Source organism: Calypte anna, chromosome 10 (assembly GCF_003957555.1).
Source record: "Calypte anna isolate BGI_N300 chromosome 10, bCalAnn1_v1.p, whole genome shotgun sequence".
Taxonomy (NCBI): domain Eukaryota; kingdom Metazoa; phylum Chordata; class Aves; order Apodiformes; family Trochilidae; genus Calypte; species Calypte anna.
The window spans coordinates 22,499,590-22,614,387 of NC_044256.1; the positions used below are offsets into that span (position 1 = coordinate 22,499,590).

A 114,798-nucleotide genomic window follows, 5' to 3' on the forward strand; every position below is an offset into this window, starting at 1 on the left:
AATAAAAAAATTAATATGACAACATCTCCTGTTGCTTCAGTGCCCCCCAGGACGTGAGCTCAGCTCCTGGCCCAAGGGCCCCAGGGAGGGACAGGGTCTGGTGAGGAGATGGTGGCCCAGCAGCCCACACCTTGGTCCCCAGGGCAAACCAGGACCTTGTCCTGTGCTGTGACCCAGAGCCAGACCCAGTCCAACCCGCAGGTTCTGCCCAGGGCCCATAGAATCCCAGAATGATTTGGGTCAGAAGGGACCCCCAAAGGTCCCCCAGTCCAAGCCCTGCAGTATCAGGGAGACCCTGACCAGCTCAGGGTGCTCAGAGCCTCCTCAGCCCTCACCCTGTGCCATGGTCCCACTGCCCCCACGGCACGGAACTGTTCCTCACACCCACTCTGAAGCCATTGTCCCCTGTCCTGTCACCCAGCAGCAGCACGATGGGCACAGGATGGGCTCTGAGGGCAGCTCCGTGGGCACCAGAACCTCCCTTGCTCTGCGTGGTGTTAAGGGACCCCTGGGAAGCCCCCCAAGGTGATGGGTTCCAACCCCCTCCCCATCACTGGTGGGTCTGGGGAGCTCTGGGTGCAGCTGGTACCAAACCTGGGTCCCCGTGACCCAACCCCAAAGCTTTGTGAAGCACAGGAGCAGTGACTGAGCTGCAGCCACCAGAGGTGGGGACCCCCTTGAGAAGCCCCCTGAGAAACTCCAGGGCAGGAGGGGAGGCTCCAGGTCCTGACCCGGGGGCACCGCAGCCCAAGCTGAGCAGAAGCCACCAGGGTGGTGTCCCCAGCCCTGTCCCGGCCTCGGCTGCCCCCAGCAGCTCCCTCAGGACTTTGGGCACCAGGAGCCACGGGACTGGAATTTTCTCACCGTGGAGCTGACAGCATCCAGCAAGAGGGGCAAGAGGGGCAAGAGGGGTGAGAGGGGTGAGAGGGGTGAGAGGGGTGAGAGGGTAAGAGGGGTGAGAGGGGCAAGGGGAGTGAGAGGGGTGAGAGGGACAAGGGGGGTGAGAGGGGTAAGAGGGACAATAGGGGCAACAGGGGCAATAGGGACAAGGGGGGCAAGAGGGACAAGAGGGGTGAGAGGGGTGAGAGGGGCAAGAGGGGTGAGAGGGGTGAGAGGGGTGAAAGGGGAAAGAGGGGCAAGGGGGGTAAGAGGGGCAGGAGGGGTAAGAGGGGTAAGAGGGGTAAGAGGGACAAGGGGGGTAAGAGGGGTGAGAGGGGTGAGAGGGGTAAGAGGGGCAAGGGGGGCAATAGGGACAAGGCCAGGCAGAGGGAACATCTGTGACAACTGCTCCTGGGCACCGTGTGTCCTGCAGGATGGAGGAAGCCACCACTGGCACGTGAATTTTGAGCTTTTATTGGTTGTTGGAATTTACAGCCTAAAACTGACAACATAGAGAGATGCAGACCTTTTTTTTTTTTTTTTTTTTTACTATTTTTTCTTTTTTCTTTAAAAAAAAACAAAACAAAAAACCAAAAAAACCCCAAACCAAAATAACTAAAAAAAAAAAAAAGCCACCAGCATCATCAGATTTACAATATAAAAGTTTTGACAGTAGAGAGAGACTGAAGTACATCTGGAATCACTCAGAAAAATAAACAGGGAAAAGAAGGCAGTACTTTAAAATCTGTCCCTCATATATACAGCTCGATACAGACCCATTGCGTACAAAGACCCGGATTCAACATTTAAGGGCAGTAGGCATCATGAGGAAGAAAAAAAAGAGAAAAAAGAACCCAAAAGGTTCCCCTCATGTCATTGCACTCCACGGCTCCCGGACCCCAGCTGGGGACCCCCTGCCCGGGCAGAGCGGGGTCAGGAGAGGCCACACGGGGTCCCACAGCCCGGGGGTCCCGGGGACCCTCCCCAGCCCCGGACCCCCCCGCACAGACAGAAATTTCTTATTGCTTTGCAGTGAGGTTTCCTCCTCCTGGCGGGGTGGGGATTGGGGGTTGGGGGATTGGGGTTCCAAAGGCCTCGACCCAGCCCCAAACACTTGGCTTTTCCACCCAAACTGCTGCCCCCTCCCCCCCCTGGGCAGCCCCAGGGCTCTCAGGAATGGGTTTGGTTCCGAAAGGATCCGGTGCCGGGCTCAGAGCTGTGGCCACCTCCTGGCACCTTCCCCATCCTGGGGGTCCAGGAGTCACCACATCCCCCCAGCCCGTGGGGTCAGCTCTGCCGTGGCTGTGACCCCAACACGGGTGGGGGACACATCACCGCCCCCAGCAGCCCCTGAAGGACCCGGCCCTGGGATGGTCCCAAACCCTCCTGGAGCTCCGGGGGACACCAGGGGGACCCTGCCAGCTCCAGGCTCTGACTCTGTGGTCGCCACAGCCCCTGCTTCTCCTGCAGAGAAATCATCATTAAAAAGGAAAAGACCCAAACCCAAACCCAGCGAACGGTTCCGCTTTATTTTTATCCAGATGTTTGGGGTCCTGCAGCCTCAGGTGGCACCTGGGGGCTCTCCTGGTGGCCTTGGGCCTTTGTGCCAACAGTCCCAGAGCCAAAGGTCCCCAAGCACCAACCCCGAGCAGGAACCAAAGGAGGGGACGGGAAAAGCTCCAGGGAAAACTCCGGGAAACTCCAACTGAGGAGGGGACGGGAGCGGGGAAAGGGGCAGAGAACATCGACTGCTGAGTGGTGTGTGTGTGACACGTGTGTGTGTGTGTGTGTGTGTGTGTGTGTGACACGTGTGTGCGGTGTGTGTGTATGTGACATGTGTGTGAGACACATGTGTGTGCCTGGACACACGTGTGCCTGGACACATGTATGTATGTATGCATGCACACGTGTATGTGTTCCTGAAGATGTGTGTATGCATGTCACAGATTTAGACACACACACACACACGTCTGTATGCATGTACACACACGTGTGCACACACACACACAGACACACACACGGCTCAAGGTGAAAGCACAAAGGAGCAGCTCCAGACAAAAAGGTTTCCATCAAACTTCACATTTCCCCCCTCAGACCCGGGGGGTGCCAAAGGCAGAGACAGAAACTGCCCCAGGACAGAGGTTCCAACCCCGGCACCACCTGAGAGCAACACCCAGAGCACCACCAGCACCCAGAGCACCACCACCCCCCACAGCACCACCAACACCCAGAGCACCACCACCACCCACAGCACCACCAACACCCACAGCACCACCAACACCCACAGCACCACCAACACCCGCAGCACCACCACCCACAGCACCATCAACACCCACAGCACCACCAGCAACCACAGCACCACCAACACCCGCACCACCAACACCCGCAGCACCAACAACACCCACAGCACCACCAACACCCACAGCACCACCAACACCCACAGCACCACCAACACCCGCAGCACCACCACCACCCGCAGCACCACCAACACCCACAGCACAACCAACACCCACAGCCCCTCCACCAGGTTATTTTATTTTTTTTCAGTCTGACCCCACAGCTTCACCACCCAGAGACGACAGCAATGAGCAGAAAATAGGATTTTATCTTACCCTGAAAATTCATTTTGTTCTCAGCCCCACAGAACCCCCCAGGACCTCACCCCCCCCTCCTGCCTCTGCCCAGGATCAGGGAGCTTTTCATTGCCATTTGTACCAAGGCTGAAGCTGTGTTAGGAGGTGCACACTTGCTAAGCCAGAAGTCACGTGCAAACCCAAATGCCCTCAGAAAATCAGTTTCAGGTGAATTTAGAAATCCCTCTCTGTGTTCATGTAAACAGTCCCCATAGCCATCAGCAACCGAAGATGGAGAACGGAGGAAGGGAAGAGAGAGCCCAGGGCACAAAAACCCAGCAGCTCCTTCACCGAGCCCGAGCCTGCCCGGGATCTGTTCCTGCCTGGGATCTGCCCCAGCCCAGGATCTGTTCCTGCCCGGGATCTGCTCCTGCTTGGGATCTGCTCCTGCCTGGGATCTGTTCCTGCCCGGGATTTGCTCCTGCTTGGGATCTGCCCCAGCCTGGGATCTGTTCCTGCCCAGGATCTGTTCCTGCCCAGGATCTGCCCCAGCCTGGGATCTGGTCCTGCCTGGGATCTGGTCCTGCCCGGGATCTGTTCCTGCCCAGGATCTGGTCCTGCCCAGGATCTGTTCCTGCCCAGGATCTGTTCCTGCCCGGGATCTGCTCCTGCCTGGGATCTGCCCCTGCCTGGGATCTGTTCCTGCCTGGGATCTGTTCCTGCTCAGGATCTGCTGCTGCCCGGGATCTGTTCCTGCCCAGGATCTGCCCCAGCCTGGGATCTGCCCCAGCCTGGGATCTGCCCCAGCCTGGGATCTGCCCCTGGCACACAGAGTCCTCTCTCCGGGTGTCTCAGCTGCCACCAGCAGGGCAGAGCTGACCCCTGGGTAGAACTTACAAAAAAAACCCACAATAAAATATGTCATGCCCAGAAGCCAAAGGAATTCTCTTTTTGCTCCTAACTCAACATCAGGTGAGTGACTGAGTCAAACACCAGTCCAGGTTGGCAGCAGAATTAATTTTCTTTTGACACCCCAAATCTCTTTGACTTTCCTGGTCTCTCCTCAAGGTCCCAGCCCCCAAGCCTTGGGCTGTCTGTGCCCAGCCAAGCAGGCAGCACCCACACTCCCAGGGGTGACTGGGTGCCCCCCATCCCTGCAGCATCCCCAGGGGCCTCCTGGGACACAACGCCCCAGCCCCCCCCTCTGCCTTGTCTCCAGGTGTTACCAGTGAACCCCAGAACAAATTCCATTTGAAACCCTTTAAATTCTGCCCTGAACCCCCCCTGACCTGCTCTGCCCCACATGGTGGCATCTGGGGACACCCTCAGCAGCTGATGTTCCCCCCTCCCAGTCACCACCTGAATAAAACCTCCAGAATCTTCACCCCCACGATCTTTAAGGTCCCTTCCAACCCCAAACATTCCGTCAGGGGTTCATGCCACGGATCCATCCCCAAACCAGAGCCCAGGGCCCTCCCTCCCACCTCACTTTCACTCAGAATTTTTCCACGTTTCCATTATTTTCAGCCACAGAATCTCTGTCCTGACACCAGGGCTGGGGGTGCTAAAAGAGGGGAGAGCTCCTCAGAAGCTTTTCAGTCATTTCTCAGTGACTGTGAGACAGAAAAATTCCTTTTTCTTTAAGAACAAAAACCAAAACAACAGCAAACCAAAAACCCAACAAACTAAAATCCAGATGGGGAACCCTGACATCTCCTAAGGGGACAATCTTTACATACCCAGCCTGGCAAACGAGCTTTTAATTTAAATTACATATTAAATAATAAAGTACTTATTTTTAAAAATATTCCATTTCAACACAAAATGCCATCACCAGCCGGGTCCTCGGTGCTTTGAAGCAGTTTCTTGGAGGACAAAGGCAACGCTCATTTTGTTTGGTTGGACCCCAATAAAACATCCTGGGATGTCCCCTGAATTCACCCCATGAGTCCCCCCCCCCAAGTGCTCTGCTGCCCTTCTCCTTCCACAGAAACCCCCCCAGGGCTGCAGAGCTCCAGAGGCACCAGGGAACCATTCCCAAACACCTTTCCTTCTCCTTTGGGAGAGAGCAGGACACCAGCAGGAGAGGAGACCCCAGAAGGCTCCAGCTCCCCACATCCTTTTGGTCCTCAAACCCCATGGGAAGCTGGGATGTGGATGGGGGGGATGCACCAAAGGGATCTGTGGGGTCTGGAAGAAAGAGGAGGAACAGAAAAACCTTTTGTTGGGATGAGGATGGACGTAAGGCACTGAGAGGGACTGAGGAATGATTCCTGGGGTCACAGCCTGGGATCTGCCTGCACATCACCTGCCTGGAGATCAAACTGGAGTGGAGAGAGGACTGAACCCAACCAAAGGCACTGGGGCTTCTGGGGCTGGAACTGGGAGGGGATTGTCCCCTCTGCTCTGCTCTGGGGAGCCCCCCCTGGGGTAAAGCAGTGTCCAGCTCTGGGGTCCCCATCAGCAGAAGGACACGGAGCTGTTGGAGCCAGTGCAGAGGAGGCCCTGGAGCTGCTGGGAGGGCTGGAGCAGCTCTGCTCTGGAGCCAGGCTGAGAGAGTTGGGGGTGTTGAGGCTGGAGAAGAGAAGGCTGCGATGGGGAGACCTTAGAGCACCTTCCAGTGCCTGAAGGGGCTCCAGGAAAGCTGGGGAGGGACTTGGGACAAGGGCCTGGAGGGATGGGACCCTGCGAGGGGGAAGGGTTTGGAGCTGGGAGAGGGGAGATGGAGAGGAGATCTTGGGCAGGCAGGGAGGGAGGGAGGGAGAAATCCTTTGGGGTGAGGGTGCTGAGCCCCTGGGTGCCCAGGTTGCCCCCAGAAGCTGTGGCTGCCCCATCCCTGGAGGGGTTGAAGGTTGGATGGGGCTTGGAGCCCCCTGGGCTGGGGGAGGGGTCCCTGACCATGCAGGGGTGGCACTGGGGGGGATTTAAGGTCCCTTCCAACCCATTCTGTGATTTAAGGCAGGAGGCAAGGAATGTTTTCTTGGCACTTTCTGACAGAGTCAGAAATCAGAACTGCACCTCCCATCCAGGGTCTGTCCCTGCTCCCTACGATGCCACAGAGGACAAACCCCCCCAGGGGCTTGAGCAGAGACCACGGGGATGGGGAGGTGCAGGGGGAGCCTGGGCAGAGGGGATGAAGCAGAGGAGATGGACAATGTCTGACCTGGGGGAGCAGAGGGGGGATGGATGCTGCACAGAGCAGGGTCTCAGTCATGAGGTGGTGTCTGAGCCTTGCTCTGAGGATCAGATGAGCAGCAAAAGAGTTAAAAGTTTTCCTGCAATGTCACAGCCACTGAAGGTGAGGCCCACGGGACACAAAGGCCATCAGACATGAGGACCCCCAAATGCAAAGACCACTGAGGAGGGGAGGATGGAAAAGCCACGGCAGGAGCAGCAGCTCAGGGCTGGGGCCAGCAGAGAATCCCAACCTTACCCTGCCCAGCATCTGGCACCAGGGGTGGTTCCTGAGCCCCCATTCTGTGGATCAGAGCCCCAGAGCCCTGGCCCCAAGCTGTGCCTGCAGGACAGAGCAGCCCAGGGCTGGCTCTGACCCAACCAGCAGCAATTTGGACCTCCAAGGAGTCAGACACCCATCTGCTGACACCAGGAGTTCTGTTCTGTTAACTAATGCAGTTCAGGTCTGGTTCCAGGAGGGATCCAGCTGAGCTGACACCTCCTGGGGTGCCTGCAAGGGCTTCCTACAGAGCCTGAGCTGCCTCTGAGCCCCCCAGCTCCACAAGAATCTCTACAGCATTTCCAGAAAGTTCTGAAAAAAACCCAAGAAAAAGCCCCCCGAGCTCTGAGCATCAGGATTCCCCAGGATTTGTTTCAGGAGTTTACATCTCCCCAAACAACTCGAAGAAATGAAAACCAGAGGGGGAAGGATCTGCCCTTCAGGAACAGAAGCAAACAACCCAACATCCCAGCTTCAGGGGACCTCAGGCTGCTCCTCTCCTCAGCAGCAGCAAACACAAAACCCATTATTGTCCATCCAGGTGAATTCCACTGCCACGGTTCTGGTTCTGCTGAGACAGCTGATGGGGACTGGGTCCTTTCTGCACAGACCTGGGCAGGAGGTGGGGTTGGTCACCCCTGTGCCCTCCCAGTTCTGGGGGAGGGAAGGTGATGGACAGGAGCCAGAACTGTCCCCTGGCTGCATTCGGAAGGTTCAGCTGCCGATGTCCTGAGAGACCCTGCCCAGGGGCACCACAAACCCTTCCCCAAACTTCCCCTTCTCACCCCAAAGGCAGCAGCACACCAGTGTGAGCTGGGACCTTCAGCCAGGAGGCAATCCACTGGGAAGAACGAGCTACAGATGGATTTGGGCTATTTTAACCTTCAGGCAATTTTTGTTTTGCTCAAAAAGATATTTCCTGCTTTGATGAAGAAAATGTATTCAGGTATCTCCGACCTATAGAACAAGAACTGCCTCATTCATCAAGGGGAGGAACCCCAGTCACTCTGAGCCCTTCTTCTGAAGCTTGGACCACTGGTTCTGGAGCCCCAGCCCCCAGCAAGGTCTCCCCGTGCTCCCCTCGAGGGCCCCAGGGCCAGAGGAGCTTCTGGCAAGTGCCAAGCACCAGAAACTCAGATTTAACCTCAGCAAAGGGAAAAAAACCCCATAAATCGTGCTGCAACCCGAGGAGTTGGCTGCTGACCTGAGAGAGAGAGCAGAGAAACCAAGCCCTGAGCCCCAGAGACATCTGAGCTCCATCCAGAGCCTCCCCACCAAGGGATGGGGTTAATTCCCTCTCCTCCCTTCAGCTCCTCTCTGCCACTGGATCTTCAGACAGACCCAGACCCAAACCCAGACCCAAACCCAGACCCAGATCCAGACCCAGACCCAAACCCAGACCCAGACCCAGACCCAGACCCAAACCCAAACCCAAACCCAAACCCAGACCCAAACCCAAACCCTTCCAAGGCAGTGATGAAAACCTCACCCACAACCATGTCTGGAGTCATGGGGGGGTTGTGGACCAAGGAGGAACCAAAGCCCTTCCCACCAAATCCAGGGATCCTTGGGAACTGGGATGAGCCCAGGAATGGCCCAGGCAGCAGCAGGAGGGATGTGAGATGGAGCAGGCAGAGCTTTTCCAAACCCCCCCTTGGAGCATCTCTCACCCCAGGGGCTCCTCCTGTGAATTTTCTGAGAAAATCCATGAATCCTGCAAGTTTTCTGGGGCTGCAGTGACCTGACCCTCTTAAGCCAAGAGTCATTTTTTCTTTTTTTTGTTTAAATTAAAGCCCCCACCCCATGCAGCCAGGAAGCACCTCAGCACCAGGGGGTGGCTGTCCCCTGGGTTTTAACCAAACCAGAACAAAACTCTCCTGCCCTGCAGTGCAGCCAGGATCCTGAGAGCTGAACCCACCTCCTTCCAGCCTTCTCCTCTCCAAGTGCTCTCCCCAGACATCAAGGAACTGGGATGGGATTAACAAATTGCATTTCACTTCAGGGAGAAGCATCTAAAATGTTTTATTTTAAAGCTGAGGCTGGCAAGGGGCACGTCTGCTGCCTCGGGAGGGCTCCTGAGCTCCAGGGAGAACCCATGTCAGGTGAAAAAAAGAAATCCCACAACCCAACAAACATACCACAGAAAACGAGCACGTCCCTGTAACCAGCAGGTTTCCTTTTGTCTCCTCTAATGACAGCAAAACCACTTGGAACAACAGAATCAATTGTTTCTGAGCACGGATCCAGGGGAAGAGCAAGAGACAAGAATCTGTTCTGATGGCTGCACAAGGCCAGGTGAGCTGCATGGCAACAACAAACGAAGCATTCACTAGCAAAAATATCACTTATCTTCATTACCAGGGATAACGAATCTGCCAGCCAGCTCTCCTCTGGCCCAAGGACTCAGAGGTCATTAGCAGAGCACTTTGCTGCACCCCCTCTGGTTTAGGTGCCACCACTGATAAATCACAGAACCACACAAAGCGAGGGGTTGGAAGGGACCTTGAAAGCTCCTGGAGCTCCTGGCACAGCAGGGTCACCTCCAGCAGTCCCAGGGAACACATCCAGGGGGGTTTCAGTGTCTGCAGGGAAGGAGACTCCACAACCCCCCTGGGCAGCTGGGCCAGGGCTCCCTCTCCATGGAAACATTCTTCTATTTGTATGGAACCCCCTCTGCTCCAGTTCATAACCACTGCAATTGTTCTGTGTTGGTCACCCCTGAGGAAAGCTTTGACTCCATCCTCCTGGCACCCAGCCCTTAAATATTGATGAACACTGATGGGGTTACCCCTCATTCTCCTCTTCTCCAAGCTCCAGAGGGTCCCTCAGCCTCTCCTCACCAGGAGATGTTCCACTCCTCCATCACCTTGCTCACTCTGCCCTGGACTCTCTCCAGCAGTTCCCTGTCCTGCTGGAACTGAGGGGCCCAGAACTGGACACAATATTCCAGATGTGGCCTCACCAGGGCAGAGCAGAGAGGGAGCAGAACCTCTCCTGACCTCCTGACCACCCCCTCCCAATGCCCCCCAGGTGCCAGTGGCCTTTTTGGCCACCAGGACACATTGGTGGCTCATGGTCAGCACCCCCAGGGCCCTTTCCCCTTTGCTGCTCCCCCCCAGCTCAGTCCCCAGCCTGTCCTGGTACCTGGGGTTGTTCTTTCCCAGATGTCAGACTCTCCACTTGCCCTTGTTGTCATTCATTCCATTTCTCTCCAGCCTGCTCAGGTCCCTCTGGATGGCAGCTCAGCCTCCTGGGGTCTCACCACCCCTCCCAGCTTCGTGCCAGCAGCAAACTTGCTGGCAGTGCACTCTGTTTCCTCACCCAGGTCATCACTAAACACACTGAACAATACTGGTCCCAGTACTGGTCCCAGTACTGACCCCTGAGGGGTGCACTAGACACAGACTTCCAACTGGACTCCATCCCAGTGACTGCCCCTCTCTGGCTCCTCTCCTCCCACCTCACTCCATCATCCAGGCCACTCTTCTCCAGTTTAGCTCCAAGGATGCTCTGGGACAGGGTGCCAAATGCCTTCCTGAAACCAAGATAAACTCCATCCCCACCCACCCAGGGGCTCAGCCTGGGCAGACACCACTTCCCCTTGGCAGAGCCACAGGGACTGCTCCTGAGGAGCCCCTTGGGGTGCCTGGAGACAGCACCAAGACCGAGTTGTCCCAGCCCCTTCCCAGGGATGCAGGGGAGGCTCTGTGGTTATCCCACATCCTCCTTCTTCCCTCTCCTGAAGCCTGGGGTGACATTTGCTTTCCTCCAGTCACCTCTCCTGTTCCCAACAGCTTCCCAAGGATGATGGAGAGCAGCCCAGCAATGACATCCCCACTTCCCTCAGCACCCATGGGTGCATCTCGCCAGCACCCGTGGATTTATGGATGCCCAGACTCAAATCCTGGTTCCAGTTACAGCTCACTGGCTCATCTGTAGAAAAATGATCCTAGAGATGGCAGTAAACAGCCCTAAAGCCACGGAAATGTTTTCCTTTGTTTGGGAACATCCCACAGCTTCCCTCCACCTCACACACCCCGTGCCATACCCCAAACCTTTCCACTGGAAAGTTGGGGTGCCTGGGCCTTTCTGAACAGAGGCTGAAGGAGAACATTTTGTTGGGGTTTTTCCTTAAAACCTTTGTGCACCCAGTTTCCCACACTGCTTGCCAGCTGCAGCTCTCCAAAAAGCATCAAGGGATGAACACAGAGTTTGTATCAGGACATCATTTTCCAGTGGAATAACTGGGATTTTGTCAGCCAGAACTGTTCTGGCTCATGAGAAAAAGCAATGAATTTTATTTGTGTGGGGAAAATGTTGTTAGGAGATTGGTGAAACTGCCCAAAACCTTACAACCACGTTCCTGCATCCCCTGCCTTCAGAGCACCCCTTTTCCCTTTCCCTTTCCCTTCCCTGAGCTGCCACTTGGAGCTGGGGGGTTGGAGTTCAGAGAGGATTTCACACCCAGGAACCCAGCTCCAGGTCTGCCCTGGCTGGAAGAGGGCACAAAACCCCTCCCAGCATGAGAACTGATCCGGATTAACTAATCCAGATGTGACCTGCAGCAAGGGGGGTTCTGACTGCAAGCCCCACAGCTGGGCTCAGCTCTGCCCCTCCAGGGGCTCAGGACCCCTCCTGTCTGCAGGTCCAGGTGGCACCATGCAAATCCTCTAAACCTTATTGATGGGGACAGAGCCAAACCACTGCCTGGTTTCCAGTGCTGAACCCAACTCCTGCTCAGCCTTCATTGCTTTCTGACCACAGATCTCAGGAAGAAGAGGGTTTGGGGTTTTGGTTGGGGTTTTTTTGTTGTTGCTTTTTTGGTTGTATTGGGGGTTTTTGGGTTTTTTCCCAGGGCACAGCTGCATTAAGTAGCTGAATTTTCAGCAGAGAAGCCATCCTGGGTGACAGCCTTTCCCTGCAGCTTTCCTGCCTAAAATCCCTAAAAATCCATTTGATCCCAGTGCCAGCCCCTGGCTCTGTTCTGAGCTGCCAACTCCAGCACACCAAAGCCTGAGGGACCTTCCTGGAGCAGCTCTTCCCTTGGCTGCTGTGAAGGACCAGCCTGTGGTGGAATTCAGAGCTAAAATCCCAACGTGGAGGAATCATTCACTGCCACAGAGCTTGTGTGCTTCTGGAGATTGAGTTAACCCCAGTGAAATGTCTTAGAGAAGAGAAACCAGCTTGAGGAATCATCACAGAAGGAGCTGGATGCAAGTGGTCAAGTTATTAAACTAAGATAACAAGTGCCCTGTAACTGAACCATGACTTCAGACCTGCTTTCTGGGTATGGTTCAATATACCCTTCAGGCTTTAATTTCACTTTATAGACTCAAAGCCAAAAGCCACCAAACAACAGATTCAGAACCTGCAGTGAAAGGCACAGCCAGACACAACCTCGTGCATCCCTCCCCAGACTTCGGGTGTCAGTGGTGGCAGCTGCTCCCTGCCCTTGCTGGGCAGCTCATCAGGATTCCCTCCCCAGCACAGCTCCAGGTGATGTGATGCCTGCTGTCACCTATCACAGAGGTCATTTCTGTTTCACAGGCTGGCTGAAAACCTAGCAAAGCCCAAAGGATGAGAGGATTGTGCCTGCTACAGCCATTTCCCCCTGACCTCCTGATCCCAAATGGACCTGGTCACACTTGCAGCATGGTGGGACCTGCAAACCCCGTGGCCAAGAATCAGTTTTGAAGCCTTGGGCAACCTGGGCTGGTGGGAGATGTCCCTGACCATGCAGGGGGTGGATCTTGATGGGTTCCAACCCAAACCATTCTATGATTCCATGACTGCCAAGGAGAACTGGAAGAGAACTATTGCCATCTCCAGGTACTTAATGGGCCTGGAGCCCACTCATGGTCTTCAACCAGATGGTGAAACAAGTTGTGTTGAGGTTGTATTAATGAATGATTTTGTAGTTTTCATAGCATCAGGTTTGGGTGTTTAAAAGAATGCCCAAAGAGAACCTGACTTTCAGAAAAACTCTAGCACCAAACCTCTAAAATTAAGACTTTTATGTGTCTCCTATCGGGAACTCAACCCTACTCACCATTCCTGATCCTCCTGGCTAAGAGCAGGACTGATTTCCAACCAGCAAGCAGGGGAACCAAAGCAGACACTGAATTATTTTCTCCCAGCACAATTTAAATTATTTAGTTTGAATTCCAAGGAGTGAGAACTTGCAGAACAAGAGCACTGTGCCAAGAGAACCCCTGCTCACCGACCCAAACCCCAGCACACCCTGGCCAAGATGCACCCAGCAATCCCCCCCTGCTTTGTGCACTGCAACCTCCTCCTCTGCTATTCCAGCAAAGCAGAACCTCAGTTTCCCCTAAGAGATAAAAAACCCCCAAACAAACCCAACTTTATCTCTGGGCACCCAAAGACAACCTTGTGCTGCGGGTTCGTCACCACCAGGTGCTGATCCAGCAGAACAGACTGACCCAAACCTTTTGTTCATCCCCTTCCCAGCCATCCCCCCCCCTCCACCTCTCAATGCAATGCAAGTTAAGAAAATTTCATATGCACTACATACACATCACAGTCAAAAATAAAGTATTTCTGTTCTTAAAAAGCCTGAAGTGGGGCTGAGATGCCTTTGCTCCTAACACCAGCTCTGTGGGAGGAACGTTTCATACTCACAGGGTGAAAGGCCCTCGATATGCACAGGTGAGAATATATCTGAAAAAGAAGCTATTTGGCTACCTATGTGTCAAGCTTCATGCTTTTATTCCAAAGTGAATTATTTTTTTTTTCCAGCTTAGAAGTTTAGGACTAATAAAAGAAGCGGCACAGAAACCCAGCTGGGGGACTCAGCACACACAGAAGCAGCCCCAGCTCTGGCTCTGGGGCAAGCACAGGAGGGCTGGTGGTGGCCACCTGCTCTTCCCAGCCCCAACCTTGCTTCTGCAAGTGGCCCAACACCCACCCCCCATCACCCACCCCCCATCACCCCTGTGCACAGGGCTGGGAACAAGCTCAGCCCAGAGACCGCCCGGCTCGGGGCAGCCCTGGGACTGCCAGCAGCAGCTCTGTGCTCCAGAGCCAAGGGGACACCTTCCTTCCCCTGACCTTGCTCCCAGGCAAGGTCTGAAGCACAGCCCGTGTCTCCAGACTCTTTTTACTCTCCTGTCCCAAGGCAGTGGGATGTGTGTCCCCCTCCCAAAAAAGGCAACTCCTTGGTGCCCCCCTGCCCGGGCAGCACCAGGAGTCCTGTGCTGGGGCTGTGCCACTCTCCAATGTTGTCACTAGGTACAAAGTGCAAAAGTGTTGCTGTTCCTGCATCCATTAAAAACTTGAGAAACAAGAACAAACAGAGAAAGGATTTCCATAATAATCTGAAAATACATTAGTCTCCAAAAACCAAAACAAAGAAAAGAAGGCAGGGAACCTGTAACCTGTTTGTGCTGTCCTCTGCTCCCCTCTGCGTGGCAGCAGTCACTCCAGGGATGCTTCTCCTCTGAGCTGCCACACCACACGCTGCCACCTCCTCTGCATCCTCTGCAGCCCAGCCAGGAGGAGGAGGAGGAGGAGGAGGAAGAGGAGATCATCCGGGGAAGTTGAGTTTTGATGGCTCGGACAGAAGAGACCAATTGCTACCAGCCCCAGGCTCCTGCAGGGCACCATCATCAGTCTCCAGAGCAGAGAGAGCACGGAGCAGTCCCCTGGAAGGCAGAGACTTCCCATCCCTCCAGACAGTTCAGCAAGTCAGCTCCTTGGCCTCTGGCTTGGGACAACGTCAATCACTTTCCCTCCCACCCCCCCACGAAAAAAAACCAAACCAAACCAAACCAAACCAAACAAACCATGTAAAATAAAAACCCCTCCCTGCTTCATCCCATTTAAAGTGTTTGCATCTTTTCCTCCTATGAAATGTTTCTGATAAGGCTTTATTGCTATACAAAAGCGGTGCAAATGCTGCCCCAGGACAGCTCCATCAGGAACTTTGGTCACACACTGTGGGACTCCTGTGCACTGTCCAAGTCCCAGCGTTAGACCTGCTACCTTTCTGAAGAGAAGCTGAATACTGTGTGCAATAACACTAAGAAAACAGGACTGAACCCCAAATACAAAACAAAACAAACAAAAAAAAAAAAAAGAGGGAGAGAGGGGAGGGGACAAGGAACTGAAATTAGGCAGAAGGCTTGCTTGGGAAGAACCCCTCATTCCTGTGATGACTAACTGATCAATGCTACATTTAGACAATGCAAGTGTCTTTTCAGAACAGATTGTTGGTGTCAAAACTGCGTGTCTGGTCCTGAATGCCAGCTCTCTCATCAATGCAGCATTTATTAAAAAATAAAATTAAAATGGAAAAAAAAAAAAAATTGACAAATTGCATCACCAGGTAGCAGCCTGGCCTGGATCACACACGTCCCATTGCATCTGTTTCATCAAGCAGGGCCATTTAGTGTGGCTTCAGCACAGGGCAAGACTTCTTCTTTCCTAAAGAGAAACCCAAAGTGTAACATCAGGGAAATGGCACTGCTGGAATGTACTCACTCCTGAAGTTCATTTTCATCCTGGTTGGAAACTCTGCTCAGCAGCAGGACCTGAGCCATCCTGCCTTGATTCCTGCTGCCTCTACCTGCTGCATCCTGATGAGAACCTCCCAGCACCTCACCAAATCCTCCATCTGAGCAACTGCACAACATCCATCAAGTGACTGAACCAGAAGTTTGGAACATGGCCATCAGAGTCCACCTGAGGGCTCCAACCTCAAGTTGCACCAGGGGAAGTTTAGATTGGATTAGAAACTAATGGGCTAATTAACCACAGGGCCAGGTGCTTGAATCCCCTTCCCTGGAGCAGCTTCAAAGCTGTGGAGCTGTGGGGACACTGGGTCTTGGTAGAGTTGGGTTAATGGTGATGATCTTAAAGGTCTTTTCCAGACTGAACAATTCTGGGTAATTCTGTGTGACCACCCCCAGGCACCCTTCACCATCACCCTGGGATCTGGATGTGGGACTTTGCTGGAGCCACAACATCCAGAGGGCTCAGCACCTTCCTGCTCCAGACCTGCTGACTTGGCTTCACAGCTCAGGCCATGACAAGGACATGAATCACAAAACCACAGAATCATTTTTGTTGGAAAAGACCTTAGAGATCATCAAGTCCAACCACATCCCTACCAGGCCTGCCACTAAAACATCCCTCAGTACCACAGCTCCAGGAGGGGAACTCCATCACTTACTGGAACTTGCTTCTTGCAACATAAAGATCACAGAATGGTTTCAGTTGGAAGAGACCTTAAAAAGATCATTGAGTTCCAACACCCCTGCCATGGGCAGGGACCCCTCCCCCAGCCCAGGGGGCTCCAAACCCACCCAAGGGGTCCATGAAAGCTTCCAGGGATGAGGGAACCCTAATTAATGCTCCTTGACTTAATGAGCATGGAATCCTGGCAGGGTTTGGGTTGGAGGGGACCTTAAAGCTCCTCCAGTCCCAAGGGGACAATCCAGGGACCCCTCCCCCAGCCCAGGGGGCTCCAAGCCCCATCCAACCTTCAACACCTCCAGGGATGGGGCAGCCACAGCTTCTGGGGACAACCTGGGCACCCAGGGGCTCAGCACCCTCACCCCAAACCATTTCTCCCTCCCTCCCTCCCTGCCCAAGATCTCCTCTCCATCTCCCCTCTCCCAGCTCCAAACCCTTCCCCCTCGCAGGGTCCCATCCCTCCAGGCCCTTGTCCCAAGTCCCTCCCCAGCTTTCCTGGAGCCCCTTCAGGCACTGGAAGGTGCTCTAAGGTCTCCCCATTGCAGCCTTCTCTTCTCCAGCCTCAACACCCCAACTCTCTCAGCCTGGCTCCAGAGCAGAGCTGCTCCAGCCCTCCCAGCAGCTCCAGGGCCTCCTCTGCACTGGCTCCAGCAGCTCCGTGTCCTTCTGCTGATGGGGACCACAGACCTGGACACATTTCTATTTATTACTCTTAAGCACTTCATTATTTTAATGAAAGAGATGATCTGACAACACCTCAGGGAAACTGAAAGCCATGTAATGTATTGCAGACACAGCTCTACAGAGCCTCCAAGACAAGATGTTCTACTGGAGTAACTCTGACCACACACTACTGGCAGGAAAACCTCATCCAGTGACATGGTAAGAAGGGACACTGCCTCAGGATGCTGTGGCTGCCCCATCCCTGGAGGTGTTGAAGGTTGGATGGGCCTTGGAGCCCCCTGGGCTGGGGGAGAGGTCCCTGAGCATGCAGCAGGGTTGGATCTTGATGACCTTTAAGGTCCCTTCCAATCCCAACCATTCTATGATTCTACACAAGCAAAGCTCTGCCCCAGGCTCTGCCATCTCACCTCTCTTTTGTGGCCGTTTCTGTGACAGTGGTGACCATGGCAGCTGTGTTCTGGTGCTCCTCTGGGTGCTGGGCCACGTTGTTGAGGGGTTTGGATGCTTTTGTTGTCCCAATGTCAGTGATGGACAGCTTGTCAATCACCATGCAGTCTGCATCACTGTGGGGGAGAAGTCAAGATGTCAACGGGGCTTGAATTCCAAGAGAGAAAAATCTATTCCTCCTCCTCTCCTAGCACAGGCCACAACAATCCCACAAGGAAAAGGGAACTGAAAATAAACTGGAATGGAAAAGCAGGAAATAGGCTGGAATTAAAATGAAAATCATCCTGGAGGCTGTTTCCTAAAAATCCACAGGACACCAAGCAGCCATGAGGACAAGAAAGCCATTCCCATTTCCTGCAGCAAAGCCCACCCCAAGGGCTCCCCACACATCCCTACCTGCACACCAGAACCTTCACCACCCTCTGCAACCACCACTGCTGCTCACTCCCCTGCAGATGAGCACAGAAAACAAATGGCTGAAGGATGCAAACGTGAAGTTGGCCAAGACTTTGCAAGGCTGGAGGGTCCAGAAGGGAAGGTTCATGGCTGGGAGCAATCAGACAGAAGCCTTGGAGGTACCTGGAGACTCAGCACCACCACGGAGCAGCCTGGGCTGGAGGGGACCTCAGGAAGTTTTGCATGGACAGCCCAGGTGATTCAGCTCTCCTGGAACTGCTCTCTGCTTCCCACCACCACACCAGGAACATTCCCAAGCCCACTGCTCCAGAAACAGCTGATTCTCTGACCTCACACGAGCACCTGTGCTGCTCAGCTCTGGATTTTTCCCAAATGGCACCTGTAGGCAGCTAGGAAAGACTCAAGTACAGCCCTAAAACTCTGAGAAGAAAAAAAGCTGACTGGATGCTCATGAGTTGTGCCTCCAGAAGTCAAACAGAGGGGAATTAATTTGCCTTTGGTGACACAGATTTGTCTGGTTGGAACAAATCAAAGCTGGGTCTCCAACAGTTCCCCCTCCTGGGAGAGGCTGGGGATTGGGATGTGCAGGATCCTGGGGGGGACAGAGCCAGGACAGAGATGTTCACCCCATGTCTCAGCAGTACAAGCTCTGAGGAGGGAGGTGCAGGAGCACAGGTACTGAGGCTGGGAAGTGGATGGACACCATTTGATGGTGGGAAGCAGAGAAGAAATCTTTTGTTCACCTTTGCTAGTGGGGATTATGGCTGGATTTGATGATCTTAAAGGTCTTTTCCAACCTAAATTATTCTGTGATTAGACTCAGAGCATGGTCTTTGCTTTTGCCTTATTAAACTGCCTTTATCTTGAAAAAAACCCAAACTGCAACTGCAGCCAGGGAGAGGCGTAAGAAGAGGAGAGAAAGAACCCTGCAGACACCAGGGACAGTGAAGGAGGAGTGGGAGAAGATGCTGCAGGCAGCACAGCAGAGATTCCCCCACAGCCTGTGGTGAAGACCCTGGTGAGGAAGGCTGAGCCCCTGCAGGGAGGTCTGGGGAAACAGAAACTCACACTTCTGACCAGGGAGTTTCTTCCCTGAACAACTTCATCTTTTGCCTTCTAAGGCAGAGGAGAAGCCTGCATGTGAATGATCTTCCTCACAGCTCTCCCCAGTCCCAGTTCCAGGAACTATTTCTTCTCCATTTTTCAGGGAACAAGCCAAAAAGAAACTGGAAGGCAGCTGAGCAGGAGGCAGCTGGCACCCTGCCATGCAGATGAGGTTGATGCCCAATCATCCCAGGCTGGTAATTAAACCATCTGACAGATTTGGAGATCAAGCTTCTATTTCTGTAGCTGCTTTTCTGTCAGCTCTTGAAAGAAAAAAAACCCCAACAGATTAAAAATGAGGAATAATGAGATCAAAACATTTCTCTTCCTAAAGGCTACGATGCTCTTGAGAAGGAATACCACAAGTACAGGAATGTGAAAAAAGAGTGCAAGGAACAGATGAGACAGCAGGGAACTCAACTGGGCTGCCAGAAATGTCTTTGGAAAATGACCTCTCACATGAGAACCCAGAGCTGGGGACACTTCAATGGCTCAGAGATAAATTCCTCCAGTTCCATCACTAACAGTTCCAGCAGGATGCTGGTCCTGGGAAGTCCTGAGCTCACACGTGGAGACTTCTTTCCTCGTGGAACAGCAACACTGCACACCTGAACCTCTGCAGAAGGAGGAACCCAGGTCCCATCTGGAATATTGTGTCCAGCTCTGAGCCCCTCAGAAGGACAGGGAATTGCTGGAGAGAGCCCAGAGCTGAGCCACCAAGATGATGGAGGGAGTGGAAAATCTGGTGAGGAGAGGCTGAGGGAGCCTCTGCCAGCTTGGAGAGGAGACAGGGGGTGAGTTTGGTGAGTTCAGCTCAGGAAGGTTGGACCAAGCCAGGTAAAGGGGAACCCTGGCACCAAGAGGAATGTGGCCAGGAGGTCAAGAGAGGGGATTCTGAGCCCTGCTCTGCTCTGTCAGACCCCACCTCCAATCCTGCCTCCAGCTCTGGGGAACCCAGCAGAAGGAGGACATGGATCTGTTGGGATGAGTCCAGAGGAGGCCACAAAGATGATCCAGGGCTGGAGCTGCTCTGCCATGAGGAGAGGCTGAGGAGCTGGGAGTGTTCAGACTCCAGGGGGACCTTGGAGCTGCCCCCCAGTCCCTGAAGGGAACCTCCAGGAAGGCTGCAGAGGGACTTTTCAGAAGAGTGTCCAGGGATAGGAGAAGGGGAAATGGTTTGAAAGTGCAGGAGAAGAGGTTCAGCCTGGAGCTGAGGAAGAAGTTCTTCAGCAGGAGGGTGCTGAGACTCTGGAACAGATTGCCCAGAGAAGCTGTGGCTGCCCCCTCCCTGGAGGGGTTCAGGGCCAGGCTGGATGAGGCTTGGAGCACCCTGGGCTGGATGAGAGGTGTCCCTGGGCATGGCAGGAGCTTGGAGGGGATGAGCTCTGAGGTCCCTTCCCACCTCAGCCATCCTGTGATTCTGTGAACTCCATTAACTGCTTAGAGACAAATGTGCCAAAAGGCTGCCAGGGACCTCTCAGCTTTCACTACACACCACAGAACTGGTGTGACAGGAAATACTCCACAGCCTCATTCCAGACCTCAGGTGGCTCACTCTTTTCTGTTCCAACACCCAAATTCTGCAAACACAAAGCTGCCTCGAGCTAACAACACATTTGGTTTCCTTGAAGTCCCTTCTTAGAAAACCAGGACTGAACAAAGTTCACCGTTTTCCTAATCACCAAACTTGTCACTGAACCATTCCACACCAGCACTGGTACCTGGTTCCAGCAGTGATTCACTGCTCCATTTGTAATGATGGAAATGGCAGGAGCTCACTTAACTGCTGGCAACAATTCAGTTCTCCTGCAGATTCCCACCAGCTTTAGGGAGAAAATGCTTTAGCAACACGTTTCTTTAAGGCCTCTCTGGCCCAGGTTCATGATGCCCATCACGACAGGAGAACACATCATGCTCTGCTCTGAAAGCCTCTCACAAGACAAGTGAAGCTGCAGCAGCTTTGTTGGTGGCTCAGCTGCATCAAAGTGACCCAAAATTGTACCAGGATTGAAACCCAGATGCTGGAGCACCCAGAGCAGCCTGCCAGACCCTCAGTGCAACACTGATCTACATCTCCTTGCCAAAGAACCATTAAAATTCAGGCTGTGGAAGCAAATGATTGAAGAGAAGGAGGATTTGATACTGAATGGAAGAGCCCTGGAGCTGAGTTCCACCCACCTCAGAAGCTCCTGTGATATGCTTTACACATCCTCTACTCTCTTTGGTAAAGAAATAGTAGGACAGACAACAAAACATGGTGAAGACCACGCCAGAAAAACACAGTGGTGCTCTAAAGAAGGAGGCTAGAGGTGTATAAAAGTGTTCCTAAACACAAGTCTCATGCTGAGCCCACATCCAGCCCTTAAAAACCAACTGAGAAACAAGGCACGAGATGCAGGGGCAGCCACACTCCTGCTTCCCACAGGCAAGGGTTTGTTGGCTGCTCCTCAGACAGAGTCACACAGGATGGAGAGCTGGCACCCCATGCACATGCAAGCTTCATGGAAAGGGACAGGGGTTATGTCAGCTCAGGAGGTCCCATCCATGCCAACTGTTTGCACTAAGTGTCCACCTTTGGGTGGGAAAGCTGAGATGGGACCTGCTCAGATCAGTCACTGTTTGCTTTCTGGATGAAGGGAGCCAAATGGCAGAGGGTGCTGGGCTCATGCCCCATGCCCTGATCCCACAGCATGCTCCTTCCCCCCTCTGCCCAAAGCCTCCCAGCCCCTCCATGCAGCTCAGCAGCAAGGGAGACACGAGGCAGAGCAGAGCTGCTCCTGGTGCTGCTCCCTGCAAACCCCAACCCCATTGGCAGGGCAGCAGGCACAGGAGAGGCAGAAGGTCCCCGAATGGGAGAGCTCAAAACATCCACTGTGACAATGTCACTCCCCTCAGCTGGGGACACTGCAGCATTATGATCACTGCTGGGGCTCAGAGGATGCTGCACCCAAAACTCCTCACTCACACACTGACAGCCAAGGCTCCCCCTGTGCCAGCTCCTGCCCAGGCCCTGGGGTCCCAGCACCCTGCAGACCCCTGGTCCCATGCCCAGAGCCCCAGGGGAACCCTGTCAGCTGCTGCTTCTGAGCTGCTCTGGCAACCCAGGGAACTCTGCTGTTAGAGCGGAATGTGAAGAACCTTCACCCCACAACTGTCTAAGATCAGAAACAAGAGGTTTTACAGGAACCTTTATGCAGAAATTGCAGAATTGTGTTCAAGTTTGGGCCCCTCAGGAGCAGAAGGAGATTGAGGGGCTGGAGAGTGTCCAGAGAAGGGAATGGAGCTGGGGAAGGGGCTGGAGAGCAAGGAGAAGGTCTGGAGAAGTTGTGAGGAGCAGCTGAGGGCCCTGGGGGTGTTGATCCTGGAGCAGAGGAGGCTGAGGGGAGACCTTGTTGGCTCTCTGCAACCCCCTGAGAGGAGGTTGGAGCCAGGGGGGGTCGGGCTCTGCTCCCCAGGAACAAGGATGGGACAAGAGGAACTTTGGGCACAACTCAAGTTGTGCCAGGGGAGGTTTAGGTTGGAGCTGGGGAAGAATTTCTGCCTGGAAAGGGTTGTCAGGGCCTGGCCCAGGCTGCCCAGGGCAGGGCTGGAGTCCCCATCATCCCTGGGTGGGTTTCAGAGCCTGGGGCTGTGGGGATGAGGGACGTGGGGCAGGGTGGTGGCCCTGGGGCAACAGTTGGACCTTACAAACCATGACCTTACAAACCTTTTCTATTAAAATGAGTCAGTGATTCCATGAAATCTCTACAAAATGCACTAATCCTAATGCTGATTTTCCCCTCAGTTCTCAGGAAACTGCTGTGGGATCTGCAGTGTCTGTGCCCAGAGCTGTTGGGAGCACTGGAGAGAGTTGGAATCATTTTCACCAAACAGCAAAATACCATCCTGCAGATGAACTCCAGCCCCTCCTCTCAACTTTCTTTTCCAGCTGCTAACCCAAGCTGCTTGGGTGGGGAAGCTCTAGAGAAGGGGACTGTAAAGACATTCAGCTATTAAAAACCAAACCAAACAAAAACAAACAAAAAAAGGGAAGGTTTAGAAGGGAAAAAAGCATTTCAGGTGAAGTTAATAAACTGAAAGAGAAATTAAAAGTTAACAATCCCAGCCCATTAGCACCACACACAGCAAAAGTTGGATTATTTTTTTCTTTTTTTTATGTGCAGCTCTTCTCTTAGGGAGCTGCTCAGAAACCTCAGCAGGCCAAGCTCCTCAGGCAGCTTCTGAAAACCATGAAGAAGAAATTCATGAGCTCGGGTTAGTATCAGAACAACATGGGAGCAGAGGATGGGGAGGCAGAGTCACTGCTCCCTGGGACACACTTGGTGCACGAGCCAGAGAGCACTCCCCTCTCCCCTCTCCCTCTGCCACCACTCCTGCAGCTTCAGCAAAGCTTTGCTCAGATTTTTGGACCTCTGCAGCTCACACGTGCTCTGAACAGCTTTAAGCAGGCTCAGCAAACACAGGCAGCAGCTCCAGCTCTCTGGTGCCCAGGAACAGCTGGAATATTGCTGTTTTTGCTTGGCAAAAACCCACAGTCTGGGCACACGTCCTCACCCGCTCAAGAGAGGCAGAAAACTTTCCAAACTGGTTCAAATGGCATTGTTGATTAAAACAGTTTAAATCAGATTGGAACAGAGTGTGTGTTGTAATGACAACTATTTTAAAATAGCTTATAGTGCTGAAAGCCTTTGGTGTCTGGAGGCTGCAGGCTGGGCTGCATCTCCTGAGGCCAGGAGAGCATCTCCTGTTCATCTCTGTTTGACACACTCCTCTTCAAATGAAACACTCTGACATGCCCATTACAGTGAATTTTTCTTTTTTTGCCTCTGCTCTCATTCAGGAATTAGAGCAAAGTCTTGCCAGCTTGCACAGTGACTGGGAAAAGTCGTTTCAATGGATGGATTCTAGAAAATAAAGCCCCATGGTTTAAAACAGAAAGCAAATGCTGGGAGAAAGGAAGTTTTGTTAAAAGAAAGAACAAAAAGCAGCCTCTGGAAAACACACCAGCCATTGCTTTATGGCATATTAAAGCAAACAACTGAAGTGTTTGTTAGTGCTGTGTCAAGAACATCTCAGGAGACTTGACCACCACCCCAGCACACCCGGGCAGCAGCCCAGGAGCCTCTGCCTTGGCCAAGGGGGGTCAGTGAGGCTTTCCTAAAGGGGTCCTGACCAGGGATCAACTTCCCTTTTTAAAGCTATACAAAAAAATGAAAAAATCCTCTTTTGCAGGAAGAGCTCACCAAGAGGTGGAAGGGCAGAAGCTCAAGGACACGAAGCCTGAAGCTCCTGAATCCCCTGTTTGGTTTTGATGGCTCAGCTGTGTGTGTACTTACACTGCACAAAGCCTCAAAAAACAGGTTTTCCAATCAGAATTTCTAGGATTTGCTGTAGGTGGTTGTGTAAAGATGAGATCACCCAGTCCAATGGTCCTACAGCTTGGTTTGTTTTGGTTTTTCAGCCCAGTAACTAATGGGAGCAACTACTTGTCAGGTGGATGTTTGGAACCCTGAGAAGGTCACAGCCATACGTACCCTCTGACTGCAGGTCTAAATACTCTGAGCAATACCCACAGCAAGAGAGAAAGGCAGCAAGAGAGGCAGGAAGGAAGAAGAAAAAATAAAAAAGAAAAGAAAAGAGTAAAGATTGCTGAAAAAACAGACAAAAGTTAACTTTGCAAACGTATCCTCAAGCTGTGTTCCTGCTGTGCTCCTGCCAGGAGAATATGCAGGAATGTCTTACAGGCAGAATCCAAGAGCAGAGTCACTGAACATGGCATTTCCCACATGGAATTCAGATCAATACAGAAAAAAATGCAGCACATTTGATACACTGCAAAAAAAGCATCTTTCTCCAGGCTAACAGACACGTTCTGAGGTTCTCAAAAAGCAAGTTTGGCAAGACTGGAAGCTCTTCACTGCAAAACTACCCTTTTTTTTTTTCTTTTTTCCCACAAAAATCTCCCACATAGAATTAGGATGGAAAGGAAGTTTGCTAAATCCACTCAGAGTAGAGAAGGCAGCTAGATAGAAGTGCAACACCTTCTCTGTGCATGATGTTTCAGTCACTGCTCCCTGCAGCAGCACGAGGGACACCCTGCCAAGGGAATCACAAACACATCAAAACGTGGCAGAGTTTTAGGGCAGGCAGAGGCATCAGCAGGGAAGTGATGAAGGGGAGGGCATCAGAGGCACGTGCTGTAACATCTGGAGGTGTGTGCTGGAACATCTGAGCTGTCATGCCCCTGTGATGGCAGGACCTGCAGCTCTCAGGTATCTCAAAGAGCATCTGAGGTCTCCAGTGCAGGTTCCTGTTCCTGCAGGGAGGGGAAAAAAGGAAGTTTCTACCAAAATCAGAATGTGGTTTGGTGACAGTTTAGCACTTCTGGGCAAGTGATTGTAGAAAGTCCTCAGGAACCAGAGATTCAATCTGATTTAGTACAGTTCATTTCCTTGGAACCACCATGGAATGTGGTAAGGAATTCATATATTCACTACTGCCTGTTTGAGCTTAACTGCATCAGTTCCACCAGATTGGTTCAGGAGAGCAAATACCAGGATAGCAGCAGGTTCCCATGCTCATGCCTGTTCCCACTGGCATGGAATTCATCCCCTGGGAGAGACCTGGCACTGAGCAGCCCTGGAACACCTGAAATCACCACCTATGCAACAGATTTCTGTCTTCCCACAGCTGCTCTTTTGATTTCTGGCCACAGTTAGGAGCTGTGGAAAGCTACAGACACCTCTAAAGTGGAGACTGTGGTTATCCAAGTATTTATTTCCTTTGCCAAAATGGAATTATTTCTGTAGGCCTGGAGTTGTGCAAAACCCACAGGTTCTGGCAGCCCTGGCCTCACTGCACGTGCTCTTGTTTTAGAGAGAAAACCCCACTGCAAATCACACTGCCTGAGACAGCAGCAAAGCCCACAACACCCCACCAGCCAAACCAGGAAACAAATCCCCTGGCTGCTCTGGAAGGAAGAGATCAGAGCACAGCAAGTGAGATTTCCACTGCTGCTGGGGGCTGGGACACAGGGCCATGGGCAGAGCCACTCTTCTGCCAGCACTATGGGTTCAGAACAACATCTGGGGCAGAGCTGGGTTTAGCTCCAGTGGATTTAATCAGACACCCTCCACGTGCAATGACAGCTGGGGAAGGAGATGTTTTTAGCTGGTTTTAGCACAGCAGGTGGGATAATTCAGTCTTGCACAGTTGGTGAAGCCAATCCCCTTGGCCATGCCACCCTCTGCCAACAAACTCCATTTATCAAAACAGCTTCCCAGCTGCCAGCAGGACAAGCAGAGGCAGCTCAGGCAGCTCACTCATTCCAAGTGTGAAGAGTAAAGGCCACGTGAGGTGGACATCAAAAATAAAACAGAGTCAGGTTATTAAAAACCCAAATCAGAGCTGTGCTCAACCAAACTCTGGTTAACTGCCCCCCATAATTCCAGCTGCTTCTGTGATCCTACTTGTTTCCTAAACCACTGCTTTTAGCCAGGAGGTAGCTGCTGGAGGACACACAGATGCCAAGCAGCTCATGCTCACCATCAGATAACCACAGTACTATAAAATATCAATACCTGTTCCTGAGCCAGCTGCACAAAATCCAGGGACTTCAACTGGTTAAATCATACCCTACCTACTTGGAAGGAGTATGAGGAAAAAAACCCAAGTATCCTAAAACTGGGCAATAATTCTGGATGGACCAAAATGAGAGATTGCAAAAAACAGCTTCCCCTCTCCAGTGACCAGAGCAGAACAGATCTGAGCACAAGCCATTCCAACCAAACCACTGCCCAGAAGCAACACATCTCAGGCTCTCTGTATCTATTCCTGACATTCTGCAGTTTTCAATCATTGTCTAGAATGTAATACTTTCCACTTTTTGTGGGAAACAACTGCCTGAGTCATTTCCATCTTCCCCTGCAAGACTACACACTGGTTCCAGGTCAGACCTTGCACTGTCCATCACGTGAGGCTTTGCTCCACTCCTTTGCTCTTGACTTTTTTTTTAAGGGCACATAGTGATAGGATAAGGGGGAATGAAGCCATTCATTCCATGAAGGAACCAGAAGAGGGGAGACTGAGATTGGATCTTAGGAGGAAATTCTTCACTATGAGGGTGCTGAGCCCCTGGGTGCCCAGGTTGCCCCCAGAAGCTGTGGCTGCCCCATCCCTGGAGGTGTTGAAGGCTGGATGGGGCTTGGAGCCCCCTGGGCTGGGGGAGGGGTCCCTGACCATGGCAGGGGTGGCACTGGGGGGATTTAAAGTCTGAGACCAGTCTGGGACTCTGCACAATCTGACCTGACATCCCTGCCCAGGCCCAGCTCTCTGCAGCCAGGCTGGCAATGCTTCTGGACATGGCTCAGTGGCTAAAATGAGCCACAAATCACTCTTCAAATAAACCTGTTATCAATACTTGCTTTACACAAAAGCCCTGTGAGAAGAAAGCTGTAAGACACACTCACAGAGGAACCCCAGTGACAGACAGGGCTAAATGCAGAGCAGGAGCCCAACCCAGGGAGATCCCTTCCTCACCTGGTGAAAACAGCTTTCTCCTTCTTAGCATCCATGGTCAGCTTGATGGTTTCCTGGCCCGAGCCTGTGCTGATGGTTTCTGTGACAGTATCAGCCTTCTCCTCCTCCTCCTCGCTGTCGGAGCCCCCCGAGGAGCTGCTGTCTGAGGCCACCAGTGGGGCCTTCCTGGTGACACAGACATTCCAGACGCAGGGAGAGGCAGTGCTGGCTGGGAGAGCAAAGCATCCACAGGGAAAAATTAACAAAAGCCCAGGAACAGCTCCCCAGGCAGGCCCTGAGTAAGCAGGCTGCTGTACAACAGAGCAGCTGCAGCTTCTGCCAGTTCTGGGGTGACAGTTTCTGTGCAGGGTTACTGGTTTGCAAGAAGGGGAACAAAGAAATCCAACCCCAGTAATCACATTCTCCACTTGCCACCTCATGGCTGTGGCTCATGCACACAGCAGAGGAGATTTATGAGATTTATTCACTTGCTGAGTGTTGCCAGCTCTGAACAGAGGGTTCAGGCAGTCCCTGGGTCTCTGGTGACTGTCACCCAGCTCTGAGAACTTGCTGTGGGGTAATTAAAGCAGTGACACTTTGCTCTACCCAAAGGAGGAGGGAATGGATCAGAGTGAGCCAACCAACTGGGCAGGCACAATTACCAACAGGGCACTGACCCAGCCTTCCCAGTGACTTTGTAATCAAGCAGACAGTTAAACAGGACTTCAATTGTCCCTGTGGCATCAGCTGTCACTAACTTAAATGTCATCCTCTTCTTTCTGAATGATATTATCCCAACAAACACCCAGGATTTCTGAGTTATAATTTCCAGAGGTTAATCACTGTATGAAAAGTAAGGTCAGGCAAATGACACTGGAGGGAAGCTCTCCCTGGCAGGCTTGGTTTGCATGCAGAGCTTCAAACAGCTTAAAGAAACCATCTGGTTTGTCTCACAACATTCTCACTTACAGTTTTTGTCTTGACTCTGCTTTGAGCTTCCATCTGAAACGTTGCTTTCTGTGTCAGCTGGAGAACTGCACCGTGGGCCTGACTCTGAGCTGAAGTAAAAGGGAAAAAACCTTAAGAGTGAAGTTCAGACACTCTGGTTGTGCTTCTACATCCCTCAGGAGAAGAAACTATTAGGGCTTACTCTTTCTCTACTAAATATTTTAACTTCTAAAAACTTACTAATTATTTATAGTCCCAGTGTAGCAGCAGTGATGGTGCACAAAGCATTTCTGTGTGGTAAGACAAGCCAGAAACACTGGAAGGCAAAGGGAAGGACAAAGCCCTGACCCAGAAGACCCCAGACAAGATTAAAAAAACGAAGAAGAAGGAGAAGAAGGAGAAGGAGAAGGAGAAGGAAGAAGGAAGGAGAAGGAGAAGGAGAAGGAGAAGGAGAAGGAGAAGGAGAAGGAGAAGGAGAAGGAGAAGGAGAAGGGAAGGAAAAGGAAGGAAGGAAAAGGAAAGGAGAAGGAAAAGGAGAGGAAAAGGAGAAGAGAGAAGGAGGAAGGAGAAGAAGGAGAAGGGAGGAGAAGGAGAAGGAGAAGGAGAAGGAAGAAGGAGAAGGAGAAGGAGAAGGAGAAGGAGAAGGAGAAGGAGAAGGAGAAGGAAGGAGAAGGAAAGGAAAAGGAAAAGGAGAAGGAAAAGGAGAAGGAAAAGGAGAAGGAAAAGGAGGAGAAGGAGAAGGAAGAAGACTGCAGTCAATGCATGCCAGCAAACCAGATCTCCAATCTCATCCATCCAGAAGTTACAAGGAAACTGAAGGAAGTTGCTCCTTACCAGCAGAAGGGCTGGAAGTCTGTAAACTTTGCCCATCCTTTCTCCTCTGGCGTGGGGTTCTCTGGGGCTGCTGAATCCCAGACACTTGATCCAACATCCATGGCAACACAGGGCGTGGGGGGCTTGGAGCTGACGGCTCAAACACAGCTGTCCACCCAGCCCCTGGGGACACACAACCAAGGGATTGGAACCCCTCTGAGTTTTCAGACTCTTTGGCCACCCCAATAACACTCCAAAGCGATCCCAGAGACAACACAAGACCCTCCAGAGGGACTCCACAAGTCTCCAGGAAGCTGCTTGTCCCACCACTTACAGACCAGCAGCCTGGGAATCCCTCTGTGCTAAACACAAGTGGCAGCCAGAGGTGAGAAGCATCAGTTCAGAAAAATGACATTTCAGATTTCTTCCTTCTCTGAGCCAGTAATTTCAGCTGAACTCCAAGAACCTGAGTTTCCTGAAAAGCCAAGTGCCAGGGCTGTCAAGCATTTCAGCTCACTGACTGCTTAATCTTGGCAATTACAGGCAAGGAATTCACATACAGATTAAAAATGTTTGAGATAACAGGAGTGATCCTGAGCAAAACTAAGACTGTGATGTTTTTATACTCCCAGCCTACTCCTTGTTCAATAAAACATACTGCTTACAATCACATGGTTTTTTTAAAAGCATTTTCCATTACCTTTCCTCAAGAAAAAGCATTGCAGAGGTGCTTTATGCAAAACTGATCTGCATGGAACAAAACTGCCAGCAGACACCCACTGAGGCTACAAGTGAAATACAATTGGAACCAAAGTCCTCTAGAAGGGCAACTGAACTGCTGTAGGCTATCCACAGGTTGTCATCTGGGGTGTTCACACTGTGTTTTCTCAGTAAGGAACTGAAACTATAGAATGGTTTGGTTTGGAAAGGACCTTAAAGACCCCCCAGTGTCCCCCTGCCATGGTCAGGGACCCCTCCCCCAGCCCAGGGGGCTCCAAGCCCCATCCAACCTTCAACACCTCCAGGGATGGGGCAGCCACAGCTTCTGGGGGCAACCTGGGCACCCAGGGGCTCAGCACCCTCACCCCAAACACTTTCTCCCTCCCTGCCCCAAGAAATAGAATCCTGGAATGGGTTGGGTTGGAAGAGAACTGAAAGCTCAGCTCATTCCAACCCCCCTGCCATGGGCAGGGACACCTCCCTCCCAGATTGCTCCAAGCCCCATCCAAACCTGGCTTTGAACACTGCCAGGGATGGGCAGAGACTCTTTTCCTGGGCAAACCTGGTTCTAAAGCTCAGCACCCTCACCCCAAACACGTTCTCCCTCCCTCCCTCCCTCCCTCCCTGCCCAAGATCTCCTCTCCATCTCCCCTCTCCCAGCTGCAAACCCTTCCCCCTCGCAGGCTTCCCATCCCTCCAGGCCCTGTCCCAAGTCCCTCCCCAGCTTCCCTGGAGCCCCTTCAGGCACTGGAAGGTGCTCTATAGGTTCTCCCCATTGCAGCCTTCTCTTCTCCAGCCTCAACACCCCCAACTCTCTCAGCCTGGCTCCAGAGCAGAGCTGCCCAGCCCTCCCAGCAGCTCCAGGGCCTCCTCTGCACTGGCTCCAACAGCTCCGTGTCCTTCTGCTGATGGGGACCCCAGAGCTGGACACAGCTTTACCCCAGGGGGGAGCAGAGGGGACAATCCCCTCCCTGCCCTGCTGCTCACACTGCTTTTAAAACCTGGCACTACCACTGGGTGTGGAGAGCTGATCACTGGAATTAATGTGCACTGGGCTCACCCTTAGGAGTCCACAGACATCACCTCAAAAATGCAGTGTTTTAAAACTGAAAATGTTTGCACCAAACAGGGAACAACCATTCCCCTTTCTGTCCCTTTATTTGGGCTGACTGGGATTGCTCTGCTGGCAGCACTGGGGAGTCTCAGATCTTCCACAGCACCATTTGCACTGTGAGCTGGGAAATGGGTCCCTCTGCAGCAGTGTCTGCCCCTGGCACTGGTACAAATGGGTCTGTAATTGCCAAGTGAAGCCAAGCAGGCAATTAGGCAGAACAGGAAAATACACAGAGCAGGGAGATACTTGGCAAGGGGCTGAGTAAAACCTTTATGATCTAATGTAAGGAGTTCATGTCATAATCCTCCACTAATGCCTTCTCCTATTACTACCACAAGACTTACACAACACAACACTGCAATAGTATTTCTCTTGTACTTGCACCTGGGTGGCTGTCTAAGCACAGCTGAAGCAGCTCCTTGCTGCTCTACAGAACCTGGGCAGGACTCAATCTCACATTTCAGAGATAAAAATATGAAGACTGAGATTTCACATTTCTCATCCACAAAGGTGGAAATAAATTGGTTTAGATTGGGTATCAGGAAAAATTTCTTTACTGAAAGGCTGGTCAGACCCTGGCCCGGGCTGCCCAGGGCAGTGGTGGAGTCACCATCCTTGGAAGGGTTCAAAACTGTGTGTATGTGGCACTTGAGGACACGGTTTAGTGGGCATGGTGGTGCTGGGCTGGTGGGTGGAGCTGAGGATCTTGGAGGTTTTTTCCAACCAAAAGGATTCCATGATTTTTTGATTCTGTAATTACAGACCAGCCACAGAAACCCAGCAATGTGCAGAGAAGTCCCAGTCCCCATTTCAAAGGAGGGGTGGTGCTGGTTTTACCTTCAGAGGAGTCAGAGTCTTTCTGCTCAGGGGTATTACTCTTGCTTGCTGAGGAAGGAGGCGGCTGCTGCTCCGTTTCCTCCTCTTCTTCAGAGTCCACGCTGCCATCATGATCCCCATTCTCAAGATCACTTTTGGAAGAACTCTCTGAGGTCTGAGACGCTCCAAATCTAAATGGAAAAACTCAGAATGAAAAATAAAAACCTTTCACAGCAGCCAGTTCATCCCTCACCTACCTCCTCCCTGCCCCGGGGAGGAAACCCAAACGGTGCCGTGACCAGGAGATGCAGAACACCTTCTGCAGGGATTATTTCCCCAAGAGACAGAGAGCTCAGACAGGGAACAGCAGGCACTGCTCTGGATACTTCCACCAACGTCCCCAAGAGCTTTCCTTGTCAAAATGCATCTGCAGGGTTTTAATGGGAAATGGGTTGCAGTGACACACTCGGGCTGGAGACTGATCTGAGCGGGCAAAAGAGCAGCAGAGGAGGGGAACACCCGGGTGGGATCAGTCCTGGGCATCAAGATGACAACCCAGTTATTGATGGACAGGAACACAAAGGTCTTGGCCATTTCCCCTGTCTCATCTGATCATATTTTCAGACACAGAGCCACAGGAGGAACTTAATCTGGTAACTGGCTGTGTCAAAAGGATGAGGAACAGGAGATGGTTTGCAGTGGCAGAGATGCAGCAGGGGAGGTCACTGCTTCACACCCAAAACATCCCTTTCCTTCTGCTGACACCAAGAAGAACATTCTGTGGACTGTCCTCAGACTTAAAATGCTTTCAAGCTCCTCCTCTTCAAATATGAGGAAAAAAGGAAGTTTGAAAGATTCCAAACTAAGGGTGGAGCTTTAAAACTATCTTCAATGAGAGGGTGGGCAATGAGGGTTCCCATCACCAGTGCATTCCCTCACACTGGAGCCTGGTTTCACATCCAGGACACCTCTTTTTGCAGAAGTGTGACTCTGGCTTATGTCAGAAAAAGGCCTCACAGCACATGAACCACAGAATCACAGAATGGCTGAGGTGGGAACGGACCTCAGAGCTCATCCCCTCCAGCCCCCCTGCCATGCCCAGGGACACCTCTCATCCAGCCCAGGGTGCTCAGAGCCTCATCCAGCCTGGCCCTGAACCCCTCCAGGGAGGGGGCAGCCACAGCTTCTCTGGGCAATCTGTTCCAGAGTCTCAGCACCCCCTGCTGAAGAACTTCTTCCTCAGCTCCAGGCTGAACCTCTTCTCCTGCACTTTCAAACCATTTCCCCTTCTCCTATCCCTGGACACTCTTCTGAAAAGACCCTCTGCAGCCTCCCTGGAGGTTCCCTTAATAAGTAACAAACTATTAAACATGCACTTAACTGAAATGTGCAGTTCCACAGCATTTGTGGGGGGTAAATGTATCATCAAGCTTCTGCTTTCATCTTACCGTGTTCTTGATTTCACTTGGGTTGCATAGGTGATCTCCTTCTCTTCCCAGATATCTTCTTCCTCCTCATTGTCATCGAACTGCTGGATCCTCTCGTTGCAGCAGGCTTCAAAGAGGGAAGCATTGGGCTACAATAGTAAAAGGAAACCAAATTCCATTCATTCCTCAGAGACAGAAACAAGAACATCAGTGATATTTCACAGAACAGCACCTGTACACAACTGAAACCATGAAGGTGTCTGCATTTCCTTCACCTTCCATCCCAAGGTGTGTGACAAACCATGTTCAGCTGTGGAAAAGTAATAACAGCACAAAGTGTTCAGGAGCAGCAAGCTCAGGACAGGTCAGTGTGTGCCCAGGTAGCCAAGGTGGCCACCAGCATCCTGGCTGGGACCAGCAGTGGGGTGGGCAGCAGGAGCAGGGCAGGGATCATCCCCTGTGCTGGGCACTGCTGAGGCTGCACCCCCAATCCTGGGGTCAGTTCTGGGCCCCTCAGGAGCAGAAGGAGATTGAGGGGCTGGAGAGTGTCCAGAGAAGGGAATGGAGCTGGGGAAGGGGCTGGAGAGCAAGGAGAAGGGATGGAGAGTGAGGAGGAGAGGCTGGAGAAGATGGAGAAGGGGCTGGAAAAGATGGAGGAGGAGCTGGAGAGTAAGGAGAAGGTCTGGAAAGTAAGGAGTAGGTTCTGGAGAAGATGGAGAAGGGGTTGGAGAGGAAGGAGAAGGTCTGGAGAGTGAGAAGAAGGGTCTGGAGAGCAAGGAGAAGGGATGGAGATGAAGGAGGAGGTTGTGGAGAAGATGGAGAAGGGTCTGGAGAGCAAGGAGAAGGTCTGGAGAAGTTGTGAGGAGCAGCTGAGGGCCCTGGGGGTGTTGATCCTGGAGCAGAGGAGGCTGAGGGGAGACCTTGTGGGTCTCTGCAACCCCCTGAGAGGAGGTTGGAGCCAGGGGGGGTCGGGCTCTGCTCCCAAGGAACAAGGGATGGGACAAGAGGAACTTTGGGCACAACTCAAGTTGTGCCAGGGGAGGTTTAGGTTGGAGCTGGGGAAGAATTTCTGCCTGGAAAGGGTTGTCAGGGCCTGGCCCAGGCTGCCCAGGGCAGGGCTGGAGTCCCCATCATCCCTGGGGGGGTCTCAGACCCTGGGGATGTGGTGGTGCTGGGGTTCTGACTGCCAAGGGGCTGAAGATGGGCCAGCAGTGTGCCTGGGTGGCTAAGAAAGCCAACGGGATCCTGGCTTGTGTTAGGAACAGTGTGGCCAGCAGAAGCAGGGAGGTGACTGTCCCCCTGGACTCAGCACTGGTGGGGTCACCCCTTGAGTTCTGTGTCCAGGTCTGAGCACCTCAATAGAACAGAGATCTGGAGGGGCTGCAGTGAGGGCAACGAGGCTGGGGAAGGGTCTGGGGAATAAATCTGATGCAGAATGATTGAGGGAAGGGGACTGGTCAGCTTGAGGAAGAGGAGGCTGAGGGGAGACCTCAGGGCTCTGTAACTACCTGCAAGGACATTGTGGAGAGGCTGGTGCTGGTCTCACCTCACGGGAAATCAGTGACAGAACAAGAGGGAAAGGACTCAACCTGCAGCAGGGAGGTTCAGACTGGACATCAGGAAAAAAATTTCACAGCAAGAGTGGTGAGACAGTGGGATGGGTTGTCCAGGGAGGTGGTGGAGTCACCATCCCTGGGGGGGTTTGAAGGTTGTTCAGATGTGGTGTTGGGGGATGTGGTTTAGGGGAGAACTTTGCAGAGTAGGGATGGTGGTTGGAGCCCGTGATCCCAAGGGGTTTTTCCAACCTGAAAGATTCCAAGAGTCTAATCTCAGGGCCATGGGCTAGCAGCAGACTTGGGGGAGTTGTGTTATTTGAACTCCACCATCTTAAAGGTCTTCTCCAACCAGAACAATTCTGTGATCAAGTAAGAAACCAAACACCCTGGAAAGGACAGAGTCCAGACATGGGTACAGGGAGGCATTCCTGCACAGACAGGACTGCTCTGCCTCTGAACTCTCTGGGATTCCTCTATTAAAAGACCAAGTTGAGACTTCCAGCTGCTGCATTAGAATTCCCTCACACCAAAAACTGCCTGCTCAGGAGAAAAAACAAGTGAAGATGAGTGGACAAAGAGCTCTTGGTGGCTGCAAGCTCAGCTGGCAGGTTCAAAAGGAAAACAAATTCTTTGTGTCTAGAGAGCACTGCCCAGAGCAGACAGAAGAGAGAATAAAATACTCCTTATAGTACTGCTTGTGTGAAAAAGGAAGTATTTTAAGACTAGGGAAACCTAAGTCTTAGTATTGACTAAAATCAGCTTTGGTCAGGAGATGCTCTTGGAATCAGCTCTTTAAGCCAGTGTCCAGCTTGCCCAGTGAGTGCTGATTTAGGTGCATGAAACAAAAGAGGCAGCACACAACACAAACATATTTACACCTTAAAGAAACTCAGTCCTCTCTCTTTGAATTTTTTCCTAGTCTGTGTATGCCAAAACTATCAAAGTGAATATGAAGACAACAGACTCACTGCAGAGAAAGATTCCTCCAGAGAATACAAGTTCTGAAGACCCCCAACACCACAACCCAGGGAGATTCTCCACGGGTACATGCAGTGCCCTGAGCTCCTGGAATGGCTCAGCTACAGCTCAGGTTTCATTTACCAAAATAACTTATCAAATGGTTTTTTCCTTGCCAAATGATAACAGATAATCTGAATGAGAACAATGAGAACCAAGCTGCTGGAATCTGTCCTACAAAATATCCCCAAATACCCACTTACACTGTCATCATCAGCATCGATGTTGAAGTTGATCTCTGCAATCCTGTCAAAGGGAGCACTGCAGAAAGTGAAAGAAAAGAAATGTCAGTGATGGCACAGAGCAGGAGAGGAATTCTGCAGCCCCAGCAGAGAGGGAGAGGACAGCAAACCATGGAGACAGTGTCTGAGACCACTCAGTGCCTTCTGCAGCCTTCTCCTGGCTTTGGGAGGGAAGATTATTTTGCATTTGCAAATATTTGAAAAAACCACGTAGGGTTTTCACACTTAGGTCTTGATTCACCACCTCAGTGAACAACCTTTGTCATCATCTTGCTGGCATTTTGAAGCTTCATGGCAATGTCTGGCTGTTATTTTGCAGCTCTTGTGGTACCTGGGGACCATAAAAGTCTCTCTAGCTGAACCAAATATTGCTGAAAAAACCCCAAACAAACAACCCAGTTCATAATTAACTGGCAAGAGAAGGAGCTGCACCCAACTGCTCCAGGATTCCAGTCCTGTGTTCACCCAACAATTCCACTGGGTTCCTCAGCACAAGACTTGGACAGACCCAAACCCTGCAGAGTGGGTCCCAGAAAGAGGCAGTGGGGTCTGTCCCTGTCTGCTGCCACAGAACCCCAGGAAAGGACCCTCAGGGACCCTCAGGGGGCTCAGCACCCCCAGGGCATTCACAGACAGAACACTGCAAAGGTTGGTAAATAAACCCAATTCCTGGCTGGGCCCTAGGAGTGCTGTCAGAACAGCAGAGGGTGCTGCAGACCAGCAAACTCCAACCTCCCAGCAAACTCCAACCTCCCAGCAAACTCCAACCTCCCAGCAAACTCCATCCTCCCAGCAAACTCCAACCTCCCAGCAAACTCCATCCTCCCAGCAACCTCCATCCTCCCAGCAAACTCCAACCTCCCAGCAAACTCCAACCTCCCAGCAAACTCCATCCTCCCAGCAAACTCCAACCTCCCAGCAAACTCCATCCTCCCAGCAAACTCCATCCTCCCAGCAAACTCCAACCTCCCAGCAAACTCCATCCTCCCAGCAAACTCCAACCTCCCAGCAAACTCCATCCTCCCACCAAACTCCATCCTCCCAGCAAACTCCAACCTCCCAGCAAACTCCAACCTCCCAGCAAACTCCAACCTCCCAGCAAACTCCATCCTCCCAGCAAACTCCATCCTCCCAGCAAACTCCAACCTCCCAGCAAACTCCAACCTCCCAGCAAACTCCATCCTCCCAGCAAACTCCATCCTCCCAGCAAACTCCAACCTCCCAGCAAACTCCAACCTCCCAGCAAACTCCATCCTCCCAGCAAACTCCAACCTCCCAGCAAACTCCAACCTCCCAGCAAACTCCATCCTCCCAGCAAACTCCATCCTCCCAGCAAACTCCAACCTCCCAGCAAACTCCATCCTCCCAGCAAACTCCAACCTCCCAGCTCTGCCAGGATTTGTTCCCCCTATCTGTGCATCTTTAAAAGAAAATAAAACTGTCACCATGTAAAACAACCACTGAGTTAGCAAGAAGTACTGTCGTGCACATCACCAGGACATCCACATGTGATGGATATGTCTGAAATATCCAAACTGAGATCTGCATCAGTTCTCAGCTGCTGGAAAGGACAGGCAGCAGGCTCAGAATATCCAAGGCAGAGCAGTTTTACAGTATATTATCATACAGCATATCAACCCAGAGAAGGCTGGCACATCTCAGTTCCAGATTTTGTTCAGTTTCATGTTAATTTGCACAAGGGACATCAGCTGCCTCCAGCAGCTCCTCAGAAGTTGCTTCTTCCCCTCTGCCCACCTGCCCAGAACTTCAGTATTTCCTGCTGTCCTTAAAAGAGTATTTTACTTTTTTTAAAGTGTACAACTATGGGATTTATTTTGTTTAAATCTTATTCTAGTCTGGATTTTTTCTTTTTTTGCCTTATTAATGTTCTGGGCATCTATACTGCTCAGGGAAAGAAAAAAAAGAAAAAGAAAAAAAAAAAAGGGAAATAAAGACTCCAAAATCTTTGTTAGAACACAGCTCCCAGCTACTTGGCAGACACTTTAACAGAACTGCTAAGACCCTAAGGATCTTATGACCTTCTAACTCTACCTTGATTCCCATTCTGTGATTCACACCTGGAAGCAGCCCTGAAGCAGCCAAGCTTTTCCCACACTCATTTCAGTGAAGGGATTTCATGGGCCCAGCAGCTGCTAAAAACAGGATCTGAGCAGAACCAGCAGAAGCATCCTCAGGACATCAGATCTGGAGCAGCCAGAGTCAGAACACTGTGGCATGCCCAGAGCTTTCTGGGCTAAAACCTTCCAGTTTCTGTCAGCATTCCAGGATCCTGCAGGTCTCTGAAACCCAACATTCCCCAAGCTGTGAGCATCAGCCCCAGGACATAAACGTCCAGCAGGTCCTGTCACCTCTCTCCCCCTCACCTTGGATGACAAATATTTCCTCTGCTTGAGACAAGATGGAAGTGAAGAGGCAGAAGAGATGAGCAGGGGACATGCTGGGTGTCCTCCTGGAACATCCTCCTGGCAGTAAGTGTAAATACTCCCTGGTTTCCAGTTTCTTACCCATGATGGACAAGCAGGGTAATTACAGTCCCAGTAATTTCCTTAGCTGCAGTTTTTCAGGTGAAAAGATGAGCTGCAGTTTTAATTAGATTACTGCAGTTCTGCTCTAAAAGCAGCATCACTTCTGAACACTGCATTCAGCAAGTCAGAGTAATTCCACCTACATCTGCCTGCCCAGAACTGTTATTTGCTCTGTTTTATCTCAGATTCCTTATTCCCAGGAGAGGAAATGGCTCAATTTTCTGTGGACTTTATCAGAATGCTATTCTTTCTACTCCTAATTTCAACAAGGGCTTAATGCCACTGTGTGACTGCCCAGAGTCAGCTCTAATGCTTTGCCTTCTGTGCAATTACATTTATTTTAGAATATAGCTGGGTAGTAACTGTGTGTTTTATTAAAAATGTTTCTCTTCAGAATGAAGCAGCCCTTTTCTCCCTGGTTCTACAACTGCCTTTAAAGATCAGAGCAAAAAGAAAAAAAGGTCAAAAAAAAGAAAAAAAAAAAAGGTTTTCCACTGGTCACTCTCCTGTTTGTCTCAAACCCAAGGAGATACACAGGGAGCTTCCTTTTAAAACTGGAACCAGAGGAAAGAAGATCAGATGCAAAGAGGCTTAAATGCTACATATAAACCCCTTGAAGTGTTTTAAACTTACTTGATATTATCATCCTGGTCTGCAAACTCTTCATCATTAAAGCCAAACTGATCCACAAAGTTTGCTGTCATCTGCTGGATCTGGTACTCGGAGAAAGCCTGAGCAAAGGAGCACAAAGGGAGCTGTCACTGAGGTGGCCAGAGATGTGCAGCTCAGCTGGCTGAAAACACACACACTAAACAGCACTGAAATCACAGAAAACTGCTGAACTTTGAGGAATTGTCCACTGCACATGAGCAACTCACCTGCTGGAGAGAAAGTTCATTGGGAAAAGCACTCTCAATGTCTTCATCCTCACTGGAAGAATGCAGATGATGAGTGCTGACCTGAAAACAATACAATAAAAATAAGCACAAGCAAAAGGAAGTTCAAATACATCTAATTCCACACAGTCAGCCAAGGCCTGAGCTCCTCAGAGGGCAGAAACTTCCACAATTAATAACTCAGAAACCTGGACATGTTCACCCACATGAGGCTGCTGCTCTTTAACAAACTTCTATGGATTGTGCTTTCCACAAACACTCTGCCCCTGCAAGTTTGCTTCATAAAAACAAGCAAAAGGAAAAAAAAACCCAACCCTTTATTTTTCAAGCTAAAAGGTAGCCCAGAAGGCAGCAGAGCCACCTGCAGCAGGCACAGCATCCCACCCAGTTCTCACCAAATCCACCGTGTTCCTCCGGTTTGTTTCTGTCAGGGTCTCCTCCACAAAACTCTCCCACCTCCCCCTGCAATCTTCAGGTAGCTCTGGAACACAACAACAACTCATGAGAAATCACAGAATCTTCCACAGACTCTTTCAGGTTGGGAAGGACCCCAGCACCATCAAGTCACTTCACCCCCTGACACCTGAACCCAGGTGACCCCACATCCTATCAGTGCTCTGATTTTGCTCATCAGTTCCTGAAGGCTTCTGCAGAGACAGGAACACCTCTCATTAGGTGACCAGTCAGATGGGACTGCTCTTAACAAGCTTACCCTGCTGGTGGAATTACACTGGGCTAAAGACAAAAAACTTCACAACTTGGCTGCCCCATCCCTGGCCGTGTCCCAGCCCAGGCTGGATGAGATTCTGAGCAGCCTGGTCCAGTGGGAGATGTCCCTGCCCATGGCAGGGGGGCTGGAACTCAATGATTTTTAAGGTCACTTCCAACCCAACCCATTCCATGATTCTGTCCTGTGATTCTTCAAACTTTCCAAAACTCACCATGTATGTGGTGAACTTCTAAATCACTGTGGCTGGAAAAAGCCTTCAAGATCATGGAATCCAACCACTAACCCAGCCCTGCTAAATCCACCACTAACCCATGTCCCTCAGCACCACATTTCCAGGGTCTGAAACCCCTCCAGGGATGGGGCACCATCCTCCTTTGTCCTCCCTTTTCCTTCATGGGGATTCTGGTGGGCTGACCCCAGCCAGGAACTGAGCAGCCAGCCAGCTGCTCACTGACTCCCACAGCAGGATGGGGCAGAGAAGTGGAAGACCAAAAGTGGGAAAAACTCATGGGTTAAAGTAAAGTTCAACAAGGGGAGAGCCCAGCCAGAGCCAGTACAGTAAAACATGGGACAGAACTAAGTGTGACTTGTGGAACTTCTGGTCTTTGCCACAGTATTTTCAGACAGAGGTGACAACACACCAAGTTTCTGCATTGCCTCCTGATACGTTTGCTAGATGCCAGACCCAGAAACTCAGCTCACATCTGTGCTCATTGTTTCCCTTCACAGATGCAGATGGAAAAACCTCCTTTCCTCTCACATAAAAATGTCAGCTAGAACTTCTCAAAGTAAAGTCTGCTGAAGGGATGGTGCTGGACAGAGCCTGGCAACAGGAGCATCTCCAGCAAAGCAGAGCTGGGAGGCCTCTGCCACCATTTACTCTGCTGTGTCTCTTCTGCTGGGACAGGTACAAGAGTAAGGAAGTGCAGAAACACCATTTATAAACCACCCCAGACCACTGGAAATAAGCACTCTAAGTGCACACCTAAATCTGGGTGAAAAGAACCATTCTGTAGCACAAAAAAATGATACTTCCAGCCTCTGGCTGCAAAAGCAAAGTTCTGACATTTCAGTGGAATTGTGTGAAAATGAAGAGCAACAAAATTTAGTCCAGATATTTTCTTTTTTTTTTTACATGATGGGAAACTGTGATATTTAACTACAAACTATCTGCATCCTAAAAGGGACCCTCTCAGAATACAGGCTACAGAAGTTTTTCCAAAATGCCTACACGGGTTATTTTGTGAAGCAGAAAGAAAGAGGAATGGAGAAAGAAACACAGACCTTTAATGAACTCACTGATCTGAGTCTGCATGGGGCCCTTCTCCATGTTCTGTACTACAGCATTGGCTATCCGGGTGAGGTGGCCCATGTTGCCTCTCCTCATGCCACCTTCTGCCCTGAAAAAGAGAAAACACTCAGTAGCCACTTGGCCAGGCACCAGGAACCCCTGGGGATGGTCAGGACCAGGAACCCCAAAGTGATGGTCAGGAATCCCCAGGTGATGGAAACTCAGGGTGATGGTCAGGACCAGGAACCCCTGGAGATGGTCAGGACCAGGAACCCCTGGGGATGGTCAGGACCAGGAATCCCTGGGGATGGTCAGGACCAGGAACCCCTGGGGATGGCCAGGACCAGGAACCCCAGGTGATGGTCAGGACCAGGAACCCCTGGAGATGGTCAGGACCAGGAACCCCTGGGGATAGTCAGGACCAGGAGCCCCAGATGATGGTCAGGACCAGGAACCCCTGGGGATGGCCAGGACCAGGAACCCCAGGTGATGGTCAGGACCAGGAACCCCTGGGGATGGTCAGGACCAGGAACCCCAAAGTGATGGTCAGGACCAGGAACCCCTGGGGATGGTCAGGACCAGGAATCCCTGGGGATGGTCAGGACCAGGAACCCCAGGTGATGGTCAGGACCAGGAATCCCTGGTGATGGTCAGGACCAGGAACCCCTGGTGATGGTCAGGACCAGGAACCCCTGGGGATGGTCAGGACCAGGAACCCCAGGTGATGGTCAGGACCAGGAACCCCAAAGTGATGGTCAGGACCAGGAACCCCTGGGGATGGTCAGGACCAGGAATCCCTGGTGATGGTCAGGACCAGGAACCCCTGATGATGGTCAGGACCAGGAACCCCTGGGGATGGTCAGGACCAGGAACCCCAAAGTGATGGTCAGGACCAGGAAACCCTGGGGATGGTCAGGACCAGGAACCCCTGGGGATGGTCAGGACCAGGAACCCCTGGGGATGGTCAGGATCACTGTCATGACCCAGACACACTCAGAGCTCCCCCCTGGTGCCCTGTGAGCTCCACAGGGGTCACCCTGAGCAGGGAAGCAGCAGGAGCACTGCTGGCTGGGGCAGGCAGAGCACAGGGATGAGTTTCTCCCTGGGACAGAGGAACCTTTTGCATTTTTTCCTGTCTGAATGCAGCAGGTAGAGCTGAAGTTACAAGGAGCAAGCTAACTGGGTACATGGAAAGCCCAGCACAGAAATGAATCATCTGGTTATCATTCCCACTGAGGACAACTCTCATCAATAGGAATTCACATCACTACTACTGGAAAAGCCCTGGAGATTTATTTGCAATTGAAGCACTAAGCAGATGAATTCAGGAGGACAAAGGACACTCATCCACACCCACGAAGATTTCCCTTACAAACAAACAAACAAACAAACAAACAAACCCTGGAAAAAGCTAACTCGGAGTCCAAAAGTCACTTTTCTGTGAATTTTCAGTGGACAGCAAAAAGCAAACTAGCTGAGGGTGTCCCTGCTCACTGCAGGGGGTTGGACCTTCAGAGGTCCCTTCCAACCCAAATCATTCCATGATTCTAAAAATCAAGGGGATGAAGAGCCTGAAATAATTCTGCTGTCCACAGGATCCAAAAAAGGATTGATGAGATTTGGGAAGAACAAAGTAAACCCTCGTGGCAGAGCACTGGGGGAAGAAATGTGAGAGAATCATGTTCAGAAACAGCGTTTCTGGCTTTAACCTGGAGGTGCTGAGCCCAAAGCTCTGTTCTGGAGCCCTGTCCTACAGCTCTGCCCAACGTCTGCTCCTCAGCACTCCTGCAAAGCTCAGCTTGCTGGAAAATCCCAGGTGATAAAAGCAGTGCCTGGTGATGTCTCTGTCTCTGGGGTTGTGCACACTGGGAGGACATGGCCAAAACTCCTCCTGAGCTGGGCAGTCCTGAAGCTGCTGCTGGAACCTCAGCTTTGGATTGCCAGGAAGCTGAACAGGAGCCAGCAGTGTGCCCAGGTGGCCAAGAAGGCCAATGGCATCCTGGGCTGGCTCAGGAACAGCGTGGCCAGCAGGTCCAGGGAAGGGATTCTGCCCCTGTGCTCAGCTCTGGGGAGGCCACAGCTTGAGTCCTGTGTCCAGTTCTGGGCCCCTCAGCTCAGGAAGGAGCTTGAGGTCCTCGAACAGGTCCAAAGGAGGCAACTGGGCTGGTGAAGGGACTCAAACACAGATCCTATGAGGAGAGGCTGAGGGAGCTGGGGGTGTTGAGGCTGGAGAAGAGGAGGCTCAGGGGAGACCTCATCACTCTCTGCAACTCCCTGAAAGGAGGTTGGAGCCAGGGGGGGGTCGGGGAGGTATCAGTGGGATAAGAGGGCTCGGACTAAAGAATTTTTTCCTAATATCCAACCTAAACCTCCCCTGGCAGAGCTTCAGCTTCACTCTGCCAGGGGAGGTTTAGGTTGGATATTAGGAAAGGATTCTTTGCAGAGAGGGTGATCAGACACTGGAATGCCCAGGGAAGTAGTGGATTCTCCGTGTCTGGAGATCTTTCCAAAGAGCCTGGATGTGGCACTGAGTGCCATGGGCTGGGAACTGCAGTGGGAGTGGATCAAGGGTTGGACTTGATGATCTCTGAGGTCCCTTCCAACCCAGCCAGTTCTGTGATTCTGTGATTCTTTGGTTCAACACTGCAATATTTGGTACCAACCCTGTGGTGACCACACTCACACAAATAAGAAGAGGATAAAAAAAAAAACCTGGCAGACTGAAAAGTGTTTTCTCATCACCTCACACTGCTGCCCAGACTGACCTGAAGTTCTGATGACACGGGCAGATCAAGAGGACTGCACTACAAGTTCAGTTCTAGCACTTACAGAGCCCTTTATCAAGAAACAGCCAGAATAAGTAAAGCTAAGGAGAACTTCCACTGAAATCAAGAGGAAATCCAACAGGAAAACACGTTAACCACCAGTCCTGATGATGATTTTAAAGCTCTCAGTTTGTCTGTCCCTGGGACTTGACCCCATCTCCTCACTGAGAACACCCAAAAGCCTTCACATAAACCCAGACTTCAAGCACACCAGCTCAGATGCCTCTCTGCTAACTGAGTATTTTGCCATTAAAATTCTTTCCAATGCAGTGACTGGAACTGTTTGCTATGAAATATGTATGAACTCTAGTTCCTATCTAATTTAATTAGGAAAACTCTTAAGCTGCAACCACAGGTATTTGTTACCTACAAAACTGTGCACGAGGAGAGTTGTGCAATAAAACCATCAGCAAAACTTGTTAGCAACAGCCCAAGGGATTGCAAGAGGGGAAAAGAACCAAGCCTAAAACCAAACCAAACAACAAAAAAAAATCAAACCAAACCCCAACCCACCAATTATGGTCTGACAGTAAGCCTAAAATAATTACAGTGGGACTACAAAGCACTTTGGAGCCATAAAGAGCTCAAAATAGTGAGGGAGGACCAGAACACTTAGATGAACACTGAAACAGAAGCCTAGGTAACCTTTCTACTTTTACATCTTTTAGGGTTTTTTTAAATGATTTTATTTTAGTTCTTGTATTTCTGCAATCAGCATGAAGCCCAACTGGTTTATTAAGTGGGAATATTAAATGCAAGGCAAAACTGGGGCAAAAACACTTGCCCACTTCAGCCTCCAAAGAGCTGCTCACTCTAGGGAGAATAGAAGTAGGCACTGAAAACAGATTTATCCAAGTGACTCTTCTCTGTAATGGGTGTGCTACGTGATCTCCTGAGAATGCAAGGAAGATCCACACTGTGGATTCTGAGTTGAGATGTTAGAAGCATTTAAATAAAAATCCTGCTTCCAACTGCTGTGCCTACCTGGTGAATTTGCTTTTGAACATGCAAATAATCCTAATTCTAACCCCCAATGGAAATCTCTATTATTTTATACACCATTAAAGTGTTAATGATCCAAACACTGTAAAGGCAATATCCCAAACGTGGAGCTGTGAAACAAGAGCCTCCTGAGCTCAAACTCCCTTACTGGATTTTGTCATTGGCTTCCCAGGCATCCAGTATCCTTTGCACCAGGCAGCACTTCTGGAACAGCTAAAGGGGAGAAAATAAAAAACAAAAAAGAGAGGAAGAACATATCAGAAGTCTGCCAAAGTAAGACTCATGCCTTAGGAAGTCTGCACTGAACTACAGCTTTTGTTTGTTGCCTCATTCCTACTGAACAAGAACTTAAAGTTCAGCACTTATCTTTCCCAAGAGCTCAAGTTTCTTCTTGGTTTTTTTTTTTCCTTCTCAAAAGAACCAGGGAAAAGAGCAACACCTACAGCCATCTCCAGCCTGCTGCTGGGCCTCCCATGAGCAGCAAGGAGGAACACTGTGGTTGTTTTACAAACACCACACAAGCTTTTCATCACTAGGGCCACAATGTAGAAGTTAAAATGTAAAGAGCTGGTTGTGGCTACCAGTTTTGGGGTTTTTTTTTTGTTCAAAGTTCATATGGATCTTCACTAAAACCAAACAATCAAATAGATAAAAGCAGGTCCACAAGCCCATTGGATAAGCTGGGTGCTGTATTTCTTTTGTAACTGGATGGTCAAAACAAAAGTACCAAAGCAAACACACTTCCATCCAGACCTGACAGCCCCAAGTTTTATCTGGATACTTCCAGTGAACCCCACACCCCTGCACGTGCACAGACATCTCCTTGCTCATGGATATGGAGGCTGAACCCTCGAGTCTGAGGCTCTCAGGTGACAGGACCAGACTTACATGAGTAACCATGATATTCTCAGTATTGTTTTCTGGAGTCTCTACATTCTCTGTGGCCACGTTTCCATTCAGCACCTCTTCTTTGTTTTCTGTGTCATTAGTAGTAGTTTTTACCTCTTGTACAGAGTGGGAGAGAATAGCTGCTATGGACAATTCCACTTGGAAATGCAAAAAGTTATTCCACGTGTATTTAAAAAATAAATCCTGGAACGAGATGAGAAAGAACCAGAACAAAATTAATCACTCTAGGTACACCTTCCCATTTTTATTAATCAGATGGGATGAGAACACTGCCCAACTGGTTGTTTAACCAGCATTCCACTGGAACAAACCTGCCATGGGATCCACTTGGGGCTGACTGCTCTGCTACCATCTGTAGCTCCCAATAAACTGAGCACCCTGGAAAGTCTCTTGTACACAGCCCAGACACACTGCAAAGATGTTACCTGCCCTGTGGCCAGATCAGTCATTAGGAAAACTATTAACTAAATTTCTACTGTCTGCAAGGCAGCTGAGGTTTTGTGGCAGTTTGCACAAGTCCCTGTCCCCAGCTCAGCTCTCACTGATACACCACACTCCCAAGCTCTCTCCACAGCCAGGTTTTCACACTCACAACTGAACTGCTGTAACAATAAATGTGAAGCAGGAGGTTCAGTTCAGACTCCTGAGCAGCTGTGTTTCTGTGACCAAACCCATCCTGAGCTCTGCTTTCAGCAGATGAGAAAAATAATTGGATGCTGGCACACACGGAACAAACTACCTTACACTGGAGAGATGAAAGGGAAAGCAAAACTGTTGCCAGTGCAATGCAAACCCCCTCCCATTCACACTGTGTGGTTACTCACAAGTAATAAATTCATAGTACTGAGTCTGCATAGTTCCTGATTAATACTGGGAGTGTTTGTGTGAAGCAGAGCAGCTATGAGACGAGATCCGTGAAGACGAGCGTTCCCGAGGGGCTCCTCCAGGACACCAATTGTAGTTAGGATTGCTGTTTTCTGTCAGGAAACAGGTAATAAACACCTCAACAAAGATCAGCACCTCCTTGGGTGGATATGCACAACTGAAGGAGATAATTTCACAAATAAGCTCTGCAGGTAAACCTAAGCCCTCTCCCCACACAGAGGACAGTGTTGTGTGACCACTCCTGAGATCTGTGCTGCCAAAACTGAAGATTTAAATTCAAATATCCACTAACTGGAAGTTCCTTTCTCTTCACCTCTGAACATCTTTACACAAGCCACCAGTCCCAGCATCTCTGCTCCTGGATTTTTTACTTGAATGCCCTGTACTTTCAATCCTGACTGCCTGGTCCTTAAGCCCCTGAATTATAAAACCTTAACCCAGAGAGAATTGGGAGTGTTCAGCCTGGAGAAGAGAAGGTTCTGGGGAGACCTCAGAGCAGCTTCCAGTGCCTGAAGGGGCTCCAGGAAAGCTGGGGAGGGACTTGGGACAAGGGCCTGGAGGGATGGGACCCTGCGAGGGGGAAGGGTTTGGAGCTGGGAGAGGGGAGATGGAGAGGAGATCTTGGGCAGGCAGGGAGGGAGGGAGAAATGGTTTGGGGTGAGGGTGCTGAGCTTTAGAACCAGGTTGCCCAGGAAAAGAGTCTCTGCCCCATCCCTGGCAGTGTTCAAAGCCAGGTTGGATGGGGCTTGGAGCAATCTGGGAGGGAGGTGTCCCTGCCCATGGCAGGGGGGTTGGAATGAGCTGAGCTTTCAGTTCTCTTCCAAGCCAACCCATTCCAGGGTTCTGTTTCTTGGGCAGGGAGGGAGGGAGAAATTGTTTGGGGTGAGGGTGCTGAGCCCCTGGGTGCCCAGGTTGCCCCCAGAAGCTGTGGCTGCCCCATCCCTGGAGGTGTTGAAGGTTGGATGGGGCTTGGAGCCTCCTGGGCTGGGGGAGGGGTCCCTGCCCATGGCAGGGGGGGCACTGGGGGGGACTTAAGGTCCCTCCCAACCCAAACCATTCTGTGATTCCACGATCAAGCAGGAAGTTCTCTTCAGAAGTCTGCCCATTCCAGCACGTGGTGATTCCCAAGATCATGCAGGAAGCTGTGCATCAGGAGAGGGAAACCTGGGGATTTGCTTCTGAGAAAGGCTTTACCTTGGGAGGACTGAGCAGCAGCTGGTGGAAATCCTTTAGCCTTGGTTCAATACCATGTAAGATGCTGCTATTGACAGTGTAAGACCTTTCAAATCCCTGAGTGTATGAGTCCATCAGTCCTTCCACTCTGCAAGTAAGAAAAGCACAACAGTTGGGATTTAACAAGATCTTAAACCAGTCCCCATTCCCACTGCCCATCTTGGGCATTTCCTGTTGAGAAATAGCTACGAGTATGAAAAATCAGAATGTTCAGGTACTACCTTTACTGAACTAGACTATATATTAATGTATCATTTGCAAGATGAGATTCACATCCTCAGTCTGTGAATGAGCTGAGTGGGAAGGCAGACAATAAGCTGTCTGCAGACCTGACAAATGACTGAAGTGCTTCCTGGCTTTTTAAACCTCTCAAACATTTGAAAAGCAAATTAAATCAGCAAGAGTTACCTATAAACATTCGTTTAAACCTGCAGCCTTCACAAGTGTTTAAAAAGAGGTACGTAAATATACTAACAGTTGAAAGCCCTGAGCAGGCTCTGTGCTCAGTCCCACCTCTGTCTTGGTAAGCAGTAAATCACAATTATCATTGCCCCTCTCCAACAGCAACGTCTGACACTGGAGTAAAAGAAATGCTTCCCCTCCAGTACTGAAATGTAATTCCAGGAATGGGCTTGATGGGAACCCCCTAAGCCTCCAAAACCCTTCAGAGATCCTGGGCCCAAGACACAGCACAAGACTGTGCTTGGACTGGGTCCAAGACTCTGCACAACTTTCTGACTGGCACCTTGTGTGCCCAGTGCCCTCTCCTGTCCTGCTCTCCAGTTCCTCTTTCAGTCTCCCATTATCTCTTTCACCCTTCCCTCTTCTCTCCTCTTTCAAAAAAGGAGAATCTCAGTATCTCCCTTCCTCCTCAGAACTTTATTCTGCCTTTCACTCTCCTCTGTCTCCGTAAAAAGAAAGAAAAGGTGGATATAACTTAAAAAGAAGTTATATATCTATATATGCAGAGCCCATCACCCAGCTGGTGCACAAAGCCCAGGTTCCTCCCCACTCTGCTCGAAGGTCTCTGATGGTGCAGAGAGGGCTTTTCTAGCTCCCCCGTGGTACAATTGCTGGTACAGCCTTGCAAACACCTCTTCTGGTTCTCATTGCTTGACACCAGGTCCCAAGAAATTCCCTTTTTTTTCCCCAGCTCTCCTGGAGCAGTGGGTGCAGACTCACCCGGAGCGCCGGGATTCCAGCAGTGTCAGAAGAACCTGGGTTCCATTCACAATGCAGTTTTCAGTCTGTTCTCCATCAAACATGTTCCTCAGGAGCTGCTCCACACACTCCTGCCTGTTGACCAACACACACACATCACCAGTGAACAACTGCAAGGCAGCTGCTTTAATCACAAAATGGCCACTTCTGGGGAAAAAAGGCTGTGATTGGTCTTTCTGAGCAAGAATCAAGCCCTTCCTCTCTGGTCTGACAGGAGGAGAATGGTTCTGGAGCAGGTTTCTGAACTTGCTTCCATGTCACTAAGGCAAGAGCTGGTTATAGACACCTTGACTCCAAACCAAGATGTTTTTCTCCTTTATCAACAGGATATAGCTCGTAATTACAGCCTGGCAGTCAAGCCAAGTGTTAACCACAAAGAAGCCTGGAATAATGCACCAGGCCTGCAGCTGACAGACACTAAAGAGGGGGAGTTGATCCTTATCATTGCCCACTGGCAGAAGATGATCCAGGACCTGGAAACAGAGGCCAACAAATCAAGCTGTAAATAACAAGCAGAGTTTTAGCAGTCTCAGCTCTCATCCCTGGAACTATTCCCATCAATTCCCCATCTCCTTCAGCCCTCAAACTGGGCTAAGGAGCCTTCCAAGCACTGACAGATTTGGGGCCAGGTGGAGGCATCCCCAGGTGAAGAGCTGCAGCCTGCTGGGCTTGGAAGAAACGAGGACACTGGTTCTGTCCAGCACTGAGAATGAGTTGGACCTGGCCTTGGAGCTGGGTAATGAGCTCAGGTCACCTTCCACTCCTCTCCCCACTGCTTGCCCTGCTGGATAACAACAGCCAGGAGGAAAGCAAGGGCCATGCTGGCACTGGTGCTCAGCCACAGCTTCCCCTGCAGCTCTGCCCACCTCTGCCTCTTAATTCCTCCTTTCCTCCTAATTCTGTGGATTTTACTGACAGGTCTCCAAACCCCACTGCTCAGCAAGTGCCTTTCCAGGCTTGCTGAGCCACACGTCCAGCTGAAATCCCTGCCACTCAAGCTCACAGTCCAATCTTAACAATTTTCTAACATTTGGAGAAAAAAAAAACCCCTCTCATTTACATTTGCATAAAATGAGATTAAAATGTAATACACATGAATAATGCATGAGAGGAAATCATTTTAGTAAGTGGCATCTAAATAGAGTCCATCAGCACAAGCTCGAGAGGCAGAGTCAAGAGAAAGGAATCACAATTTACTGTGATTAAAGAGCCAACAGTTATTGAAAATCTAAATTTGATATTTATTCCACAACCCTGATCACAGTCCCTTTCTGCTGCACGACCTGATCATTAATTCATGATTCACAGATTTAAAAAAAATAAGTTATCCAAAGATGATAAAAGGTTACCAGCAATGCTCAGGAAAACTGGCCAAGAAAAATAATGAGCTGTGACCTTCAGCAGGAAGGTAAGGCAGGCAAGAAAATCAGATTTTCTAAAGAATCTTCTCTCCCAAGCAGTGAAGTGGTATCATGACTTTAGAAATGCCTTTTGGAAGTGCAGAAACCTTCTCATTTACCTCCTGGAAGCTCCAGGTAGTGTTTGCTACACAGAGACCCCAGGGCAGTGAGGGGGACTGGGAGGGAGTGAAGGGACAGGGAGAAGCCCAAACCCCTCTGAACCAAACCTCAAACTCTGGCCAGTTCCTTCCTTAATGAAGGAAATGTTCCAGTTCTGCCAGTGGTGTCAGAGGCTCTCACAAAGACCATGGGCAGCAATCTCCTGCCCCATGCACAGAAGAGCTCCACATCCCCTCCAGAACTACTGAGAAACTCTAAAACTAGCAGAAAACCCTAAAATTACCTAAAAAGTCTGGAAGTATCATGCTCTCCATGGCCCAACACATCTCCCAGCCCCAGCTGAAGCTCCTGAGCTTCCCAGGTGGAATGACCCAGCTGGAGACTCAGCCCAGGCTGGCAGAGGTTGGGGAGGTGCTGAAGGCTCCAGGGGATCCCATCTGCACTGAGATCCCAAACTTGTGCTGTTCAGTAACCAAACATTACAACAGGGCCTGGGACAGGAGACCAGAGCTGCCCCACAGCTGCAGGCACAGCACCTAAACAGCAGCTCTTCCTTCCAGGGCAGAATTCCATGTCAGCCTGGGGAAGATCCAGGGCCTGAAGGGGCTCCAGGAAAGCTGGGGAGGGACTTGGGACAAGGGCCTGGAGGGATGGGACCCTGCGAGGGGGAAGGGTTTGGAGCTGGGAGAGGGGAGATGGAGAGGAGATCTTGGGCAGGCAGGGAGGGAGAAATGGTTTGGGGTGAGGGTGCTGAGCCCCTGGGTGCCCAGGTTGCCCCCAGAAGCTGTGGCTGCCCCATCCCTGGAGGGGTTGAAGGTTGGATGGGGCTTGGAGCCCCCTGGGCTGGGGGAGGGGTCCCTGGATTGTCCCCTTGGGACTGGAGGAGCTTTAAGGTCCCCTCCAACCCAAACCCTGCCAGGATTCCATGCTCATTAAGTCAAGGAGCATTAATTAGGGTTCCCTCATCCCTGGAAGCTTTCATGGACACCTTGGATGGGGCTTGGAGCCCCCTGGGCTGGAGGAGGGGTCCCTGCCCATGGCAGGGGGGGCACTGGGTGGGATTTAAGGTCCCTCCCAACCCAACCCAACCCAACCCAACCCAACCCAACCTGTGCTTCAATGACTCCAGACCCTGAGCACATCTGCAGGGACCCCAGCTCCTCAGCTCCTTTCAGGTCCTGCTCTCACCAGCACCCATCAGCTCCTGTCCCAGAGGTGCCCCCACCCCAATATTCACCAAGAGGAACCAGGGCCAGGGCCAGAGCAAGGTGCAGCCCTGTCAAAGGACTGAGAAAGCTCTGGGTCAACAAAATCATCCAGAAGAGGAATTTTAAGCCCTGGTTACAGACCCTGCATTATTCTTTGCAAGCCTCTGGTTTCATCTCTCCTCTCAAAATGGCTCCTTCAGGCCTGGGAAGGCCTTGTTTTGGCCTTGTTTTGGTTTTAATCTCATGTTGAACATCCAGGAAATTGTTTTAGGTTTGAAGCAAATACAGATGTGTTAAACATGCTAACAGGAGTGAATTAAAACTCAGTTTTAAGGAGCAAAGAAACAAAGCCTGGGGAAGAGACTAAACTTGAAAAATCAACATTTTGTGGCACACAACTCAAACTTAACATTATTTGGGAGTTAACCCCTAATAAAGTACTCTTCAAATGTGCAAGCTTCTCATCAATTTTTTCCCTTGGCAATAGAACAGAGTAGCTCTGGATTTAAAAAACCAAACCAAAGCAGCAGCAACAATAAACCCAACAACAACAACACAAAAAATTCAACAAGATTTTTCAATTAAAAATTGGATTTTGAAGTTAAATTTTTAAAAATTCTTCCAAGTTTCACTCAAGTTTCCTGGACACACAGCAGGCACCTTCTGGAAAGGAGTGCTGAGCACTGCCAGCTGGGACCCCAGGCATCCTTATGGCCTTTTTTTTTTCCAGAGAACACCCTCTATCTCTGGATAGAACTGACCCCCCCTGAAATGCTCTTCTTGCCAGCTGTACCCTGGTACCATCATGTCACCTTCACATCAGTCAACCCACACACTCAGGAACCACAACAGCTTTTCTCCTTTTCCCAGCCCAACTCTCAGGCCTGATAAAACCCAAAGACCTCTCCCTTTGGAGATCTTCCCTGTGGGGTTTACACAACCATGAAGGTTGGAAAGGATCTCTGAGATCCTCAGCTCCAACCACCAGCATGTCCTGGGGGCACCAGGAGAAGGGTGTCCAGCAGATCCAGGGAGCTTCTCCTCCTCCTCCTCTGCCCTGGAATCCTGGAATCCTGGCTGCAGTTTGGGGCTCCCCAGTTGAGGAGAAACTGGGATCTACTGGAGAGAGGCCAAGGGAGAGCTGGGGGGGTGAGGAAGGGACTTGAGCATCTGTGCTGGGAAGAAAGAGTGAGAGCCCTGGGGCTGTTGAGGCTGGAGAAGAGAAGGCTGAGAGGAGATCTGCTGGATGTCCATCAGTAGCTGAGGGGTGGGGGGCAAGAGGAAGGGGACAATCTCTGTTCAGGGGTGTCCAGGCCAAGGAAGAATGGGTTGGAGCTGGAACAGGGGAAGTTCCAGCTCAACACGAGGAGAAACTTCTGCCTGTGAGGCTGAGGGAGCCCTGGCCCAGGCTGCCCAGAGAGGTGCTGCAGTCTCCTTCTCTGGAGCCTTTCCAACCCCCCTGGCTGTGTTCCTGTGTGGGCTGCCCTGGGGGGGGATCCTGCTGGGGCAGGGGGGTGTCCCTGGGGCATCTCCAGACCTCCCTTCCCACCCCTGACACTCTCTGGCTCTGTGAATTCTCACCATCTAGCCACAAAGCTCCTGAACCACCAGGGAGGGATAAGGAGATATTTAGAGTGTGCAGGGTTCTTTCTTTCAGGGTTCAACCATATCTGGAGAATGAAAGCAGGGAGATGAATCATTCAGTCCAAGGAACAGGCAGACAGTGTCAGGGGAGATGTTTTAGGCAGTGTCCCTGCATCACTTCACCTCTGAGGCAGTGCAGAGAACCCAAGGTTCAGCTGGGTTAGGAATTGCTCAGCTTGGCAGAGGACAGCAGTGTGCAAGGAGAGCTCAGCAAGAGCTGGGAGGACAATGCCCCCCACAGAACAAAGCACAGGGGGACGTGTGAGCTACTGTGCAGAGAAACTCCTCCTGCTGGCACAGCATGTTCTTCCCCATTTTGATGAAGCTGGTGATGTGAAACCTGCCCACATGGAGCAGCCCCAGCAGGGAACAGCAGCCACAGCTTGGGGCAAGCTGTGACTGAAGTCACCTGGAGTCACACCTGGCACCAAGGCACAGGGGCAAGGCAGGGATTTTAAGACTTTTTTTATGGCCTTTTCCTCCACCACTGCCACAGCAGTTCACTTTCCTCCAGCTTCACTGGGAGTGCTTCAACACAGCTCTGGTACTGCCAGGCTGTGAGCTCTGGGGATCACCAACCCCCATCTCCTGCCTTCACCCAGAGAGCTCAGAGGCATTTCAGTGATGCTATGCTTAAAAAATGATACTTATGATTGGCACAAATGAGAAGAGTTAAGCAAAAGACTCCTCATGGCACAGTCTGTGTCTCTAGAGAGCAATCAGGAGGTCAGAACCTCAGCAGTCAGTCTGGCAGCAGCTCTCTGGGAAGGACTTACGATTCCAGTGCTGTGAGAAGTGGATCAGGCTCAGGTATGTCCTGGAGTTGATTGCTCTGGTCTCTGCTCAGTCTGATGATATCACACAGGGTCTGGGAAGCATTGGATTGCCTCTGTAACAACACCACAGAGCACACATCAGGGCTGAGGTCTCAGCTGGGCTCGTTCTGGCTGTCAGACAAGTTAACAGTGCTGGGGATGCAAGAAGCTGAGTAAATCAGGAGTTTCCACAACATAGAGCCACCATGCTCCAGTTTATTCATCTGTTAAATATAGCACTGATGCAAATCATTGGCAGCATTAATGGGATTTAAAACCAAAGAGCAGCTCTTCCTGAACTTAGCAACTGAATGCAGTTAAACACTGCAGAAAGTGAGGTTTCTTTTTTTAATCCTCCCAAGTGTGAACTTGCACACTTCAAAGGCAAGTATTTCATTCTTCATGCTCACTACTCAGGAGGTTCCCTGAATAAAGAAAAACAAATGACTTGATAAAATGCTTTACAATTTAATTACTATGTATTAAAGGGTTTTTAAGCAGTGTTTAGATACATGAATTGTCTGACTCTGCCTATCAACCAAAGCCTCACGGGAGCTTTGGAACATGGAAGATCTTACACCCTAATTCAGCATCCACCCGTAACAGCTCAGGGGAGGATACACAAATCAGCTCCTTGCTTCCCTTTTCTTCCTCTCAGAAGGGCAATTTTTGCTGTGATGAGTTGAGGGAATCATAGTGTCAGCTTTAACACTGTACCAAAAGAATCCTGTGCCATCCAGTTTGCTTTGCTGCTGGCACCCATGGGGATCTGAGATCAAACACCCCAATCCCAGCCAAAATAAGCTCCCTGGGCTCTTCTGCTCAGCATCTGGGACAGCACTCAGCACCCAAATAGGAAATACTGGTGTAGGGAACTGAAATCCAGACCTAGAGCTTGTGGCTCAGGTGTTTTGTATAAATTATTGGGGAAAAAATAAAAGAAAGACAAATTTATTGTATTATTTATTACCCAGCAAGTCTCTCGTGGGCTCAGAGAACTGCATCTTGCTGGTTTTGTAACAGAATTCCTACTGATCTATGGCCTAAAAAGAACTGAAAGTTTCAGCAAGCTGGTAATTAAAGGTTTTCAAGAGCCTGTTTCAAACAGCAGATTCTTACTCCAAACCAAGTTAGCTGCCACTGACTGCAGATCCTGAGATGAAGTGATGCAGCAGCAGAATGAACTCAGAGAATGGTACCAAAAGGAGCCAAAACCAAATTAAAAATACAACAAATCATTTCAGTGTTGAGCTTGGCAGCCAGAGGATGGGATGTCCATCCACAGAGATCATCTCCTTCCATGAGTCACCCAGGTATGAGGAGAGATTCTCCTGGGCCTCACAGGACCTGCTACCCACAGAGACAAAACTTGCTCTTGTCATACTCACGTCCTCATCTTGGCTTGAATGGATCAGTTCCACAAGTCTCTGAATGATCTTTGCTTCATTAAGCCACTGGAGGGAAAGGAAGGGGAAAGATAATCCTGGTTTGATACCACAGAACTGCAACCAAGAGGATCTTCAGGAAGCCTTGCACAACACAAGGCTTGTCAGGAGGGGAAAGCCCTTTCCTTCTCTTTCACAACCAAAGCCCCAGGCAGTTTAACAACTCCCCCGGGCAGAGAGATGCATTCTCATTTGCATCAGTACCTACACCCTGCCCACGGACCTGAAAACCCAAATACCTTTGGAAAACAGGGAACACGTCAGCCCAACACCACCTCATCTAAAGCAGCATCAGCATAAATCCCCAACGTCTCCTCCTCCTGCCATTTCCCACTCCCAATCTTACCACTATTTACACCAAATGACTTCTCAGGCTTGGAGATGACCCAGCAGTGATGCTGTTACACCTCAGCACCTCAGGAGACTTTGCAAGCCATCCCTCCATCTCCCTTTCCTGCCCCCCTGCAAACCTCAGCAGCAAACACTGCCTCCCTGCACCTCCCTTCCCACCTCCAGCTCCAAGATCACCCTCTCATTCCCACCAACCCTCCCTCCCTCAGAGTTCTGTGGTCTCCATCCCAGACAAGTGGCTGATGTCTGACATCAATCAAACTCCTCAGTCAAACTCATGCATCCTCACTTGGTTTGGTAATGACTGACCAAACATTAATTAAAGGAAAATGCCTCTGGAGGTTTCTGCAATGCTGTGATACCTTCATCACCCTGCAGATGAGTCATGGGGAAAATGAACACTCTCCTGCCCTCCACTTCTTTATAAGAAGCTCTGTGCATATCTTCTCCCTCAAATGCTCATTTTTTGTTATCTATTCACATGACTTCAGCTACAATCCTCACGTTGATTCTTTAGCAGCTCTGCTCAACAACTGCCCCCAGGTCTCCTCCTCTCCTCTGAGATGCCATGGGGAGCCTCGTCTATGGCTGACTTAAAACAGAAATTCCAGATCACTATTTTAGTGCTTTTTCCAATGACAAACACCACTGCTGTACAACCTGTCTGCAATGTCTGACTGTGTCTCCTTCCTGCTGTCCCTTATTATTGCAGAGACAGCAGCACTGTCCACAACTCCTCCCAGCACACAGCTGGAAACCAAGGATTTCATTCAAGACCAGATTTCCAGCTCTGATTTCTGCAATCTCTTCTTCATGATATCCAGCTTACGAATTCACAGAACTGAGCTCCTGAGACAACTTCCCTCCCCAGCCTCTCCACCAACCCACACGTCTCAGGTTCTTCCACTGGTTTCTGGTTTCTCAGCAGCAACATTAAACTCCTGAACCCCCAAGACCATCAGAGAGAGCTGATCCCTGCTCTGCCACAGCTCACCAGCCTTCCACCTTCACTAACAAAGCCATTACCCATTCCCTCCTGGATCTTTCCTGCTTTGGCAGGGGGGTTGGACTGGATATCTCCAGAGGTCCCTTCCAACCCCTGACTTTCTGTGATTCCTTTAGTCCATATAGAGCTTTTCCTAAGCTCCCTGAGCTGGGATACAGAGCTGAAACCCTTCCTCACCTCCTCCTCTGCTGCTGACAGCCCAGGTAGCTGTCACTGCCAAGTCACCAAAACAGCTTCATCAAGATTAATGAAATTCTCCTCCTTTTTATCTTCTAAAAACCAGCTGCTCAGACCTCTCCATGATGCCTGCTGGCAGCCTGTGACAATGGAATTACCCCTCTTCTGCTCTGCTCTTCTCTGTGGTGTATTTGCTGTCCCATTTCACAGCAGCATTTCCACACCCCGTGTCTGCACAGCACCCAGGAGCCCACATCCTGCCTGCACTCCCTGGCCATTCCCACAGCATTAACAAATTGCACAAGTTCAATGAAGTAGAAAACAAAACATTTACAGCCAATTTTACCTGCAAGTTCCCTTTCTTCCAATAATAACCTAGGGAGCAGGGGGTGTTTCAGCCTGCCTGTTGCTCCCTGCATTCAGGGTATTTTCTTCCCCTGGCAGAGTGCAGAACTCAAATCCCAGCCCTCCAACTCACGTTGAAACTCTTGGTTTCAACTCAATTCCACATCAACACCCTCCCCAAGCCCCACATGGGATTAATTCATGAGGACTGGAGTCCCAGAGGCTCAGGGATAAGCAGGTTTGCTCTTTTTGCCCTGACTGCCATAAGAACAGACTCTGGGGGAGATGGGTGGCCCCAGAAACTGAAGAAAGAGAAACATGAGAAGGTTCCCTACCCATGGCAGGTGGCTGGAACTGGATGATCTCTACAGTCCCTTCCAACCCAAACCATGAGATGAATCCCTGAGCATCCATTACACACCCTGGGAACCAGGGGGACATGGAAAATGAAATTCAAAAGTAAAAGAAAAGCCCAGCTGAAAGAATCTTTGCAGATCAGAAGAGCAACACCACAGTTTGGGGAATTAAGAAGCTCCCAATGAAGCTGGGAGATGTCAGTTCCTCTGTCCTGAGGCTGCTCTTGAAGAGATGGACATTGGCACTCAGAGGGAAAGGAAAACTCAGCAGCTGAGGGATCACCATGACCCTTGCAGGCTGGAGACAAGAGTGTTACCTCAGCACCTCCTGGACTGTTCTGCAGGAAAAGAAACCCGTGGGATGCAGGGGCAGTGAGGAGGAGGAGGTGTGTGGTGCAGCAGATGTCTGTCTGTGACCAAGCCAGGTTCTGGTTTGCTGCCTCCTGCTCAGGGAGCATTGGGCTGGGGAGCACCTGGGACACGGGGACATGGCAAACTGGTGCAGACCAACTGGGATCTGGCAGTTCATGAGGCAGTGGGCATGGAGAGGGGGCAGGGAGATGCTGCTGGAGGCTACACAGGTCTGCAGGAGCAGTGCATGAGGACATGGGTCCCACCACCACTACATCTAAAACCCCACCTGGAGGTCCTGAGAGAGGCTCAGGGAGTGCCTGGTGCTTCTGCTTGGGGCAGATAATGTCCCCCATCCCCAGCAGATGGCTGGGCTGCCAGTGATAGGAGTCAGGGGTGGAGAAGACAACAGAGTATTATGTTCTGGGTGAACTGAACTGCAACAGGACTTTTAGTTTTCAAAGGCAATGGAAACCTTACTGTGGCCTTGCAGTATCTGAAGGGGCTACAAGAAGGCTGGGGATGGACTTTTTAGGGGGAATGGTTTCAAAACAGAGGAGGGGAGATTTAGATTAGATATTAGGAAGAAGTTCTTGTCTGTGAGGGTGGTGAGACCCTGGCACAGGTTGCTCAGAGAGGTGGTGGGAGCCCCATCCATCCCTGGAAGTTTTTAAAGCCAGGCTGGATGGGGCTCTGAGCACCCTGAGCTGGTGGGAGGTGTCCCTGCCCATAGCAGGGGGGTTGGAACTGGATGAGCTTAAAGGTCCCTTCTGATCCTGAAAATGCTATGATTGTATGAAACAGAGTTTTCTGGACCCTATTTTTGCATGAAAGAAGGAAGAGCAGAGCCTACCCAGGAATCAGAGGGTGGAGGCTCCCAAGGCAGAAGTGGCTGAAAGGTGACAACACGTGAGAAGCCCTTTCACCATCAGATGTGCACTTACAGAACAGGCAGGATGGCTCAGTGGCAAGAAGCAAGGAGGTTTCCTGAAGGGAGTCACCTGAGCCTGAAACCCCCCCTCTGGAAGCAGAGGCAGCTGATGAGTGTGGCTGGAGATTCCTTCTGTCCTGTGGGGAGGCAAGAAGCCCCTCACCTCCCAGATCTGCCACTCTGATAAGGCAGAAGTAACCTGACAGGAAGGGGTTAAGATACAACCCACCCCAAGCTGCTGTTAATGGAAGGTTGGTATTTGGAAACCTGGGTATTTGGAAGTTTCCTGGATGGAAGCCATCCATCTAGGGGAAACACTGCTCAGTTCAAAGACTGCTTCAACATCAGAATTAAAAACAATTGCATTTATCTTTGTAATGCTTTCCTGTCCCAGTACTGCAGCATCTCCATGGGCTCACCAGCACTGAGCAATCACCCCTGGGGCCACCCTTGGACCATCATGGCTTGGGACGTGGCTGGGCCTCTGGTGCCAGGCTGCTTTCTCTGGCACTGACAGCTCCACCATCACCATCAGTCCCTCTCCTGAAGGCTCCTTCCCTGGTACAGCTATTTGATGTCAAACCCATTGGATTCCTGACTCTCCTGTCAGAAGATGAAGACTTCCCTTCATGGCTGAGTGCCCATACAAGTCTCCAAGGATGGACTGGTGCCTGTATCTTCTTTCCTTCTCTGTAACAGCATCTTAGAGAGCTGCACCATAAGGCTGAGAGGAGGAACAGAGCACTGATTATCAGCTATCTTGAGGCTCTGCAGAGGGAGGAAACGGATGAGAGGAAATGGTCTGAAGTTGTGCCAAGGGATGTTTAAATCTGGTATCAGGAAAAAATTCTGTACTAAAAGGGTGGCTGGGCATTGGCACAGGCTGCCCAGGGCAGTGGTGGAGTTCAAAGAATAAGCAGATGTGACACTTTGGGGCCTGGTTTAGTTGGCATGGTGGTTGGACTTCAGGACCTTGGAGGTCTTTTCCAAGCTTAATGATCCTTTAACGTTTGCCTGCTCAGCTCTGGTGTGCTCAGAGCTCCAACACAGAAGATTCAGGCACCAAAGCCTGCCCTCCATGAATCCTGGTGTGGGCTCCAGTGCCTGGAGCAGAGTTTTCCATGGGGCATGCTGCTCTCCTGGCTCACTGAGAGGGAGCTCAAGGAGGTTTTTTCCCTCCAGCCCTCCAGATCTGCCCACTGAAGGGGGAATGAGGCAGCCTCACCCAGACTGGCTATGAAGGGAGAAAAACTTGTCCTACCTGTAAAGCAAACTGAGCATCTCAATGAGATATTTTACAAGGCTGCTGCCTATTAAAGAGGAAGGGAAAGGAGGAGCCACGTGGTGTCAGCTCCAAAACCCACACACCTGGTGAGGAACTGAACAAATCACTGTCCCCACTGACCAGTCCATAATTCTGACCACTGGAAAGATCACCAATTGCCTTTGTCAGAGTTCTACAGCAAAACCAGCTGCAGTAAATAGTGGTTGCTATATGGAAAAAAGAGTTAAAAATCTTTTCCAGCCAGGGACTGAACCCAGCTTGCTCTGCCCTGCAAGCCACAGAGAGGCTGAAGCACTCCCAGTCACCCACGTGCAGGCCCTAACACCAAGAAAAAGAGTTTTCAGAAGAGTGGATCTGCTCATAGTAAATAACCAACAGAATTCTCTCAAATCCTTAAGACTGAAAGAAACAACCCCCCTGATTCCCAAGGCTGTGAAGGACAGGAGGAGGTTCTCACATTCAGCACTTCCTGCCGGAGCGTGGCGGGCTCCACGCAGCTGATCAGACGAAGCAGCAGGTCCATCATTGCTGATGTGTCTATATGCTTTAGCACCAGGCTAATGAATTTCTCTTTTTTCCTTAAAAACGCAATCACCTAAAAAGAAAAGTGTCATCATCAGTTGCTAGAACAAGATACAGACAGGACACACCTTCTCCTTCTTGTCTCAACCAACCAGTCCTGAAGCAATGCAGCTCCTGGGCTGAGAAATCCTCCAGAGAACAAGGGGAGAAAATTATGTTCTTGTTTCAAGGCAATCCTAAATCAACTCTTTTTGGGTATCTTTTCTGTCCTCTCTGCCACAAAGAAACCCAAGCCCACAGATAAAAAAGAGCATTAAGATGCTGGTGATGCTGGAGAATCTTTCATTCCACCAAGGCTCTCTGACAACCCCCACGTAAAATATGAACTTTGAACTGGGACACGTGTGCCTAACCCAGTGCTCAGCTCCTGTTTGCAGCACCCCTGTTAGAGGCAGGAGACAGAGGCACTGCTAATTTCATGGGATGATTCTGGGCAGTGACCAAGGGATGCATCCCTGTGCCTCAGAACAAAAGATAAAGGCTTAGCTGGGGCACAGGAATACCCCAGTGCTGCAGATCTGAAACTCAGACTAGCTGGAGGTGTTTAAATGAGCCAGCAACTCAACTGAGGAGCCCAAAGAACTTTTCACAGCCTACATTTCAACTCCAACCTTCAGGAGCAGAGCCAGCTAGTCTCCAGCTCTAAGAACCCAAGGAGATGAGGAGGGCAGGGTTGATGCTGCCACCCGACAGCCGGCGCAGTGGATTCAGTGGTGCTCACAGCAGGACAAAGCTCATCACTACCTGTTCCGTTTTCCTGGCAATGAGATTCCCAATAGTCTTACTGAAGAAACTGGCAAGCAAAGGGTTCAGAGGAGGCTCGTGATCCAGGAAGTCATAGAGGATGTTGAGCAGAGTCTCATCCCCTCCCAGCTTGTCGTTGATCTGCGGCACATCGGAGGTCAGCAGTTCACAGGCTGTGTTGGGGTATCTGGAAGGACAGAACCAGAGCAACTAAAAGTGAAATGAAAACTCTCAAGAAAATCTTCCCATGTTAAAGTTACATACCAAAGAGAACTGTCCTTCCTGGAGACAGGGAGCAAAGAAGGAAACACATGAGAGACAGAGGTTACCCCATTAATGGCACGTTTTGAGCAGCACTACTGCCTGCAGCACTTCATCTGGGGGTTTAACCACTGATTTCTGCAGCTCAGCTGCCTCCAAACTGCAGCCACTTCTGAGCTGTGGAAGCTTTACCAGCTGAAATGCTCAATCAGCTCCAATACACTTAAAATCCCTTAAAATCTTTCGACGTGAATCCATCTGCACAACCAAAAGCAGCCCCCAAACTGCAGGCTGATGTGAAGAATGCACACTGAGCAGCTCTCTGTCATCTCCCTGCAAAATCATTCCTTCCACTACTGGAGCTGAATCTACAATCAGCATCTTTTTTTAAAAAAGGAAAAAAAAAATCACAAGGACTAGAATTTGGAGAGAAAACTGCTAAGAAATAAGCATACACTCTGTACAAGCAACCAGCTCACAGCCAACCTTTTGACCTTCTGCTTTTCAGTGATGTCTGGAAAATTAACTTGTTTTTTCAGAAAATATTCCTGTGCCTGATTTAGATAACTCTGCACATTTAAATCAGAACATGAAATTGTATTTGACAGCTAATGAAATCCTTTCTTTCCCCCTGACCCTGTTTCTTGCTCTTCCAGGTGGTGCTTTTAGAAACAGGTCAAGTTTATGATCAGAAAATGTAATAACATGTTTGAAATCAGGTTTAGAATTAGACAAAGTGTCAATTAAAAACAAAAATGCTTTTTGGACTGTTGGTTTTGCTTAAAGACTGAAGTTTATTTGGGTTGAAATCCTCTCCTAAAAGCCAGCTGTACTTCCAGCTCCAGGGTCCTGCTCAGCAAACACCTCACTGGTCCATGATGGAGCAGGGGGTGTCCTGCACACAGCTACACCACCAAAACCCACACAGATAGTTTTTTCTTTTTTTAAAAGCTCACTTCAGCATTTTATCTCTAAGTGGCTAAATGCCATATTCTCCTGGCTTAAGAGAACAAAAAAAGCCCCAGACAGCCTGAGGCTGAGGTTACTGCAGCTCCTTAACCTGGGACACTCAGCCCAGCTCTGGACTTTAACATCATTTTCACTGTTTTGATGAGGTTTCTGATCCTAGGGTCAAAGGGCACCTGGACTTTGTTTTTAATCAGGGTTTACTTTGGCCCTGCTAATTGTTTGAAGACTCAGAGGGGATGTGCCTGTTCTGTGCCCATTATCCACCTTTCCTAAGGTACTTCTGATTCCTTATCAAGTGCAACAGACTAAACCCAAACCCCATCCTTTACCCTCTGAGCATTTTCTCTCTGGAATGGTTATCATTTTTTATACCAAACCAAAGCAGAACTGAACTGTGTTTTAACATCAGCCAAGAGAATGAACAACAACCCTGATAAAACCCCAGAATGCCCTTGCTGCCAATCCACACCTAAGGAGTGCATTCCCTTTTCAGATAAAAACTGTGCCATTCCCTAAGACACAAACCCAACCCATCTCCCAGTAATCAAGGTCTCCCACCTCTTGTACCTTTAGACACAAACCCATCCCCAGGCCAATCCAAACCAGCCCTGCAGCCATGGAGCAGCACAGGCATCACTTGGGATGGAAAAGCCCTTTGGCATCATGGAGTCCAACCACAAACCCACCCCCACCCCATGTCCCACATCGCCAGGGTCTGAAACCCCCCCAGGGATGATGGGGACTCCAGCCCTGGGACAATGCTCAACCACTTCTAGCAAATTAATTGTCCCTAATCCCCAACCCAGACAATTAAGGTGAAACAATATTTCACCATGCACCAAGATTTTTTTCCTAGATTGAAAAAAGGAAAAAGGAAAACAGGAAAAAACCCCACAGCAAAGAGTGGTGGGATCTGCTGGGTCCCTCTCACATCTCCTTGGCATTACAGAACCAGCAGGGAGTGGATTTGCACAAACACCCCTAAATCCTTCTGCCTCTCAGCTCAGAGCTTCTGCATCATCACTTTCCTACATCCCTAACCCAGTTCCCCTCTGACACTCACCAACCAGTGCAGAACCTGAACCTGGACCTGGCCCTTTTCTCTCTCCTCCATTTCTTTTCTTTACCCAGTTACTGCCTGAAGACAGAACCCTTCTGGTACCCCCCCAGAGCCTTTGCATTCCCCTGGAAGAAGTGACCCCACCTGAGGCCACACAAACATCTTTCCTGGATTTGCTGCCATGCTCCTTGGCTTACCCCACACACCCACAGAGGGTTCCACATTCCCACAGCTTCAGACAATTCCTGGGTTAACTTTAGCAAACTGCTTCCCCAAATCCTTTTGTTCCTTCTCACCCATCAATGAGCCACAGTTTCCTTTTATCCACATCTGGACACAACTTCCTTTTGTGAGGATGTATTTCTACCTGTAATCAACTCCCTGGTTTTTAACCAAGCCAGTGCTCTACATCTGGACTTAAAAATCTTGAAACCTTTGTAATCCAGGTTCAGGTTCTGCCTTTGCCACGAGCCCCTTTCCCAGCCCCCTGGTACCCTGGAGCAGAACAACCACCCCAGACTCCCCAGGTGCTGTTCATGATCCTCCTGCTCACAGGGAAGGTTCCTGCTACAAGGGACTTCACAAGAGGGAGGTTTCCCAGAGCCCCAGGGCTGCACCAAGAGTTCTGCTCCTTTTTCTGGCTCCCTGCAAAGGTGTTCAGCACCCTCAGAACACAACCCCTGGGCCTCCCTGGGACACAGACCCTGCCAGGGGGCAAATGAGACCACCCTGTGACAGCCCCTCCTGCTCCCACAGCCTCCACCTTCCTCACACCTCACACCTCACACCTCACCCTTCCCACCAGGGCTCAGCACCCCAATGTTGGGGTGGTCCCACACCCCAATGCTGGGGTTCAACACCCCAATGCTGGGATCCCACACCCCAATGCTGGGATCCCACACCCCAATGCTGGGATCCCATGCCATAATGCTGGGGTCCCACATCCCAGTGCTGGGGTCCCACACCCCAAAGCTGGGGCTCAGCACCCCAATGCTGGGATCCCACACCCCAATGCTGGGGTCCCACAACCCAATGCTGGGGTCCCATGCCATAATGCTGGGGTCCCACATCCCAGTGCTGGGGTCCCACACCCCAATGCTGGGGTGGTCCCACACCCCAACTGCTGGGATCCCACACCCCAATGTTGGGGCTCAGCACCCCAATGCTGGGGTCCCACACCCCAATGCTGGGGTTCAACACCCCAATGCTGGGATCCCACACGCCAATGCTGGGGTCTCACACCCCAATGCTGGGATCCCATACCTGAACTGCTGGGGTCCCACATTCCAATGCTGGGGTTCAACATCCCAACTGCTGGGGTCCCACGCCCCAAAGCTGGGATCCCACACAACAATGCTGGGGCTCAGCACCCCAATGCTGGGGTAGTCCCACACCCCAATGCTGGGGTTCAACACCCCAATGCTGGGGTCTCACAACCCAATGCTGGGATCTCACACCCCAATGCTGGGGTTCAATACCCCAATGCTGGAGTCCCACCCAATGCTGGAGTCCCACAACCCCAGTGCTGGGATCCCACACCCCAACTCTCTGCACACTCAGCTCTCCATCCCCCAGCCCTCTCCTCTCCTCTGCCTTCCCAAGCAGCTCAACCCCCATCACCATGAGGTCTCAGGGGGTTCCTGAGGCCCCCTGGAACATCCCCACGTTCTTCCTGGACACCCAGCCCAGGTCCTGCAGGCCATGGCCTCCTCTGAGCCCCTCAGCTCCTCCTCCCCTTCCCTGGTTTCACACCCTGGGCCTGCCCAGGGATTTGCTGTTCTCCTCCTGGCACTTTCCCTGCTGAACTCCATGACCTTCCATCTCCTGAGGGTTCAGGAATAAAACACTTTGATGGTTCCATTTCCACAGCACGCATCCTTCAGAGCTGCCAGGCCTTCCAAACCTATCAAGTTTCTCCACTGTTCCACTTTAAAAACTTCCATAACCTTTTCTTCAGAGCCAAAATTGGATTCGATTTGGATTTAGAGTCGGCTCTTCCTGCTCAGCCTTTTTTTATTCCAAAAGCTTTCCCAGTTTCTAATAAGCTGAAACCCCTTCTCCTCTCCAGTGCCTCATCATGCTTTGGAAATGCTTCTCAGCTTGGGCTACCTATGGTACTGGGAGCATTAAAAAAACCCCAAAACTTTTATAAAGACCAGTTTTAAAAGATTTTAAAACTACTTTATAAAAATTTCTATTATTTTCCTTGGCTGCTCTGTTCTTGTGAGACCACAGGTGGAGCAGTGTCCAGCTCTGGGGTCCCCATCAGCAGAAGGACACGGAGCTGTTGGAGCCAGTGCAGAGGAGGCCCTGGAGCTGCTGGGAGGGCTGGAGCAGCTCTGCTCTGGAGCCAGGCTGAGAGAGTTGGGGGTGTTGAGGCTGGAGAAGAGAAGGCTGCAATGGGGAGACCTTAGAGCACCTTCCAGTGCCTGAAGGGGCTCCAGGAAAGCTGGGGAGGGACTTGGGACAAGGGCCTGGAGGGATGGGAGCCTGCGAGGGGGAAGGGTTTGGAGCTGGGAGAGGGGAGATGGAGAGGAGATCTTGGGCAGGCAGGGAGGGAGGGAGGGAGAAATGGTTTGGGGTGAGGGTGCTGAGCTTTAGAACCAGGTTGTCCAGGAAAAGAGTCTCTGCCCCATCCCTGGCAGTGTTCAAAGCCAGGTTGGATGGGGCTTGGAGCAATCTGGGAGGGAGGTGTCCCTGCCCATGGCAGGGGGGTTGGAATGAGCTGAGCTTTCAGTTCTCTTCCAAGCCAACCCATTCCAGGATTCTATTTCTTGGGCAGGGAGGGAGGGAGGGAGGGAGAAAGTGTTTGGGGTGAGGGTGCTGAGCCCCTGGGTGCCCAGGTTGCCCCCAGAAGCTGTGGCTGCCCCATCCCTGGAGGGGTTGAAGGTTGGATGGGGCTTGGAGCCCCCTGGGATGGGGGAGGGGTCCCTGCCCATGGCAGGGGGGACACTGGGGGGGATTTAAGGTCCCTTCCAGCCAAACCCCCCTGTGTCTCTGTGCCCAGCAAGTCACTTTGCAGGTCTCATGGCCAGCACTCACTTCCCTCTCCGGGCAGTACAGACTTCCCACCACCTCCCCAGCTCTTCCAGCAGGGATGTTATGGACCAGCTTTAGAGAAGAGAGAGAGCTGGGGATGAGACACAAGCCTTGCCAGCACAGGGCACCACAGCCTCAGGCCTTGACCTCTCCCCACCAGTCTCAACCTCATCTCCCCACCAGTGCCTCCTCACCAGCCTGGCCCTGACCTGCTCCAGACTCCACGCTGCCTCCAGAAGCTGGAGAAAAGGATTTTCATCCTGCAGGTGGAACTCCAAGCCCTGCCAGAGAACACTCTGGTGCTGAGCTTCCCCTTTCAGTGTGGTTTGCTCAAAGGATTTCACTTCTTCAGATATTCTTGCTTGCCCCACCTTTTCCTTACCCTCACCTTGCTGTGGTATTGGGGAAGACTTGATGATCCTGAAGGTCTGTTCCAACCAGAACAATTCTATGATCTGTGTGGTTTCCACTTCCCCCCTTCAGCACACAGGATTAGAGATGTAAAACATCTCCCAACAGAACAGGACCCCAAATCCCATGAGCTGAAGCAGCAGAGTTCCCTGCAGCCTCCTGCACACCCCAGGAACTTGTACTGGTACTGAGACCATGGAACCAGAGAGTGTCAGGGGTGGGAAGGGAGCTCTGGAGATGCCCCAGGGACACCCCCCTGCCCCAGCAGGATCCCCCCCCAGGGCAGCCCACACAGGAACACAGCCAGGGGGGTTGGAAAGGCTCCAGAGAAGGAGACTGCAGCACCTCTCTGGGCAGCCTGGGCCAGGGCTCCCTCAGCCTCACAGGCAGAAGTTTCTCCTCGTGTTGAGCTGGAACTTCCCCTGTTCCAGCTCCAACCCATTCTTCCTTGGCCTGGGCACCCCTGAACAGAGATTGTCCCCTTCCTCTTGCTCCCCAACCCCAGATTAATAAGATCTCCATAAATCCCCCATCCCCTTCTCAGGCAAAGCAGCCCCAGGCTGCAGCACAGGCCCACAGCTCAGCACTCCTCTCCTCTGCTCATTACTGCTCAGCACCAGGACAGTGTTGTCCATCTGCTTCCATCTGATATTTAGGAGCTGAGTTTCCCAGGGGAGCTGTGGAACCCTACAGAGGAAGGGCAAAACTGCTGAGCTGTGACTCCTGATCTAACCCAGGGAACGCAGAAAGCCCCAGGGCTGCTCGTGAGCCACATCCCTGCTTCCAACCTGCACAGAATCTGCATTTCCAGGACAGCAGTGTAAAACAAACACTCCTGGCTCCTCCTCTAATTCAGCTTTTATAGCAGAAGCAGCCAGGCAGAATTCCAAGTCACCACCTCAGGTAATTCTTGGCATTCACTGACCTGGAAACAGTCACCTAAGCTGAGCAGCCCTCTCCCCTGGTGAAGATCCTACACAACCCCACCACTGCTTCAGGGCTTTCATGCAGCAGCAGCAAAACCCAAGCCTGGCCCATGCCCACACCAACAACCTTGTCTGTATTTAGTTACACACACAGCAACATTTCATTTTTACATAAACTTAACCAAGAAAAACAAACTTCCCAATTCCAAATTGTAAGTATTTTCAAGTCTACGTTTTGTTTAAAATGTATAAACACCACTTGCCAGGAGAACCAAAGACATCTCCAGAGGTGAGAAAGGCTCTTGGCAGCACTGAGCCCTCTCCCTTCCTACCAGCAGGTTCTGCAGATGCAGCACACTGAAAACATCACCTTTTTTCTCCAGTTCTTGCTCTTATGGGCTTGACTACTGAAAAGCAAGTTCAAAAATTTGTAACTTGGAAGAGAACACCCATGGCTTGCAGGACAAAAGGCATGAGAGATGCTTTTGAGATTGTTCTGCTGGCAAAGTTCTGAACAAAGAGATTTGTGGAATTTTTGTTCAGACAAACTCAGTGTTAAATCCTTAAAAAAGAACAAAACCTGCTGAAAACTCAGTGCAAACAACAAACTGCTACGAAACCTTTCCCAGCAGCCAAAAGCCCCTTTCTCCCAGGACTGGAGAGGTGACCCCCATCTCCCAGCAGAGCATTCCCCAGGCTGAGCTCTCCCTGTCCCCTCTCTTTGATCAGGACAGAAAGCAAACACCTACTTGAAGCGAACCTTCTCGTCCATGTCCAGGGGGGGCTCATGGGTGATGAGGGTGACCAACTCCTCCATGCAGTGCTGCTGGCAGAGGAAGTCCAGCAGCTTCCTGTTCTGAGCCTTGCACTCCTGTAAGATGTCATCTTCATCCATCAGCTCCTGCAGTGTCACATCTTCCTTGTCCAGCAGCTTGTCCACATGCGACGTCGTGTTCAAATCAAACTTCCAGAACATGGTGATGGGACAGAACTATCTGGAACACAAAGAGAAGGTGAGGAGCATGAGTTCATCCTCCTGCTTCCCTGGATCTCCTTCCTCTCATGGCAACGCCAGCCAGCCCAGACACGTCAGTCCTGTTCACAAAATAAACACCTTTTCACACCAGAAAACCAGGGGGGCTTTGATGACAGCTGCAGACACACCAGACACCTGAAGTCACCTGTAAATCACAGAGATCTGCACACAGAAACTCTTCTGAGGATGAGGTGAGGGAACCCACACTACTGCACTATGGATGCTTTGGGTTACAGGGGTCAGGCTTGGGTTTAAAATTATTATTTTGTATTTGCTCATCAGCGATTATTGCAACAACTGATGATTTGTGTAAGCTGAAGAAAAGCCTCCAGTATATACACAACAGCAAGAGAAAAACATTAAGCTTAATTGGAATGTAATTAAAAACCCCACTACTGGACACTGAGTGGAAACAAGAACAAACTTAGAGCTGAGCTGCTACTAATCATAAAATCACAGAATCAGAGAAGGCTGAAAAGACCTCAAAGGCCATCAAGTCCATCCATCAACCCAACACCACCATGCCCAAAACCCACATCCCAAAGTGCTTCACCTGCATGAGTTCTGCATCCCCCAGGGATGATGGGGATGATGGGGACTCCAGCCCTGCCCTGGGCAGCCTGGGCCAGGCCCTGACAACCCTTTCCAGGCAGAAATTCTTCCCCAGCTCCAACCTAAACCTCCCCTGGCACAACTTGAGTTGTGCCCAAAGTTCCTCTTGTCCCATCCCTTGTTCCTGGGGAGCAGAGCCCGACCCCCCCTGGCTCCAACCTCCTCTCAGGGGGTTGCAGAGAGCCACAAGGTCTCCCCTCAGCCTCCTCTGCTCCAGGATCAACACCCCCAGGGCCCTCAGCTGCTCCTCACAACTTCTCCAGACCTTCTCTTTGCTCTCCAGACCTTCTCCATCTTCTCCAGACCCTCCTCCTTCATCTCCATCCCTTCTCCTTGCTCTCCAGACCCTTCTTCTCACTCTCCAGACCTTCTCCTTCCTCTCCAACCCCTTCTCCATCTTCTCCAGAACCTACTCCTTACTTTCCAGACCTTCTCCTTACTCTCCAGCTCCTCCTCCATCTTTTCCAGCCCCTTCTCCATCTTCTCCAGCCTCTCCTCCTCACTCTCCATCCCTTCTCCTTGCTCTCCAGCCCCTTCCCCAGCTCCATTCCCTTCTCTGGACACTCTCCAGCCCCTCAATCTCCTTCTGCTCCTGAGGGGCCCAGAACTGACCCCAGGATTGGGGGTGCAGCCTCAGCAGTGCCCAGCACAGGGGATGATCCCTGCCCTGCTCCTGCTGCCCACCCCACTGCTGGTCCCAGCCAGGATGCTGGTGGCCACCTTGGCTACCTGGGCACACACCCACCTCATGTTCAGCTCTGTGAACCAACACACCCAGGTCCTTTTCTCTCCTAAATACAAACTTCATGGAACACTGGAATGTTCCCTTAGGCTCAGAGCCACCCCAGAGCTGCAGAATCAGAGCAGGGCTCTGTGCTGGTTGGGTACACACAGCCCCACGGGAGTTCTGGATCTCCAAACCTGCTGAGAGGAAACCTCCTCACCATCACCTTCCCTCACACAAGTCTCACAGGGACATTTTATATCATCTCATCCAAATCACAATCATCATAACTACCCTGACATCAGAGGCTGTATTTCAGGTGAGCTATCACTATGTCCATGTTAATTAATAGGAATAATTCCCTTAACACAACTTTTGCTCACTCCAGAGCACTGCCCTTTGGATTATTCTCACTTTTGAGCCTCTCCTACCACTCACCCTTCCTTCCCATTTGTTTTCCTGATTTTCCTCCAGGTGAGCTCTATTAATAAGCTTTTTCCAGACAGCTTCCCCAGAACACTTTGATTTTTGGAGCACTCAGTAATCATATCAAACTGAGAAAAAGCTCAAACTGATCCCCAAGAAACTCTCCCAGTGCCCTTTTTCTTCTCAGCATTTTCTCTCCTCATTCTGCCCTCTGCCATCTCACCTCAGGATGTGGCTGTTCCACCACAACTCCTACAGGAGCCTTTCCCAGTCCTGCTCTGGCTGTCATACCAAATATCTTCACCATCTCCAGGAAGAAAGAAGATTTACTGATTTCTTGTATTTAGAGCTTTAGCTGCCAAAGAGCGAGCTCGGATTAGTTTGGGGCCATTTAAACCTCTGGTTTTCATCTCATTTTCGTTAACATTGCATGTTTTATTGTTCCCTCCAGGAGCAGCTGAGGACTCATCTCCACTCTGCCCCTGCAGCCTCTCCAAGCATCTTCAGAGAGCGTGAGGTGACCCCAGCTCTGCACCAGCAGAGCTTTGAGCTTCAGAACCAGCTAAGTCAGTCCAGTACCTGGGAATCTGAGCACAGCTTCCCATTTCTGGCTCCTGTTGAGTGTTCCAGACTTCATCCCTCCCCAGACACTGCCTCATCCTCACTCCAGCTGCTCACTCCAGACAGAGGTCTGGGGTTTGTTTTTATTTTGCCCCATCCCTGGCAGTGTCTCAGCCCAGGCTGGATGGGGCTTGGAGCACCCTGGGCAGGGGTTGGGATGGGATGAGCTTCAAGGTCCCTTCCAACCCAAACAGTTCCATGTTTGTATGATTCTAACCAAAGACAAAAAGCAGCTTGGGAAGGAAGAAGCCCTGTGCAGGAGGAGCTGGTCAGCTCCCAGGTCTGGAGATGAGGTGCAAGGAGGGACCATGAGGAGGTGGCATCATTTGAAGGCCAGGGGGATCAAAGGTGTTTCAAGAAAGAAAAAATCATTAACAATAAAAAAACAGAAACAGAAAAAGAGAAGAGTAACTTGTTCCCCACTGACAAAGCCAGTGAGTGCAGCCCAAACAAAGCTCTGGGTAATATCATGAAGCAAACGGGAGGAGAGATGCCAAGGTGCTGCATCCCCAGATGCTGCTGGGGAAATGTGATTTTATACAACAGGACCACAAGGCTTTTTATAACCCAACCCCCATGGCTCTTTCTGCAGCAGCAGCAGCAGCAGCAGCACTCCCTCCAATCATTCATTTTGCTTTCTTCAGCATCCCCAAAACATCCCCACTCCTCATCTGCTGCCAGGGCCACTGCTCCAGGACCCACACCTAAGTGCAGTCCCAACAGAACTTCCAAATTACCCTTTCTAAACAAAATCAAGCAGAAGACAACATGGGTTTTTTCTTTTCCTTCAGGAAGGTCTCTTGCAGAAGGGGGGCACTGCAGGGCCAGGTTTGAAGTTGTATGTTTGAATATCTGAGCCCTTTCCATCGGGGTCCCTTGCCATGTAATGGTCACACTGAGCCTCCCCTGAAGGGCTCAGAGAAACCAATGAATAAAGAGTCCAAAAGAAACACATTTTTTTTTATTTCTAACAATGATGATACTGATCTGCATACTCTGCCTCATCTCAGGAGGGGGAATCAAGGTGAAGAATCAAGGGTCCTTCCCTTGTGTGTTTATGTCCCTAAGGGTCTCTACAGGACAAGGACCTTAACAAAATGAGCAAAAAAAAAGCTTTTGCTCTGCTCCCCCAGGGATCTGGTAACAGACCCCGTGGAGCCTCCAACAGTGCTTCAGAGTCTGTCACAGATAACGTTGTCTGGTCAGAGAGCTTGTTTCCAAGTCCGGTTCATTCTTCCTGCTGACATCTCTATCTCAGGGATTTAGATATCCAAGGTGAGGCTTGAGGAGGCTCTGAGCACCCTGATCTCCCTGAGGGTCTCCCTGCTGACTGCAGGCCTTGGTCTGGGTGCCCTCTGGAGGTCCCTTCCAACCCAAATTATTCTGTGATTCCATGAGTTAGAAGAAATCAAGAAAACCATTGCAAGTTTCCTGCTCATGACTCAGCACCACTGATACAGCACAGCTCAGTCTGAGTGACTGGTGCTGCAAGACTTGGTTAGAAAGGAGACAGCTCAGCTCTGACCCCCAAAGCCACCCAAAGAGCTCCCCCCCACCCCAACCTGCTGCCCTCTGAGCATCCCGAGGCAGAGCTCACCCAGACACTGTGGGGATGCAGATGGTCTCATGCCCAGCAGAACCAGAACCAAGATCCTCATCCAGCAGCACATCTGGAAGGCCACTTTATCCTCTGAAAGTTCCTTTTACACATCAGGGGTCCAACACTTCAAGTCAACCCTGCAGCATCTTTCTGGGGGTCTTGGTTTAGTGCTGGACTTGGCAGGGCTGGGGGAATTCTGGACTTGATGATTTTCATAGAACCCCAGACTGGTTTGGGTTGGAGGGGACCTTAAAGCTCCTCCAGTCCCAAGGGGACAATCTAGGGACCCCTCCCCCAGCCCAGGGGGCTCCAGACCCACCCAAGGTGTCCATGAAAGCTTCCAGGGATGAGGGAACCCTAATTAATGCTCCTTGACTTAATGAGCATGGAATCCTGGAAGGGTTTGGGTTGGAGGGGACCTTAAAGCTCCTCCAGTCCCAAGGGGACAATCCAGGGACCCCTCCCCCAGCCCAGGGGGCTCCAAGCCCCATCCAACCTTGGACACTTTAGGGATGGGGCAGCCACAGCTTCTGGGGGCACCCAGGGGCTCAGCACCCTCACCCCAAAGGATTTCTTCCTATTGTCCAGTCTAAACCTCCCCTCTTTCTCCAGATAAAATCTATTTAAAAACACCAGGGTGGAAGCAGAAAGGAGCATTTGGTACAAGTGGTCACTTTATCTTAAAGATGATGGATAAGCTCCTTGGATGAACTCAAGGAAGAGAATAGAGACCAAAGTGCTTTTTAGACCAGAGCTAAATGCTGCTCATTAAAAACTTATTTTTTTTCCCTAATTTTACTGATAACATTAATTTTCAACTCTTCACTTGCCTGTCTTTCACCTCCCCTCCTACAGCAAAACAAGCCCCAGCCATCTATTGTGGGACACTTATTTTCCTCATCTCTAATTTCCAGTTTTTTAAAACTGGAGAAGTCCTGAGCTGCATGAAGATGTGCTGGAGATTAACAGCTGTGAACAGCTTAAAATAAGCTTTCCATAGCTGGGCATTTCTGCACCAAGCTGCTCTGCCCCCCACCAGCCTGCCTTTATTTGTACCCAGGCTGCTTACAGCCCTGTGGATGTTAAAAACACTCCTGCCACAGAGCTGCTCAGGTTTCCTTCCTTCAGCAACAGGGGAGAAAGAGCTAAATCAGAATATGAGGACATCAGTACAAACATGGCAGGGGCCCAGCTTTGCATTCTTGCTGCTCAAGATAACTCCTGGTGTTTTTCTTCTAAAGCTGTTTCTAGGTCTTGCACTTGGGTAAAAGAAGACTGAAATGTACTCACCTCCCCTGCTGGGACCCCTGCCCAGCCTCCAGGATTCCCCCAGCAGTGGAGGGGGCAGCAAGAGGCACCAGGAGCTGCTGGGCTGCCCAGGGAATTCCATGCAGCTCAGGCTGGGGGGGACTCCACAGCTTCAGGAAGCAGAGATCAGGGGGATGTGGAGCAATTCTGCCTCCCCAGAGAGCCAAGAAATGCTCAGTGCCAGCACTGGGGGGGACTCAGCCCCTCTGACCCCCAGGTGCTTCCATCAGCTCTGCAGCAGGTACTGCCACTCACCTGGGACACATCCCAACCATCTCCAGATCACACCCAGGGATCCCTGCTGGTCCCACTGAGCTCTGGACTCGGGATGTTCACAGATGTAAAACAAAGATTGGAGCTGCTCATTTCCCAGCAGTTAATGCAGTCCCAGCTGCAGGGATTTGATCTGGGCACCCAGCTCACTGAGCAGCTTCCTTAAGATCATTATTTTGCTTTACACCTCAGTTGAGCCCAGGTATATTTCCAATCCTTATGGACAAGCAGCACCTGCCCTGCAGCAGCACTCAGCACCAGCAAACTTCAGAAGGGCAGCTCTGGAGCAAGAGGGTCTGGCAAGCTGCAGGGAGAGGTGGTCTCACAGCTCACCATGGGCTCTGCTGCCTCCTGCCCATCACCTCTGGAGCCAAAATAAAACAAAAATCACCACTGATTTGTTCTCTTCCAAAAGGAGGACTCTGGGCAAGGCAGGTGAGCTCTGTCACCCTGAGGGCTGCCACCAGCAGAGCTCTGACAAACCTGGCATGGGAATGCAAATCAAAGGACAAATTTCATACTGCAGTTCACAGCAAGAAACACACAGCAGGGTCAAAATACTGTTTTAGAGTAGATTTGAGTCATTTCTGCTAAGGATCAGCTTTTAAGGAAGGCAGACACTGGGAGGAGGCAGGATCCCTGCCCATCAGAAGCAGGGGGGTTACTCTGGAACCAGGGAAATTCCCTCCTCTTGCCCAGGGGGAGAGCTCCGAGCCCTCAGAAGGTGCTCACATTACTCCTGAGTATTCCAGTTTAAGGAAAGAAGTTTTCTCTAACCCAAGTTGCCATTTTTTAGGATTAGCTGCTTTGATTTGATGGGTGTAGAACCAAACTGTCCTTCCAACTCCTGCAATTTGCCAACTCTCCACTGCATGAGCTTTTTAACATGCAGAAGGAACACAGAGGCTTCAATCAAGACCCAGGAAAACACACAGAGCAGCCCCTGGCTGCACAAGGACTCTGGGGCAGAGGTCTGAAAACATCAAATTTAAAGAAAAATAAAATATTTCCCTCTTACTGTGTCTGTTCCAAAGGAAGCACCACTTCTTATCTTACTCTTTATAAGAGTTGATTGTCAAAAGTCTCTTTGCTCTCCTTGGGGTTTTTTTCCTTACTTTTGATTCTCTGAATTCTGCATGTGCATTATTTTGTGCAGGATTCTTCCTGTGGTCAGTTCCATTGCCTTGCTGAGTACGGGCAGATCCACAAAACCCCTGCAGCATTTTCCAACCTTTTAGAATGCTCCAGGCACTCCAAGATCAGTTAAAATGAAGATGGAAAGCCAGGAGTCACCATGGGGAGCTCCTGGAAATGGGAAGGAAGTTCCCAAGATTTACTGATTTCTGAATTCCAGCCTATTTAAGCCCATTCCTGATAAAACGTTTAACATTTTCCATTTAGTTACCAAGTGGAAACACATGGAAATGCTGAGAGAAGAACATTATTGTTTCCAAAAATAAAGTATTTTTTAATCCTTCTGCCTTTCCTGCAGCATCCTTTCTGTTACAAAAAGACAAAGGACAAACCTAACCCCAGCAGCTGTCAGAGCTGGAGAGGTTCCCTAAGTCCCACTTAGTTCATTCTGTCTCTTCAGCCTTGACAGGTATGAATTCCTGATGTGCATTTTAAGGTTATTTTATGGTTTTGGGGGTGTTTTTTGCTAAGTTTTAATACTAAGCCTCCTCTGTTTCCTCTCTAAACATAAATAATTTCAAGCTTTGCTACACAGAGCAAAAGAGAAGAGGAAAAGAAGAGGGAGAAGAAGAGGGAGAAGAAGAGGGAGAAGAAGAGGGAGAAGAAGAGGGAGAAGGAGAGGGAGAGGGAGAGGGAGAGGGAGAGGGAGAGGGAGAAGGAGAAGGAGAAGGAGAAGGAGAAGGAGAAGGAGAAGGAGAAGGAGAAGGAGAAGGAGAAGGAGAAGGAGAAGGAGAAGGAGAAGGAGAAAGGAGAAAGGAGAAAGGAGAAAGGAGAAAGGAGAAAGGAGAAAGGAGAAAGGAGAAGGAGAAAGGAGAAGGAGAAAGGAGAAGGAGAAAGGAGAAGGAGAAAGGAGAAGGAGAAGGAGAAGGAGAAGGAGAAGGAGAAGGAGAAGGAGAAGGAGAAGGAGAAGGAGAAGGAGAAGGAGAAGGAGAAGGAGAAGGAGAAGGAGAAGGAGAAGGAGAAGGAGAAGGAGAAGGAAAAGGAAAAGGAAAAGGAAAAGGAAAAGGAAAAGGAAAAGGAAAAGGAAAAGGAAAAGGAAAAGGAAAAGGAAAAGGAAAAGGAAAAGGAAAAGGAAAAGGAAAAGGAAAAGGAAAAGGAAAAGGAAAAGGAAAAGGAAAAGGAAAAGGAAAAGGAAAAGGAAAAGGAAAAGGAAAAGGAAATTCTCTCCACTTGCAGCACCTGAGTGAGGAAGCTTTAGGGCAGACCTGGAGCCACCCAGGAGCTCAGCACCACTGCAGGGAACAAAGTGCCACCTGGTTTAACTTGGTGACACAGGATTTAAATAACCCACAAAGAAAAGAGCTGGACCAGGACAGTGAGACTGAGACTCACCTGAATTCCCACTGGAATATTCTGCATGTGCTTCTCAAACAGCTTGAAAGGAAAGCTCAGTGTGTGTGTGTGTGTGTGTGTGTGTGCAGCTGGTTCAAGTGTAAGAAACACCTCAAAACCAATGTGAAAAGAAAAAGCAAAAGGCAGCAAACAGGGCCCCAAAAGAACCATTGCTGCTCCTTTATAAGTTATCTTGAAAGATGAACAGGAAAGGCAGCAACATTTACCAGTGATAAAGAATGAGTTAGCTTAAACATCCCAAAGCTGTCAGAAGAGCTGCAGAATGATGTCATGTTAATAAGGCACTGGACAATGAAAATGCAGATTTAACCCAGTGCTGGCAGAGCACAGCTCTGTTTAGGGGAGAAGCCCCACTCAGCACCAGCTCCTGAGGCTGCTCCATCCCTGGGAGCAGGGACCTGGGCACATCCAACCCCTCCAGACACAGCTGCCCAAGCCTTAGCCAGGGGCACATGAGGAAAAGAAATGCTTGCAGGGTTTATAAACATCACAAACAGGTACCTGAGCAGCAACTACATCATTTCAGGTCAATTTGTCTCTTTGAAAAGAGGACAGGCAGGGAATAAGCAATTTGTCCCTGCCCACTACACCCTGACTGGCAAAGCCCTCCCTCTGGGCTTGGGGCAGTCTCCCAGGAGCTTTCTGGGAGCTTTCACCATCTGCAGCATCCTCTGGATCCTCAGAATTCTCTCATTCCCCACCAGTCCCAGAGCCAGGCTGCTCCTGCCTCACTGGGATGCATCCCATGCTCCTGCACCTCAAGTCCCTTCCCTGCTCAACTCCCACACTCTGCTCCCTGCCCCATCCCACGTGCTGGGAACTCCTTCTCCCACGTATGCTCAGATGATCCCAGGAAGGAGCCATCTCCCTTCCCTCTGGAGGGCTTTGTTTATCCACAGCCTGGATAAGCCAAACCAGGAGCCCCTCCTCTGGGATGCACAGCAATCCTTCTGAAGAAACAACATTTTATCAGACAAACAGAGCAGCTCCTCTTTGTTACAGCCACCTGGAACCCGAGCCACAGCCCAAGCACCTCAGTACAGAGCAGCAGCCACAGAGGCAAAAGGAATGTCAGAAGTTATTACAAAACAAGAACAAGCAGGTGACCAGAAGGCATCACATCACTTGTCCATCCTGTGCCTGCATCTCAGGTGCTGCTCTGCTCAGCTTCTCTGAAAAGTGATGGAGCAGAAGGAGAAACAAACAAACAGCTCAGCTACCAAGGGAAGATGCAGGGAACGTGATGCATGACCCCAGCTCAGAAAAACAGACACAGAGGAAGGTACCAGAGCTGTGGAGGGGGTGAACAGCCATGAACAGCTTCCCCAGGACTGGGGACACCTCTCAGAGTCACTGAGCAGTCAAGTGCAAACCAGAGAGAAGGAACCAGTGATGATCTGCATGGGAAGAGCAGAGCTGTGAGGCTGAACTCTCAGAGATGGTTATGGAGGTCAGAAGCTCAGCTGAGCTCAAAACCTCAGCTGGTTACAGCCCTCAGATGTTGTACAGCCACTGCTGCTCCAGAACAGTCACTGCACCAGGTGAGTGTCAGAAAATGGAGTGTCCACCCCACGTTCACACTGTTCTGAACCTCTCCCAAGGACACCAATAGCAGGAGCAGGTACTGGGGGGTCCTGAGCCAGCTGGACCTTGAGGGTGACTCGTTTGCCAGACTGGGCTCCAGGATGATTTCTGATTTGTTTATGATTCTTTAATTTTCTTTCCATGTCTCTCCCAGGCACAGGTGGCTGTCAATGTCACCATCCACATGCTCCAGTTCCTCAATGACTTCCAGAACAACCTTCACAGAAAAGGGTTTGGGTTGGAAGGGTCCTTTAAAGGCCACCCAGTCCAACCCCCTGCAGGGAGCAGGGACATCTCCAACCACACCAGGCTGCTCCAGGTCCCATCCAACCTGTCCTTGAGAGTTTCCAGGGATGGGCACCTGCAGCTCCTCTGGGCTCCCTGTACCAGTGCTTCACCACCCTCAGCACAAACCATTTCTTCCTTACCTTCAGTCTGAGCATCCCCTTACTTTCCAGCAGTTTCCAGCCATCAGGTCTGACATTCAGCATAAATATATAACAGCTCCCTCAGCAGCAGCACCTTTATTTACAGCTCACCTAAACCCTGCACTTTTCTGCAACAAAACTCCTCCTCCTCCTCTAAAGCAGCTCCAATAATGCCTTTAATTCATCACCTATTCCCCCTGGGAAACCTTGGTTCATGTACCAGCCTCTTACCTTTGTAGCAGTAATAAACCTTTTTCCAGCTGAATTGCTGAGAGGCCAAGGACCAAGGCAGCCCCTCCACTGCCAGCACCCAGAGAGAGCCCATCCACCTCCAGATCCATTCCTAGGGCAGTGAATCCCATACTGCAGGACAGGGGAGCTCCTCTTGGTGCTTTCACACTGCCTGCTTGGTCATTTTGTTGGATGCTTCCTATTCCTCACCTTAGGACAATCCCAGCCTGTTCATTTTCACAACCCCAAGGAGAATCAGAGATTTATTTGGGGGGGAAGGCACCTCCAGAGGTCACCCAGTCCAACCCCCCTGCAGTATCAGGGACACCCTCACCCAGATCAGGGTGCTCAGAGCCTCCTCAAGCCTCACCTTGAACATCTCCAGGGATGAGACCTCAACCCCCTCCCTGGGCACCTTGTGCCATTGTTCCATTGCCCTCAGGGTACAGAATTGTTCCTCACATCCAGTCTAAATCTGCTCTTCTCTAATTCAAAGCCATTCCCTCCTTGTCCTCTCACTCCAGGCCCTTGCACACAGTCCCTCTCCAGCCTTCCTGCAGCCCCTCAGATACTGGAAGGTCCCCATTAGGTCTCCCCAGAGCCTCCTCTTGGGTGTTCCAGACCCCTCAGCATTCCTGTAGCCCTGCTCTGGACCACTCCACCAGCTCCATGTCCTTCCTGACTGAGGGCTCCAGACCTGGATGCAGTACCCCAGGTGAGGTCTCACCAGAGTAAAGTGGCAGAATCCCCTCTGGATCTACTGGCCATGCTTCCTCTGATGAAGCCCAGGATGCCACTGGCCACTGTTGGCCCATGTCCAGCTTTTCACCCCCCCAGAACCCCCAGGTCCTTTCCTGCAGGGCTGCAGAACCTCATTCCCCAGCCTGGACTGACATGTGGAGTGTTCTGACCCAGGTGCAGGACCCTGAACTTGGTCCTGTTGAACCCCACGAGGTTCACCTGAGAAATCAGACTGCAGGACATGTCCACACTTTACTTCTTCCAACAGCCCCCAGCAGTTCCCAGAGGACAGGGAAGTCACCAGGAAAAAAAAAAAGACATCTTCTTCCCATCAATTATGTACATGAAACCAGAGGTCAAGGTTTGAGCAGCACTTCCCAGTCCAACCTGGGTTTAGGACTGACCTGACCACACACCATCTGCACTGCAGAGGAACTGAGCTCCTGGGGAAGCTCCTCTCCCAGCAGGACCATCCCAGTGACACTGCACTTCCCTCCCAGATGCCTCCAGCTATCAAATCAGAGGAACCAGCTCACCAGCCACCACCAGCACACAGAACAGAGCACAGGAGAGCACGAGGTCACTACTGAGCTCCAGGAGGAAAGGCAGAGCTGCACACATACCTTCAGCAGAAGTTACTTCAAATGTGAACTCTTCTCCACGGACAGAGAAACATTTGGGTTACAGTTCCTGGAATATACCCAGCTTCAGAAAATGACTTTCATCCAGTGTGAGTTCTTTCTCAAGCTTCCTTATCCTGGAAAATATTTTAAAAAGTTCCTGTTAACCAGAGGTAACTGAGGGCCAAAGACTTCTCTACTTTTTTTCCTAAACAAACCTCCACACAACCTTTCAGCCCAACACAGAATCTCAGCAAGACCAATGCTCTTGGCAAAGCCAAGCCCAGCACCATGGCAGACACAGCCCCTGCAGTGTCCCCCCCTCCTCTGCTGGAGCCCTGGGCAAACCTGAGCCCTCCCAGCAAGCCCAGGGCACTGGGGGGGATGTGAACAGCCCCTGATCCTGCCCAGCTCTGGGCCCAGCCTGCAGACCTCTGCCTCCTTCAAGAGCACACACAGGTTTTGTTTTCTTGACATCACTTCAAAAGCAAGCTACAGGTTGCCAAGGAAACCTCGGGGTCATTTCACTTGTTCCCAGAACAACTGCAGCAGGAACACCCCAGGGGTTCAGGCTGGGGCCCATCACAGGCAGCCAGCACCCAGCACCCAACCCAAGGACACAGAGGTTCCACTGGGGACTCCAGGAAGAGGACCCATCCTTAGGGCAAACACTCCACACGTCTGGAGCAGCTTTGCACAGCTCAGTGCAGGATGGGGAGGAGGAGGAATGCCAGGAGAAGAAGAAGGAGCTGCCCTCTCAGCAGGCATCACTTCACTGGAGGTACAAGATCCACCCACAGCTGAATTCAGCACCAGGGCCAAGCAGCAGCACACAGGATTTTATTGGGCACATCTGAAGTCTGCCAAGCAATGCCTTCCTTCCTCCTCTCCCCTGGAGATGATCCAGGGCTGGAGCTGCTCTGCCAGGAGGAGAGGCTGAGGAGCTGGGAGTGTTCAGACTCCAGGGGGACCTTGGAGCTGCCCCCCAATCCCTGAAGGGAACCTCCAGGAAGGCTGCAGAGGGACTTTTCAGAAGAGTGTCCAGGGATAGGAGAAGGGGAAATGGTTTGAAAGTGCAGGAGAAGAGGTTCAGCCTGGAGCTTAGGAAGAAGTTCTTCAGCAGGAGGGTGCTGAGACTCTGGAACAGATTGCCCAGAGAAGCTGTGGCTGCCCCCTCCCTGGAGGGGTTCAGGGCCAGGCTGGATGAGGCTCTGAGCACCCTGGGCTGGGTGACAGGGACATTTCTGCAGGAGCTGCATGGAGGGGGCTGGCAGAAAAACCAAAGAGAAGCACAGAACATTTCTGGTTGGAAAAGACCTTCAAGACCATGGAGTTCCACCATGTACCTAACCCCCCCAAGTCCAAACAAAGACTCCTGCACCCCCTCAGCACACACTGAGTTGGGAGGGAGCCATCAGCATCACCAAGTGCAGCTCCTGGCAGCCCTTGATGCTGTTTTTAACACCACATCCACACAATGAGATTCAGGAAGGACAGGAGCAAGAACACAGCTTGTTCCTTCTCAACGTGCATTCCCCAGGGGACATCTTAAGGACACAACCAAGTGACCAAGTGGCATCTCCCTGAAGTGGCTCCCCAGGACTGATGGAACCTCCTGGGACATTGTCCTGCTAACCAAGCAGTGAGCAATTCCTCTCCAGCACTGGAAACAACTGACAGCAGCCTCACTCCCCTCTCACCTTTAGCTTTTAGTTTATTCTCATCTCCATTGTTTTCCTCAATTATTTTTTAATTGAAACAGTTAATGAATGAATGTCCAGGGAAGAGTGGTAGGACAGCAGGATCTCAGATCTGCTGCATCTCAGCACAGCTGAAACAGGTTTGGGAAATGTGCTCAAGCATTTCCTGACATCCTGAACACTTCTTACATGCTGAAACTTCAGCCTCACTCTCTTCTCAGACATGTGCTGTTTTATCTGACATCCCATTTGAAACAAAGCACAATAAAGTAGTTAAAGTAACTAAGAGTTTGTTTTCTACCTCCTCTCCTAATTTTAATTTTTTTGCTAATTTCACTGCATGCTCCCCAGCTCCAGCCCCAGACATGTTAAATACTTAGCATGGTGGTTTAGGGTAGGGCTTTGGACACAGGTGTGTGATGAGAGGATGGGGGAAGTGATTTCCAACTTGAGGAGGGGAGATTTAGGTTGGATTATCAGGAAGAAAAAATTTTCCTGTGAGGGTGCTGAGCCCCTGGGTGCCCAGGATGCCCCCAGAAGCTGTGGCTGCCCCATCCCTGGAGGTGTTGAAGGGGTTGGATGGAATCAGAGGAGCTGTGAGGTCCCTTCCAACCCAAACCAGTCTGTATACCCATGCAGAAGTTCACTCTGGAAGTCAGAGCATGCCCTGGAGCCTGCTGCCAAAACCCAAGTGCCTCATTTCTAAGAGGAGAAATCATCCACCTCAGCAGGACAATGAGCAGCTCCAGTGATTTCCTGAAATAGGGCAGAGAGAATAAACCCAGCAGATAAACATCTCCCCTCTACTCAGACTTCAGAGGAGACATAATCCAAGTCATGAATTCTCCAGCACACCCAGAGCACACTCACAGCAGGAGCCTGAGCTGACAGGCACCAGCAAGTTCTTTTTAAAAGGCTTTTTAAAGACAGCAGCATCCCAAGGTTTCACACTGAAATAACTCAGGGTGTGTGGCTTCAGAAAAGTGGAACCACCCCACATCTCACCCTCACCTCCAGGAGAGCCACATCCCTCCAGAGAAACCCCCAGCCCAGGGGTTTCCCACAGCTTTGCCACTGGGAGAGATACAGAATGAGGTGAAATTCAAGTCTGAGTCTTGGGAAATGAGATGTTGGTGGCTGTGCTGGGCTGCTCCTCTTCCTCAGCCCCAACACCCTGGGGAAGGTGACTGTGAGAGCTCACTGCTAAGGCAAGAGGAACCTGATGCTGCTGCCAGGCTGAGGAGCTCACTGCCAGGCAGGAAAGCTGCTTGGTAAACGAGAACCCTGGAGTCAGACAGTCATGGAACTGTTTCAGCTGGGAAAGACCTTTGAGATCACCAAGTCCAACCACTGACCCAGGTCCCTCAGCACCAGAACTGTCATGCTGCACAGCTGTCACACATGTCCCACAGCTGCCACGCATGTCCCACAGCTGCCACACATCCCACAGGTGCCACACATGTCCCACAGCTGTCACGCATGTCCCACAGCTGCCATGCATGTCCCACAGCTGCCATGCATGTCCCACAGGTGCCACACATGTCCCACAGCTGTCACACATGCCCCACGGCTGTCACACATGTCCACAGGTTTCACGCATGTCCCACAGCTGCCACAGGTGCAATCATATCCCACATCTGTAATGCTGCACAGCTTCCATGCATGTCCCACAGCTGTCACACATGTCCCACAGGTGCCACGCATGTCCCACAGCTGTCACATGTCCCACAGCTGCCACGCACGTCCCACGCATGTCCCACAGGTGCCACGCATGTCCCACGGCTGTCACACATGTCCCACAGGTGCCACGCATGTCCCACAGGTGTCACGCACGTCCCACAGGTGTCATGCTGCATCGTGCAATCATATCCCACATCTGTAATACTGCACAGCTGCCACATGTCCCACAGGTGCCACGCATGTCCCACAGGTGTCACACGTCCCACAGGTGTCACACGTCCCACAGGTGCCACGCACGTTCCACAGGTGCCACGCACGTCCCACAGGTGTCATGCTGTATGGCTGCAATCATAGCCCACATCTGTAATACTGCACAGCTGCCACACGTCCCACAGGTGCCACACATGTCCCACAGGTGCCACACACGTCCCACAGGTGCCACGCATGTCCCACAGGTGCCACGCATGTCCCACAGCTGTCACACACATCCCACAGGTGCCAGCAATGTCCCACAGGTGCCACGCACGTCCCACAGGTGCCAGCAATGTCCCACAGGTGCCACGCACGTCCCACAGGTGCCAGCAATGTCCCACAGGTGCCATGCACGTCCCACAGGTGCCGTGCTGCAGAGTTGTGGTGTGGGTGGCTCAGGAAGCTCTGGGCAGCTCCGAGGTGGCACAGGGAGGAGGAATCTCTGTGCAAGACCCAAGAGAAGTCCCAGGGTGCAGAGAGCAGGGAGGAGAGGGGCTCGTGGGGGGGTCCTGTTCTTCTGAGTTAACTGTGTTTGACATACAAAGCTTTTTACAGGTGCCCCAGAGAGGACACAACCAGACCCAGGCTGACAAATCCTTGTGCTCTCCTGCATCCCCAGCTCCAGGCTCAGCTGCAGGAGAGCCCCAGCACCACCCCAGGGAGCTTCCTTTCCTCCAAGGGCAAAGTCCCACTTGGCATCCCCAGCTCTGCCATCCTTAAGCACCCTCACTGAGCAGGGTGTGAAGCTGGGGGACAAATCCCCTGCTCAGTGTCACTTCAGGACTCCCAGCCTCAAAGCTCTCACCAGCCAAACCTCTCCAATAGTCCTGAGAACCATCAAGGCAGAAAGAAGCCCCAAACTGAACCACTTCCACTTCAGGGAAGAATGTTGGCAAAACACCCAAGTAACTGGTCTGAAGTGTAGTGTGAGCAAAATGTAAAGGAATTCAGGAGACTGCTGAGTTACTGCTCCTCTCAGCAGACAGCACTTGTTTCCAAATATCCAAAATAACTAAAAATAGCCATGCCTCTCTCATGCTTCCAGGCAGATTACCTCAAAAATGCAAAACAAAATGTCAAGAGTGAAAGTCCAGTTTGAGTACAGCTTGGTTTGAAGTCACTATGGAACTAAAGCCCACTGGAGCTTTTCCATACCCTTTCCTTTCAAACCCCTGCACTCCCATCTTCCCCACCACTGCTCTGTGCACTCCCTCAGACTCCAGGTTTTGAGAGCTATTCCACAGCCTTTTTACTGAATCCACCCAGAAAACTATGAAAAGCTCATCAGCAAGCAGTCAAATCCACCACAGAACGCCCCACATTGCCTTTGGAGGAGCATTTAGGTTTCAGCAAGTCATTAAAAAAGTGTTAAATATATCCCAGCTTCTCAACTACCTCCTGAGCCCCTCTCAGAAACCCAGCTACCTACTGAGCCCCCCTTTCTTTTTACACTTGAAAAAGAGACTTTCTGAAGGATCAATGGTTTGGGTTGAAGGGATCCTGAAAATCATCAAATTCCAAACCCCTGCCATGGGCAGGGACCCCTCCCCCAGCCCAGGGGGCTCCAAGCCCCATCCAACCTTCAACCCCTCCAGGGATGGGGCAGCCACAGCTTCTGGGGGCAACCTGGGCACCCAGGGGCTCAGCACCCTCACCCCAAACAATTTCTCCCTAAGTCCCTCTCCAAGAAACAGAATCCTGGAATGGGTTGGGTTGGAAGAGAACTGAAAGCTCAGCTCATTCCAACCCCCCTGCCATGGTCAGGGACCCCTCCCCCAGCCCAGGGGGCTCCAACCTGACCTGAGACATCCCCACCAGCCACAGCTTCCCCAGGAAACCTCTCCCAGGCTCTCCCCACCCTCATTTCTCCCCAAGATCTCCTCTCCATCTCCCCTCTCCCAGCTCCAAACCCTTCCCCCTCAGAGGGTCCCATCCCTCCAGGCCCTTGTCCCAAGTCCCTCCCCAGCTTTCCTGGAGCCCCTTCAGGCCCTGGGAGCTGCTCTGAGCTCTCCCCATTGCATCCCCACCTCTCTCAGGTGAGGGTCTCACCTCCATCTCCCCTCTGTCACTTTACAGCCATTCCCCTGTCTCTATCCCTTGATGCACAACCTAGCACACATCCCTGGGCTTTTCCTGTACAACCACCAGAGGTGGCAGGGCTGTCCCTAAACACCCCCCCAGCTCTGGTCCTAACCCAGGTGGGCACCTCCAGCCCTGCATCCCCCCAGCTGTGCCCCTCTCCCCGGGCTCCCTAGGGCTGTACCAGGGCTCCAGTCCTCAGCACCAAGGTCCCAGTGCCACTGCTGGGGCAGGGGATGCTGAGCCAGCCCAGGGAGAACTCAGACTGAACCAGACCTGCAGCAAAGACACTGCAGAGCTCAGGTCCTGTGCTTAAAAAAAAGCAAGATACTAAAAAGAAAGCAGACATGAGGAAGGTGCTGGTGGCAGAGAGCTCTCTCTCTCCTTGGTCTCCTCCTGCTCTGGTCCCTGCTGCCACGGGAGAAGCAGAGACCCAGGGAAGCTCCAAGGGACCCAGAGCTGGGACTCAGCTGCCCCACAGGCACCACGGCTGGGAAAGGAGGTTCCCTGAAAAGGCAGGAGAAGAAAATAGTGAGGGGGATGAGAATTCCTAGATAAGGCAGGGAGACACCTCCTGCCTTCCCCAGGTGTCCCTGCAGCACCTCACTGCAGGCAGCAGCAGCACTGAAGAGTGAAGAAAAAAAAGGGTGTGCATGGTTTGATAACACTAGATAAAAAGCAGCTGTTTTGGAGGGAATTTAAAGCCTTCCCACTGCCTTAGTTACCTTCATATGCTTGATCAGAAATACCAAGCAAGATTAAGTAAATTCAGCTTTTGATATAAGCTGTGGCATTAGTAAAGGCTTCACTAATGAAGTCAGAACTTTAGTTTCCCAAACTCTGCAGGGATTTCCATGGCAATCAGACAGCTAAACAAAGCAACAGGTAACTTACACAGGAGAGGTAACAGCCACAAACAATCCTCTCATCAGCTTTATCTCCACTTGCATACATTTTGGAATTCCTTCACCACTTCCCACCTACCTTAGGAGTGGTCACAAAAAGAATCAGCATAACCCAAAGGAAAAACCCCAAACCAGTACAAGGAGTCATTCTCTCCACCCTGCACTGTCAGACTTGCAGCAGGTTTCTGAAGCTGGGCTTTTCTGAGGCCTTCAACCATTTCCTATCCTTACATCTGTCAAGATAACCCTGCCAGGAATTCAGGGATAAGAGGGTGTAGCAGCTATAGAACTGCCAAGGAGAAGAAAAAGCTTGATAATTATTTCCAAAAGATGGGTGAAAAATCAGAATACTTTTTCTGTCTTCTAGAAAGCTGCCAGCAGAGCTCCCTTCACCAAGGAGGACATTTGTCCTTAGGTTTCCAAGGTGCTGCTGTCAGCTCAAGCTGTGGTCTCACTCCTTGTGTGCTGGTTTCTCACTTGGGAATCAGTTCACAGGCAGTCAGGAAAAGCCTCCCTGGCTTTCAGTGCTGTGCTGAGCAGGGGTACCACTCATCCTCAGCCAGAGCTGCCAAGTGAAGACAAATGCCAAAGGACTGAGATTATTTCTGCAGATATTCTACACCAACTTCAGGCCATAAACCCTGCACCCTCCTACCAACCTCCACACAGCCCCAAGACCATCTCAGATCATGATTGGGCTTTTCTGCTTCCTCATTTCCCAACAAAAAAACTCATGTAAAAAATAGTAGTTTTTTTTAAATCCATCCCCAACTCTTCTGAGACTCCAAGGAGGTAAATGTCCCCATAGTCACTGGTTCTAGGAGTAAACAAATACAACAGCTCACAGAAATGGTCACTGTACAGTTCCTGGAGACTTCTGGCACTTATTAGCACACACGTGGTGCTGGTTTTTCAGAGGCTGTGAGCACAGTCACAGGAGATGTTCCTCCAACTTCCATTGCCACTTCATTTTCAGAAGAGAATTTGGCTCCCCACCCATTTTCAGAGCACATGAGATTTTGATAAAAATTGCTGAAATTAAAAATAAAAACAAAACCCAAAACCAAACAACCACAAGAACCAAGAGACAAGTTATTTGCTGACAAAAACCTCTTTTAATGATGTATGCTTTGAGCAGAGGGCTCAGTCTCACCGAAGGAGCAATGCTCTCCTTGCTGCATCCCCAGAACCCCACGGAGTTTGGGCAGAGATGGGACAAGGCCCCTTCCACCTTCCTGACCTTCTGCAGGTGCAAACTGACAGCTCTGGATCACAGGGGCTGCACCTCTCCCAGGCTGCAATAAATCCCCTGGCACCCCCTCTCCATCTGCTTGGGGTTTAAGGCAGAGCCCTCGGGGTCACTGCAGGATCCAGAGATTCCACGGAACTGTCTGGAGTCCAAGCCCTTCACCCACACACCAGTCCAACCTGAGACTAATGCTTGGGTGTTATTCCTTCCAACACTGCAGGTATGGCCACTCTTATCTCAAGGGATTAGGGAACATTTCCCTTTCTCCAGTCTCCCCAGAAAGCATTTCCCATCCCAACTGAAGAGCAGCAGCTTGCTCCTCTCTACCCCAGTGCTCAGCTCCTTTCCCAACCTCTGACACACACCCACCATCACTTCACATCCTCTATAAATTCAGGTTCAGAGCCACTGAGAATTTATTTTCCTCTCCATCTGGGCATTTGCAAAATGATATGCAAATCATGAGATGCAGGAACTGATGCTGGTAATTATAGAAGTAACCCAGAGCAGTTGCTATTTTAAAACTTCTTGTTGGGCCAGCACTGTCAATGTGTTTCACAGGAGCTGACCCATCCAGAGAACAGACAGAGCTTGCACAAAATCCTCTCAAAACTGTTCAGGACAACTCAGGACGAGTGTGAAGTCACAGTGGGTTCTTGAGACACGAGAGGAAAGTCCAGAGAAGGCCCAAGCACAAGGCCAGGCCCAAGCAGCTACCTGCAAGCCAGCTGAAGATGACCCAGTGCAGTTATTTATGGTAATAAACTGCCCAAAGGCACCAGGGCTGGGGCTGGGATGGAACCAAGGCCACTGTTCTGCTGCCAAATGTGCTGGGAAGAAGCTGGAGTCTGAGACAAACCAGCTGCAGCAGTCTGGAAGTCCCCAAAACCCCATCCTGCCCTCTCCTCCCCATCACCAACCACCCCAGCAGTGTCTGCCCAGGCAGGGCCAGACCCATTTCCACCTATTTTTCTCCCACTGCTCTTCCATGCCCCCAAGCTGACACCCAAGTCAGTACCTCCAAGTTCAGCACACACCACCTCACTGCAGCCCCACAAGAATTCACATGTTCAGCACTTGTAGCAGAGAGGTCTTCCCAAGAAATGTGGGTTCTCAAGATTTTCTGACTGCACAACTCAGTTTCCTAGAATCACAGAATTAATAAGGTTGGAGAAGGCCTCTAAGATCAAGTCCAACCATCAACCCAACCTCCCACGCCCATGAAACAGGTCCCAAAGTGCCACATTCTTCCTACACCTCCAGGGATTGGGACGTCCCACTGCCCTGGGCCAACACCAGATCACCCTCTCAGTACAGAAACTGTTCCTAAGCTGGGCCCAACTTTCCAGAAGGGTGAAGTGAACAACCTCCCAACTTCACCACTCACTTTAATGTCTCACATTACAAAGCCTGCAGACACATCTGAAACTTCCTCCTGGGAATGCTGCAGCAAGGAGACAGAAACCCATCAGACTCAGTCCACATCACTAAAGGCACCCCTGGGAATTCTTCTTCTTTCTTCAAGCTCTTCTAGAAAACCCTCAGTCTGTATATTCTGTTCTGAACAAAAACTGATTTAAACTCAACCAAGAAATAAACCCCCAGCTGAGCTGTACCTGCACTTCAGTAAAATCATCAAAGCCCCTGTGGGTTCAGTGCTGAGCACTTCAGTCACTGGGCTGCAGAGCTGCCCCAGCACCCAGGTTCCTGCTCCTTAGAGAGACCAAAGGAGATTCAGGGAAAATCACAGCAAACCCCAAAGTGCAGTCACTAGCTCACAGCACTACAGCTGGCAAGGAAAAGCAAGCAGATAAACATCTTCTTAAAAAGATTTTCAGTCTTAGTTTTAACATATAAAACCCACACTGAATTAGAAACCAACTCCTGTTTGTATTCTGCAGTGCTAAAACCCAATCCTGCTGAACACTTCAGGTGCACAGCTCTGCACAGGCCATGGGGAGAGGGGTGTGGAGGGACTAAAACTGTCATACACCAGGAAAAAAAATTAAATCACTGACAACATGAGCTGGCAGCCCAGAACCAACCCATGTCCTGGGCTGCATCCCAGCAGTGTGAGCAGCAGGGCAAGGAGGGGATTGTCCCCTCTGCTCTGCTCTGCTCTGGGGAGCCCCCCCTGGGGTAAAGCTGTGTCCAGCTCTGGGGTCCCCATCAGCAGAAGGACACGGAGCTGTTGGAGCCAGTGCAGAGGAGGCCCTGGAGCTGCTGGGAGGGCTGGAGCAGCTCTGCTCTGGAGCCAGGCTGAGAGAGTTGGGGGTGTTGAGGCTGGAGAAGAGAAGGCTGCAATGGGGAGACCTTAGAGCACCTTCCAGTGCCTGAAGGGGCTCCAGGAAAGCTGGGGAGGGACTTGGGACAAGGGCCTGGAGGGATGGGACCCTGCGAGGGGGAAGGGTTTGCAGCTGGGAGAGGGGAGATGGAGAGGAGATCTTGGGCAGGCAGGGAGGGAGGGAGGGAGAAATGGTTTGGGGTGAGGGTGCTGAGCTTTAGAACCAGGTTGCCCAGGAAAAGAGTCTCTGCCCCATCCCTGGCAGTGTTCAAAGCCAGGTTGGATGGGGCTTGGAGCAATCTGGGAGGGAGGTGTCCCTGCCCATGGCAGGGGGGTTGGAATGAGCTGAGCTTTCAGTTCTCTTCCAACCCAACCCATTCCAGGATTCTGTTTCTTGGGGAGGGAGGGAGGGAGAAATTCTTTGGGGTGAGGGTGCTGAGCCCCTGGGTGCCCAGGTTGCCCCCAGAAGCTGTGGCTGCCCCATCCCTGGAGGGGTTGAAGGTTGGATGGGGCTTGGAGCCCCCTGGGCTGGGGGAGGGGTCCCTGGATTGTCCCCTTGGGACTGGAGGAGCTTTAAGGTCCCCTCCAACCCAAACCCTTCCAGGATTCCATGCTCATTAAGTCAAGGAGCATTAATTAGGGTTCCCTCATCCCTGGAAGCTTTCATGGACCCCTTGGATGGGTTTGGAGCCCCCTGGGCTGGGGGAGGGGTCCCTGCCCATGGCAGGGGTGGAATCAGAGGAGCTTTAAGGTCTCTTCCAGCTCAAACCAGTCTGGGATTCCCTGAGGTGCACTCACACCCAGAACTGGGACCACACTCTTGGTTTTCACTCTTCCCCAGAAGCACCACACTGGCAGAGCACAGCACACACTCATTTAACAACCCAATCTGCAGGGAAAGGACACAAAGCTCACTGGCACCCCAGGAGCTGAGAGCACTGCCTGGAACAGAACTTCCAGGTACTGCTGCAATGAAATGCTGTGAATGGGATTCCTTTAGGAGAAAGCAAAAACCCACACCATGCTGCTTCCACCTCTACAATCCCATCCCTGTTAAACCCTCCCTTCGTTTTGCTTCTAAAAACTTACCAGAAAGATGCAAGATGTAATGCAGTACATGTGATGTTTCTATACAAGTCTCTTAGGATGCCACCTGAACTGAGTCCCATGTAAGACACAGAGTACTGAAACCAGAAAAAACCCATAAAAATACACCCAGAAATCCTGTTGGAAATGGGGGGAATGGAGAGAGAGAACCTTTCCACAAGTGTTACTTTTAGGGTCTCTCATCTGTCTGATCCTGTCCCAGAGCAGTGTAAGTGCAGGCAGGGCTCCTGCTGCTCACTGCCACTTAGAATCATAGAATCCTAGAATTGGCTGGGTTGGAAGGGACCTCAGAGATCGAGTCCAACCCTTTTACCACCGTTTCAGTTGCTAGACCATGGCACTGAGTGCCACATCCAGGCTCTTTTGAAATATCTCCAGACACGGAGAATCCACTACTTCCCTGGGCAGCCCATTCCAATGCCTGATCACTCTCACCATAAAGAAATTCTTTCTAATATCTAACCTAAATTTCCCCTGGCACAACTTGAGACCCTGCCCTCTTGTCTTGTTGAAAGTCGTCTGGCAAAAGAGCCCAACATCCACCCGGTTACAACCTCCTTTCAGGGAGTTGCAGAGAGTGATGAGGTCTCCCCTGAGCCTCCTCTTCTCCAGCCTCAACACCCCCAGCTCCCTCAGCCTCTCCTCACAGGATCTGTGCTCCAGTCCCTTCACCAGCCCAGTTGCCTCCTTTGGACCTGCTCCAGCACCTCAATCTCCTTCCTGAGGGGCTGAGGGGCCCAGAACTGGACACAGGACTCAAGCTGTGGCCTCCCCAGAGCTGAGCACAGGGGCAGAATCCCTTCCCTGGACCTGCTGGCCACGCTGTTCCTGAGCCAGCCCAGGATGCCATTGGCCTTCTTGGCCACCTGGGCACACTGCTGGCTCATGGTCACCTTCCTGTCAATCCAGACTCCCAGGTCCCTTTCTGCCACTCTGTGCCCAGCCTGGAGCTCCCCATGGGGTTGTTGTGGCCAAAGTGCAGGACCCGGCACTTGGAATGTTGAACCTCATCCCATTGGAATCACAGCTTCTGGGGTTTTTTAAAAAGGGAGCTCCCCAGTTCTGCAGATTCCTGTTCCCACAGCGTTTGCACTGAAATTCTACTTGCATAACAAGAGCTCTGAGAACATTTCTTCTTCGTACCACAGGAGAAACAAATTTGCAGAGTAAATGGAAAAAGTGTCTGGTTCCAAACCCTCCAAGGCTTTGGCACTCTGCTGCTGACAAGCAGCACGCTCCTAGGCCTCCAGTCCATGGGAAGCTGGGAGGAAAACGGGGCAAAAAAACCACTGTGAAGTTGTTTGGTACCTGTCAGGAGCTCCTGGCCAACCAGCCAGAAGAAACGTGTCTGGTGAGCTTCAACATAACATGTTTTGCACCAAAAAAAGGCTACAGATCTCCTGGGCACTCTTCCACAGGAGCCCAGCTTGCCAGAAGCAATCAGCAATAACTCCATTTTACCAACTGAAAAGATGCTTGGTCTCACTTCTGCTTCATCCCATTCTTTTATGATGATTTATTTTTAAAAGCCTTTCTCAGCTGAAAGAGAAGAGTGCACGAACATCACCACAGAACAGCTCCAAAGAGGAGAAACTGTCCAGGGACCAGGAAGTCTCTCTTGCTAAAACGATTTCCATATTACCCAAATGGGGTTTTTTGGGTTAAAGGAAAGAGGGGGGTGCAGGGGGAGGACAAAAGGGAGACTGGGGGAGACTCTGTTTTATTTGCAGCAGCAACTGGGCCAGTCCCATGGCAGCAAGCAGAAGGTGAGGGTTCTGTGCTTGCCCAGCTTGTACAGAAACTCCCCTGTTTTTCCTTGCACACTGACAGCTTTCTTCAGGGCTCTTTTCCAGCAGTATTTTAAACCACGTTCTCCTGGCTGGAAGCAAGTTTCATTCAGAAATCTTTGTAAAATCCCAGAGATCAATTTCAAATGATCTTAGGGCAGTCCCTGGAGAGCCAGAGCTGCCCCATCTGCAGAGCTCAGGAGGTGCTGAGCCCAGACCTCACCCAACACCAGAACATCCCCCTCCTCACCCCACAGAGACCACCCCCCCTCTGCTGAAACATCCAACACCACCCCTGAGGAAGGGGATGTCGATGAGAAGATGCTCCTGGTGAAGCAGCTCTCCTCAACACTCTCATTTTCCTCTCTGACACTCAGGTCAGGGTATGTTCAGATGGAAAACTCCAGATTTCCCCTTTTCTGGGAAGAGCATTTCCCACCTGAGGCAGCTAAAACGAAACTCAGCAAGCACAGGACTCCCACAGAACCAGCCTATTAAGGGTGGTCCAAAACTGGACCTGATACTCATTTAACTGTCAACCCTTAGCACAGCTAAAGCCAACTCTGCAAAAACCAGGAAATAAAAACAAAACCACCACCAACCACCCTGCCACAGGGACCAACATCTCCAGAGCTGGCACCTCCCTGCCAGGGACACACCAGAAGGATGGTTCAGAACATTGGAACAAAGAGGTTTGAGTAAACCATAGAATCATGGAATGGTTTGGATTGGAAGGGACCTTTAAAGGCCATTTAATCCTCCCCCTGCCATGGGCAGGGACCCCTCCCCCAGCCCAGGGGGCTCCAAGCCCCATCCAACCTTCAACCCCTCCAGGGATGGGGCAGCCACAGCTTCTGGGGGCAACCTGGGCACCCAGGGGCTCAGCACCCTCACCCCAAACAATTTCTGCCCCATGTCCAACCTAAATCTCCTCTCTCCCAGCTCAAAGCCATTGAAGAGCAACGGCATCATTCTGGGGGCTGTGGTGTGTCCCACAGAACTGGGGGTGAGGGCTGTGTGACCCTGGGCTGGTGACACCAGCTCCCAGAGCACCCTCAGAGACCACACACCTACACCCAGAAGCACCCCAGACCCCTGCCTCAAACCACAACCCTGGGATGGGGTCAGGGCTTCTCTGAGAACCCAGCCCCCAGCCCCCCCTCACCTGCAGCACTGCAGAGCAGCTTCCTACCAACCCAGCAGAGCTGTGCACAGCACCTTGCAGTTCAGCAGCTCCCACCCTGAGGGGCTGAGCCAGCAGTTTCCTCTGACAGCCCCAGGTTCATCTCTGGAGATCACCCAGTCCAACCCACAGCTTTTCCCAGCAGGGTCAGCTGGGGCTGGCTGCCCAGGTCCATGCAGGTTGGGAGTATCTCTAAGGATGGAGACTCCACCAGCTCCCTGGGCAGCCTGAGCCTCCCATGACTCTCACAGTAATAACGAGGTTGGTTGGTTTGGTTTTTATTCAGTTTACTGTATTTCAGATGTTGTGATCCCCCTGAACCACCTCCTCTCTCCAGCATCAACAGCCCCAGCTCTCCTCACGTGGCAAATGTTCCAATTTATTCCTTAATCAACCTTGTGGCTGTTTGCAGGGCTCTCTCCTCTACATCCACGTCTCTCTTGTCCTGCAGAGCTCAGCACTGGACCTGTAATGGGAAGGATCCATCCCCCTTGAAGGGGCTGGGGAATGGTGCTGCCTCCTGGCCAGCCTTACCTCCACCAAGATCCCAAGGTCATCCCCTATGGAGCTGCTTTCCAGCTGCTCAGCCCCAGCACGTCCTGGCACAGGGGTTATCCCTCCCCAGACACAGGGTTTGGCATTTCCCTTGGCTGCATTTCATGGGACTGCTCCAGGCCCTTCCCCATCCTGCTGAGCACCCCTGCCCTGACACCCTGACCTGACCCTGCTCCACTCCTGTGTCCCACAGGGCACCAGAAGGGTGTCCAGCAGATCCAGGGAGCTTCTCCTCCTCCTCCTCCTCCTCTGCTCTGCCCTGGGGAGAGCAGCCCTGGAATCCTGGATCCAGTCTGGGGCTCCCCAGTTGAGGAGAGACTGGGATCTACTGGAGAGAGGCCAAGGGAGAGCTGGGGGGGTGAGGAAGGGACTTGAGCATCTCTGCTGGGAAGAAAGAGTGAGAGGCCTGGGGGTGTTGAGGCTGGAGAAGAGAAGGCTGAGAGGAGATCTGCTGAATGTCCATCAGTAGCTGAGGGGTGGGGGGCAAGAGGAAGGGGACAATCTCTGTTCAGGGGTGCCCAGGCCAAGGAAGAATGGGTTGGAGCTGGAACAGGGGAAGTTCCAGCTCAACACGAGGAGAAACTTCTGCCTGTGAGGCTGAGGGAGCCCTGGCCCAGGCTGCCCAGAGAGGTGCTGCAGTCTCCTTCTCTGGAGCCTTTCCAACCCCCCTGGCTGTGTTCCTGTGTGGGCTGCCCTGGGGGGGGATCCTGCTGGGGCAGGGGGGTGTCCCTGGGGCATCTTCAGAGCTCCCTTCCCATTCCTGACACTCGGTGATCCCAGAAGTGTTTATTTTCACCCTTTCAGAGGACAACCTGTCACCTCTCAAGGGACAGGTCCCATCATCCCACAAGGGATGCCCACAGCAGCACCCTCACAGTGCATTTAAAATCCAAAAGAAGCAAAGAGCTGTTACTGAGCCTGCTCAAAACAACTGAAAACCACACTCCAGACATCCTCACAGTCTCTTTGAAACAATTCTTTCTCCAGCTCATACCAACCACCAGCTGTTGTGTTTCAAGGGATTTTAACCTGGGCAGACTGATGGAAATCCTGATGTTTTAACCCACACTCCCCAGAGCACGGATCAGATGTCAGCATCTCCTGACTGCATTTGAATGCCCCAACTTCTCTCCTGCTGCTGAGCCCTGAGCTCTCCCAGCACTCAGCTCTTCCTTTTCCATCTGCTGATGCACACACCACGTTGGTTTCCTGAGGATTTCACTGCTGTGACCTGTCAGAAGACAAGTGCTTGGCACTGACAGGCTGTGTTACACTGTTCTGTACCACAGAGCTGCCAGCCCTGTGGGACTGGAGCATCCCTGGGCTGCTGCTCTGCACCTCCCAGCCCAGGCTGCAGCACCAGGAGGTGCCTGGATGCCACTTGGTGGCTCTGCAATGCCCCCAGTCCCACCACCATCCTCCTGCCCTCATCTCCCAGCTCCATGACCCCCCTGCTGTCACCTGAGCTGCTCACACAGGTCCCACACCAGGATCTCTGACAGGAGGTGGCACAGCTCAGCCCTGTCCTGGCACAACCTGGAGCCAGGACCCCCAGAGCCACCCAGGGGTCTCACTGCTGATGTGCACCCACACTGCAGCTGGCAGATGAGTTACAGCAGGCCCCTCTTTTTGGGTTCAAAACACTCAAAATCTCTGTTTCAGTCTGCAGGGAAGGGAAGCAGGAGCTACTCCAGTGTTTCTAGAGCTCACTCTCAACCTTCAGACTTTCAGAATGCACTCTCAGTGCTTGTCTCCACCACAGTGCTCATCAATTCCATCTTATAACAAAGCCAAGATTACACCCAAAATCTGTACTGATGCCTCCTCCATCCATGTCGGGCATGAAGAACAGAAGAAAACTCCAGTGGAGGAAAGGATTGACTTGCTACCTCAATAATATTAGAGCTCAAGATGGTTTTTTTCCAGATTATTATGAAATTATACCCTAAAGGTCAGTGATTCTCCAGGCAAACTCAAGCAGTTCTGGGCCTTTCCTGCTGCACTGATAAGCACTGGAGCTGCTGAAACTCCCCGCTACACCCAGTGTCTCATGGGCAGCTCTCTGGATCTCCTTCCTACCAGCTTTGTTTCTCCTGGGAAGCAGCTGCCCACAAAGCCAGGAGAAGGCACAACACAACACAGTTAAGGGCAGGAAATACAAAATGCCTCTTCACCAACTTTTTACTCCTTTCCAGCCCTCCTGTACCTGGGGAGGATTCAGTGCATGAACATGCACTGCCCCAAACTCAAACCCAGGTCTGCCCTTGGTGCTTCATGCTCTCTGCTGGTTACAGAAAGCTCAGCCCTGTCACAGAGCAGCCTCTCTGACCTCCAAGGATGTTTTTCTCTTCAGCCACCCACTTGCAGACATCCTTTGAAAGCCAAGTCCTGGCAGCTATGTCAGTCCCTCCCCAAGGTGTCACAGCAACCCAAGCCCCAAAGCAGAGCTTGGGGAGCATCATCTGCCCTGCTCCACATCTCTCCCAAGAATGGCAACACGGGCAGGCATCATTTCAAGTATGGTCTGTTGCAAGAAGCAAAGCCCAAAGCCCAGGAGTGAAACAGCAAGATACAAATCTGTCTTCAGCAGGCACACAGAGCCCTAATCTCCCGAGATCAAACACTTCAGCAAACCTGTTCCAATCTCTGTGCCACGCTGAAACTGTAGCTTGATGCTACAATGGAAGATGAAGCCATGAGAAACACAGAAATCAAGGTTTGGGGCAGAGCCTGTCAAATGAGGAACAGTTCACACACAAACCAAAGCAGGGCAGAGGTGCAAGTTCTACAAGTAAGAGCTGCAGGTTGGAGAACCAGTGAAATGAGCATCTGTCCTTAAAGTGAGCTGCCCTCCCTGCTTCCAAGTGCAGATCATGCAAGGAGCCCATCCTGGCTAGGAAAAGCTCCAGGGGAAAAGCCAAGGACATTTCTACCAAGGGACAGTTCTACCAAGGGACTGTACCTACCAAGGGACTGTACCTACCAAGGGACTGTACCTACCAAGGGACTGTACCTACCAAGGGACAGTACCTACCAAGGGACAGTACCTACCAAGGGACTGTACCTACCAAGGGACTGTACCTACCAAGGGACAGTACCTACCAAGGGACAGTACCTACCAAGGGACAGTACCTACCAAGGGACAGTACCTACCAAGGGACTGTACCTACCAAGGGACAGTACCTACCAAGGGACAGTACCTACCAAGGGACTGTACCTACCAAGGGACAGTTCTACCAAGGGACTGTACCTACCAAGGGACTGTACCTACCAAGGGACAGTACCTACCAAGGGACAGTACCTACCAAGGGACAGTACCTACCAAGGGACTGTACCTACCAAGGGACAGTTCTACCAAGGGACTGTACCTACCAAGGGACTGTACCTACCAAGGGACAGTTCTACCAAGGGACTGTACCTACCAAGAGTTCTCTATAAAACTCTGCAGGATTCACCAGTGCAGTTTCAGGACACCTTCAGAAGTTGCATGACACGAATAAAACAACTTTTTCATGTCAGAATTGTCAACATATTCTCATCACTGTTCTCTCTGTTCTCGCCCCTCATTCATTTCCCTGATTGTTTTCTATAAACTCTGAATAAAATCAAAGCAGGAGAGACTCGAGTCCTCAGAGCCCACACCCCCCACGAGCACAGGGGACCCCTGGACACCAAACTCTTGTGATCTCAGCCACTTCTGCCAGCTCTGCCTGCACACCTACACATCAAAGCCTCAGGAACATAAAACACAGAAATTATTTAGAGCCTTTATTCCCACCTACAACTCAGCATACAAAATTATAAACTGTCTCTACTGTGCTCTGTTAGCTTTGTAGTTGGCTGTTCTAGTATTGGGATAACTCAAATACTTAAACAAAACCTGTGGAAACTACTACCTTATGCCATGTTTCATCTTAGTAGAAGAAACTGAGTTAGTTTGTCATAATTTCATTCCTTCATCTTCCTTCCACCCCCTCAGTGTCTCAAAACTCTCAGAAGCAAATAGTCAAAAACTTGTTTTGCCCGGGTCAGATCCATCTCTGGGAAAAAAAAAAAGAAAAAAAAAAAGAGGATTTTGTTTGTAGGCCACTGTGAGAGCAGCAGCCAGCAAAGCTCTGCTGCCTGCATGCAGAGTGCTGTCAAGGTCTGCTGGGGAGTGCACCCCTGAGCCCCACGCAGGGGCTGCTGCTGCCTTCCCAGTCTCAGCTGGTTCTAGAGGACAGATTTGCCACCGTCCTGCCAAACACGGGCAAACACCTCCTGAACAACAGGACTCAAACCTCCCAACCACAGTTTCTCACACTGCATCAACCTGGTTTCCCAGCCCCGCAGCCCCTGCAGTACACCTCATTCATGGTGTTTGACCTCTGGATTTTGGTGTTTCAGAACACCCAAACCCAGTGCTGTCCCCTGCCAGGCTGCAGGGCCCCAGGCAGAGCCCTGGGCAGGGGCAGCAGTGATGAAACCCACCCTGCCCCCAGCTCTGCACCTCCTTCTCCCCAGCCTTTTCCTTCCAGCAGCCCCCTGCCACACTGCCCAGGGTTTGCCTTGGGACTCCTTCCATCCCAGCATCAGAAGCCTCTTCCCAAACTTCCATGCCAGCACTAGAAAACCTCTTCCCAAACTTCCATCCCAGCATCAGAAAGCCTCTTCCCAAACTTCCAATCCCACCATCAGAAACCTCTTCCCAAACTTCCATCCCAGCACCAGAAAATCTGTTCCCAAACTTCCATCCCAGCATCAGAAGCCTCTTCCCAAACTTCCATCCCAGCACTAGAAAACCTCTTCCCAAACCTCCATCCCAGCACCAGAAAATTTATTCCCAAACTTCCATCCCAGCACCAGAAAACCCCAGTCCCAGACCCAGCCTTCAGAGAAGGAGCAGGAGCACAGCAAGGCCCCGCTGGGGAGGGGATGGAGAGGCTGAACAGATTCTGTCCATCTTTAAATGTCACTGCACAACCAGAGATGTCTCAGCTTCCTGAGACTGCTCAGGACTGAAAACACCTCCCTGTAATTCTGGAAGAAAATCCCTTCTCAAACCAAACACAATTCCAAGGTTTGTTTTCCTCTCCTGAGCTTTCTCTGCTGATTTGGGGTGGGTTGTTGTTTTTTTTTCTTACTGACAAATGAAAGACACAACCACGTTTACATTCCTGGGACACAACCAGTAAATCACAAGCACTGCAGGAGGGAATCTGGTGCACCCAGCACAGTGAGGAGATGTGTTGGGGTTTGGTTTTCCCTTTAATAAAGAACTGCTGCAGGCAGAAAAGGATGAAGGCCTTTCTGTTGTACAAATATGCACACAAAATTAAGAGCTACTTCTAATCATTCTGTGCTTCTGATCTTCTCTAATAAAGAGATGATATCAAGAAGTACTTTGTTTTGATGATCAGCTTTATCCTCAGCCAGTATCTAGTTAAACAGCCTTCTAAACGACGCCTTACCCCATGCTAAGGACAAAATTTGCACAGCTTCTTTATTTAAGTGTTACATTTTTAATTAAATTCAACACACCCAGACACTGAAGAAACTGCAGAGCTTCAAAATGCAGGAAAAAACCTAGCCAGAAAAATATACCATACACCAAAACGCTCTGTGAGCAAAACTGCACAAAAAGATCTTTTTTTGTTTGGTTGGGTTTTTTCTAGGTCAGTCAAAAGCACATGGAGATAAACACACCCCAAGGAACTCAGCTCCACAGCCTCCCAGCCCCACGTTCCCTGTAGGGCTGTGGTTATCTCTGGTTTTAACCTGTACTTCACTCTCTCACTGATGATTTCAGGAGACTCAACCAGTGCCGGGTGCCCCCCCTGGACCCAGGCAGCAGCACCTGGGGAGGAACCTCCGGGGATGCTTCACTTCACCTTCAGTGTCAGATCTGCACCTTGGGTTGGACATTAAACAGCTCCACATCATCATGACTAAAACAAGCAAAACAAAGCCATGGGGGTTTAAAGCCTCGATTTGCATCTCTTGCAGAACACATTAACACACAAGACTTGGATGCCACTCAGACTCTTTACCTCATTCTCTTTAAGCAACAAATCCAATTTTTTGCTTTTCCTGGATCACCACAGTTAAACCCTTCAGAAATAATTATTATTAATTAGTCTATTATCTCCAAAGTGAGATGGTGGTGTTTATGGGGGACACAAGCAGCATTTTCCAGAAATCCCAGTCTGTCACTTACCAGACTCATCTCTGGATCCTGGATATTTTTATTTTATTTTTAGCTGCACATGCAGAAAAAGGCAGTATTACAAAAGAGACATCACCCTGCTCTGCTCAGACTCTTCCACAGGGAAGCAGCAGCATTTCCAAACTAAGATTTCCTGGTGAGCATCCCAAACTCACCTCTTTTACCAGTATTGCCATGTCCTCAAATCAGCAAGAAAATCAACTGTCTGCATTCCTCCAGTGGCCCTTTTTATGGGCTCAAAGCTTCAAAACTGCATTTCTGCCTCTATCTACAGGTTTTTTGCACGCTGCAGGTTTTGACCAGAATATTCTGACATTTTCTGCCAAGTGAGAGGCACAGAACTGCTGTGCCAAAACCATAACAAACCAGTGCCTTAAACCAGGGTACTAAACTGCACGTGCATTTTGATTTCTTTAATCTTCCCTGACATCATACACAGTCCAAACAGTGTTTATGGAGCTATCAAGACAGTTCAGAAGAAAAACCTTCCCAATGAGAAGGTCCCCCCAGCCAGTTTCCCTGCATGGCAGCTCTGGCTGCACTTAGGGCTCAGCTGCATCCATCAGAAAAATCTCCAAAGGGAAACAAGCATTTGGAAATCTCCCACCCACCCTCTGGAGTTCAGTGGGTTTCACCTCCACAAAGAAACTGCAAAGCTCAGGTTGCTCCTGAAATCCCAGACCAGAACTACACACTGGTTACAGCAGTTTTGCCACGCTTTGCCATGAACTGAACACTGCACTGCTGGGAACAAAAATAATAAAATCATTTGTTTTCCTTTTCCATGCAGTATTAGCAGAAAAAAACCTCAGCTGACTCACTCCCCCAAGCTGGTTCCCAGCAGAGCTGCACACATGCTCGTGCCAGCAAGGAAGGGGGTAGAAAAGTGCCAAAGAATGGGTATGGATGGCCTTAATCATACCAACCCCACTAATAAATAACACAGGTTCTGGAACAGAACAGGTGAAGGTTTCAGAGGCTGGAAAAGATGACATTTACTTTTCCAAGTTTAATAAAGGATCCTAGGGACTGTATAAACCTGGGGGAAAGAAATGAACCACCTCCTTGCAGAGAAGCCCATCATGAGTACTCCTGGTCTCTACAAACCTCAGAGAACGCAGCAAGGGAAGCAGCAGAAGGGAGAACAGCTCAGGGATCACCTCTGACTATCACCAAGCCTCCTGGCCAAGCCTGCCTGGTGCTGCAACTGAATATTCAGCTAGAAGGAGCCATCCTAATATACTGATCTGTATCTAACACTCCAAGTCTGTTTGAGTAACCATCCCCAAGTGAGGAATTGGGTTTCAAACCCAGCAGGCTCTAAGCAGCATTAGGTCTGTCCCATGGCTGCAAAGAGCCCAGAGCACCCAAACCCCAACAGCCCAGGAGCTGCCAGCACCTCCAGGGCATCCCCACCACCTGGGCAGGAGCCTGAGCCCCTCCACTCCATTGCAAACCTGACTGCTCAGTCAGGAAGCAAACAGAGACCATCACCTCATCCTAACGGGGAGAGTTCTGGATGCTTTCTACAGATTCTTCATGCAGAGTGTGCTGTTTCTTTCTTCTGCTGGAAAACACTACAGTGACACTTTGAAGAATCAGAGTCACAGAATGGTTTGGGTTGGAAGGGACCTTAAATCCCTTAAATCCCCCCCAGTGCCACCCCTGCATGGGCAGGGACCCTCCCCCAGCCCAGGGGGCTCCAAGCCCCCTCCAACCTTCAATCCCTCCAGGGATGGGGCATCAACACCTTCCTTGGGCAACCTGTTCCAGGGTCTTACTACCCTCACAGGGAAGGATTTTTTCCTAATCTAACCTAACCCTTCCCTCTTCGAGTTTGAAACCATTACCCCATCTCCTGTCACTATCTCTGGGGTGAACACCCCCACCCCAAATGTTGTGTCAGGGATAAAACCCCTGGGCTGTGCAGTGCAACCCTGCAGGGAGACACCAGCACAGGGCTCAGACCCAGAGAAGGTGCTGAGGGGACTGTCCCCAGCTCCAGAACTCCTCCACCCATCCCTCCACACACCCTGCAGCCACAGGGTGCAGGCACAGCCTCAGGAACTGGGATCCCCTCCTCTGCTGCATGGAACACACCAAGGGAGAACAAAGTGGGAAGAGGAATGGAAGCATCCTGGGGTTTCAAGTGAGAAATGACCTTAGGTGACCTCAGAGCAACCTTCCAATATCTGAAGGGGCTTCAAGAAAGCTGGGGGAGGGCTTTGGACACAGGGAGGTAGGGAGAGGAGAAGGGAAATGGGTTGGAACTTGGAGAGAAAGGGGAGATTGGGGGGAGGTACTTTGGACACAGGCCTGGAGGGATGGGATGAGGGGGAAGAGTTCCCAGATGCAAGAGGGGAGATGGAGAGGAGATCTTGGGCAGGGAGAGAGGGAGGGAGAAATTGTTTGGGGTGAGGGTGCTGAGCCCCTGGGTGCCCAGGTTGCCCCCAGAAGCTGTGGCTGCCCCATCGATGCCTGGAGGGGTTGAAGGTTGGATGGGGCTTGGAGCCCCCTGGGCTGGGGGAGGGGTCCCTGACCCTGCCCATGGCAGGGGGGGCACTGGAGGAACTTTTAGCTCCCTCCAACCCAAACCATTCTGTGATTCCAGAGAAACAGCTCGTGGCATTCAGTCCCTGAAAGCAGCCACCACCTCAGGACTGGGCACAGAAACACCAAGATGGGACAACAGGAGCATAAGCAGGGCCTCCTCCCAGCCCCACCAGGATGGTCCCCAGTACATACTGGTGGTGCTCAGTGTCACACACCAACAACTGCTCCCCTGTTATCCAGGAGGTGAAGCACCTACACAAGCTCCTGGCCCAGGCAGCAAGCTTGACAAGTGACATGGACACCAAGCCTTGAACAAGAAATACAGTCAGAATCCCACATGATCACTGGACTTCCCCTTGATTTGTTTTCAAACACAGCAGATGACCCAGTATGGTTTTTATCTCCTCTGCCCTGCTATTTTCTTTAACCACATCCCTCAGAATCCTCTCTAACACACACACACACCATCTTGCCATCTCCAGGCAACTTTCAGGGTTTCTTCAGCTTAGATCCTTACACATTGAGGTGAACTTTCACAGAGCTTCCCCCAGTCTGCCTGGCCTTCCCCATCTGCCCCAGCAGGCAGCAGGATCTGAACCCAGCCAGCACACAGAAATTGTCCTGAATTCCTTCCAGCAAGAGCTGCCCCCCAGGCACTAAAACCCCAGCACCCAGCTCAGCAGAAGACACTTGCTGTTCATCCAGGCCCTCTGAGATCCTCCCCTTCCTCCAAACACAGGTCTGCTGTTTGCTTGTTCAGGAGCTGCTCAAGTTCTTGCTTTTCCCAAAATAATATATTCCTGACCGGGGCACAGTCCATCAGCTCTAAAAACAAACCATGATTATGCAACAGTATTTTTCCTCACATGGCAGATAGCTGCTGTGCCTAGGAGATGATTCAGTTCCACTTCACAGATCCTTGTACAACTCCAGCATACATCCAAACCCCGAGCACATACACTGAATATTTTTACTAGCTGTTCTCCTCCAAGACTAAAAATAACTAAATAGTTTTATTCTTGGGAACACACCACTTCATTCCAACTTCTTCTTCCAGGTATTTAAAAAAAACCCAACAAACCACAGCACTTACAAGCTCACTTGTAAGCTACTAATTGAGTAGAAAGTTCCTCTTATGAAAAACGAAGCCAAAGCAAGACACAACAGTTTTAGCAGTGCCACTAAAAAAACTGAATTAAAACTAAACTAAAATGAAACTGGAGGGGGGGAAACAGGACCAGAAAGGCCCTGAACACACTGGATGAAAGCTGCTACACTGAAAGCACCACAGGTATCAACACCAGGTGCTTGTAAAGGTTATTTTAGAGGAACTACAGTTAGCTAAGAACAAGGATGAGAGAAGCAAGAGGAAAACCAGAAGTAATGAAATTAGCTGCCTATTTTGTAAGAGGAAACAGCGAGTCCAGTGTAACATCAGTGAAATCAAATCTGCATTTACTCCTGGCACTGCACCCCTAAAACACTTCATGGCCTTCTGCAAACCCTGGCATCCTCCAGACCCCTCCTATATAAACCACTCTGCTTCTCCAGCCTCCAGTCTTCACAAAACTTGGACACGTGAAGCAGTCTCTAGGACTGGTCATAACTAAATAGTCTTTAGGAAAAGTACAAGGAAAAGAAAAAAAAAACAGTATTTACATTTACTGAAATGGTGACAGATTTCCTTTCAGCTCAGGGACCTCTTCATGCTGACATGGAGAAAAACTGAGTTCTGCAACCATGGAGCTTGCTGCTCATTTCTGAGCCAAACTGGGCAGATGTTACAGTGCAGAGCCACTCCTCTGGGCTGGAGCTGAACATCTCCAACAGTGCTGATCATCTACACAACAAAAACTTAAAGCTTCTTCTATTGTTTCAGTTTTAAATAAACAAACACACGGTTCTGGATCATCCCTAGACACTTCTTACCATCTCAACACATAGCAGCTGGGAAAGAGGAAGCCTCATCAAGCAGAACTGAGGGCACACACAGGACATGGAGAAACCCCTCTCATGTCTCATTCACCTGAGAAGAAAACCTCAGCAAGATAGGTCCCAGCAGGCCCTCTGCCCAGCAGGCTGGCTCTTCTGCACAGGGTCTGTCTCACCTAACAGGGAGGTAGTTATCCTGTGGGTGACTAATCTGAATTAGTCACTCAGGCTCCCTTTGCAGTCGAAAAGAAAGGAGAACTTCTACAGCAGAACTCAGGCTATTTTAGACTTCTGCATCCAAAGAAAAGCAGCATCTGTTTCTCTCTGTTGACTAAAAAAGGAATCCTCAGTGGTTACCTCAGAAGGAGGCATTTACATCAGAGATGGGAGAAGTTCAGTGAGATGTCTGCAGCCCCTGGAAAGTGAAGGCAGGGTCTGAAACACAGTGCTGGGAGGGGGGCAAATAAATAAATAAACAAATACATGGCTTAGGAAGGCCACAAGAGAAACTTAAAAGGATAAACAAAAATTGAGGATGTACCAGGGACAATGTAATGTCAGAAGGCAGCACAGGAAGGGACTGAGAGAATGCAGAAGCAGTAAAGAACAACTGAGCACTAAGAAAAACATTCTTCCATATTAAAACCCAGTAATAATCATAAAATGCCATGGAACTAAGCTGAAACCCACCCCTCAGTATATTCTGGTTGGTTAACTAGAGTGCTGAGAGAGCATCTGTTGACTGCTAAGCAGGAGCTGAGGAGCAGGGGCCCTGAGGCTGACCTGGATATTCTACTCCCCAGGCTCACCCAGGGCTGTGCTGAGGCTCCTGCAGCCCCTTCCTTCCCCCTGAGCTGGGGGCACAGGTCCCAGCACTGGGGCTCTCCTGGTCCTGCCCAGTGGGCACTGGTACAAACCAGGAGGGAACAGCCAGGGGAAGGGGAGCTGGGGGCTGGGACAGAGCAGGAAGGCAGAGGGACAACCCAGGAACACTTTGCAAACTGAGATCAGAACCGAACCACACCCAACTTAAATCCCCAGGGTGACAGACCTGCTTTTTCTTTTTTCATTTTTTTTTCCCTGGTTGGTTCTTCCTGGGTCACCCCTTCCTGCCTTGTGTCAGTGCTGTTGATGCAACCACAGCCCCAGCTGGTTGAGGGAGCTGATCCAGCTGGAAGCAGGGTGAGTGGCTGGGTGACACAAACATTACCAGCAACCCAGCAAGCTGGGCTGGGGTCCCCTGGTGTCACTGTGGAACTGCACCCTCGGTCCTCCCCAGCTTGGGGAGAGGGAGGAGTTTTCAACCTGTTAGCTTACAGCCTCCATTATCCTTAGAAAAAAACCCAAAAATACAAACAAAAGCCAAAACAATACTTAAAAAAGCAAGAGACCATCCCCTCGGCAAGGAGCTGCACTGAATGGTGTGCCAGGAGCTTCTCAAGTAGAAAACACAAAGTAAACAGCTAAGGCAAGGCAGCCTTTCTCACCCCACCCTGCTGCACTTGAAAGGAAGAAGCTGGAACAACCCGCAGGTTTTGCAAGAGGATGAAGAGTGAAAAGAAAGGGAGAAATTGCTCTGCAGCACCGAGCTGCTTGTCACAGTGTCACAGCTCACCCATCTGCACCTCCTCTCTGCTAACATCAAGTCTGCCATAAAAAATCAAAGAGCAAACTGAAACTGAAATGTCTTGTGTGCTATTTCCTCCTTCCTTCCTGCAGGTCGCAGACACCTCCAGCACTGCAGCCATGGCAGCTCTTTGTCCTTCTCCCAGCAAGCACTGCCAGGCTCTGTCTTGCTGCTCTTGCTCCTCATTCTGCCAAACAAAATCAGAATCCAGGTGACTTCATAGTCACCCAGGTCACTGCAGGCCACAATGCCCCCAGCAGCAGCAAACTGCAGAGCTGAAATAAAATGTAAAAAGTAAAAAAGAAGAAAACTAACACGGGTAAACTGGGCTGAGCAGCAGAGACACCTGGCAGCTGAACACAAACCCAAGTAAGCAGTGTCTTTGGGAAGTCTTCTCTGCAAACCATGGAGGTTGCCTGCCATGGCAGCCACCAAAACAAGAGCTGGAGAGAGTCTTGGCTTCTGCCTGGGTAAGGAAAGAGTTCCCAGCTCTGCCCCTTGGCTTCAAACAACTTCCTGCACTTGGCCACCAACCCATAATGTTATTTTCTGACGTCTGCCCTTCTGTACAGCTGAACTTGTGTCCATAAGCACACACCAGTGACACCACCCTGAGCTGTGGGGTTCTGCAGGGCAGTGAGATCCAGAGGCACCACTGGATGCAGGGCCAGGTGCCCCATCCCAGGCATCACAGAGACACAGCCTGGAGAGCTCAGAACCTGAGACCCAGACAGACACCTGGAGAGGGAAGATCAGGAGCAGTCACCAGTCCCAGCTCAGGCTCATGACCTGAAGTTCCTCCTGGTGCCACCGTGTTCTCCCAGGCTCACTCACCCTCCTTGTGCTGACAACTCCCTCCCCAAAGCTGAGTGTCTGGGTGTTTGGTTTGAACCAGCCTCTGCCAAAGCTGACAGTTTTAGTGAGGCTTTAGGCATGGTGATGCAGCCACCTATCACTGTCACTGCTTGCCCTGCCTCAGCTTGATCTGGGGCTAAATGCCATGAATAAGGGAAAGGAGAGAGAACTTCCCTGCTAACTCAGGCAGCGATGTCAAACTTCCCATTCCCAGCCCTGACCTGAGCACTGTGTACACCATGAGGGGGGCATTCCAACTCCACCAAAACCCAAGCCTTTTCAGCCCGAGATTTTTAGCCTTGGCAAGGAAAGTTTCATTTCCCAAGATACCCAATATTTATTTGCCTGAGCTTCCCCCCGCAGCAGAGTTAACACGCAGGTAAAAATAGCCAAGACGTGCAAGAATAATGTCAATATTGGTTACTGCCCGGCTGGCTGTTCCAGCAGAGCAAAACAAGGAGCAGAGAAGTCCCTGGCAGGGGGAGGGAGGGCGGTGGGAGGAGGGAAAGAGAGAAGTGCAATTAAAGGAACAAGCTCCCTAGGAAGGGAGCAGCGGCCAGAAAAGACAACACACTTTTGCTTCTAATAATACTGAATCAAAGAAGGCACTTAAGTTCCTTTGTTGCTACTACTGGTCACACAGAGGCCACATTCTTTCCCTGATCCTTATATAAACCCACCGACATCTGTAGATTTGCTGTGAAAAGGAGGCAACAAACAGTCAGACTGATTCCCCAGACCATAAAACATAATTAAGAACAGAACTGTGTTACCCTATAAATAGGGCTAAGAGTAAAAGCCTGCTGCTCCGGACTCTGGCTCTAGATGGGACTGCTCAGATGCAGAGCTGACATCACTCATTAACACACTCTATTAACTCTGCTCTCCTCAATTAGTTTTCCAACAGTTTTACATCTAGCAAAACAAAAAGACCTCCCACAAACGTTCCTCCCAATGAAGTTCTCAAGTTCTGTCAGCCCCTCAGCTCCTGCCTTGCTCTCAGCTCACTGACCTCATCTGTTTTCCCCGTGTCATTTACACCTCAGTTTCCCAGTTATTCTTGTCATTCCACTATCCTTCCAGAAACATTTACTACAACAAGATACTCCTCTATTTCTTGGCATTCCAGTTCACCCTGAGCTCATTACACCGTTCCAGCAGCTATTGCCCTTCAGGCACCACCAACACTTCAGACTCGGAGCCTCCGTGTTAGGAAAACACAGCACTTGATGATGTCTGAAATCATCCTCCCCCCTCCGTGGCACCCACAGCTCTGACACTGCTGCACACACACCTTGGGATCAGAAACACAGAGTTCACCTCCCTCCCTGCTGCCCCTGCTCTCCTCAAACCCAACACCACCTTTGCTGTGCTCCCATCCTGCTCCCAGCTCAGGAGCAGAGCAGTTCTGCTTCCCCTTTGCCCCCTGACAGCCCAAAGAGCTGAGGGGGGGCACGAAGGAAGCACTCACAGAATGACAGAATCAGTTCCTTCCACAGAAAAACCCCACCTGGGGTTCCTGCCCAGGCAGAGAACTGACTGATCCCTCTGCACTATCCGGGACAGGCAGGATTGAATTCACTCCCAGTTCAGCAGCAAACCTGTCTGAGGGGTGAGGGGAGCCCCCCTGCACCCCTTTCACCTTGCCCAGGGGGAAGCTCTGCCAAACAGACTCCTGGCAGCAGCCAACAGCTTCCCAAAAATAACCAAAGCTCACAGACCCGAGGATGCTTGTGTGCCAGGAGTAAAACCCCAACCAACCAACCAACCAACCAACCAACCATCCAAACCAGAAGCTCTTTGAGATGATTTTCACCACTCAGTCCTGACAGCCTCCAGTTCCTGCATGATGAACTGGGGAAACCCAAGCTGTCCCTCCTACAGCAGCAAGGAAGGTCCCAAAGCCCAGCCTGGGGTCTGCACCTCCCCTCTGGTTGCCCAGAGCTCTTCCCAGAACTCTGCTCAGTGCCACAGATGTCCCCACGCTGTCTGGACAGGATGTTGTGTCCCAGGCCTTGGATTTGCCTCATAATATGCAGAAAGTACAAAAGTCACCAGAAAGGGCAGGGTGATCAAACACAGAGCAAGCTTTCAATCTGGAAGGATTTTGTCCTTCCCCAGTCCTCAGGCACCTTCTCCCAAGCCCATGTTTCCTCTGCCACTCACACAGAGCAGTTCATTGCCTGCTCCTGCTGCACAGCCCAAAATCTAACTTTGCTTACCATGATATCACCAGTGGTTGCTATGGAAATTGCTATACCACCAGCCACCAGGTTTTTTTTTTTACCACTGAAGTATTCTGGCAGACTTGTTTGCTTTTGAGTGTCAGAGCAAGAAGAGAAATCATAAATAGTTGTTTTTTCTCCCACATCGTTCTTAAAATGGGGCTTTATAGCAAAAGCCTGCTGGGAAGTTATGACATGCTTGGCTTTGTAGCTCTGGACAGGGCCAGAATCACAACTTTCTCCTTCATTTTTTTGAGAAAAAATCAAAGTACATCATGAAAACAAGCTGCAGTTTGTAAAATATCAGTGTTTAAGTGGGAGAGCGAGATATGAAAAATCCCTCCAAGTTCTCTCAGTCTCTTTTCCACTTCCTAGTTTGTTTCTGTTGTTTTTTTTTTTAGCTAGTTCCAAACAAGGAGCCAGGAGTCCTCCAGAGGGGAGGGAGCAGCCAGCAGCCTCCTGTCAGCAGGGTCAGAGGCTGTGGTGATGCCCCTGACAGCCACAGCTCCCACCCCAGCTTCAGGAGCTCCAGCAGCCCAGTGACATTCCCGGGGAGCTGGGGGGATCCCGGGGGTCTGACCCCCACTTCTGACCTTGTCACCACCCCCACAGCATCAGCAACCAACCGGGGGTGGATCAGGGGACCGGGACCCCCCCATCCCCGCCAGGTCAAAACCCCCCTAAAAAAAAAATATAATAATAAAAAAGAAAACTCTGACGCTTGCAGAAAGTCAGATTTAACCCAGATACGGCATCACCCGAGCCGGTGGGACTCCAGCAAGGACCCGGAGGGGGCTCTGAGGTGCCGGGGGTGGGGGGGGAAGGTGCAGCACCGGTTTATTTAAACACAAAACAAACACCCTAAAAACCCCAGTGCAAAACAACCCGGGGCAGCCGGACGCGGCCCTGCAGCGCGGCGGGACCGGGCCCCGAGTCCTCCCTGCGGCGCGGGGGTGCGGAGCGGCTGCCGGTACCGCCGGGGAGGCCGGAGCGGAGCGGAGCGGAGCAGGCAGGCCCGGTACCGCCTCCGCGGCCCGCCGGGCCCAGCGCCCCGCCGCAGGAAGGCGGAAGCGGGCGGGGAACGAGGCGCAGCCCCGGGCTCGGCCGAGCCCCGGTGCCGACCCTCGTCGCGGCGGCAGCGGGGTGGGAAGGGAGGGAAGGAGGGAGGGAGGAAGGGAGGGAGGGAGGGAGAGCCGAGCGGCGGTGACAGCTCGGGGGGTGCGGGGCGGCGGGGCCCGGCCGCGGGGCTCACCTGCTGGGGCTCCGGGCTCGCCCTTCGCCCGGCGGCCGAGCCCTCGCGGCGTTCGCCTTGCTGCCGGAGCCGGCGGCCCGGCGGGCATGGGCCGCGTCCCAGGCGGAGCGCGGCGGCCGGGGCTGCGCTGACAGCGGGCGGGGAGCGGAGAGCGGAGAACGCTCCGGTGCCTCCAAAATGGCGGCGGCCCCGCTGCTGCCCAGCGCGCGCCGGGGGGGCGGGAGGGGCGGGGCCATGGAGGGGGGCGGGGCCGGGGGCAGCGAGGGGGCGGGGCCAGGGCGGGAGGGGGCGGGGCCACTTGGGAGGGGGCGGCACCGACGGGGACGGGGACGGGGACGGGGACGGGGACGGGGACGGGGACGGGGACTGGGACGGGGACGGGGACGGGGACGGGGACGGGGACGGGGACAGAGGTGGCACCGGGTGTGGGGACAGAGGTGGCAGCGGGGAAGGGATAGGGGTGGCCCCGAGTATGGAACAGAGGTGGCAGCGGGGACAGGGACAGGGAGAGAAGTGGCTCCGGGTGTGGGGACAGAGGTGGCAGCGGGTGCGGGGACAGAGGTGGCAGCGGGGAGGGGACAGGGGTGGCCCCGAGTATGGAACAGAGGTGGCAGCGGGGACAGGGACAGAGGTGGCAGCGGGGAGGGGCCAGGGACAGAGGTGGCCCCGGGTGTGGGGACAGAGGTGGCAGCGGGGAGGGGACAGAGGTGGCCCCGAGTATGGAACAGAGGTGACAGCGGGGACAGGGACAGGGAGAGAGGTGGCCCCGGGTGTGGGGACAGAGGTGGCACCGGGTGCGGGGACAGGGAGAGAGGTGGCCCCGCGTATGGGGACAGAGGTGGCAGCGGGTGCAGGGACAGAGGTGGCAGCGGGTATGGGGACAGAGGTGGCAGCGGGTGCAGGGAGAGAGGTGGCAGCGGGTGCAGGGAGAGAGGTGGCAGCGGGGAGGGGACAGGGGTGGCCCCGAGTGCGGGGACAGAGGTGGCAGCGGGGAGGGGACAGGGACAGAGGTGGCACCGGGTGTGGGGACAGGGAGAGGGGTGGCAGCGGGCAGGGGACAGGGACAGCGCTCTGCCGAGCAGGGGACAGACCCTGCGGCCCCGGGGGGGCTTTCAGGGGTGCGGTGGTGGCTGAGGGCTCGGGGGACACAGGCAGAGGGCGGGAGGGTTCGGGGGGGACACGGGGGGGACACGGGGGGACACGAGCACTGAGCTTGAAGGAAAGGGACAGGAGGGGAAGGGTCCCTCTGCCCCAGCACGGGGGGAGCGAGAGCCCGGGGGGAGGGGGGCAAAGGGTCCCCAATGTCCTGGGAGGGGGAACTGGGAGGGAGTGAGGGGGGGAGAAAGGGGAGAAAAGGGGAGAGAGGGGAAAAAGGGGGGAAACAAGGAGATGAGGAGGGGAAAAGAAGAGGGAAAAAGGGGGGGGTGAAAGAGGAGGAAACAAGGGGGGAAAGAGAAGAGGGAAAATAGCAGGGAAAAGGGGGGGGAATGAAATGAGAGGAAAAGGAAAAAGAGGGAAAAAGAGGAGAAAACAAGGAAAGGAGAGAGAAGAGGGGGAAATAAAAGAGGGGGGGAAAAGAAGAGGGAAAAGGGGGAAATGACATGATGGGGAAAAGCAGGGGAAAGGAAAGGAGGGAAATAGAAGAAAACAAGAAAACAGGATAAAGAGGGGAAAGGGAAGAAAAGGAGAAATGAAAGAAGCAAGAAAAT

The 114,798-nt window shown here is 51.3% G+C and overlaps 1 protein-coding gene across 1 annotated transcript; it reads right to left on the reverse strand.

The window, feature by feature from the left end:
• Nucleotides 1-14,774: 14,774 nt before the first annotated feature.
• Nucleotides 14,775-97,302, reverse strand: LOC103537551 (serine/threonine-protein phosphatase 6 regulatory subunit 2). The gene is given in 26 exon segments (XM_030456691.1): nucleotides 14,775-15,351; nucleotides 17,214-17,369; nucleotides 24,309-24,332; nucleotides 27,313-27,520; nucleotides 28,261-28,349; nucleotides 29,074-29,206; nucleotides 29,209-29,235; nucleotides 31,724-31,893; nucleotides 33,151-33,278; nucleotides 35,906-35,963; nucleotides 39,124-39,221; nucleotides 39,369-39,449; nucleotides 39,782-39,867; nucleotides 41,401-41,516; nucleotides 45,383-45,447; nucleotides 46,123-46,326; nucleotides 46,968-47,120; nucleotides 48,223-48,349; nucleotides 49,444-49,557; nucleotides 54,631-54,743; nucleotides 56,058-56,123; nucleotides 61,374-61,511; nucleotides 62,243-62,429; nucleotides 69,658-69,903; nucleotides 81,663-81,796; nucleotides 97,260-97,302. Coding segments are annotated over 24 exon segments (2,820 nt in total). The 5' UTR covers nucleotides 69,885-69,903; nucleotides 81,663-81,796; nucleotides 97,260-97,302; the 3' UTR covers nucleotides 14,775-15,299.
• Nucleotides 97,303-114,798: the final 17,496 nt, after the last annotated feature.